The 126,933-nt window shown below is 53.3% G+C and overlaps 2 protein-coding genes across 2 annotated transcripts; one reads left to right on the forward strand and one right to left on the reverse strand.

The window, feature by feature from the left end:
* Window positions 1-6,488: 6,488 nt before the first annotated feature.
* TRPV4 (transient receptor potential cation channel subfamily V member 4) lies at window positions 6,489-29,738 on the forward strand (the record flags this gene model as incomplete). Its single annotated transcript, XM_081252353.1, has 15 exons — window positions 6,489-6,874; window positions 9,990-10,162; window positions 14,793-14,945; window positions 15,661-15,801; window positions 16,419-16,717; window positions 18,553-18,732; window positions 20,256-20,414; window positions 20,785-20,877; window positions 21,021-21,094; window positions 21,781-21,946; window positions 22,186-22,252; window positions 25,045-25,361; window positions 26,751-26,878; window positions 28,487-28,608; window positions 29,081-29,738. The coding sequence occupies 15 exons, from the start codon at window positions 6,489-6,491 to the stop codon at window positions 29,236-29,238; spliced, it is 2,616 nt and encodes an 871-aa protein (XP_081108479.1). The 3' UTR covers window positions 29,239-29,738.
* Window positions 29,739-40,075: 10,337 nt separating this feature from the next.
* On the reverse strand, window positions 40,076-95,789 carry FAM222A (family with sequence similarity 222 member A). The gene is made up of 3 exons (XM_081252709.1): window positions 95,710-95,789; window positions 66,958-67,089; window positions 40,076-41,728 (listed from the first exon to the last, which is right to left on the reverse strand). Exons 2-3 carry the CDS (start codon window positions 67,037-67,039, stop codon window positions 40,443-40,445), a joined length of 1,368 nt encoding a protein of 455 aa, XP_081108835.1. The 5' UTR covers window positions 67,040-67,089; window positions 95,710-95,789; the 3' UTR covers window positions 40,076-40,442.
* Between the last annotated feature and the right edge of the window lie 31,144 nt (window positions 95,790-126,933).

The following is a 126,933-nucleotide window of genomic DNA, read 5'->3' on the forward strand; positions in this document are numbered from 1 at the left end:
GGGGAAGGTGCCCGGCATGGTGTGATGCCCCCTGTTGCTGCCGCCCGCCAGGGCCCAGGGAGCCTCGGGCAGCTTGGCAGGCAGTGGGTTTTGCCTGGCCCAGGGGCTGAGCTCCCAGTGGCAGCTGCTCTGAGGTGGCTGCCAGAGTCCCAGGCTCTGGGCCCAGCCACGCCACCGTCCCTAGCTATCATACCTTCCTTGGTCCTCGGTCTGTCTGTTCATCCATCTTCTAATAATGATGATGTAATGATACTGATGATGCTGACGACAGCCATCGTTTACTGGGTGTGTGCTCTCTGCTGGGTGCTATCTTATTTAACCCTCTCAACAATCTGGAGATAGGTGCTATGATCATCACCATTTACAGGTGAGAAAACAGGCACAGAAAGGCCAGTGACTTGCCCAGGGTCACACAACTGGTGAGTGGGCAGTTTGCCTCTGGGGCCCCTGGTCCCCACCACTCACCCTGAATGAGTCTTCTTCCACCCCCATCTTCTTCCACCCCCACCTTGCACCCTTTTCTTCTCGAGTCTCCTGGTCCTTGTAAAGTATCCACTGAAGGCATAGGTCCTGGGGCCACGTGGATCCTAGACCTGCTTCTGCCTCTAAGGAGCTGGGCAACCCTGTAAGAGTGACTCCACCTCTCTGAGCCTCAGTTTCCTCACCTGGAAGGTGGGGGGTTGGACGGAGCGGGTGTTTTCTCTCTCAGCACCAGCAAACCTTGGGATCCATCCTCCTCCTCCTCCCCAGCTCCCCATCCGCCCACCCACTCACCCATCTTTTCTTCCTTCCTACCTACCTTCTCTGATGCCTCAGGCTGCACCGTTCCTCAGTGCCCCCTGCTCTTTCCCAGCTCCATACCCTTGACCTTGCTGTCTCCTCTGCTCTTGTATCCCATTCCATTTGTCAAGCCCTCCTCCTTGCAGCCTCTCCCTGTGCCCGTCAGGTTTAGTGCTGCTTCCTCCCGCCTTCCTCCTTCCAGAACTTCAGAGGACCTTGCCTTGCAGCGTAAGAATTTACTGATGCCTCGGCACAATGCTGAGTGCTGGGGAGAGAGCAGACACAAAATAGTCCCTCCTTCATGGAACTCAAAACTCTAGAGGAGAAGAGAGAAGATGAATAAAAGAATGATATAAGTAAATGTCAGTCTAATCATGAGAACCGCTATAAAGAGAGGCACAATTTGCTCTAAGGGTGAACACAAGGGAGCCGGTTTAGACTGGGGGGGCCAGGAGGGCTTTTCAGAGGAAGTGCTGGTTGAGATGACCCTCAAAGAAAGGGTTAGTGGAGGAAGCGCATCCCAGGCAGAGGGGACAGCCCAGGCAAAGGCCTGGAGGGGGAAAGCCATCTGCCTTCCCTCCTAGACTGTGAATTCCCTGAGCTTCCACTCCTGTTTGCCCTGCAAGCAGGTGGCACTCAGCAGATGGAGTGCACTGATCCCAGCTCCCTGGAATTCCTCCCCCTGGGGTGGAGCAGCCCCTGCATGCCTAAACTTGCCCCCAGATTTAAGCAGCTTTCCTTGGTCACGTAATCAGGAGGATGGGATTTGACATTACGTGCCAGGGTTTCCATGAGATAGGCAAAGCCACGGGGTAACAGTGAGGATGGGTCCCTTCTTCTACCCTTTGCGTGGGGACAGGGGGATGGAGCAAGAGCCTTCCACCCGACCCCTGCTGAGTCCGGGATTCTCAGAAGGCACCTGCCATTCACGTAGTCTTGCGGTTTGCTGTTTACTGAGGGCTTAGCCTGTGCCAGGTGCTTGACTCAATTCATATAATTCTCACGATGACCCAGTTAAGTTCCTCAAGGAAAGGTGAGGCAAGCGAGCCTCGGAGAGGCTAAGTAACTCTCTCAAGCTCATCCAGCTGATGAGCGGTGGGTCTGGGAGCCAACCCCCTGATCTGTCTGACATCTTTCCATGCCCCTTTAGCTCCTACCAGGTGCCCCCTCCTTAGGGGGGAGGGATTGTGGGTTTGGCTGCTCTGACTGAGTCCACAGGGCCATCAGAGCAGAAGGCATGACCTTCAGCCATGTTTCTGGAGAGCCTGGAGTCTGACCCAGGCAGAGAGGAAGGCTTGGGGACCCTGGCTCAGCACTGTATCTCCTCACCCCGCCCAGGACCCCTGCACCCCTGAACTCGGCCACTCCCGAGCCCTTCTGGTCTAACCAGCGCTTGCCACCAGACAGGCCTCAGCTTCTTGCTTTGTCTAGCTGTTTCTTCTGTTTTCCCACCAGGTCAGCCCCAGCAGGGCAGGAGTTCTTTGTCTTGCTCACGTCTGTGTCCCCAAGACCTGGCACACAATAGGTGCTCAGTAAACATTTGTTGAGTAAATACATAGGTGAATGGTTTCCAGTCCTGCTCTTTTTTTTTTTTTTTTTTTTTTTTGCGGTACGCGGGCCTCTCACTGCTGTGGCCTCTCCCATTGCGGAGCACAGGCTCCGGACGCACAGGCTCAGCGGCCATGGCTCACGGGTCCAGCCGCTCCGCGGCATGTGGGATCTTCCCGGATCGGGGCATGAACCCGTGTCCCCTGCATCGGCAGGCGGACTCTCAACCACTGAGCCACCAGGGAAGCCCTCCAGTCCTGCTCTTTGATGCTTAAAACAAAAACATTTGAAATCTGCTGCGTTAAATGAACGCAGCGGTCACACAGTGTGTGGGGATGTCCACGCTCTGCATAAATGTCCTTCGCTGAGCCCCAGACATGCTCCTGCTGCCATCTGGGTGCTACCTGCTGCAAAGGCACTCCCAGGGGCTCACAGCAGGCACGTGGCATGTGCCCGATCACATGGGGAGAGACAGGAGGAAACACACACGATATTTACACACGGAGGAGATGAAGGAGGACTCTCAGCCTCTCTCCTGCCCTGTACCCCTCCTTCCCTCTAAATCTGGCCTGGGTTTGGAATGTGTAATAACAGCCTACAGGGCAAATTAGAACAGGGAGTGAACTCTATCCCCAACCACAGAGAACAGGGCAGTGTTTGGGGAGGGGATGGCCACAGAGCAGGCTGTGTGTGTATGTGTGTGTGTGCACGCACGCACATGTGTACACGCATATATGTGTGTGGATGTGCGTAGTGGTGTCTGTACACACTTGAGTTGTGTGATGTGGAAGGAGTCCAAGTTTCGGAGTCCAGAGGCCTTCTTCAAGGCCATTCGCTCTCTGTGTGGCATCTCAGAGTCAGTTTCCTCAGCGGTAAAATGGGAGCAGTAGCCCAGCTTTGCTCACCGGGCTCTGGCCGATTAACCAAGGGAGCGGCTGGGAGGGCTTGGTGAATGTTAACCTGGGCCGTGACTGCCAGGCTGTAGTACTACCACATGTGTGTGCCCGGCAGGTGGGGTGGCGAGGAGGAAACTGGGACCGTATCATAATGGCGCTGATGATTAAAGTATTTGTTAAGTGCTTATTAGGTGCCCAAGAGACACCTGACTTGCCCATTACAGCAGCCCTATGGGATAGAAGCTGTTTTGCAACCCTCATTTTATGGCAGGGAAACCAAGGCTCAGAGAGATTAGCATGAGCTGATAGTAAGAACCCTTAACTCCCGGGGCTGTTGTGCACCTTGAACAAGATATTCTAAGGGTCTGGTGTGGCGCCTGGCTCCCAGGCCATGCCTTCAACTGAGGGGTTAGGGTAGCCCAGGCTCCACAGCCAACTGCCAGGATTTGAATCCTGGTTCTGTCGCTAACCTGCTGGGTGGCCTCAGGCAAGTCGCTTAACCTCTCTGAGCCTCAGTTTCCTTATCTGTGAAAGGGGAATTATAGCAGTACCTACCTCCAGGGCAGGATTTCTCAACCTCAGCACTATTGACTTTTGGGGCTGGGTCGTTCCTGTGGTGGGGACTGTCCTGTGCATTGTAGGACGTCTGACACTATTCCTGGCCTTGACCCACTAGATGCCAGTAGCCCTCTCTCCTCTGCACAGTGTGACAACCAAACATGTCTTCAGATATTGCCGAGGGTTCCTGGGGAGCAGAAGGACCCCCGGCTGAGAACTGCTGATCTGAGGTTGCAGTGAGGACCGGATGAGAGTGTGTGTATGAAGCACTTGGGCCCATCAGAGCCACATAATCACGATGATGATGGGGGTTTAGTTCAAAATTACTACTTCACCGTAATTCATATTGATCTCTGTGTGTCTTGTCAAGGCTACGAGCAGTGTGTGAGTGACTGAGGGGGGATTTGAACCTGGGGCTGGCTGACTCCAGACCCCCTGTTGTGGAGTCCCCAGAAACCCTGGATGCATCTGAGTTGAGATTTCTTAGGGCAGAGGGTGCAGGCATGGCGGGGGTTTGAGCGGCTGCCTCCTCTGGCCCCCCCCCAAGGCAGGGGCAGTCCTGCCCCAGTGGGGCCCTGGGACGGGTACAGTAATAAAGAGGGTGTTGACAGCAGAAGCACGTGCCCAATGCCTCCTCTTCCCCTGACCCTGGGTCCCCATTGAGGTGAACAGGACTGGGCCGGGGGAAGTCTAATCTTCCCCCTCAATGCCTGCACCCCAGTGGACACCCTCTCTGCCTCCACATACCTCTATTCCTGCATCACTAAGCCCAGACTCATGTGGCAGCCACTAGGGGTCTCCCTTTCCCACCTGGCAGGTGGATAGGAACTAATGTCTCCTGAAGCCCTACTAAGTGCTGGCATCAAGTGGGTGCTTCAAATTCCTGAGGGCACTGACATTTCCCAAGAGCTTTAGGAGGAGGTGTGGTTACCCTGGTTTTACAGGTGGGGAAGCTGAGGCCCAGAGAGAGGAAGTGATTTGCCCAGGATCACACAGCTGCTGATTAACCAGGGCCAAGATGGGAACCGGGTATATCTGATTTCAGCAACTGTGCTCCTAACCCTTACTTACTCCTTTGATTATAATCATTGACAGCCCCCAGTTTAATCCCAGGGTTGACACTGGACATGCCTGATCTCATTTACTTCTTCCTGCAAACGTATGAAAAAGCTACTACTATTGTACCCATTTTACAAATGAGGAAACTGAGGCTCAGGTAGCTAAAGTCACTTTCTCAAGGTCATTCTGCACATAAATAGCAGAGCTGGGGTTAGAACCCAGGCCTGGAAGACTCTAAAATCTAGGCTCTCCCTACCCTCTGGTGCCTAGAAGGGGGTCTGTCCCCGGCAGGAGCTCTGACCCTCTGCGTGCCCTGCTGCGCCTGCCAAGAGAGGCCTCTTGCAGTGCCCTAGCCTTCCCTCCTGGCAGCCACAAAACAAACAAGGTGAGAATCAATCTTTATTTGTTTTTCTGATAATGTGTGGGGAGGGAGAGATATAGAAAAGAGGGCTTTCCAGACATTTTCCTGCAGCCCAGGTGGGATGGTAGGAGTTCCAGGAAACTCACCCTTGGTGTCCAGCCCTCCCAGTGGCATGCTGCAGAGGACAGGGGGCTGACAGCCAGCAGGGCCTTGCCCCTCCCTTGCCCTTCTCCTGGCTAAAAGTGGGGCCTGGGAGCCAGAGAGAACTGGGTTCAAGTCCAACTCTTCTCCTTACAAGCTGTGTGACTTCCCCTCTTAAAGCTCCATTTTCCTCATCTGACAAATGGGAACAAATAATACCTTTGTCATCAGGTTGTGTGTCCATGTGGCACCCTTCTAGGTGTCAGGGTCACAGGAGTGAACGAGACAGATGCATTCCCTATCTTCTCATGCTCACAGCTCAGGAATTAACTAATCTCACAAACAAATGGTCAGGGAGGGCTTCCCAGAAGAATGGACATGAGCTGGGATTGCAGGTGGGCAGGAGTTAACCAGGCAAAGAGGGGAGGGAAGGGGTCAGTGCTTGGCACTGGGGAGCAGAGTTTGTGCACTGTGGGAAGTTAACTAAATTCTCGGAACCTTGGTTTCCTGTTCTGTGAAATGGGGTCATAATGATGGTGCTGGGAAATTGAGGGCTACTGACTCCCACAGTGGGTTCATGAGTATTTCTGAGCACCTAGTGTCCCTTAAGCATAGATTTGATGGTTATGTTGTAGTAGGTGCTTACGGTGTGGCAGGCACAGCACTGGCCACTGGAACACGTGCTCTCTGCTTCAGCATCCCCATTTCACAGGTGAGGAAACTGAGGCTGTGAACCATCCACTTTCGCATCACATGGTTGCTAAATGTGGAGCTTGGAACTTGAACCCTGCTCTGGCGGCCCCGAAGCTGGCTTGGTTGGCCAGGAGTAAGCCCCAGGCTCCAGATCTGGGGACCCAGTGTGACTCTGACGCCCTTTCTCCTCCAGCTAACGTCCAGGGTAGCTGGACCCGAGGCAGACTCATGTTTCCAGGTCCCTGAAAGAGGCTCTGTTGCAGCTCCTGCTGGGGGCTGGCGGCCAACCACATCTGGGAGTGGCCACCCTGAACCCCTGTCATTACAACGGTGGCTTTGAAGAAGCTGGCAGCGGTGCTGTTTGCCCACGTGGGAGGGGGCTTCCTGAAGCCGGCCTGACTCCCCTCCTGTTCCCTTGCAGGCCGAGCAGCGCAGACAAGTCCAGGGGCAGCATGGCAGATCCCAGCGAAGGCCCCCGCGCGGGGCCTGGGGAGGTAGCCGAGCCCCCCGGGGATGAGAGTGGCATCCCCGGCGGGGAGGCCTTCCCCCTCTCTTCGCTGGCCAACCTGTTCGAGGGGGAGGACGGCTCACCGTCGCCCTGTCCGGCTGATAGTGGTCGCCCCGCTGGCCCAGGCGATGGGCGACCAAACCTGCGCATGAAGTTCCAGGGCGCCTTTCGCAAGGGGGTGCCCAACCCCATCGACCTGCTGGAGTCCACCTTGTATGAGTCCTCAGTGGTGCCTGGGCCCAAGAAGGCGCCCATGGACTCGCTCTTTGACTATGGCACCTATCGTCAGCACCCCAGTGACAACAAGAGGTGGAGGAGGAAGGTCATAGAGTGAGTATTGCTGGCTGCCTGGCCGAGGGTCTCCTCCTCTGTATTGAATCCATCCATCCATCCATCCGTTCACCCATCCATCCATCCTTCTATCCATTCATTCGTCTACCTATTCACTCATCCATCCATCCACCTATCTGTCCACCTTTCTGTATACTTGTCTATCCATTCATCTGTCTGTCCACTTATCCATCCATCTGTATATCCATCCATCTATGTATCCATCCATTATCTACTCATTCATTCATCCAGCTATCTATCTTTCCACCTAGCCATCCACTTGTCCAGTCCGTCCATCCATCCATCCATCATCTACTCATTCAAATATCTATCTGCCCATCTATCCATCTGCCACCTATCTGGCCAGTCATCCACTCATACAACAAACCTTCCATTTATCCACCATATACTTACCCAAAATCCATCCATTCTCCCATCTACTCACTGTTTCTGTTCATCCAGCCAGTCAGCTATCACACTATTCATAATTCATTCATTCATTTCATTTCCATGTCTTTCTTTTCTTCTCTCTTTCTCTTTCCCTCTCTTTCTCTGTCGTCAGCTACCCACCTTTCCGTCTGCCCATCCACTTGTCCGGTCCATCTGTCCATCATCACTCATTCAAATATCTGTTGACCCATCTATTCATCTGCTATCTCTCTGCCCAGCCATCCGCCCATGAAAACCTCTCTCAGGCCTCTGTGTGTGTCTGGAGGAGAGTCTTGAAGTCTGCAGGTGTCCTGTTGTCCCCTGGTCCTCCTCTGTTCCCCCTTGCTGATCACAGACTCATTTATGCGCTTGGATGAAGCCCACTCACCTCCTCAGCCCTTGCTTTGCTTCCTTTATTTATTCACTGAGCCACCGATTTGTTCGGTGACTGTTTCTGGAGCACCCACCACATGCCAGGTAGGGCAGTTGGCCCTGGGGCTCCAGGGATGAGTCAGACCAGATGTTACCCCTACTCAGCTCAGACACTGAGTAGCTGTCACTGGTACCTTCATTTTGGAGGGCAAGACAGGTAATAAGCAAGTGATTAGACAGTTCACTTTGGGGGAGGTGCTGAGGTGGGAGAGGGGAGCTGATACAGAAAAGGTAGTCCAGGAGGGCTTCCTGGAGCAGCCGACATTTAAGCCCAATGCTAAGGAGTGAAAAAGGGCAGCCACACAGTACGGGTGGTGGGAGGAAGGTATTCCAGGTGGAGGGAAGTGCATGTACAGGGGCCCAAGGCTAGAGAGGCTCAATGTATCCAAGAAATGGGGCCTCGCAGTCCACATGCTGTACTGGACAAATTGCATAACCTCCACGCGGAGGTGGAAACAGGCCCAGGGCAGCAAAGTGCCCTGGTGTCCCATCCCTCGAAGGTCCCATCGGAAGCTGGTGGGCTCCCTGTCTCCTTTTCCCCTTCCTCAGATCCCCTCCTTCAAGCCCTCATCCCCACCATTACCCTAGACAACCGGGGCTAACGGCTTTGGGGGGGCCGCAGAGGAGTTGGGAGGTGGCTAAGCGGCTGAGGTCTTCAGAGACCCCGAAGGCTGCCTCGGTGAGGACTGGGGGCGAGGGTGTTACTTCATCTCATTTTTTGGCTCAAAGGTCACAGTTCAGGAGCAGATAAAATGGGGGCTGCCCTAGCCTGTGTGCCCCCATCGTCAGGAAGCACCTCTTCCCCCTTCCCTGGCCCCCCATCACTGTAGGCCCTGCCCTGGGATGTAAAATCTGGGTCCCGGGCAGAGGAAGGAGGGAGAGCGGCTGTCCACTCCCCCTGGTGAGCCGCTGGCTTTCTCTGCCCTGAAGCCCCTGCCTCAGTGTCCCTTCCCCCTCTGGCCCCGCCACCTCTGTCGTGGTTCACTCTCTGCTCCCCTACACCCCCTCTTCTCCCTCCCCATCTCCACCTCTTTCTCTTCTCCATCCTGTCTTCCTTTCACAGATTGTTCTTCGCCCTTGTATGTTCCGGGCACTGGGTGCGTGAGGACATGACACAGGGCATCCCTGCCCTCATGGTGCCCCTGGGCTAGTGCTGCTCCAGCTCTTTGGCTCTCAAAACCTAGCACACAGTAGGTGCCCAATGAATGTTTATTGAATGACTGAATGAATGTGTGTTTTTTCCCTTTTTTCTTTCTCCACTGCTTCCTCTCCCACAGCCCTCTCCATCTTGTTCTGTCTCCACCTGCCTCTGTAGCTCGGCATTTCTCCCACACATACAGACTCTGGACACACAGTAGGCGCTAAATAATAACAGGAATATCAGCTAACATTTATTGGGTATTTACTTTGGTGGGGCCTGGACTAAGCACCTATGTGCATGGCCCCATTTGTCTCAAATGTTTGTTGAATGAATAAATCAAGGAGTGAATGATTAAATAAAAGATAGAGTTGCTTTATCTTTTAGTCTGGTGTTCCTCCTTTATTTTCTTACTATCTTTGTCTCTTCCAGTCTATATATTCTTAAGTACTTAATAAATGACAAATGGATGGATGGAGGGTGGGTGGATGGGTGGGTATGTGGATGGGTGGATGGATGGATGGAAGAATGGATGGGTGGGTGGGTGCATGGATGGATGGATAGGTAGATGGATGGATGGATGGATGGATGGATGGATGGATGGATGGATGGATAGGTAGATGGATGGATGGGTGGATTGATGGGTGGGTGGATGGGTGGATGGATGGATGGATGGATGGATGGAAGAATGGATGGGTGGATGGGTGGGTGTGTGCGTGGATGGATGGATAGGTGGATGGATGGATGGATGGATGGATGGATGGATGGATGGATGGATGGATGGATAGGTAGATGGATGGATGGGTGGATTGATGGGTGGGTGGATGGGTGGATGGATGGATGGATGAATGGATGTGTGGGTGGATTGGTGGGTGGGTGGATGGATGGGCTGTGTGTTTCTTTCTGTCTGTCTCCAACCAACACACAGTAGGTACCAGGTACAGTCTATTGGGATAAAACATTCCTTTGTGTCTCCAGATGTCTTTCTCCTCTCAGTCTGGTCCCTCCCTAGGGCTCCAGCTGCCCCCACCCCCCAATCGCTGGGCCCCTAAGGCTAGAGACTGTGGGGTGGGCAGAGGATGAGCCCTCCTATCACCCGGCTTCCTCCCCCTTCAGGAAGCAGCCACCGAGCCCCAAAGCTCCCACGCCCCAGCCACCTCCCATACTCAAAGTCTTCAACCGGCCTATCCTCTTTGACGTCGTGTCTCGGGGCTCCACCGCTGACCTGGACGGGCTGCTCCCCTTCCTGCTGACCCACAAGAAGCGGCTGACTGACGAGGAGTTCCGGGGTAAGCCACCCAGGAATAGCAGGTGGGCCAGCTGGGGGTTGGGGGAGGCCTGGCATTGGGGGCCCCCTTTCCCCTCAGCATTTTCCCTTGGGTTAGGGGGCTGCACTAGCCAGGAAGAGCACTGGACAGGGAGTCTGGTCCTGTGTGTCCTTTACCATATTACTTAACCTCTCTATTACTTAACCTCTCTGGGCCTTTGCTGCCTTTCTTTGTTCATTCATTCAGCCTTCATTTATGAAAAGATTAGTGTCATAGGTGAGCAGAGTCTACCCACCTGGATTCAAATCGCACCATTACCACTTAAGGGATGTGTGGCCTCTCTGGGTCTCAATTTCCTCATCCATACCCTGGGGAATAATAATAGCATAGTCCTGGCCTCTGAGGACAGAGAATTCCATAGTGCCAAGCACAAGGCAGCTGGGGTCCCAGGAGCTCCTGCCCCTTCTGAGGGGAGCTCTGGAGTGGGGAGCAGGGCATTCCTGCTTCTGCTTCTGAGGCTCTGCCCCCCTCCCCGCCCAGCTTTCTGGCTCCCCGCTATAGGCTGGAGCCCAGTCACCATTGCCCTGGGGCTTACTCAGCCCAGACAGCTCACTCTCCAGCCTTGTCCAGGCTAAGAACACCCACCTCGGGGCACTAGCTCCCTCCGCTACCCCAGGGCTTCCCTGCAAATCGGGGAAGGTGGACTGTGAGCCTCTCCACCGAAGTCAGCCACCTGCTATGTGCCGGTGCCAGGTGAGCTGTAATTAACTGGCCGAGTGACTCCACAAATCCATATAAAATGTTAAGAATTGTGGCACCTGCTAGGAAGGAGGGCCTGTCTTGGGTGGGCCGGCCATGGTAACAGCTCGGGGCTGACGACGCTTCAGGGAGATCAGGGGCCATTTTTGGAGACTTTAGGTACTTCAGGTGAATTAAGTGCGAAAGTAGGCTGACCGGGTCTGCAGTATATTTTTCACATATACCTTTATCAGCCAGATTCTTTGAACACCAAAACGATACGATGCTGTATCATTGTGTCCCATCAGAAGAGAATTACCGGACTTACAAAAAATATTCATTCATGGTGCCCAGCCAGATGCTGTGGCCTCGTTTGGGGCACAAACTTAGAGTTGCGGAGAGGGTCTCCGTGATGGTGAATCTCATTTGGCGATAACCCACATTTAAGCCCCGGCCAAATGGCCCCACCTGGCCCCCTAAGTTCACCAGGAAAAAGTGGGGAGCTTTGGGGTGGAGTGAACTCCTGTGAGATGGGGATCATGGTGCCTGTGCTTCGGCGGACAGAGCAGTGCCAGGCTGGACTTGCCAAGGCTTCTGGCTTCTCCTGAGTTCAGGACTGAGCTGAAAGGGGGCTCTAAGCCTAGGCTGGGAACCCCCAGGCCAGTGTGTCTGCATGAGGGTGGGTGGGGGACCCTAAGATAGGCTGGGAGAGGGCCCTGAAATTGTACAGAATAATGCATCTGTAGAGGGGGATTTACCGTGAGGCCCATTAATTAGGCTTCAGGCCCCTTGCTTGCTCTGGCCCCTTGTAGCCCTGGACCTAATCTGGAACTCTGTGTGTTCGCTTTCATTAACAGGATCCCCAAATTGTGTAAGTCTCAGACTCCACAGAACCTGGATTTGCCCCTGCGTGTTTTTCTAGCCAGAGGCTCGTGAGCTCATTGATTCTTAGGGGAGTCAGTGACCGGCCTTCCCCTCCACCCACACACAACCTCCAACTTGGCAGTTAATTTAGGGCCCTTGGCTCCAGCCTCCACTCATCCCCTCGTGGGCAGAGCCACTTCGCCACCTGCTGGTGGAGCCCGTAACTGCAACCCCTCCCCATTTCTGGGTAGCCGCCGTTCTTCGTTTCTTATACCAGGACCCAGGCTGGCAGCCCCGGACCCTGCTACAGCCTGGGCCTGGGGGTGTGGAAGTCCAAATCCAGGGTCTAGTTCCACATCCCACACAAACCACTTGAGCTCCTGTGGTTTGGAATTCCCTGCAGTGCCCAGCTTGCCCCTTTGCTGAATGTGTATTAATTCAACAGGTGGTTATTGGGCACCTACCAAGTGTCAGGCTCTGTGCTGGTGTGGGGCGAAAGTGGTGAGTGAAGCAGATATGACGCTGTCCTCAAGTTGCTCTCAGTCTCGAGGGTGAGACCAACTTGATCAAGCAATCACAGAAATAAATACACAATTACAAACTGTAATGTGTGTCCACAAGAGGCTGTATTGGACAATTTGACCTAATCAGGAAAATCTGGGAGAACTTCCAGGAGGAGGTGACACTTGAGCTGAGTCTGAATGAATTGCAGTTAGCCAGGTAAAAAGAGGTGGAGGAAGGATTAGAGAGGAGGTGAAAGATCAGCATGTGCAAAGGCCCTGTGGCTAACCATGACCAGAGTTGGACTCAGTCGCTATGTGGAAAGTGGATTAAGGGACGTCCAGAGAGGCTGGTGGAAACCAGGCGTGTGAGAGAAATGGTGGCTGGGCCAGGTTGGCGGCAGTGGAGATGGAGCGTGGTGGAGGGGTTGGAGAAATAGGTAAAATTTGTGGGACTTGCTGGATGTGGGGAGAAGGGGGGAAAAAGATCAGAGTGACACAAAAGTTTTGGCTGGCTGGGGACACCATCATCTACGGAGGGGACTCATGCAGACCGGGTTGGGCTTTGGGTAGGGAAAGATAATGAGGTCAGCGTGGAGAATCATGAGTTGCCTGACAATTAGAAAACGGACTGATTGAGGTTCCCCTGAGTGCGGGTGTGTCTGGACAGAATCCCCAGGGGCCTCGGCCAGCATTTGGGGTCCCCTCCCCCTTATGCAGATGGGGAACTGGAGTCCATTATCATTCGGTACATAGTTACCTGGTGTCAACTCTGGGCTGGGTGCCAGGGGTGTAGCGAAAAGTAACCAGAACGAGGCTTGTCCAAGCAACCTCACTCCTAGGAGCGGTGGGACAGAAATTCAGGTCTCTGCATTTTCCCCACTTCGCAGCACCTAAGGAGAGGCTCTAAAGCATTTCTCGTGGAGTAATAAATGCAGCAGTATTACTTATTGAAGACTCCCATCTGCCTGGCTCTGGGCTCATCAACAAATACCTATTAGCTCACGATTTCCCTTTTATATATATATAAACTTATTTATTTATGGCTGTGTTGGGTCTTTGTTGCTGCACGTGGGCTTTCCCTAATTGCGGCGAGCAGGGGCTATTCTTTGTTGCGGTGCGCGGGCTTCTCATTGTGGTGGCTTCTCTTGTTGAGGAGCATGGGCTCTAGGCACGTGGACTTCAGTAGTTGTGGCTCACGGGCTCAACAGTTGTGGCTCGCCTGCTCTAGAGTGCAGGCTCAGTAGTTGTGGCACATGGGCTTAGTTGCTTCGTGACATGTGGGATCTTCCTGGACCAGGGATCGAACCCATGTCCCCAGCATTGGCAAGCAGATTCTTAACCTCTGCGCCACCAGGGAAGTCCCACAGTTTCCCTTTGTAGCCTCAATTTAGCTAGACAAGAAACTGAAGCAGAAAAGGTCACACAGAAATCAGGAGCAAAGCCCAATTCGAGCCCCCAAAGGCCTGGCCCCAGAGCGGGCCCCTCAGCCCACACCTGCCTTTCCCATTCCTCATCCCTTTCCTGATCCCCTTCCTGCATCTGGCCGCTTTGCCCCCTGCCTGATTCACAGTTAAGTTCTCTTTTCATTGGCTCGCTCTTTTAAAGATATAAATCAACTCATGTCACCATCAAAATTAATACAAGGGGAAGAAAATTGCAAAGGGACAGTAAGCGTTAGTGAGGTTAAGGACCCATTAGGACAAAACGAAGACTGACTTCACAGGAGGGATTTGACAAGCGGATGGAACCTTGCACGCTCGGGTTTTTACTGTTATTATCGCTGCATCTGCAGAAGCCCCCAAATCCTCGAAGGTAATTTCATGTTCACTATGGCTCACAGCCTCCACTTTGGGGAATGCTGCACTCCCTCTGCTCCCCTCTAGGGGCACTAGTGTAATCGCTTCATGGGAAAAGGATCTATGTGCAAATAGGCAGGCAAAGACCGCCTCCTGGGTCTGCTTTTAGAGGTTCACGGTCCTCATTACCAGATTAAAGGTTCTGAGAAGTCCTGTAGTGAAGAAATACGGTTGGCTTTGTTTAACCCAGCATTCCCCCTTTTTATTTGATTTTTTAAAATTCTCTCCAAATATGCTTTGGTAAACACCAACCTCTCTACAGGCTGCAGCTTCCCACGTTTTAAAAAACTTCTGCTCCTGGGCTTCCCTGGTCGTGCAGTGGTTGAGAGTCCACCTGCCGATGCAGGGGACACGGGTTCATGCCCCGATCCGGGAGGATCCCACATGCCGCGGAGCGGCTGGGCCCATGAGCCATGGCCGCTGAGCCTGCGCGTCTGGAGCCTGTGCTCCACAACGGGAGAGGCCACAACAGTGAGAGGCCCGCGTACCGCAAAAAAGAAAACAAAAAACAAAACAAAAAAAAACCTTCTGCTCCTCTGAGTTTATTTGACCTTCTCAGTACCATGGGGAGCAGATAGGGAACAGGCTCGGAGAGGAGGACCGACTCCCTGCCCAGTGCCCTGTCCACAGCTGCCCAGCAGTTTGGGCCACGGGCCGAGCGCCCCTTCTCCTGCACGTCTCTCCTCACAGAGCCATCCACGGGGAAGACCTGCCTGCCCAAAGCCCTGCTGAATCTGAGCAATGGCCGCAACGACACGATCCCTGTGCTTCTGGACATCGCTGAGCGCACGGGCAACATGCGCGAATTCATCAACTCACCCTTCCGGGACATCTACTACCGAGGTGAGGCCCTGGGCCGGGCGGGAGGGGGGCACCGTCTTCACTTGTCCAACCATCCCCCCAACCGAGAGCTTCAGTCTGGGCCCCAAGTGCCAGCACGTCCCCAGGAACCAGTTGTTGAATGAATGAATGAACGGACGAAAGGACAATAACTACCCCTTCCAACTTTGATATTCTGAGCTTCAGAATCAAAGGTTCCAAGGTTCTCAGAAGCAGTGAGCCAAAGGGGCCATGAACCTTGAAATCTGGACCCGAGATGCTCAGGTTCTGGATACTCTGAGGCTTTGTTGTAATAGTTCTATGAGCCAACAGCTCAAAAAGGCACAGGTGTCACCAGTGCCAGCTCCCTGGGTCTAAATTCTGAGATCTATGAATCCAGCTTGACCTTCCAGATTCCTGGATATGCAGATTCAAAGGCTGTGAATTTTATCTCCCAAATTCTGTGAGACCACGATGCCGCTGTTTCCTCTAGGATGAAAGCCTCTTTTGAGTCTGAAAAGTTCCCACATTTGGGACCCTCCAAGTTGGATATCGCTTGAGCCTAAGATCCTGCTTGCATGATGCAGCAGATCTGGGACCTCGGGCATCAGACTCCACATCCAGGAATGTCTGAAGGTCTATTTGCTGCCCGTGGGTGGATTTCTCCCTTTTGCACCCCAGCGCCTCCCACGACTGGTTGGGTCTCTGCCCCCGGTGACTGTCCCCCACCCCATCCCAGGCCAGACCGCCCTGCACATCGCCATCGAGCGCCGCTGCAAACACTACGTGGAGCTCCTGGTGGCCCAAGGTGCTGATGTTCACGCCCAGGCCCGGGGACGCTTCTTCCAGCCCAAGGATGAGGGAGGCTACTTCTACTTTGGTGAGGAGGGGCCCGGTGGGGCCTGGGGCCCACGGGGGAGAGGCTGGGGGCTGGGGGCCTATGGTGGTGCTGGCAGCCCTGACCCCTCCCCAAACAGCCAGGGCTGCGCTGGCCACGGGCCCAGACAGCACCCGGTACGCAGGCCGCCTTCCTGGTCTTGGTCACTGAGGTCTTGTCTTTGAGGAGCAGAGCGTCACCACACTGCCCTGAGCCTCGGTTTCCCCGTCTCTACAGTGGGATCGTGATGGGATCAGAGGGTTGTGATGGGGTGTCCCCGCCCCTTAGCACTCTCGTCCTCCAGTCTGACTTAAGCTGGGACTGGTGGTCGGATTGCAGGGCCCAAATACCATCACCGCCATGTCCCAGTTGGACCCATGAAAGATTTTAAATTTCACCCCTGCTTAAAGGCACATGTTATTTGGGGTTCAGGCACAAAGTCCCTTAAAGAATCCCTGACAGCCTCCAAGTCAAATGACCCCCATCCCGTCTACCCGGGGGCATCGCCTCCAGACACGTGGCAGTCAGCCGGGGCTCGTCCACGTTGACCGTGGGCACTGCATCCATTGTCATGGTGTCTGCCCCCGGGGCCCTGTCACTGACCACCCCCTCACCCACAGGTGAGCTGCCCCTGTCGCTGGCGGCCTGCACCAACCAGCCCCACATCGTCAACTACCTGACAGAGAACCCGCACAAGAAGGCGGACATGCGGCGCCAGGACTCCCGTGGCAACACAGTGCTGCACGCGCTGGTGGCCATCGCTGACAACACTCGCGAGAACACCAAGTTCGTCACCAAGATGTACGACCTGCTGCTGCTCAAGTGTGCCCGCCTCTTCCCCGACAGCAACCTGGAGGCCGTGCTCAACAACGACAGCCTCTCGCCCCTCATGATGGCCGCCAAGACGGGCAAGATTGGGGTGAGTGCAGGGCCGGGGGCACACACCCATTCTTGCCCCTACAGACAGACAGACAGAGAGAGAGAGAGAGAGAGAGAGAGAGAGAGAGAGAGAGAGAGAGAGAGAGAGAGAGAGAGAGACACACACACACACACACACACACACACACACACACACACACACACACGGGAGGGACTGCTGCTGGCATGCGTTATTATTATTATTATTATTATTATTATTATTATTATTTATTTTATTTTTTTTTTGCGGTACGCGGGCCTCTCACTGTTGTGGCCTCTCCCGTTGCGGAGCACAGGCTCCGGATGCACAGGCTCAGCGGCCATGGCTCACGGGCCCAGCCGCTCCGCGGCATATGGGATCCTCCCAGACTGGGGCACGAACCCGTATCCCCTGCATCGGCAGGCGGACTCTCAACCACTGCGCCACCAGGGAGGCCCAAGCATGCGTTATTATTAATGTGCACACCCACCTCCCATCCTGCCAACCCCAGTGTGCAGATGTCCCAGCTCAAGAACCTGCTATGGCTCCCTATTGTCCAGCCAAGCTATTCAACCTCTTCCCAGAGCCTCTCTGCTCATCCCACCCCATTGGATGCTCACTGCCCCATTCCCACCAGCCAGGGCAAGCCACTGACAGAGAACTGAGTTCCAGAGCTGCAGCCCTGAAGTACTCCCCTCTACTCCATGGCAGGGGTCCTGACTCAGCCTCTAACCTGCTGAGTGGCTGTGTGCCAGTTGCTTCCCTCTCTGGCCTCACAGCACAGGGCCTAGAGCAGGATTTCTCAGCTTGGGCACTAGTAACATTTGGGTCTGGATGTTCTGGGGTGTGGGGCTGCTCTGTGTCATTGTGGGATGTTTAGCTGCATCCCTGGCCTTGACCCACTAGATGCCAGTAGTACCCCCCACTGATTGTGACAACCCCAAATGTCTCCAGACATTGCCAAATTGTCCCCTGGTGGGGGGCACCCATCGCCCTGATTGAGAACCAGATCTGGGGTTCTCTAGAGTCAGGAGCACCTGGGTCCAAGGCCAGGCTCTGCCACTTCCCAGCATGTCACCTCAGGCATCTCACCACTCTGTGCCTCAGTTTCCTCATCTGTAAAATGGGGATAACAATAGTGCCCTGTGGTATATAGTGTTCTGACAACTCAATGAGGTGATCCACTTAAAGCTGTTAATAAAGATCCTGGGATGGGTAATAAGTGTTCAATAATCGGTAAGGGTTATTATTCCTCTATTAAAAATATAGCAAAAAATTACTGAAATCACAATTATACCAGAGTCCTGAGGCGGTAGAAAAGGCCTGGGTTTAAAATCTGGCTTTGCCTATTGAACTCTGTGGCCTGGGGGGACTCCCACCTGGATCTGTTCCCCAGTTCCCCTGTGTGTAAGCCAGAGATAGTGGGAGTAGCAATAAGAAGGACCGAATAGGATAATTATTACTAGATTTAACGGATCAGTAAGATGGATTAATTGCTGTTTTAATTATGTAAAGAAGATACTCATGACAACTCAGATTCTTAAGGCTGACCTGGGTTCAGTCTGGCTTCAGTGGGCTGTGTGGCCTCAGGGAACATCCTTCTTTTCTCTGAGCCTCTGTTTGCTCATCTGTCAACCAGGATGGTAAGGGTAGGAATTAGACAAGATGATGTGAGGAAAGGGTCCGGCATACAGCAGGTGCTCAGTAAATATTTTACCCTTCCCTCCATCCTGCTCTCTGGGGAGGTGCTATTTGATGGGCTGACCAAGCTCCCAGGGTCCCTCCAATGTGTGTGGCCCAGCAGCAGTGCTCCCTGCCCCCCAGAGGACCCCCTGACCCTCCCTCCTCCCATGCAGATCTTTCAGCACATCATCCGTCGGGAGGTGACAGACGAGGACACCAGGCATCTGTCCCGCAAGTTCAAGGACTGGGCCTATGGGCCAGTGTATTCCTCACTCTATGACCTCTCCTCCCTGGACACGTGTGGGGAAGAGGCCTCTGTGCTGGAGATCCTGGTGTACAACAGCAAGATCGAGGTAGGCATCAGGGCAGGAGATGGGGCCCAGTGAAGGAGGGGCCCAAAGTGGTGGGTCTGTGAACTGGATGCAGAAGAAGAGGCCAACTAAGTGCCCAGAACAGCATCTGGCACTGGGGGGAAATGGGAGGTTGTAAGGATCGGGCTTCAGGGGCAAGCAGGACTGGTTCAGAATTCTGGCTCTGTAACTTACGTGCTGTATGACTCCGGACAAACTACCCAACCTCTCTGAGTTGCAGCTTCCTCTTTTGTACCATGTGGATAAAGATAGAGCATTTCCCATTGGGTTGCTGGGAGGACCAAATGAACAGCCTGGCGCAGGGTAAACATTATGTGTCAGCTATTATCATTAGCATTTGTTATATGAAGTTTTTAAAAGCTCTTTTTTTTAACTTAGGAGTATTTTATGAACATCGTTCTGCACCATTAAATATTCTTCTGCAATATCATTGCTGCGTGGAAATGTACCACATTCTAATTAACCATTCCTCTATTCTTGGTCATTTGGGTTTGTTTCTGCACTTAACTATCAGGAATAACACTGCAGTGGCATCTTTGTGACTACATAATTGCACAAATCCTTGATGATAAAGAAACTCAAGTCGTTAAAGGGACAGGATGCTGTACAAATGGGGCAGAAAGTGCTGGGTCCTGGGTGCAGAAGGTCTCCCTTCTAGTGCCGGCTCTGTGAGCTTGGACAGATGCCTTTCCCCTACCAGAGCTCACTTCCCTCATCTTTGAAATTAGTGACCAACTTGATTTAGATTGGGGATGGTGGGAAGTTTAGCATCTCTGCTGCAAACTCTGATTGATTGGTAGTGTCTGCCCAGGGAACTGTATAGCGAACTACTGTGTGGGACTTAATTATTGATGTCTGTCCTGGGTTCAGAGTTGGAAAATTGTGGTGAGTCAAGTATTTATTATCCTTGGTCTAAATTTCCAAGTCCCACTTCCTGAATCAGAATTTCTGAGGTTGGAACCCAGGAATTTTTTTTTTTTTTTTTTTTTTGCGGTACGCGGGCCTCTCACTGTCTTGGCCTCTCCCGTTGCGGAGCACGGGCTCGGGACACGCAGGCTCAGGCGGCCATGGCTCACGGCCCCAGCCGCTCTGCGGCACGTGGGATCTTCCCGGACGGGGGCACGAACCCGTGTCCCCTTCATCGGCAGCATCGGCCGGCAGACTCCCAACCACCGCACCACCAGGGAAGCCCAGGGATTTATATTTTTAACAAGCTCCACAGGTGATTTTGCTGCCAGCGGCTTGGCACCATCCACAGATTGGAGTTTGGGGACCACAAGAATAGATATTCTTTAGGGATCTTTCTAGCTCTGGGTTCTATGAGTCTAGAACAGGCTGGAAAGGTAAGCTGGGGGAGAATTGGGCAGAGCCTCGAATGCTGAGTGCAGAAGTTTGGGTGTCATTGAAGAATGAATTAGGAGGAAAAAGTGCTCCCACGGCAGAGGGTGGGGGAAGGCGTACTGGAGTCAGCCTGTCTAGCCCCCTGACCACCCCGCCTTCCACAGAATCGCCACGAGATGCTGGCCGTGGAACCCATCAATGAACTACTTCGGGACAAGTGGCGAAAGTTTGGCGCCGTTTCCTTCTACATCAACGTGGCCTCCTATCTGTGCGCCATGGTCATCTTTACCCTCACCGCCTACTACCAGCCGCTGGAGGGCACTGTGAGTGACCGTGAGCCAGGCAGAAGCTGGGGCACAGCGGGGTCCCCCGTGGGAGGGACTGGAGAAGGCTTAGGGATGGATAGGGGGAATTCCCTGGCCGTCCAGTGGTTAAGACTCCGTGCTCTCACTGCTGAGGGCCTGGGTTCAGTAAATCCCTGGTCGGGGGAACTAAGATCCCATAAGCTGTGTGGTGCAGCCAAAAAAAAAAAGAAACGGATGGGGAGGTGCCTACCCCACACCCAGGGGGAAGAGGGTGAGGGAGGGAGGAGGCTCCACAGGACGTAGATGTTTGGGGCATTGGGGAACATATGGATCTGGGACCAGCTGTTGGTGGGGCTGGGGGAGGACTTGCATGCTCCCTGCCCCCCAGCCGCCATACCCTTACCTCACCACGGTGGACTACCTGAGGCTGGCCGGCGAGATCATCACGCTCTTCACCGGGGTCCTGTTCTTTTTCACCAACGTGAGTGCTTGGCCTCCCCCCTCCTCCCCCCGCCCACCCTGCCCGTCCCCCTCCTCTCCCTCCACCTCTTTTAGCTCCGTTTCTCCTCCCCTCCGCACTTCTGTTGGCTCCACCTGTCTCACACGTCCCCTCCCTTCCTCCAGATCAAAGACTTGTTCATGAAGAAATGCCCTGGAGTGAATTCTCTCTTCATCGATGGCTCCTTCCAACTACTCTAGTGAGTAGAGGTCCCTGGGGTGGCAGCTTCTGGGTGAGGAAGGTGGGGTTGGAAGGGACATCATCCAGGTTTGGTAGTGGGATAGGGGCTGACTCTGTTAGGAGTGAATTCACCCAGCCTGATCAGGACAAGGCCAGGGTCTTCTGGTTAAAGCAAGATTCTGGTTGCTAAAGAGTTATCACCGTATACACCATGGATAGAAATAATTTAACCTCTTATGCTTGTGATTAATTGCTAATGTCTGCCAGGAGTGCCCATGTTAAGAATCTTGAGGCTATGTCTGTGTTTAGTGGGAAAGAGTGCTGGGATCGATTAATGATGTCTGCCTAGGGCACAGGATGTGTTGTTATGTGTGTGTTACTTCTTTTCCCTTTTCCTTAGAGTTAGAGAACAATGAAAATTCACTTAGCCACAAAATCGCCACTGAATCTTTCTCTACCAATTCCAAAGGACATCACTTTGGGTTCTGGTAGGGCCTCAGGGCCATTACACACATATCAGTTGCTAATTAATTGAGCGTTCAGGTTAACAGGATGCTGGGGAACCCAATGAATCCACATGGTTTCTCTTCTGGGTGTCATTGGACTGTGCTACTACCTAGAGGGCTTGAGGGCATGCCTCCCCCTCCAGGGCGTCATTCTCCTCTCTCCCCCCTGGCCCCTCTTGTGATCTCTGCTGCCCTGTAGCTTCATCTACTCTGTGTTGGTGATTGTCTCGGCGGCCCTCTACCTGGCGGGGATTGAGGCCTACCTGGCTGTCATGGTCTTCGCCTTGGTCCTGGGCTGGATGAACGCCCTTTACTTCACCCGTGGGCTGAAGCTGACAGGGACCTATAGCATCATGATCCAGAAGGTATGGGGTGGGGGGGTTTCCTCTGGACTTGTGTGTCCTTGGAGGAAGCCACACACATCACATATGTACAGACAGTGCTGGCGGCCTTGAGGCTGTGGGGTGCTGTGGGGGCAGTGGGCAGGGCCTGGACATCAGAGAGGGACAGGGTGGAGCTGGAGAGAAGATTTGGGATGAGGTGTTGGGAAAGTGAGAAACCATGTGTCTCATCTTTGCCTCCATATTCCCGCCGGGGTCTTTAGATCCTCTTCAAAGATCTTTTCCGCTTCCTGCTGGTCTACTTGCTCTTCATGATTGGCTACGCTTCAGGTGAGCTCCGGGTGCCCAGGTGGGCCTGGCGGGGGTGGTACTGGGACAGGAGCGGCCACCACAATGTGTGGAGGAAAATAACCAGCGTTTGTAGAGTTCTCATTGTGTGCCTGGCACTGGGCTAAGTCCTTGCCCATTCCTGCCTCATTTAATCCTCCCAACAAGTCTGTAAGGGAAGTAAGTGCCTTTCTTATCACCTTTTACAGATAAGGAAACTGAGGCTTAGAAAGGTTAAATAACGTGCCCAAGTTCAAAAGCTAGGGAATGGTAAAATTGGTGTCTTAGCTATTGTTGCAAAAGATGCCACCCAAAACTTAGTGGCTTAAAACCACCACCACTGACGATTACATTCAAGTCTGTGGCCCAGCTGGGTGGTTGTGCCGACCTGGGCCAGGTTTGGCTAATCTTGATGGGCTCCTGTGTCTGTGCTCAGCTGGCGGGTTGGCTGCTGGCTGACTGATGTAGCTAGGGGGTGGCCTCAGTTGGGGGTGACTTCGCTGTCTTCCCTGGGGTCACTCATCTCCAGCCAGCTAGTTTGGACTTGGTCACACGGTGGTCTGAGGGTTCCCAGAATGTGAGCGGAAGTGTTCAAGGTCACTGCCTGGCACAGCATCACTTCTGCTTCACCCTATTGACCAAAGCAAGTCTTAAAGCCAGCCTTGATTCAAGGAGTGGGAAATAGACTCTACCCTCCTGGTGGCAGGAGCTACAAAGCCACATTGAAGGGGTGTGGTTACAGGGGAGGGTGCATTTTAATCATTCATCTACCAGCCCAGGTCTTTCTTTTTTTTTTTTTAATAAATTTATTTATTTTATTTATTTTATTTTTGGCTGCGTCGGGTCTTTGTTGCTGCGCGCGGGCTTTCTCTAGTTGCGGTGGGCGGGGGCCACTCTTCGCTGTGGTGCACGGGCTTCTCATTGCGGTGGCCTCTCTTGTTGCGGAGCATGGGCTCTAGGCGTGCAGGCTTCAGTAGTTGTGGCTCGCGGGCTCTAGAGCGCAGGCTCAGTAGTTGTGGCGCATGGGCTTAGTTGCTCCGCGGCATGTGGGATCCTCCTGGACTAGGGCTCAAACCCGTGTCCCCTGCATTGGCAGGCGGATTCTTAACCACTGCACCACCAGGGAAGCCCCAGCCCAGGTCTTTCTTAAGGCTCAGCACTGGCTCCCTCTAATAGGCTTTCTCCTTGATGACCTGATGCTGTGGGACCTCAGTGGCACAGACCATGGGGGAAGGGCCAGGGATGGGGAAACTAATCAAGCTTTTGGGCTGGTTCCCAAGGGGTGGGTGATCTGCCATCCAATGCCCAGTATCCAAAAGGGAGTGGCCAACTCAGGCTTCACCAGGCCACATTCACATCTGAGGAGGTTGGTCTAGGAACCAGCCCTGGCAGCAGGAATCTGATGATGGTGATATTTTAACCCAGATGGTGCTAAGGCTCTGTGTGGATTATTTTGGAGAAGGAGAACTGTGGCCTTAGCTTAGATGGGGAGAGAGGGACAGGGTCCAACTGCCCCTACCAGGAGTAGGACTGGAAAGAACTAGACAGATTGTCAAGGGTTCTCCAGTGGTTTGAAAGTCTATCAGGAGTCCAGACGTACCACAGTCCTAAATATAGAAACTGAGCCAGAAACCTAGGGGTTAAAGTAGCAACTTAGTGATCAGCTTGGTCCCAGGGCTTCTCCTACTAGGGAACACTAGATCCGCATTCTGAGGCTGACATATCCCAAACATGGTACATGTGCTGCTGTTTCCCACTATTGTGCCCATGACAGACATTGCTAATGGATCACAGAATCCTTCTCAACACATATTTCAGCAGTCGCTACAGATTTGAATAGCATTAGTATATGAGTTGGAACCTGCTTACTGTAATCCCAGGTTGAAGGCATGGTGACAGTCTATGCCCCACTGACTGAAGGGGCTCAGCCCCCTCATGCTCCCTGCTGTGAATGGTGTAGGAGCAGATGCACATGTTGGTGCTAAACTGTGTTGAGAAGGACTCTGAAGCTTCTTCTGGGTTTAGTGGGAAGGGATGAGCACCACGATCAGTTTGAGATGTCTAGAGGGGGTGAGGGCCTTAGTGAGAACGGCTTCTTCCACCCTTCCTCTCTGGGCTGCTGTGAGCTGGGAAACAGGAGCACACGAGAGAGTCTGCCCCCAGAATGCTGGCATTCCAGGCTCCCAAGACCTCTAAGAACAATAGGCACGATGAGATTTTTCTTAGCCTTGGCACTGCTGACATTTGGGATCAGATAATTCTCTGTGGTGGAAACTGTCCAGTGCATGGTGGGATGTTGAGCAGCATTGCTGGTCTTTCTTTTTTTTTTTTTTTTTTTAATTTTTTTGGCCATGCCGCATGGCATGCGGGATCTTAGTTCCCTGACCAGGGATCGAACCCACGCCCCCTGCAGTGGACGTGCGGAGTCTTAACCACTGGACCACCAGGGAAGTCCCAGCATCCCTCATCTTTACCCACTAGGTGCCAGTAGTGCTCCCCCCTCCAGCTGTGACAACCAAAAATGTCTCTAGACCTACCAAAGGTGCCCTGGGGGAAAAATTACTCCCGGTTGAGAACCACTGGACTAGGTCCTGGGAACCTCTTCCTTGTTAACAAGAGTCTGTGGACAGAGCAAAGGCTTTGCATGCAGGAGGGCCCAGATGTGACTGCTGGCATGGCTTCCTCGCTTAGTAACCTTGGGCCAGCCTCTCCCCTCACCAGGCCTCAGCGTTCCCCTCCGACAAATGGGAAGGGTCCTCACCCTTGGTGAACCATCACCGCCGTCCCTCCCACAGCCCTGGTCTCCCTCCTGAACCCGTGTGCCAACATGAAGATCTGCAGCGAGGACCACACCAACTGCACCGTGCCCACGTACCCCTCGTGCCGCGACAGCGAGACCTTCAGCACCTTCCTCCTGGACCTCTTCAAGCTGACCATCGGCATGGGCGACCTGGAGATGCTGAGCAGCACCAAGTACCCTGCAGTCTTCATCATCCTGCTCGTCACGTACATCATCCTCACATTCGTGCTGCTCCTCAACATGCTCATCGCCCTCATGGGGGAGACGGTGGGCCAGGTGTCCAAGGAGAGCAAGCACATCTGGAAGCTGCAGGTGAGGCCCCAGGACTCCCATCCCCCCCGCCAGCCACTCTTCTCCTTCTAAGATGGGCCCACCTGACCCGCCTCACCTCCTCGGCCTTGCGTTCTGGGCGAGCCGCACCATCTCATTCTGCCTCCACTGCCCTGTCTGTAAAATGGGCACCGAAGACCGCCATCTGTTTCCCAGAGCCGCCTAACACACTTCCAGGTGGCTTCTTGCCTGACCACTAGCAGTGGACTCAGATTCCCTTGTGGTCCAATTTGTGGTATACAGTCAGCTTCACCCGGCTCCACTGAGCGAGCTCTGTCGGCACAGGAAATGCTCAAAGAGCATCACATTTCACATGTCAGTGAGGGTTCTGCAGTGAGCATGGGGGGCAGCTTCCGTGCCCCACCCTGGCCCAAGAGACAAGGCTGGCATGCGTACAGGCCACCCCAGAGCCGGGAAGCGTCAGCATTCTCATCAGAGGGGCTTTTACCAGCCCAGGGGTAGCTTCCAGGTTCCCCACCTGCCCCCCGCCAAGCAGATGTGGTTGGATGTAGATGTGGGCCTCGTGGGCACTGGGGAGCTGCTGCCTTTGCTTCCCACAGGTTGCTGTGCAGTCCTAGACAGCAGAGGCCCTGGGGGTGGGCGTCACAGCCCACCTGGGTGCATGCAGTTCAAGAACTGGGGTTCCCAATAAATTCACTGTCGCTGCAAGGCCCGGGAACGCAGCATCCCCGTTTACCATCACTTGGTACATTTCCAGGAAAAGGCGCAGTGAGAAAAAACTCCAGGGTCCTCCTCCCAGGTCTGGGTCTCAGGGGACCTTCTGGACCTGCTCTTAACCTTTATCCATACTGCTTACTTCCCCGGGCCTCAGTTTCCCCACTGGGTATAACTCATAAGATGCCACTGGCAGCCTATGGACTGGATTTGACCAGCCCAGATTTATTTTTTTCCTGCATCACCATATTTTTTTTAATTAATGCAAAACTTTTAAGTTAAGAGATTTCATAGAAAAATCCATATTTCTGGCCTTTCTTGAAAGGTTGGAAGGCTGGCAAGGTGAGCTCACGTTCCTGCCTGGCAGCGCTCAGATAGATGAGAGGTGGCTGCCCCCTTTACACAGGGTGGGGGACGTGCACCCCCTGGCCTGCACCAGTCCCCACCCCTCCCTGGGGATGCCCAGCACCGAGGGGACACATGGTGTCCTGGGGCACAGGCTACTGGTCCTTCTTCATTCATTTTCTTCCGCCAGGCCCCTGTGGGTATTTGAGTTTTTAATCCAGAGGCAGTGGGAGCTGGGAAGCCTAGTTCTTTGCCCAGACTGGCCCACTGAATCATTCCTGCCTTGAGAGCAGTTAGGCGAGGCTGGAGGCGGCTCACCCATGCCTGCCCGCCCTACCTCCCTCCCCGCAGTGGGCCACCACCATCCTGGACATCGAGCGCTCCTTCCCTGTGTTCCTGAGGAAGGCCTTCCGCTCCGGCGAGATGGTGACCGTGGGCAAGAGCTCAGACGGCACTCCAGACCGCAGGTGGTGCTTCAGGTGAGGCCGGGTGAGTGGGCAGGACAGGACCATCGGGCCTCCTTACATTTTCTACCCATTGCCACTTCCCGAGCCACTGAGGCCCCCATGGGCCCAACCAGAACTCAGTTCCACCAGCTGATCTTGGGCCAGTTGGTTTAGTTCTCAGCCTTGGTTTCTTCATCTGTGAAATGGGGACAATGATAGCATCACTCCCTCGGCCATCTGTGTGGATTAGACGGGTTGGCACGTGAGATGTGCACAGCCAGCACCTGACGCATGTTGGGACAGACACCCCCCGATTCAACAGGTGTTACTGCTCTGTCCTTTGGTGGAGGAAGCAGACTCAGAGGCGGGTTCTCATCACAGGGCACCGCCCTCTGTCGGCGAACCAATGGGGTGGGTTTCAGGTCTCCGGCCAAAAGGGGGAATCTGAGCTATCAGCAGCTTCCAGGGCTTGGGACCTTACCCAGATGCACAGGGAATGCCAGCTTCTTAGGGGAACCCCTGGGTGAATCTTTTGTTTTAAGGGGACTCAGTCTTTGTAATGTGGTTGCCAGCACAGAGCCTAAGCATCATGTTTGGAGTCAGGCAAAGTCAGTTTCTGCTATGATAGCCCCCACCTCACAGGCCAGCTAGTCAGTCCTGTTCAATTTGAATTTGAAGTTCAAGCCCCGACTGTGATTTATCAGCTTTGTAACCTTGGATGAATAGTTCAAGCCTCGGTTTGCTCATCTGTAAAATGGGAACAGAGAATGTATCTTCCTTGCTGGGTCCTGACCCATAGGAAAAAATGCTTAAAAAATGGAAACTGAATGAAAATAACTTAAAAATAATTTTAGAAAGGAAAAATTATCTTGAGCCCATTTGGGCCCCAAAAGGTAAAACCTGACTTTAGGAGGGTGTCTCAATAATAAGAGTGAGAATATCAAGAAGGAGGGTGTCCATCTACAGATGAGTGGATATATAGCCGTACAAATAAGGTCTTTCCACACAATGGAATATTATTCAGCCATAAAAAGGAATGCAGTACTGATCCAGGCTACATTGTGGATAAAACTTGAAAACATGATGCTAAGGGAAAGCAGCCAGACACAAAGGCCACATGCTGAATGATTCTACTTACATGAAATGTCCAGAATAGTTAAATTCATAGAGAAAGAAAGTAGAACAGAGGTTACCAGGGGCTGGTGGGAAGGGGAATGGGGAGTTATTGCTTAATGGGTACAGAATTTCTGTTTGGGGTGATGAAAATGTTTTGGAAATAGGTAGGGGTGATGGTTGCACAATCTTAGGAATGTATTTAATGCCATTGAATTGTACACTCAAAAGTGGTTGAGGGGGACTTCCCCGGCGGTCCAGTGGTTAAGACTCCGTGCTTTTACTGCCAGGACAGACACCTGGCAGGGAAACTAAAATTCTGCAAGCTGCGTGGCGCAGCCAAAAAAAAAAAAAAAAAAAAAAAAGTGGTTGAAATGGCAAATTTTATGTTATATATATTTTATCAGAATAAAAAAAAAGTAGGAGGGTATGCTGGGAGGCTGGAACAGGGATGCTGCCTGGGGGTGGGGAAGGGGTGCTATCTCTGGGGGGCTCCCCTTGACCCTCCCTCCGCTGTGGCCCCACCAGGGTGGACGAGGTAAACTGGTCTCACTGGAACCAGAATTTGGGCATCATTAACGAGGACCCCGGCAAGAATGAGAACTACCAGTATTACGGCTTCTCGCACACCATGGGCCGCCTCCGCAGGGGTGAGTAGAGGGCGGAGTAGAGGGGTGGGGGACATTCAGGGGTGCAGAGGGGGAGCCCTGGTCCTCCTCATCTCTGATTTGTTTTGAGCAGTCCTGTCCCTTTTCTGGGACTCAGTGTTCTCATCTGTAGAATGGAAGGGTCTGATGGGCTGGCCACTGAGCTTCCTCCGCTGCTTGTGAAGGTCTGGGGCCCCTCCGTTCCACTCAGCTGAGTGCATGAGATGCAGTGGAGAGGTCACGGGCACTCAGGCGTCCTGACCCAGGCTTGAATTCTTATTCTTTCATTTACTCCTGTGTGTTCCTGGGCGGACCCTGTGACCTCTCTGAGCCCCACTTTCTACCTCTATAAAACAGGGATAATATACCTCCTCCTTTAGAGCCCTGTGGAGTGCCCGGTACACAGAAGGTGCTCAATATTTGCACGTGCACTCTCCACCAACCCTCACCCTTCCCTCCGCCGCGCTCACTACAGATCGCTGGTCCTCGGTGGTGCCCCGCGTGGTGGAGCTGAACAAGAACTCGAACCCGGACGAGGTGGTGGTGCCTCTGGACAACGTGGGGAACCCCAGCTGTGACGGCCACCAGCAGAGTTATCCCCCCAGGTGGAGGACTGACGACGCCCCCCTCTAGGGGCTTCAGGCAGGAGTAGGGTCCCCTCCACCGCTCCTTTCTAGTCCACCCGCATTTCAGCGGCGCCTCCTGGGGTGTCCCCCGCACCCTCCTTCGACCCCCAGAGGTGAGGGCCAGGTGGAGATGCCAGGGGGGCCCCAGGACCCTCTGGTCCCCAGGCTCCTGCCTCCAGCCCCACCTCCCCCACTGGGCGCGGGGCTCCTGGCCGCCTGTCTCACTCCCATGGAGTCACATAAGCAACACCAGTCTCTCCGCCCACCGGGGCTCAGACCCTGGCCTCTCCATTTATTTATTTGCTCTGTTCTCAGGAAAGTGGCACAACCTCCACCCCCAACTGGAGCCTGGCAGAGGCCTCAGGCCCCTGTCCCAGGTGCACTGCCGCCGGCTAAGCCCCCGGCCCCGCCCCACGCACACCGTGGCCGCACAGGCCACCCTGGGCTGAAGTGGGGTGGCTTTGCTGAAGGGCCGGGCCCTCGGGGCGGGGCTGCGCCTTCTGTGTGTTCTGTAGGGGATTGTTGGTGCTCAATAAATGTTCACTGATGGTGGAGACGGTGGGGAAGACAGTAACAGGCATGGGGAAGACGGCACAGAGATGGACGAGCTAAGAGATGCCTGTGTCGGGGGGACGGGGCGGTGGGGATGAGAACAGAACGGGGGTTAGTAGTAACGACCAAGGTGACGTCTAGGGTGATGGTTGGTGGGGGGTGGTGGCCTGAGAGATGGAGGTGAGAGTGGAGTGTGATGGGAAGGTAGAGACAAAGGGAGTGAGGAGAGGAGGAGTGCCGGCGGAGGGATAGTGATGCTGGGGGGAGATTGTAAAGCTCATCATGGGATAGTGATGCTGGTGGGTAGGAAAGCTGCTGGGAGAGGGCAGGGCAGAGGCAGAGTGGACAGGCACAGAGATGGGTGAGCCATCCAGTGTCAGCAGTGGGGTGATGCTGAGGATGAGAGCGGCCTTGGTAAGGACAGCGGTGGTGACTGGAGCCGTGAGAGTGCTTGTGGATGGGACCGCGTGCCACAGGGGCTGTGAATGTGAGCTGGAGTTGAAGGCCGACCTGCTTCCCTTCTGAGGGCAGCCATTCTTCCCAGGGTCACACCCCACCGCTGATCAAGCCCCCAGGGCAGCTCCAAGCCTCTGGGCATGAGGAGGGGCCCCCAAAATACCCCATCCTGCTGCTCCACCCTGAAGTGGAGGAATCTGCAGCCAGCTGAAGTTACCCTCTGACCTCCCAGGTTCCTGGTCCCGGCTTGGACTAGGCCTTACTTCCTCTCTGAAGCTTCAGTTGAGAAGAGCTTGGGTCTCTGAGGAGCTGGCCAAGGGCAGCTGAAGTGGGAGACGCACAGGGCGTGGGGTCTGTAGACCCGAGTTCACACCCTCTGCCCAAACTGTGGCAATGGGTCCCTTTACTTTGGGCCTCCATGTCCCCGTCTGTCAGAAGGATGTCATATAGTCTGTTCAGCTGTATGAGAATGAAGGGGAGCCTCACTGTATTACCGCTGAGGGTGGCTGAGGGGCGCCAACCTTCCCACAGACGCATTCTTTCCATCTCCCTCTACGTTGCTGATGGGCAGGGGCTGATGGGCTTCCAGGGGCTGATGGGCTTCCAGGGGCCGATGGGCTCTCCTCGTGATCCAGGGATGAGCCAGCTTCTCCCATGGCTACTTGCTTCCTCATTCCACCATTCTCAATGGAGGTCCCAAGAGCCGTTCTGATTGGATGGACTTGGGTCACATGTCATGGCTGAGCCAATCCTGTGCTGGGGGATGGGATGCCCTCCCTGGCTGAGCCAAGCCTTCTGGGTAACCGTGGGTAGGACCTAAACTCTGATCCTCAGTGTCCTCATCTGTAAAATGGGGCACAGCTTTGTGAAGGTCAGGTGATTCCCTGGGCTTTTCAAAGAAGAGAGGATTGTGGTTGCGGTGTTCAGTTATGTGTTTGGGGCAGCAAGTCAGAAAACTTACACTGGCTTGAAGAAAGGAATATTTATTGTCTCGGCAGGAAGTCCCAAGTTAGGGAGAGCAGTAAGGCTGGTTAATTCAGTCTCTGTGATTCATTAAGGGTTCTGCCAGCTCATTTATCCCTTCAAACATTTATCAGGCACGGTGCTAGGCATTACCCACCAGACGTGCTGGCTTCTTCCTCACACAGGCCTCCAGCAAAGAAACAAGATGGCGCCGCTGTTTCAGGAATCACATCCAGATTCAGCAGCATCCAGAGGAAGAAGGAGAAATAGTTCTTCCTGTGCCTGTTTTTATGAGGGAGGAAACCTTTCCCTGAAGTCCCCCAGCCAACCTCCCCTCTTGTATTATTGGCCAGAATTGTGTCATGTGTCCCATGCTTCAGCCAATCAGCAGGCTGGAAGCAGCAGTTGTCCTAAAGCAGCAGAAGGCAATATGGAGAAAGGTAGTTTCCCCAGCCAGGTCTCGGTTCTGTGGGAAAGGAGGATGGGGAAACCAATATTGCCTGGGCAGCCAGTAACATCTGCGACAAGCCTTCTCCCAGACGCCCATCCTCTACCCCATCTGGGCAACATTGTCATGGAAAACGGCTATGACTTCTTCTGGGGCTATAAAGAGGTCATTTCTCTAGGGGGTTTTGTGATGGGCTGGCCCACAAAATCAAAACACCCTCTCAACTCAAAGAGACTCCATAAATTATCGAGGTGAATGTTCATTCATTTTTTTAAAAATAATGAAATAATTGTAGGCTATGAATTTTCCTCTGAGAACATTTTCGGCTAAATACATAGTAACTTTTTCAACTGTGATTTTCTAAATATTTGATGGCTTGGGTGTGGATATTCTATAACTCAAAAGCTGTTTAGGGGGAACTTAAAATATTTTCAGGCCATTGAGATTTTGTTTGTTCCTGTAAGATCTGAAAGATGACCTTTCCCAATGTCCTTCAAAATATAGGGCACGTACTGGTGGTATGTCAAAATATTTTCAGGGGACACATTGGACATAGAATCACTTAGAGGAAAACGTCCCTCCTGATTAGGACATGGTCTCAGTTTGATGTTTCTGGGCTTTTGATACCTTCCTAACACTCACTAATCTCTCTTTAATGGAGAAACACCTGAGGCTCAGAATCTCTGAAAGGTAGAGCTAGAACCAGGGATGATGTTAACTTCTCCCGGACTACAGGGACTGAGGATGGGGAGGGGAAGTTCCTGAGGAAAGTTGGATACCTGTGCTAGACTGCTTCAGTGGCCCGGACTTTTCCCTTTAGCCATTCATTCCTTTGCAGTACAACTTTGTCTTTCGACTGTGGGCAAAGCATAAGTTTGCATCCCTGGGCTTAACCATGTGACTTGTTTTAACCAGTGGCATGTTAGCAGACGTGCCGGCGCCAGCACCCGGGAGGAGGATGAGAGAACGTGGAATAGAGCTATGTCATCCCAGGCAAGCCTCACAGAGATCAGAGGGACCCCACAGATGCGGGACCAAAAACATTTTTTTGTATGTCATTGAGTTTTGTGATTTTTTTCAAGTGCAGCCATCAATTTTGTGGCAAGAGCTAATGAATACAGACAATAGAAGAAAGAGGAACTAGAATCTGGTGAGGCCAAAAAGAAACAAAAACCAAAAACCAAAAAACTGAATGTCCACAGCACTCCATGTTATAAATGGGGAAACGGAGGCTCAGAGAGGGGAAGGCACTTGCCCAGGGCAGCTGGCTGGTAAGTGGAGGAGGTGGGATTTCAAAACCCAGGCATTCTGCCCTCAGACCCCATCCAGGGGAGAAAACACTCTGACCCCTGAGGGGTAAGAGGTGGTGAGGCCAGATCGCTTCTTCAGTGGGGTAAGACCCTGGCTGTTGCCTGCCACTTCTGCTGAGCCCTGGAGACTGTCAGTTTGAACATACCCCTAACTTTATTCCAACAAGGATTTCTTATTATGTGCGTGTATGTGTATTTAATAATGTTAAAGCACTTGTATGTCATATGTGACAGCAAGGTTTTTTTCATCCCAGCTTTAAAGCACTACTGGGAAATAATTAGTGCTACCAGAGTCAAAAACAATGGGACCCCATCAGAAAAGACAGTCTCAGACACTCTTGGATCTTAATTGAACAATTACCTCTTATGCCTGTGATAGTTCATTATTATATGCACTGTTATTATTGGCTGTTATTATTGTTTTAGATGAATGCTGGGGATTTTTTTTTTTTACTCAAAAGTCATTTTCAACCATACTGTTCATCTCCTCCTGGCGTTCGCATGCTTCTGACATTTCCGAATGTAATAATGTCGTAGCTGGCAGTCAGTCTCCACACCTTGCCCGGATAACGGTGTATTCTGACCACTCTGGTTGTTTGGACGCGGTGGTTAAATACTCCAGGCCTCTGTTTATACTGTTATTCATTTTTGACTCCCTGGCAAAAGCATTTGCATGAGAATCGAGCACTTCCTGTCTTTTATTTTTTAGGAATCTGAAGTCATGGGGGACAATGGGGAGATCCTTGTTCATCCCAAGCTTTTGAGACAGAAACAAAAGGAGGTGGTGGTGATGGAACCAGAGGACAGGGTAGAAGGGGCATTGGGCAGTGGAGACCCCAGCCCCAGGGATGGAGGGCGGGAGGCTGGGTCAGGAGAGGCCAGGCTGGGAGTCTTGTGTTTTTGGAGGGAAGCACACAAAGGAGAGAACAAATGAACACACATAAGGCACCTGCCATGTGTTAGGCGCTATGCTCAGTGTTTGGCATTCATATTTCAGGAACCATGTGTGGGACCTCGTGGGCTGGTGTGGATACCTCTCCAAGAGTCATGACTCTCTTCCTTATTCACAGCACCTCATTTTGTTCAGAGTTCTCCACTCTGCTCTACAGTCATGGGCTTTCGCCGGGCCAACCACTGTGACTCTATCTCCCTTACTAGGTATTGGTATAGGAATAGCCATGTGAGCCAGTTCTGGACCATGAGACAGAAGGGAAAGTCTGCCAAAGGGGGAAGAATTCTGGGGAAAAAAAGAGAAATATAAAAAAACACTGTCTTCTCTTTTGCTGGGCACTGTCAGGTCTGCATGTGATGCCCAGAACTGCAGCAGCCATTTTGTGACCATGACAGGGCTTGGTGGGACAGAAAGATGAAAAGGACATGGGTCCTTGATGACACCATTGTGCTATTAACAAACCCTGGAGCTACCCTACCATAGGGTTTCTTATGATTGTTTGAGATAATCAATTTTTTTCCTCATTTATACCAGTGAGTCAGAGTTTCCTATTACCCTGCCAAAATCATGAAGATACAAGAACAAAATTTTCTGCCTATTTTACAGATGAAGAAAGTGAGACCCAATGAAGTAAAGGCATTTGCTTAAGTACACACAGCCTGGATGTGGTGGACTCAGGATTTGAATCCTCTGGCTTAGAAGGAGACCCCTGCTGGGAGGTGGCAGGATCTTCTTTCTTTCTTTCTTTTTTTTTCTTTCTTTTTTTTTTTTTTTAGCGATCTGGCCTTTCCACAGCACGGGGACATTCTGTTTTTCTATAGCAACAGGCTGTGATGGCTTCTAACAGGTGAAGATGGGACAGGTTGGGTGGAGATGGGACTCAAACCCAGGTCCCCATATCCCAGCTCAGAGTCTTCTCAGCATCTCAAGGTGCCCAGTGGCATCAGAGACTCCCCCCTCTATCTCAGCCCCCCTCAGTTTGGGATATACCCACTGGATCCCACAGATCTGCCTTTGGTCACTACAGGGTGGGGTGGCTGGTCGTGGAGATTGGCCACCAGAGGCTGCTGTAGTCACACCCGGGAGTCTCCTCGGAGGAGGCCTTAGGGAAACTTGGAACCTGGGGACGTGGTCGGGAGGAGCCCCTAGAGTGAGCTCCCCACTAAGTGAGGCTGACGCTACAAGACTGAGGAAACCTTGCCACTGCCACTCCCACAAGGAGAAAAAGGAGTCTATATCTGCCTCCGGAAAGTCTAGGACCTAGTTGCTGTGTGCTCTCAGGCAAGTTGCCTCCCTTCTCTGAACCTAATTTTTTTCATTTTCAAAATGGAGGATCATCCCCAGTTCTCAAATAAGGGCTTCCTTTCTCTCCCTGGTGGTCTTTCCCTTCTTTTGGGCCTAGCTCTACACAGTGGACAAAGACCAATTAGGACGTGAGGCCCAACGACTCAGGTCAGGGTTGGATTCCAGTTCTGGCTCTGCAGCAAACTCATTAGGAGTCTTTGTGTTGCAATTGGGGAAACTGAAGCCCAGTGAGGAGAAAGGACTTAGTTTCCCCAATTACAACACAAGACTTAGGACTCAGTATTTCCTTAAGTCCCATTTGTTCCTTGGGATGCTAACAGATAGAAACAAAAACTTAGGTGATCAGAAAAAGTTAGGGAAATGCTGGGTTAAAGCTGGAAGGGTATCTTGCCTGCAGGACTTTCCAGAGCCTTTAATATGCTAATGTGATTTGTGCATCTCCAAGGTGGTGGGGGGAGGGGGACATAGGCATCTATTTCTCAAACTCTTTTAACCTAGAAACCCCCTTTCCAAGGTGAAAATCAGCCAGACTAGGTGAAGACAGAAATAATAATACATCTACGGAACAGGATCTGTGCTGCCTAGTGGATTTGACTACCCGTCTCCTCTGTTCAACACCACATGGTACGTGCACTGTAATATTAGTTTCAGTTTACATTTGAGACATAGGTGGCTCAAAGAGGGGCAGTCACTTGCCAAAGGCCACATGCTGGTGGGCGGCAGCCTCAGGACTGGAACCTTTGGGCCCCACTGCTCTGGGGGTGGGTCCCACTGACAGGACTCATTTGCCCTGTTATCCTGATCACACATCACCTGATGCCATCCCAGTCCTTCAAATGCCTCCACTCCCTTTCACAGAGGCTCAGAGAACTGGAACCAAGGCTCAGAGAGGCCATACAAGTCACCCAGGGTCACACATGGAGTGTATGAGGACACTGAGGCCAGTTTTTCCTGACTCCTCCCCTCCTCCTGCCACTCTTTAGTGAGCTGGTGATGGTGATGATTTAAACAAAAAACCTTTTGTCCACCGGGTTTGCCCGCCCCCCTGGCTGGGCCCCCTTCCAATGGCCAGCGAAGGGGGCCGTGTGGCGGCCGTGCGGGCCCTTTAAGAGCACCCGGGACGCGCAGGCGCAATACAGCGCAGGGGGAAACCCAGGCGCACGTGGAGTCTCAGATGCAGCTCAGAGCTGAGCGGTGCGGGTTCGAGTTCGCTGCTTGGAGGCAAGGCAGGGCTCGAAACGGGAGCGGGCTCTAAAGGCTGGGATGAGTCAGGAAAACACGGAGCCACCCTGAAAATGTGAGTGTTCCCCACGTGGATTCCCTCCACTCAAATGTTTGTCGAAGCCCTCCCTCCAGTCTGATGCCTCTGGAAGATGGGGTGATGTTCTAATTGTTGTTATGACCTGAGTGGTAGTAATAGACGCGGTTCTGGGCCAGCCACACGTGGTTACCGTATTGGACAGCTCAGCTCTAACTGGGGGTGAACCCAGGACAGCTACACGGAGAAGAAGAGGCTCCTAGCGTCCTTATGAAGAGAAAGGCTTGCACCTCGGGTGGGGGGAGGGGGCTGGATCGGCTGGCAGCGGCTCCCCTCGCCCCCCTCTCCCTCGTTCACCCAACATGAAGTCCCAGCAGCGCGGGGTGTGGCAACTGAGGCCGGACCTGCGTTCTGGAGCCAAGCAGGCCATATTTGGGGGGTCGGTGGTGGTTTTCGTCACCGCATAGCACAGCAGTTAAGAGCTTAGACTCTGAATCAGAGGGTTGGTGTTCTACCCGAGCTGCTTCTCTGATCTCCATCCTCAGCTGTGTGACTTGAGGCAAAGTGATTGCTCTTCTCTGGGCCTCATCTGTGACGTGGCAATGTGCACCCATATCACGCGCACCTGAACGGTTGTGAGGACTAAATACCATTTAGTGCTGAGCCTGGTAGCCAATCTGCCTGCAGTAACTGGGCTGCGTGTAATTGTAGTAATGATAACATCGTTACCACCTGTGCTGCTCCTCCAATGTGGTATAAAGGGCAGGAGTGCCTCATGCCAGAATGACGAGGCTGGAGGGGCCTTTGAGATCAGCTAGCTCAGATCCCAGGGAGAAGAAACCTGGCCAAGGCACCCAGGGAGCCAGTGCTAGGACAGGGCTAGAACCCCAGCTGGGTCCTGGGGCCATGCCCCGACTGGCTGTGCTCCGTGCCTGCACCTGCCCTGCTTGCAGACCCACCCTGCAGAGGGTAAGACTTTTCCCAGGATAGGGGGCGGGTCCTCACCTCACCCCCCGTGTGAGGGACCTGACCTGGAGGGTGGCTCCCATCTCTGTCCTCTCTCCTGATGCCCCAGTGTGGGCGGGCCTGGTGGTGGGCCCAGGACGTGGGGACCTGGGCTACCTAGAATTGGTGCTGGTAGCCCCTTAGGACAGCCGAGCCACAGGCTGCCGCCCAGCCGTACACCTGGCCGTACATCCTGCTGCTCCGCCTCTCCCCCAAGTACCCGCACTGTGCTGTGGTCTCCTCGAATCCCATCTCTGGTTCTGCGCTGCCCCCTTTGGGGATGGACCTGTTCCGGGTCACTCAAAGTACCATTGGTAGGATTTGCACCCAGGGCTAGCTCACTCCAGGGGCTGGGTAGCCCTGGGCGCTGCGATGCCCCCAGGCATACTTCAGTGATGGATGAGGGTGGAGCCTCGAGGCAGCCTGGCCCAGGGTGTGGGGCTTGATGCCGGAACCTGGCGCCCTCTTACCATCCTTGTGGCCGTTTCTCAGATTCTCTGCGTCCTCATCTGTAAAGTGGGGATGCTTTTATTACATACCCGAGAAGGCTGTCATGAGACTCAATTATGTGTGGTCAGAAAAGCACTGTGTCAGCTGCCGTTTACATCCTATTTGTGATAACTCCCAGTGGCCTTTCATGCAGCGCTGACTTCCCTAGCTTGTCACCCAGCAGGACCCCTGCTCCTGCTCTCCAGGGCCTGGGTGGTGTGTTTGGTTCATTGACCCAGCTCAGAAGGGCCCGGGTCCCGCCCTGGACACAGCCTCTTCCTCTCGGAGCCTCCGTGTGCTGCCAGGCTCGTGGGTCTGGCCTTAGGGAGGTGGATGTCTGCACTGCAAGGTCACATCCAGGGTGTCCCCTCTGTCCCTCTTCTGCCCTGAACCTACCGTGCCAGGCACCCAGACAGGGCTCCATGCATGAGAGGGGAGGCCTGAATCAGACTGGGGACTCCCCCTGTTCAGACATTGGGCCAACAAGCCAGGGGAGAAGGTGGGGACAGGACGTGAGGAAGAGTCTGTGCTTTGCTGCTTGAACTACAACTTTCCACAGACTTGCTGTGTGACCTCAGGCAGGTCGCTTCACATCTCTGAGCCGCTTCTTCCTCTAGAACACCCCCTACCTTGCAAGCAGTGGTGAAGCTCCAAAGAGCTGCCGTGTATATGGCCAGCACACAGTAAGTGCCTGATAAATGCTGAGCATCCTGGAGCAGAGATGGTCTCCTGGACATCCCCAGGCACCAGGGCACGGGGTGGGTGTGTGCTGGGGCTGGCCAGGGAGATGGCCACTGCTCAGCCACTTTGGCCTGTCCCCAGCCACTCTGCCTCCAGGGAAGCATGGATGGTGCCAGGCACAGAGGAAGAGCTGGAAAGGAATTTAGTGATGCAGGGGAACACCAGCCCCAGACCACCTCTGTACCCCTCAAGGAATGAGCCAGAGCGGCCCGGGCTCAGTTCTGTCTCGGCTGCTCTAGGACCAATCACTGACCCAACTGAGTGGCTGACACGTAAACAGGGTAAATGACAGTGTCCACTTCGAAAGAGCTGGAGAAGTAAATGAAATATTGCATACAAAGTGGCCCAGCAGAGGAGGGGCCAGGAGGCTCCTGGCCTGCTTCCGAGGGCTCCAGGCCCAGTCGGCGGGGGAGGAGACAGCCCGTTTTAATCCTAAGGGGAGGAAGGAAGAACGAACAGAAACGAGCTGCAAAACACCCCACAGCTGAGACACCATCTGTGTTTTCCTTTTTTTTTTTCTTTCTCTTCGTTTTTAAAACAATATAGTGCAGACCGCACTTCTCACAGTAGAATATAATGGTCAATTTTAGTATATAAAAAAAAACATTCTCAGAGATTTGTAAATGCACTTAGTGCTTGAACAGGCCTTGGAGAGAGATACAGTACCGCTTCCGGAGTGCCAGAGGGGCCAGGACTTGGGGAAATCGGGCCTTGGAGACTTAATGGGGGGGACGCCCTGCCTGCCTTATCCCCCAGAATGGTGTGGGGCAGGCCTTGGAGGGTGGCTTGCAGGAAAAGAGTTGGACTGGATCTCCCAATTAAAACCAGCAGGTTGCCCCCGGAACTGGCTCCTAGGAGAACCCCTGAAGGAGGCGGGGTCTGGTCCCTCTGACATTGTTAGCCCCTATGGCGCCTTTGTGCACATAGGTAAACGGTGCCCCTTCCTCAAGATTCAGAAAACTGCTGTAATAAATATACAAGTCTAGGATGCAAATGGTGTCTCCTCAGATGAGTTGCCTTGTGCAGTACACAGCCTGCACAACTGTGCCCAGAAGCCCTGTAAGATGTACTGAAGGGAAGGGAGAGGGTGGTAGTCCAGGGTTTGGAGAATGGAGATGGGATTCTGTGTTGGGAAGGAATGGTGGGGAGGGGAAGAGTCTAGAAGAGGAGGAGCAGGGGGACCTGTAGTCCCCGGAGCCTGTATTCGAGTGGTCTTCGCCTGGAGAGAGCAGTGAGGGCGCTGTGGGCTCGATGACTTCCTCTGGGCCCCCTCTGCTCTTTTTCCAGGAGACTGGGGAGCTCGTGGAGGGAGGAGCTGTCTAAGCCCGGGGGGCCGCTCTGATCCCACCCCGACTCTAGACCCTAACATTTCCTTCTGCATCCCGCTGTGGTCTGACCCCCTCTCCCGGAGAGCCGGAAAGAACCGCTCCTGTTTTAAGTGGTTTCTCTCTCCCTGCCTCTGCCAGCTTGGATGGAGGAAGGCGTGGATGTCGGCAGCTGCCCCCGGCCCTCCGCGTGTCCTGGGGCAGCTGACGGTGGGGAGGGGCCTTGGCGAGTGAGGTCACCTTGCCACTCCCTGTCAGCAGCAGCCAGCCTGGCTTCCCTGTGGGCATCAATGGGCACTCGGACACAGGGCGGGGCTGGCGCCCCCACCCCGCGTGCTGCCCACCCTGTTCTGTGGCCTGCCTCCCCACTAGGCGCCCTGTCCGTCTGTGCATCTGCCAGGCAGGCTTTATCTGTAGACGGGCAAGCGGATGTGGGCGTGCTGGTGGTCGAGCAGCCGGGGCACAGCCACCGTCTCGTAGCCCTTGCCCAGCATCTGCTCCTTGATGCACGGGGGCCGGATGTCGTTGATGAGATACTCCAGTGACTGGAGGCTGCTGCTCAGCACGGCCGTGTTGCACACGCTCTTGCTGGGCAGGCCTGAGAGGGTCTCCGCCGGGGGCCCCGCCAGCTCCCGGGCCGTCCCCGGCCCCAGCTCGGTCACGGCCACTGCCGCGGCTGCCGGATTGTAGCAGTCGCTGGTGGGGGTCACCAGCACGCTGTTCCAGGGGGCGGCGAAGTACTGGCCCACGGGGAAGCTGGTGGGCAGCCCCACGCCGCAGTTGACGGGCGACCCGCCGGCCCGCTCGTATACCCGCCCCCCACAGGCCTCGGGGGACTTGCTGGCCACCGTGCCGCCGCTGTAGGCCCGCAGTGGCTGGGGCGGCGGCGGCGGGGGCGGCTTCTGCGGCCACAGCAGGTAATCCAGGCCCCCGTCTGCGTACCCTGTGGGCTTGGTGGCCCCAGCCAACGTCAAGGCCGGCGTGCTTCCCTGGCCCAGCTCGGCGCCCTTCCGGCAGTCGGGTGGGCCAGCAGTGGCCGGGTAGGCCAGGCTGGGAAAGCTGGGCACCGGGCCGTGCTTGGCTGGGCTGGGGTGGGGAACGGCCACGGCCTGGCAGGCGGCGGGCACAGCGCCTGGGGCCTGGCACTGCTGGTTGAGCTGGTAGAGGATGCTGTGGATGGAGGGCAGGTTGGAAGGCGGCAGGGCCAGGCCGCGGCCGGGCAGGGGGATGACGGAGGCAGCGGTGGCCGCGGCCGCGGGCAGGCCGGGTGGTGGGGCGGGCGCCTCGGGCGGCTTGGGGTAGGCCAGGGGCCCCAGAGTGCTGGGCGCCGGGTAGGGCGCGATGCCCACCTGGACGGCGGCCGGCGACAGCTTGGTCCGCTTGCCCTCGGCGCTCTTGAGCACGCTTTTGGTGAGCCCGGGGGGCGCAGCCACGCCGGAGGAGGAGACGGCGGCCTTGACGACGGCGAGCAGGCCCTGGTAGCCGGCCGTATGCGGCGGGTAGGGGCTGTAGCGCTGGCCACTGGTGTCGTAGCCGTTGATGGTGCGGCTGAGGTGCTTGTGCTGGGGCACGCGGATATTGGTGGGGAAGATCTTGATGGAGAGCGGGCTGTTGGCCACCTTCTCGGCGTAGGCGTCCAGCTCGGCCGGGCTCGGGTAGCGGGAGGAATGCATGGAGCTGGCCACCGTCTCGCCTGTGGGGACACGGGAGGGGAGGAAGCACAGGTGAGAGCCGACCCTGCGACCCGGGGAGGGCCGGAGGCCGCAGTCCGCCACTGTCCCCGGAAGGACTCGCCAGCCACCCCTCCCTCGCTTTTTCCATCCAGTCACTTGCTCCTTCATTCATTCTTTCTAAATCGTTAAGCTTCGGATCAAAGTGTAAAGTACGTTAAAGGAAACCATACATCACAAGCTTGCTGCACTTTCACAAACAGAACACACTCGTGTGACACCTAGGTCAGGGGAGAGGCCTGTGCCAGTCCCCAGAGGGGCCCCTGCGCCCCCTCCTAGTCAGTACCCACACCAAGGGAACGGCTCTCCTGGCTCCTAACGGCGCGGACTCGTGGTGCCTGGGCCTGGCACAGGTGAGCTGGGATCCTGCAGTGCGTGCTCGTTTGCACTGTCGGGTCTCCGCCACTTAAGGTTATGTTCCGAGGTTCATCCGGGTGGCCATGGACGTGGCGGTCCGTTCATTCTCACGGCCGTGTGATGTTTGAGTGTGACTACATCACAGTTTACTCATCCTTCCCACTGCTGATGGCATGTGGGTCATTTCTGCTTTGGGGCTGATACAAATAGCGTGACAGCCCCTGGGGCACGTATTCAGTGAGTCCTGCTGGGAATAGGCCCAGGAGCAGAACTGCTGGGACAAAGGAGAGACAGGAACGTTCAGCTTCGGGAGAGAATGCCCAACAACTTGCCGAAGAGACTGTGCCAGCTGCGCTCCCCGCACATCCCCCCCCGCCCCCAGCACGGGAGTTACGGGGGCTCTAAACCCTCCACTCCACCTGCCTGGTACCGTCGTCCATTGTATTGGGTTGGCCAAAAAGTTCGTTCAGGTTTTCCCGTGCCATCTTACGGAAAAACCAGAACAACCTCTTTGGCCAACCCCAACACCACCGCTCTGGTGGGTGTTCATTCCTTCCGCCCCTTTACGTGTCCTCTCGGCGCCTCATCTGTAGAATGGGGTGATAATGGCCCGTGGATGGTTCAGTGAGTTGCTACATGGCCTGGCGCTGGGCAAGTTGCCGCAGGTGGCTTTCATCCTGGTGCTCACCGTCCCTCGTTCAACCAACAGGCAGCCGGGACGGAGGGGTTTTGCCCCCGCTGGCTGCCCCTCCCCTCCCCTCCCCAGGTCTGCCTGTCACCTGCAAGACCTGTGTGGTGGCCACTGCCTGTTTGTGAGCTGTGAGCACATCAGCTGAAGGGTGTACTTTATTTTATTTATTTTTTGGCCACGCCGCACAGCTTGTGACATCTCAGTTCCCTGACCAGGGATTGAACCCGGGCCCTCGGCGGTGAAAGCGCGGAGTCCTAACCACTGGACCGCCAGGGAACTCCCTGAAGGGTGTACTCTGTGTGACAGGCTGAGTGTCCCCACTGTCAGTGGGCACAACTAGGCCCTGCTGTGGGGGAGGCGGGTTGCCGGTGGGTAGACCCCCTTTCCCCATCCAAAGCCCCTCCCTGGTCCTAAGACATTCCTCAGTGCCGCCCAGGACCCCCTCTGGGGTGGGGAGTGGAGCAGGAGGCCTGCGTGAGGCAGGTGGAGAGACCCTGGGCTTTGGAGCTGGCTGCCTAGGTGGAGTCCTGCCTGGTTGCAGGGCTGTGTGGCCCTGGGCAAGTTGTTGGCCTGGCCGAGCCTCAGTTTCCCCACTTGTAGAATGGGGATAAGGACTGTGGCAGATCTGCAGGGTGGCCTCAAGGAATGTCTGTGCCAAGGGGCTGAGCAGGGGGTGAGACAAACAGTAGGTGATGGGAGATCGTGACCTGGCTGGGCCCTTGGGTGAGGAGGACCCTACAAGGTCTCATGGTGCACTGCCTTCCTCTCGGCCCTGTGGGCACCCCTGGGACCCAACAGTGACTCCTGCGGTGGTGTGTGTGGGGGGGTGTTCACCGCTCTGAGCCTCAGTTTCCTCATCTAAAATGGGGTTACACTGCTGCTAACACTGCCTCCCAGGATGGCTGTGAGGCTTTCATGAGTCATGCGGTGGAGCGTTAGCAGAAGTGGGTCTCTGTAAGTGTGTTAAGACCCTTCCCATCTGCCTGGCACAAGGGTCTTCCTGGGAGAGGGAGGGGTAGGGCTTGTGCATGGGTGGGCCTGGCATTGTGGCCGGGACACAGTGCAGACCCCACCGCCTTCCTTAGGCCTTCCCACCACATCCCCTCCTTCCCGAGCCTCACCCCTGACTCCCTTGTGGACTTAGAGCCAATCTGAGCGAAATGCATGCCGTGATGGGGGAGCCTCACCCCCAGGGCTTCAGAGGCAGCTTTCTGGAAGAAAGAGCATCCCTGCTAAAGGCAATGGTGAAAGGAGCGAGGAGGGAGGAGAGAAACGTATTTCAGCAGAAGAAACTGCACAGGCAAAGGTCCAGAGGTGAGGAAGCCTGTCCCAGTGGGAACTATAAACCAGAATAAAAGCAGAAGCCCAGAGCAGGCATGCAGGGGAGGAAAGACCACGACAGGCAGCTCAGGAGGGTGTCGGGCCAGAGCAGGGCCTCTTCGCTGTGGGGCAGTGGTTCTCAGTGGTTCTGTCCCCAGGGCACACTGTTGACATCCACAGACGAGTTCGGTTGTCATAGCTTGCAGAGAGGGTTCTACGGCAGTTAGTGGGTACGGGTCAGGGATGCTGCTAAACATCCTGCGATGCACAGGACAAAGACCCCACCACAAAGACCTGTCAGGCCCCTAGTGTCTGCACTGCTGTGTTGGGAGCCCTCGCCCAAGGCATTGGCAGCTGTGGAAGGTTCTAAGCAGGTGAGGGGCAGGGCAGGCCTGCGTTAGGAAGACCATTCTTCTCTGCCCTGGGGCGCAGGGATGTGGTCTGACCTGGGCAGGACAGTGGGGAGGGAAGAGGCTGGCGGCACAGAGTACCCCAAGGAGGCTGGGGCAGTGCCCCTCCATCCATGTGGCCTAACCTGGGCCAGGTGGGTGGAGCTGACCCTAGGCCCCCCATCCTGACCCTGCCTGGGGCAGCCCCCCTCCTAAGTGGCCTAAAATAAACTCGGTGTGGAGAATGGAAATGTCACTTTGGCCAACGGGGGAATCTTTCTCCGAGATTGGATTTAAACTACATTATACAAGCAATTTCATGGGCACTTAGCGCCGCTTGGAGAGTCCCGCAAAAAAGGGACCAGCTCTTCATTTACCAGCCATAAATCAGCAGTTGCTATAATGAGCACAAAAATGTCACTTTTATGCAATTTTACAGATGAACAAAACTGGTGAAATTAACTGTGGTAACCTACTATAGTCAGCAAAAGCGGCTGCCGGGGGAAAAAAATTATATCTGTATGTATTTTTGTTCCTCTTAAACTCTCTTCCCAAGCAAGTTTCTGCCATTGCGGTGTGAAAACTCATTTGTCCTCACCATTATACTTTCATTCGGAGTTTATCTCGAGTATCCAATGAGCCACCAACTGTGAAAATGATTAAATCTACAAAATCTATCTAATGGATGGAATAAATTAGACGTTTAAAACCTTAAGAAGAAAAAAAACAAGAGCAATGCCTGTTACTAGTTTCCATTCATTGAAAGAAGGGGCCCATCTGGCCCCTCTGCTGGTCAACAGGGCTCAGCCAGGGTGGGTTGGTCCGCCAGTTTGTTGGAGCCGACAGGGGTGCTGTGACACAGAGGCTGTCCTGTGGTGAGCGCTTAGTATATGTGAGGCCCCGCGCCTACAGCTTTTCTCCACGCCTCTTGTCTGGAGCACCTGACAGCTCCGAGAGGTGGGAGGTGGTCCCATTTTACAGATAAGGAAGCAGACAAGTTGTGGCATTTGGCAGGCAGCCTCCAAGATCTGTCCCCGACCCCAGTGCTTCTCACCTCCTGGTGTTCACGCCCTTCCACTCCACACGGGGCTGACCTGTGTGACCTGTAAGATACCGTGGAAGTGAAGGAGTGTGACTTCCAGGGCAGGGTCGCGAAAGGCTCTGTGGCCTCCTCCCCTCTTGGATCACTTGCTCTGGGGAAGCAGCCGCCTGTGAGGATGCCGGAGCAGCCGAGGGGGAGGCCCCCATAGAGGGCCACATGCACCTTCTCGGAGGCAGGTCTTCCAGCCCTGGTCCAGCCTCCAGAGGACTGCAGCCCCTGCCAACATCCGCCTACAGCCTCACGAGAGACACGGAGCGGAGCTACTGGCTAGGTGGCTCCTGAGCTCCTGATCCACGGAAACCGTGAGAGATGGTACGTGATTACTGATGCTTTAAGCCACTAAGTTTTGGAGCAACTTGCTACACAGCAGTAGATAACTAATCCAGGCCCCCATTTTACAGACGGGGAAATGGAAGCTTCCCGAGAACACACAGCCGGGGAGGGGCTGAGCTGGGATTTGCCTTCCATGTCATCATCACCTCACCTGCACCCCAAGGCAGGCCCCGGCTGAAGCCAGGAGGCTCAGGAGGCTCCCCCTCTTCCTCCTTAGGATTAGGAGGCAGACAGTCCTGAGGAGGGACTATAGAGTCAGCCCGGAGGCTCAGAGAGGCAGGAAGTGACCCATCAGAGGACACGTGGCCGGGCAGCTCTCATGGCTGCCCTCGGCTCCCGGAGACTGCCGGCTGGTGGCCCTCGGCAGGCCTCCCCTGGACACCTGCTTGTCTCTGGGTGGGCGTGTACCAGGGTCACCCTGTTCCAAACCTGGCTTGATTGCTGCACCCCTGTGAGCCTTTGCATCTGCGGCCTCTACCGTCTCCCTTGTTCCTGAAGGGCTTTCTGCTGAGCCACCCCGGGGGCCTCAACCCCAGCCTTGTCCACCAGCGTACAGTGGCCCTGGCTTGGGGGGGGTGTCTCTGGCCACTCGGGCCAGGCTGGGCCCCCGAGTCCCGCTGGGCAAAGGCTCCTGACCCTCCCCCGGAGGTGGGCACCACCACCAGTGTTCAGTGCAGTTGCACAGCCCCATTTTGGCAAATATGACCAAAAAGGCCTCACATGAAGGAACCAGCCAAGCCAGCTGTTTGCGGCGGGCTTCTACGCAGTGGCAAGGATGGGGGGCAGCGCTCACGGGGTTAATGGGCAGAGGAGGGGACCCGTGGCCCTGTGGGCCCCCTGGGGAGCCCCAGGGCCCACCTTGCCTGGTTCCCCGAGTTGGCCAGGGCACCCCAGCGAAGGTTCCATCGGCGCCTGGTGCATCGCTGCAGGCACCACGGCAGATTCCGACTGCCCTGGGCTTGTCCTGCTGTCCCAGTAGCCCGTGCTCCCTGAGCTGGCTTGTTCAGTGCTGTCCCCACTGCCCACAGGACACGGAGTAGGAACTCAGGAATGTAGCACTGAAGGAATGACGAGGCTGTGGCTAGGAGGACCCGTCCAGCCTGGGAGCCCCTGTTCACCGCCAGTCATGACACTTGGGAGAGTTGGTCCTGGGAGGAACGAAGCCAGAGACAGCCCCGTGGAGAGACACCTCCCCGCAAGCCCGCATCCCCCGGGTGTCTCCTGAGCCCGCCTATGTGCAGGCACCGTCCTGGGCTTGGAGACGAGCAGCGGTCAAAGCACACCAAAGTCCCCACCCTCTCGGAGCTGCCATCTAGTCGGGGGAGACAGACAATAACGTGTAATGCGTCCGGCAGCGACAGGCCCCGCAAACAAGGAGAGAGCAGGTGTCGTAGTTTATGTCCACAATTCTTTGGCGTTCCTTCCACAAATAGCGGAGGCTAATTTTCCTTTACTTAAACATGAACTAACTAAGCGGCTCGATTCTACTGATTAGAACGCAGCAGAAGTGGTGCTGGTGACTATCATGGCTCAGTCCTGAGGGCGTATGGCTGCCGCCTGGAGCTCCAGGTGGATCTGTCTCTCAGGAGGTCCATCCCTGGAGTCATGTCCATCCCCGCCATCATGTTCTGGGAAGCCCAGGCCACGTGGAGAGGCCATGTGTGGGTGTTTTAGCCAACGGCCCGCACCCACCACCCGATGCGTGAGGGAGCAGGCCTTCGGAAGATTCCAGCCCCGGCCCGGGTCTTCCCGCAAGGCCCCCTCCCCCAACCCCATTCCCAATGACATCACGGAGCAGAGACACCGCCCCACGGTGCCCTGTCTATAGTCCTGAGCATACGACAGAGCTGTGTGAGGCCGCTGAGCTTTGGGGTGATTTGTTATGCAGCCGTAGTCATCGGGACAGCAGGGCGTGGGGGACGGAGAGGGATGGGATGGAAGGGCACCCCGTTCGGACACGGCAGTCAGCGCAGAGGCTTCTCTGATAAAGCAGCTCTTCAGGACCGCGGAAGGAGGTGCGGGAGTGAGCCGCGTGGACGTCTGATGGGAGAGCGGTCCCGGCAGCAGAGGCTGCGGGAAGTGGATGGGCGCGCCTGGCGCAGCGGGGCCGGCGGGGGAAGGTCGTAGGAGATGGACCGGAGAGGCAGGGGGCGCACAGAGCAAACGGGCTGGGCCTTGGGGCCATTGAGAGGACCTGGGCTTTGCTCCACGGGGGAGGGTTGGGAGCAGAGGAGGGACGTGACCTGATGTGGGTTTTAATGGGACCCCTAAGGCTACTGGGTGGGAAACAGGAAGAAGTCATCCCGGGAGCAGCCTGACTGTCCCTATGAGACACAGCACCCAGGAGGCCCCCGGCAGAAACACACCTCGCCGGGCACTAACGCTTAGGGTGTTGGAAGGCTCTGATGATGCTGGGAAGCGGGTACAGTACAGGGATGCGGAAAGAGGTCACAAAGGGGGCTGTCTGTCTTCCTCCTTCCCTCTCGAACCAACACTTGAAGGAAAAAAAGCCCTGGATGCCAACAGGGGATGGCCTGGGAAGGAGGCATTTTATTTCTTCTCTGTGCTTTTCTGTAATTGCCGGTGGCCAGCTACACCTGAGTATTGCTTTAGGGTGGGGGACAGGCACAGGCTCCGGTTCCTCCCAGGGTGCTGCCTTTGATGTCTGCTTCAAAGCATCCTCCACTGCCCCTGGCCTTGAGCAGCCTGAGGCTCCCCGGCTCCCCACGTCATCGGGCAGCGTCTGCTCCTGGGCAGAGCACAGAGGGTGGTCGGCAGCCTTTTGAGAAGGAATCACGGTCAGATCCCAGCTGTGCCACACACGGGCTGTGTGGCCCTAGGCAGGCCGCTGCCCCTTCTGAGCCTCGGTTTTCTCTCGTGTAAAATGGGGATGATACTGCTGTTGCTGAGACTTCGAGAGTTTTTGTGAACACTGGAAGGGGTGCCTGCCTTCAGTGGGCGCCAAGGTTGTTGGTGATGAATTCACTAAAGCCCCTTCACCGCCTCCAGGCCCCCAGCTGCCTTGCCTTTCTCTGTAAAACCCTCCCGTGAGCCCCCCATTTGCGTGACGTCTTAGCTGCTCAGGGTGGCATTCAGGCCACCTGGCCTTGACCTCCCTCTGCAGCGCCCCCTCCCCACAGGCCCCTGGACGCCTGCACGGTGTCCCCGGGCCTCCTGTACACGCTGACCGCCCCCCTCTGTTGAGTGCCACCTCTGGGTCCGGCATCACCCCAAAACCCGGGTCTCACCCCTCTGCCAGCCCCGTGGAGGCCCCGGGAGGTGGGCCCTGGGTTCCAGAAGAGGAGGATAGGCATTCAAGGACAGGACATGGGTGAGGGTTGCAGACGCAGATCCCTGCGTCGTTTGCTGACTGCTGGCGGACAGGTGGGCTGCCAAGGAGCCAGAGCCCAGGTGGGGCAAGGGCGGAGGTGGGCGGGGAAGGCGTGCCCTGCCCTGAGGTGTTCTCTTTTGGTTCTTTGTTTTATATTTTTTTGGCCCCGCAGCATGTGGGATCTTACTTCCCTGACCAGGGACTGAACCCGCACCCCCTCTGCATTAGAAGCGCAGAGTCTTAACCACTGGACCCCCAGGGAAGTCCCCAGAGGTGTTCTCTTTTGAAACAGTGTTCAGACACCAGCAGGAGACACCACACACCTGGTGGGCAGGTTGTGGCTCGTGGGCTGCCAGTTTGAGACCTCTGGTGGCAGAGAAACAATTTGTGAGCCAGGATTGGAGCCCCAGGCGTCGGTGCCCTGGGCCCCTGCTCTCAATCACTGGGCACCGTGGACACCATGGCTGGACCGATTCTCTCAGGTTGATGCCGATGGCCTGGACACCCTGCTCGTCTAGTCTGTGTCCGTCTGTCTCCCCCGCCCCACACCCCGAGGAGAAGTGCCCCATCTCTGGGTCCCCTCCAGTACCTGATCTGGAAGGGTGAACCTGGGGTGGGGTGGAATTGTCCATGCAGTGCCCAGCACGCAGTAGGTGCCGAGAGGATGAAGAAGAGGTGTTGCTTACACCCCCTGGTCTGCTGCTCTGACCCTCCTGGTCTGAGACACACCCCCCGGCCCCCATCCAGGCAGCCTTCCCTGCCTGCCCCCCAGCACTCCCCCGCTGTAGCTGTTGGCTTGTCTCCTGGGCTGGATTTGGAGTTGTTTGAGGGCGGGCCTTGCTCCTTCTCAGTACCCTGATGCCTAAAAGAATGTGTGGAACCATGGCAGGTGCCCGGGGAGCATTGCATGACGGTGCGGGGTCTAGCGAATCTCCCCGCATGAACTGGGCTGCCCCTGCCCCCCCTCCACGGCCCCTGTGCAAGCCTTGTCGGGAAATGTGAAAGGCTGCCTGGCTGGCTGGCTGGCGGTGCAGGCGAGCTGTCGCTGTTGTTAAGTTAATGTTATGGGCCTTTTACAGGTGTGTTAAATAGACGCAGTTATTAACGAGTACATTAAGCCAATTAAAAGCAGCCCTTTGAGTGGGATTTAATGTTGCTGCAGGGAGACAGGAGAGCGGGCCTCAGTGGCACCCTACCTTCCAGAAGCTGGAGGGGGAGCGTGGGTGGAGGGGTGAGACCGGGGAGAGGTGAGCAGCTTGGATTCCGACTGGAGGCAGGCCATGGCCTTTTGACGCCCAGCTCAGCCACTTGCTGGGGGTGACCTGGGGCAGCTGCTGGACGTGAGCCTCAGTTTCTCGTCTGTAAGGGGCTGAAGGGGCGGGCGCATCAGGGGTTGCCGAAGTCAGCGTGATACTCTGTACGGGCAGGCACGTGGTACCTGCCCGTCAGGGGGCAGGTGGAGGTGGGAGGGGTGGCCAGGGCAGGACACCAGCCCAGGATTCCTGCTCCCACGCTCCGGGCTTCTCTGTGCTGCCCCGGTGGCAGCCCCAGGTGCCCCCAGGCACCTACCAGCCAGACGCCAGTCCCTGTGCGGCTGAGTGCAGCTTCCTGCTGAGTCACTGGACATCCCCACCAACCCCGCCCTGGCGAAGTCATTTCCTTGGTGGACCTCAGACTTTCTGACTGTAAAATGGAGCTGTTGATAACTGTAGCTTTCCTAGAGGAGGGGTGGGAGAATGAAAGGTGTGCCGGGCGTGGGAGCACAGCAGGTGTTTGATGAGTATGCCATTTCCTTCTCATGTTGTCACAGATTTTGCCTATCACCTCCTCCCTAAGGCTCAGGAAGTGGACATGATCTGTGTTGAAATGGGGCTGGGGTGGGGTGTCCAGGACAGGAGGGGTCCCTGGGCCTGGGGCCTGGCCCCAGCCCCCCGGGAGAAGCAGCCCGTATCTGCATTCCCCTTTGCTGCTGACACTCTGCCCTTGGAGGTGGCAGCCTTCTGAATGCTCAATTAACGTGACACTAATTAGCTGGTGGCACCAGCAGAATCCCTAATGAGGCTGCCCTGGAGGGGGGCAGGGGAAGGCGCTGGGCCGGGGCAGACGCAGCTGTTCTCTGGCCTCTGCTGGGAGGGAGGCAGGGAGGGGCAGGGTGGCGGCCAGCCACCCCGACCTGCCCCCAGCCCACTGCCCCCGTGGCAGCCCCAGGGCCTTGGAGGTCAGGCCCGGGTGTCACTCCAGGTGCCCCAGCTACCAGCTGAGGGTAGGGGAGTGACCCCAGCTCCCTGGCCGCCATTTCTCCTAAGGGGACGGAGTGAGGATTAAATGAGAGGGTGCGTGTCAGAAGGCCTGGTACATAGTGGTGCTCAGAGAAGGCTGGCTGCCTGCCTTCTAGCTCTTTCTGTGCCAGAGCAGGCAGTACAAGGTAGTGGTGGTCATTGGGCGCCGCACAAAGGGTCCTCTCATTCTCTAAGCATGTGTGTGTACACATGTCCAAGCTCACACACATGCTCAGATGCCTAGGGTCACACATGTGAGCCACGTGTGCCCAGATACTCAGGGACGTCCTGCACATGCAGAGACTGGCAGGTGTTCGCAGGCACACGTACCAGTGTCTACATCCTCCTTCCCCACTTCTGGAGCTCCAGCTGGAGCCCTGCGGTGGCCAAGGTGTCCCTCCCTGTAGGCAGGTCTGGGAGTACTTCAGTCCTTCCCCAGTCTGACTTTCCTGCACCTCGGTTTCCCTGACCTGCTCCCTGACTGGGCTCGGTCTCTGGGAGCCCACCCCTCACTCTCTCCCAGGACCCAGCAATGTCCATCCCCCGCCCTGGGCTTTGCCTGGGTTCCCGTCTCACCCTGCTGCATTGGCCATGATGCACGTGGGATCTTAGTTCCCCAACCAGGGATTGAACCTGCACCCCCTGCGGTGGAAGCTCGGAGTCTTAACCACCGGACCACCAGGGAAGGCCCTGTCCCTCTGTCTTCGTGGCGGCTGTCTTACCCTTTGGATCTGCTGCTTCATCTCTCCCTCCTTTTGGCCATTTTCCTACTCCTGTCTGTCTCCGTCCACATCCATGCTGGTCTGACCCCCCATCCCTTCCCTCCCCCCTCCAGTCTCTGTCTCCAATCCTTAGTCTCACCCCCTCCCACCCACCACTGGCTCCCTGCCCCTCCCCGTTGCTGTCTTTCTGCCACCACATCGTGGCTCTCTATTCTGGATACTGGTCCGTTTTAAGTGCTGAAGACATCCTCTCTCAACTTGGGGGCTCATCTTGACTTTTTTTTTTGGTGTATTTTGCTGAGTTTTAAATTTTATCGTGGTCCAACCCGTCTTTTCACTTGTGCTTTTTTTCCCCTCTCAGTTTTCAAATCCTTCCTATCCTGAGGATGATGTTCTCTGTCATTTTCTTCAAAGAATGCTATCTGTTTTCCATGGTTTTTTGGTCTGCCTAGAATTCCTGTTGCTGTATGGTGTTGGGTAAGGCTCCAATGTCATTTACTCCATATGGAGTCCCAGCGCTGCATACTCATCCCCAGTGACCTGCAGGACCCGGTTCACCCTAGACGGAGCTGGTGGTGCGCGGGTCTGTTTCTAGATGCTCTGCTCCGTCCCCTGGTCCCCGCTTTCCCTTTGTGAGTCCCACGGTTTCAGCCTTAAGCCATGGCAGTACTGGCCCTTATACTTTTTTTTTTTTTAAATGATTATTTATTTGGCTGAGTTGGGTCTTAGTTGCGGCACACGGGATCTTTCGTTGCAGCGTGTGGGCTCAGTGGTTGTGGTGCGTGGGCTTAGCTGTCCGGCAGCTTATGGGATCTTAGTTGCCCGACCAGGGATTGTCCCCTGCATTGGAAGGCGGATTCTTAGCCACTGGACCACCAGAGAAGTCCCTGGTCCTTATACCTCTTTGTCAAAAGCATTGGCCATTCTTGGCCCTTTGTTCTTTCCTTATCAACTTCCACACCAGGTTTTCAAGTTGTACACAGGATGGCCAGGATGTAGGGATTGGACTGAATTTTTTCCATATTGAATCTCTGTCCATGCACAGGACACATGTCTAAGTTTGTTCTGGTCTTTAAAAACTGTCATTATATAAACTTAAATTTTTCTCCATAGAGGTCATTTACCTCTTTTATCAATTTATTTTAGGTCCCTTAATAAATTGTAATAGTATCATAACTCAGATAAAATGGACAGTTCCTACATAGACACAAACTACCAAAACTGACTTAAGAAGAAATAGAAAATCTGAATAGACCTATAACAAATAAAGAGATTAAATTAGTGATCAAAACATTTACCCACAAAGAAAAGCCCAGGCCTAGAAGGCTTCACTGTTGAATTCTATAGAACATTTAAAGAAGAATTAATGCCAATTATTCCACAAACTCTTCTAAAAAAGAGACTAGGAGGGAACACTTGCAAACTAATTCTGTGAGGCCAGTATTACCCTAATGTCAAAACCAGACAAAGACACCACAAAATAACTATAGACTAGTATCACTTATGAATATGTACTTGATCCTCCGTATCCACAGGTTCTGCATCCATGGATTCAACCGAGGACCAAAAATTCCAAAAAGCAAAACTTGAATTTGCTGTGCACCAGCAACTATTTTCATAGCATTTACATCATATTTACAACCATCTACATATCATTTACATTATATTTACAACTGTTTACATAGTATTTACATTGTACTAGGTATAAGTAATCTAGAGATGATCTAAAGTATATGCAGGGGAATTCCCTGGTGGTACAGTGGTTAGGACCCCACGCTTTCACTGCCGAGGGCCGGGGTTCAGTCCCTGGTCGGGGAACTAAGATCCCACAGGCCACGTGGTGCGGCCAAAAAAAGAAAAAAGATAGATTATACGCAAATACTATGCCATTTTATGTATCAATATAAGAGATTTGAACATCTGTGGAGTTTTGTATCCATCACCGGGGGGCGGGGGGGAGTCTTGGAGCCAATCTCCCATGGATACCATGACTGTACATGCAAAAATCAACAGAATACTAGCAAACTTAATCCAGTAATATATAAAAAGCATTATACACCATGACCAAGTGGGACTTATCCCAGGAATACAAAGTTGGCTTAACATCCAAAACTCAATTAATGTAATACACCATATAGATAGAATAAAGGACAACTACCACATGATCATCTCAGTGGATGCAAAAAAGCATCTGATGTAATCTAAGGTACCTTCATGATAAAATATTCAACAATCTAGGATAGAAGGGAACTTCCTCAACTTGAGAAAGAGTATTTAGGAAAAATCCACAGATTATGTCACATTTAATGGTAAAAGATCGAATGCTTTCCCTCAAAAATTAGGAGTAAGATTGCCACTTCTATTCAACATTGGACTAAAGATTCTAGCCAGGGCGACTAGACAAGAAAAAGATAAAAGTCATTCACATAAAAAAATCAAGAAGTAAAACTACCTCTTCATAGATGACATAATCTTGCACATAGAAAATCATATGAGGGCTTCCCTGATGGCTCAGTGGTTAAGAATCCGCCTGCCAATGCAGGGGAAACGGGTTCAAGCCCTGGTCCAGGAAGATCCCACATGCCACGGAGCAACTAAGCCTGTGCGCCACAATTACTAAGCCTGTGCTCTAGAGCCTGCAAGCCACAACTACTGAGCCCATGTGCCACAACTACTGAAGCCCGCACGCCTACAGTCCATGCTCCACAGCAAGAGAAGTCACTGCAACGAGAAGCCCACGCACCGCAACGAAGACCCAATGCAGCCAAAAATAAATAAATAGATAAATAAGTTTATTAAAAAAAATCCTATGGGCCTCCCTGGTGGCGCAGTGGTTGAGAGTCCGCCTGCCGATGCAGGGGATACGGGTTCGTGCCCCGGTCTGGGAGGATCCCATATGCCGCGGAGCGGCTGGGCCCGTGAGCCATGGCCGCTGAGCCTGCGCATCCGGAGCCTGTGCCCCGCAACGGGAGAGGCCACAACAGTGAGAGGCCCGCGTACCGCAAAAAAAAAAAAAAAAAAAAAATCCTATGAAATTCACTAAGAACACTATTAGAATAAACAAGTTCAGCAAGTTTGCAGGATCAATATACAGAAATCAACTGTATTTCTATACATGCACAATGAACGGTCCAAAACAAAATTAAGAAAATGATTGCATATACAAGAGCATCAAAAAATAAAACTTAGAAGTAAATTTAACAAAAGAGCAAAAGTTATAATCTGAAAAAAAAATTTTCAAAGAAATTAAAGATTTAAATAAATGGAAAGACATCAGACATTCATGGATTAGGAGACTTAATATCAAGATGATAATATTCCCTAAACTGGTGTACAGATCCAACACAGTACCGATCAAAATCCCAGAGGGCTTCTTTGCAGAAATTCACAAGCTGATCCTAAAATTCATGGGACCCAGAAGACCCAGTACAATCTTGAAACACAACGAAGTTGGAGGATTCACAGTTTCTGATTTCATGACTTACTACAAAGCTACAGTAATCGTGACAGTGTGGTACTGGGATAAGGAAAAACATGTAGATCCAAAGAACTGAGAATCCAGAAATAAGCCCTCACATTTATGGTAAACTGATTTTTGCCGAGGGAGCCGAACAATTCAATAGGGAAAGATTGGTTTCTTCAACAAATGGTGCTGGAACAAGATATCCACATGCAAAAGAATGAAGTTGGACCTTTCTTCACACCATACACAAAAGTTAACTCAAAATGGATCACAGACCTAAAAGTAAGAGCTAAAATTAGAAAACTCTTAGGCAAAAACATAGGAGTAAATTTTCCTCCTTAACGTAGGGTGAAGCAAAGCCTTTTTAGATACAACACCAAAAGCACAAGTGAAAAAATAAATTTTTACTTCATCAAAGTTAAAACCTTTTGTACTTCAAAGGACACCATGAAGAAAGTGAAAAAGGCAACCCTAGAATGGGAGAAAATATTTGTGAATCATGAATCTGATAAGGAACTTGTATCTAGAATATATAAAGAACCTTTACAACTTAATTAAAAGACAGCCCAATTTAAAAATGGGCAAAAGAGCAGAATAGACATTTCTTCAAAGAAGATATACAAAGGCCTATATGCACATAAAAAGATGCTCAACATCCTTAGCCATTAGGGAAATGCAAATCAAAACTACAGTCATACCACTTCATATGCACTAGGATGGCTGGAATCAAAAAGATGACAAGTTTTGGTAAGATGTGGAGACACTGGAACCCTCATGCACTGCTGGTGGGAATGTCAAATGGCGCAGCTGCTCTGGAAACCAATTTGGCAGATCCTCAAAAAAGTAAGCAAACAATTACCATGTGACCCAGCAATTCCACTCCTAGGTGCATATGCAGGAGAAATGAAAACATACGCCCACACTGAAAATTATATACAAGTGTTCATAGCATTATTCATAATTGCCAAAAATGGGGAGATGACCCAAATGTCCATCAGCTGATACGTAGATAAACAAAACATGGCATATTCATACAATGGAATATTATTCAGCCCTAATAAGGATGAAGTACTGATGAATGCTACAACATGAACCTTGAAAACATTAAGTTAAAAAAGCCATACATAAAAGGCCACATATTACATGATTTCATTTATATGAAATATCCAAAGTCGGTAGATCTAGAGAGACAGAAAGTAGTTTAGTGGTTGCCTAGGGCTGTGAGGGGGCTGAGAGGTAGCTGGGCAGTGACTGCTGGTGGGTATGGGGTTTCTTTTGGGGGTGAGGAGAAAATGGTCTGGAAGTTAATAATTGGTGACGGTTGGACAACTGTGAATTTATGCTAAAAAGAATTCACTAGTATACTTTTAATGGGTGAGTTGTATAGTCCCTGTTACCATACATGTAAAACTGTCCCCACCCCCGACTGAAATAGTATCTTTTTGTAATACATATTTTCCAACTCTTTGTTATAGATGCAGAGCTGGCAAACTACCACCTGCAGGCCAAATGTGGTGTGCAACCTGCTTTTGTAAATAAAATTTTATTGGAACCCAGCCGTGCACACTCATTTCTGTGTGTCTGTGGCAGTTTTCGCACCACAATGCCGCGGAGCTGAGTAGTTACAATAGACACTGTATGGCCTGCAAGGCCGAATATCGGCTCTTTACAAAAGTTTGCCCACTTCTGCCATAGAGGAATGAAATTGCATTTGTATGTTGATATTTTTTTAAATTTTTTTTCTATTATTCCACTTTTATTTTTTAAAAACTTTGTTGAAATGTAGTTGATTTACAATGTTGTGTTTCAGGTGTACAGCAAAGTGATTCAGTTATGCGTGTGTGTATATATATACATATACATTCTCTTTTAGATTCTTTTCTGTTATAGGTTATTATAAGATATTGAGTATAGTTCCCTGTGCTCTACAGTAGCTCCTTGTTGGTTATCTATTTTATGTATTGTATGTTGATGTTCTGTCTGCAAATCTTGCTGAATTCTTGTTCTCTTGAGGTTTCTATGCAGACAGTCTGACTTCTTTCTAATCCTTAAAACTTGTTATTTATTATCCCCTGTCTTACTGAGATGGCCAGGACCTCTGTACCGTGTGGGAAGGCAGTGATTTGGGTCTCTGTCCCCCTCTGATTTTATCAACCCTTGGGTTGGTTTGTGGTGGATTGTGGCTGTATCCTCTGTAATAGAAGAAGGAAGTTGCCTGCCGTCCTAGTTTGCTAAGAGCTTATTGTTATTCATTCAGTCGTAAAGGGAGTCTGACTCCACCCGGGCCTGTCCTGGCCGTCACCTCTGAGCGCCTCTCCTCTCCTGGGCTCGGTTCCGAGGCAGGGGTGGCCCTGGACCATCCCTCCATCCCCGGGGCTGTGCTCAGCAACAGCTCTGTAATTGAATCTGCTGTGCGGCCAGCGGTGGGTTTTAAATTTTATTGGAATTTTTAATTGCTTTGTTTCTTCCTATTTTATTAGTGTTAGTGGAAGCAGCTGCACCTGCAGGAATGCTTGTGGGGCTATGGCCCACAGTGGCAATGGCGCCAGCCTTTGGGGTTGGGGGCATTGGGCAGGAGTCAGGTGAGGAGGGGTGGGCGTTGGGGAGAAGCTTCATCTGTGAAGATGCGAGGGATGGGCTGGGGAACCTCTTATCCCTTTGTGGGTGTGGGTGTGGGGAAAGGGGTCCTGCCCTCTGGGGGAGATGGGGGCAGGCAAAGGGTTTGAGTCTGCTGCCAGGCCCTGGGGATTCTCTCCTTTTCTTCTTATTCCCACGTCACAGCGGAGGAAACTAAGGCCTAGAGAGGGCCAGTCCCTCGTTTGCCCAAGACCACATATACATCCCACTCAGGGCACAGCCAGGATTGGACCCCCAGGCCATCTGGTCTCAAAGCCTGTGCCCTGGGGGCTCCTGGGGAGGAGGGCAGGGCAGTCACTCAATCCTCATCTTCAGAGGACCAGCCTGAGGCACAGAGAGGCTGCGTCCCTCACCCAGGGTCCGGCAGGGCGAGGCTGGACGCTCACACCAGTCTCCTGGGGTAGCTGCCACGGCCCCTCCCTCCCTGGATGACAGGTCCCTGAGTCTACCCCTGCACCAGCCAAGCCCCCATGGTACCTCTCTGCCTGGCCCGTACTTTTAGCGGCGTGTGACTCAAAGTTTGTGTATCAAAACCACGATGAGAAAGTCAAATATTTATTAGGGGCACAGTCCTGAGCAGCTGAGAAGAACAGGCTTCTGTCCCAGGGGTGGGTGGGTCCTGTGTGGGACCCAGGGACTCTACCCAGCTGGGAGTAGCCCAAGATCTTAGGCCTGAGGTAGGGAAGGGGGGTGAACTTTCCCTCCCGCCACATCTTTTTCCCTTTCTTTTTCTCCAGGTCACTTTCTCCGGTTAGCTGGAACAGGCTACAACAGCCAAGCCGCCTGGGATCCTGGACACGTGGCTGCCTGCGCCCCGGCTCGGACACCTGCCTGACCTCAGGTCCTAGAGAGGTAAGCTGCAGCCACTTCTGGTTCACTGGCTACGTTCTGGGCGCTTGTGGAGGTCAGTCCTCATGTAGCCCAGTGTAGTCAGGCCGCTCTGATCCCATTTCACAGGAAGAAGAGGGAGGGGGGCTCAGACCAGGCCACGTCTTCTCCCCACCGGGTTTTTGACATTATCATCACAGATGGTCAGAGCTGGATGGCTTCTTAAGTCCATCTGATCTGACCCCTTGCTTTACAGAAGGGAGAATGCAGGCCCCAGGAGGCCAACTGACTCATCCAAGGTCACGCTACATGTGGCCCAGTCAAGACCTTTCACCCTTAGTGAGAAACAGCACAGCCCGAGGTCTGGTCACAAAGCTCAGGGCCAGCCCTTCCTGTCTCGGTTCTGCCTGGGGTCCACAGGGGCAAGAGGGTCAGCCTAGGCCTGAATGCCCGGGAGTCTTTCCAGGCCTTGACCAGGCAGCAGGGCACCCAATTCCCTTTGCTCATCTCCCTTCCTGCCGCCCTCTCTCCTGTGCTCTTCAGTTACAGGCAGAGTCAGTGTCTTTTCCAATAAGTGCAAAGATGTCAAAGGGTCTGAGTGGGCGGGGGAAGCAGGACATCCTTGGTGGCCCTCCACATTCTCTAGTTCCGGCCTTGGAGCAGGAAGGAAGGACTGGCCCAGGTCATTGTGCCCAGCCCTTATCTCCAGCCAGTTGGCAGCGGAGGGCAAGGCAGGAAACACTGGCACCTGGACAGTGGCAATCAGAGGTTAAAATGCACAGATCCTTTAAGCCAGCAAGCCTATCCTGGAAGAATTTTTTGCACAGATTACGTACGTGTACGAAGCTGATGTTCATTACAGCACCGTTCAGAATAGCAAGAGACTAGAAACAACCTAAACGTCCATCAACAGGGAGATGGTTAAAACGTTATATTCATCTGTACAATGGAATACGAGGGTACTCTTTCTGTCAGGTGAGGCATAATCTCCAAGACACATCGGTAAGAAAAAAGGCAAGGAGCTGAGAAGTAGGTCGGGATGCAAATGTTTACATAAAAGGTATTTACTGCCCCTCCTACGTGCATGCATTTTTCAGGAGGGTATTTAAGAAACTGCTAATGCTGGTTTCCTCTGGGAAGGAGAGTTATTTTTCACTGCAAATTCTTATGCCTTCTGAATTATGTGCCACGGACAATCTATTCAAGTGAAGTATCTAATTTTATAGAAGAGAACATGTTCTCCCTGGAGGCCATGTAAAGGAGGGAAGGGGGCTGTGCATGAAAAACATTTTTTCTTGAAACCGAAGGCCCCTCCAGATTATCTGCCATTTTTCTATTTTTGATGAGGCAGACATGTATTCTGTAAACCCCTATCTCTGAAAGAACACCATCAGAGGACCTTCAGTTCTGAGGATGTTGATATAACATCTTAGGTCCCCCTTGTCTTTCTGGAAATACCCTTCAGAGGCAGCACAGGACCTAATCAAAATATATAAGAAAAGGGAAGGAAAGGCAAATTATAAGTAATGGTTGGCAAAAAAACACTTCCCATCAGAAAAATGTGGCCACAGAAGAGATGAAGATTATGGCCAAATATTTCATTGTGAAGGAAACAATGTAGTAAGCAACTGTTTCCATAAAGCAGAAATGCAAAGAGTAGGAGGAAAAAGCTTATCATAAAAGGAGAAATGGAATGAGCACAGGGAGAAAAAAAAGTCATAGAAAACAGGATGAAAAGTGATCAAAATGAAAGGGAAATAGGGAGTCAGAAAGGCATAATTAGAAGAGAGTACATAGATAGGGAAGATGGGCAAAAGACAGCCAATCTGTGCTTAACTAGAGTCCCCAAAAGAAGGAAAGTGAAATAATACAAGCCTTGGATCTGCCTGTCGAAAGGCACAGACTGTTCCAGGAGAAACAGACTCTGAAGGGTCAACCCCAAGACACAGGCTAGTAAAGTAATGGCATGAAAGATGTGGAAAGATCAAAATGAAATATAAAGGAGGAGGGCTCAGGCTTCAACTTCTCCATGGCAACATTCAACATTAGAAAAGAACAGAACAAGGTCTACAAAAATCCTCAAGGAAACAAAGTGACCCAGGAATTATTTTTTTGCTCATTCAAGTAGAAAGTCGACAGACCATTCTGAATGTGTGGGAATTCCAGGAGTGTTGTTCACAGAAGGCCTTAAGCCGTAGACTAGAGGGCAACTTCAGATGGTGGAAAAATAAGGCAAAAGAACTGGTGATGAGCACGAACCCTGTTTATCTAGGAGACTGAGATGGATAGAACTGTGGGAGTGTGGTGATGTAACCAGATGTTAACATCACAAGCCCTAGGAGTAAAGTAATGGAATCACTAAGAAGAGAGGGGATGGGGAAAGAGGGGAACAGTAGTATAAGTACACTGGTGTCCTCATTTTTTGATAGCTGGGATCAAAAGTTATTTAAAGCTGATGTCAGTTAATAGAGGTTTAAAAGGATGAAGTGAACACTGAGAAACTGCTGTAGGGAGAAAAAGGAAATACACTAATTTCATCATTTTGTTCATTTTAGGGTAGATGGAATAGATGCTGTTACAAAGAGATAAAAAATTAGGGGATTATTTAATGCTACACCACTAGAACAAGAACACCAGCCTTCCCTATGATTAGTAGGTACACAAAGCAGAGAACTTAGATCACACAGGGAAAGACTTTTCAAAGCAATTAAAACAAAGCACAGCATGACTGAACTAATACCAGACATCTGTTATATCAATAAATGTAAATGGCCTAAACTCTATTAAAAAATTTTTAAAAGGCATTCAGATTGGATCACAAAGCTTAATTCAACTCTATATTATATGAGTCACCTCTAAACAAAGTAATTCAGAAAGGTTGAAATAAAAGGACTAGCACAGGTTTTAAGAAAAATGTGAATTAAAAAAGCATCTTAATAGGCACTTACCATCTTAATAGATAAGATTGATTCGAGGCCAAAAAGTATTAAATACAGCCAAGAAGGATGAAATTCACTATGGAGATTTAAGGTACTAATACCTGTGCATTAAATTCCATTGCATCTTGGATACACAAGACCTAACTAATGTAATTAACAGGGTAGATATAACTGGTTAACACCAAACTCTGAATCCTGAAAACAAAGCCACATCTTTTCAAATTCCCATAAAAAGTCACAAAACTCACAATCACCAGATTATATCACAAAGAAAACTTCACTAAAGTCCAAAAAAGTAGAAATCATTGATAGCATTCTCTGATTATAATGCAACAGAACTGGAAATAACAAAACACAAAGGCACCTACTACCTGGGTGGATAGATGGAACTCAAATGAGCCTGAAGCCAAAGAAGAAGAAATCAAAGCCAAAGTTATAAAGTTATCTAAAAATACTGATAATAAAAATACATGCTAGAACCTACAGGATACAGCTAAAGCAGTGCTGAGAGAATTCACAGCCTTATTTTTCCTTTTTTTCTTGTTTAGCAGTATAAAGATTTAAGCCCCTCAAGACATTTTTTAAAAAGGAAAGCAGGAGGAAGATTTTAATAAAGATAAATGCATAAATTAATGAATTAGGAACCAGAAAAGGGTAATTACTAATAAATGGATCCTAACGATGGTTCTTTGGGAAAGGGGGGTAGATAACCTCATTAGCTAACTAACCTAATCAAGAAAATGCGGAGGGGAGCACACACAAAATATACAATATAAGAAACAAGGGTGAAGTAATCATTTAAAATAATTTATTTTGTGCAACCTCATGCAAATAAATTCAGAAACCTGGATAAAATGGGTACTTTTCTAGAGAAACATAATTTACCAAACTCATTCAAGAACAATTAGATCAATCATTACAGAAGAAATAGAGAACATTATCTCAGAGTTACCCAGCCCTCCATCTCCCAAATAAATACACTAGCCCAGACTGCTTCATGAAGGATCTAACAATCTTTAAAGAACAGATAATCCATTTCTACTTAAGCTGTTATAAAGTACAGAGGAAGAAGGAAAGCCTCCATTGTCGTTAGGAAGCAAATGTAACACTGATAGCAAAACCCAACAAAAACTGTTCCAAAAAAGGAAGGCTAAACACTATTCTCACTGATGAAATTGAGGCAAAACTCCTAAACAAAATATAAAATCCAATTCCATGGTGTGTTATAATGTAATATTTATCGTGACCAAGTGGGAACCAACCAGGAATGCAAGGATGGTTCAATATAAAGAAATCTATATCATTATTCATATTAACAGAACAAAGAAAAAACCCATATGATCAGTTTCACAGACGTTGAAAAGTCATTTGGTAAAGTTCAGATTCCATTCTTGATTTTTAAAGTTCTCAATAAAATAGGAATAGATGGACACTTATTTAACCTGATAAAATATCTGCCCCTAAACCAGGATTCTGTGTAATGAGGAAATCCTAGAAACTTCTCAAGGGCAAAGACAAAGCAAGAAAGTCTACTGTTACTGCTATTATTTTTCACTGTGCCAGGGATAGCAGACAACACTATTAAATAAGACAAAGAAATCAAGGTATAAAACTTGCAAGGGGCTTCCCTGGTGGTGCAGTGGTTAAGAATCCGCCTGCCAATGTAGGGGACACGGGTTTGAGCCCTGATCCAGGAAGATCCCACGTGCCGTGGAGCAACTAAGCCCGTGCGCCACAACTACTGAGCCTGCACTCTAGAGCCCGTGAGCCACAACTGCTGAGCCCGTGTGCCACAACTACTGAAGCCCGTGCGCCTAGAGCCCATGCTCCGCAACGGGAGAAGCCATCGCAATGGGAAGCCCGTGTACCGCAACGAAGAGTAGCCCCCGCTCGCCACAACTAGAGAGAGCCCACGTGCAGCAACGAAGACCCAAGGCAGCCAAAAATAAAAATAAATAAATTTACCAACAACAAAAAAATTAACTTTCCAGAGGAAGGAAAGTTTAAAAATGTGCAAGATTGGGCTTCCCTGGTGGCGCAGTGGTTGAGAGTCCGCCTGCCGATGCAGGGGACGCGGGTTCGTGCCCCGGTCCGGGAGGATCCCATGTGCCGCGGAGCGGCTGGGCCCGTGAGCCATGGCCGCTGGGCCTGCGCGTCCGGAGCCTGTGCTCCGCAACGGGAGAGGCCACAGCAGTGGGAGGCCCGCGTGCCGCAAAAAAAAAAAAAAAAAAAAAAAAAAAAAAATGTGCAAGATCTAAATGAAGAAAATACTAAAACATTCCTGAGGGACACGAAAGAAAGTGTGAACAAACAGAAAGGTATAGATCATGTTATTGGAGGGAAAGACATCATCATAAAAATGTCATTTCTTCCTAATTTATAAATTGCATGCAATCCCTGTAAAAACCCAAACAGGATTTTGTTCTTACCTAGATAAGTTGATTCTACAGTCCAGACAGAAAACTAATGGAACAGCCAAGGAATTTCTGCATAAGAGGATGGTGAATAACAAGCAAGAAGCACCAGCAAATATTAAAATGTTTTATATACATGCTTACAGCATGGATGAACCTTGAAAACACTATGCAGAGGGAAAGAAGCCAGTCACAAAAGGCCACATACTGTATGAGTCCCTTCCTAGGAAAGTCCAAAACAGGGGAATCTATAGAGAAGGGAGGAGCCAGGCGGATGAGGGAGTGGGTAAGGGATTTCTTCTGAGGTGATAAAAATGCTCTAAAATGAACTGTGGTGTTGGATACAAAGTTCTGTAAATACACTAAAACCACTGAATGGTATACTTCAAATGGGTGGATTGTATGGTACGTGAATAATATCTCAATAAAGCCATTAAAAATGTTTAAATGTGTTATAATGCTACAATAATGAAAACAGTATTGCACTGATATTTGAATACACTTGCACCCATACCCCACACTCTGCACCAGATAAATTATCAAATAATCAAAGATCGTATATTTTAAAAATTAAACCAGAGAAGCACTAGAAGAATCCCTGGGGACGCCTTTTTTTTTTTTTTTTTAAATAACCTCAGCGTGAGAAAGGACATTCTAAGTATGACAAAAAATCCAAAGGCCATACTTCAAAAAACTCCTCCATGGCAGAATCAAAGACAAATGACAATTTGGGGGAAACATCTGCAATTCATATGACAGACAGAAATCTAATTCCATCATATACAAAGAGCTCCTATAAATTAATAAGGACAAAACCCAATGAGAAAAATAGATCAAGAAGGTGAATAGATAAGTCAGTCAAACCACATCCATCAAAATTACAAATGCACATACCTTCGACCCAGTATTTCTTCTTGTAGAAATTTATGCTGTAGTTTTATTCACACCTTTGTGACACATACACAGTGACAGAGTTTGTTGCTGCACTGCTTGTAATGGCAACAGGTTGGGTATGGTTCTTCTTAGGGGACTGGTCAAATAAATTATGGATCATCCGTGCTATGAAAAACTATATGGCAAAAGAATGAGGAAGCTCTTTAGAGGCTGACATATAGGATATACTGCTAAGTGAAAAAGTGAGGGGTAGGACAGTGGATAAAATATGTATATACACACATATTTGCTGGGATGTGCATAAAACGTCTTGTGAGAGGACACGCAACAGCGGGGAGAGGACGAGTTTTATCTCTATACCCCTTTATTCCTTTTGAATACTGGACCACGTGAGTGTATTACCAGGTCTGAAGATAAAATACATATTAAAAAAGCAAAAAGCAACAACGTAAACACTATGGTAAATGGCAACCACTCCTGCACTATAGGACAGAGGCAATAGGAAAGGGTGGGGACTGTGGTGAACTGGAGATGGGTGTCCCCTTTAAAGAGGCAATAGTTACATTCTAACCAATAGCTACAGGACAGGAACACAGGCTTATGTTACCAGATCCTCTGATTTGTGTTCAAGACACACTACATCCAGATTTTTATACAAACCTCCCCGTTTTTAAATGTGTCTAAATACTTGGGGAAAAAAAAACCCCCAAACAACCTATGGTGGTTAAAAACAATCAGATCAGAGGGTTTGGGAGCCCTGTCCTGGATGGCAAAGGAGGACAGACCCTTGGAGGTTACCAAGTGCAGCTCCCTAATGGCCCAGAGAGGGAAAAGACAGGCCCAAGATCGCCCAGCAATTCAGGCCGCAAGCTGGGATCCCATTCAGGACTACAGTGAACTTTTGAACAACGTGGTGGTTAATTCAGGTGTAACTTACAGTCGGCCCCGCGTATCCTCGGTTCCTCCATATCTGCGGATTCAACCAACCACGGACCCTGTAGTACTGTACTATTCACTACAGAAAGAGATCCACCTATAAGTGGACCTGCACAGTTCAAACCTACATTGTTCAAGGGCCGGCTGTGTTTGCTTCCCCGTTATCCTCTCTGCTGATGCAGAGGGAGACAGACAGGACACACGGTCAGGTCACAGAAGAAGTGCTGGGGTCGGGGCCATGGTGCTGGTAGTGGTCAGAGAAGGCTGCTGGGGAGGAGGTCACGCCCAGTGGGAGTCAGCCAGACCAAGGGAGTGGGGAGGGACCCCAGGGAGGCAGCACAGCCTGGGCAAAGGCCTGGGAGAACACGGACGGTCCAAAGCAGGGTGGTGGTGGGCAGATGTGCCGGAGTGTAGACGGCTTTCCCCACCTGGGAGCTGCCCTGTGAGGGCCCAAGGTGGGGAAAGCTTGGTGTGTCCAGGAGAGAGGCAGCCCCGTGGACTCGGGGTGGGCAGAGGAAGGGGCGGGGCTAGGGCCACAAGGAGGGCGTGTCACTCACACTTGCGCAGCTCCAGGCTCTTGGTCGGGCAGACCAGGTGTTGGCCGGGGGCGTTCTGGGTCCTCTGCAGGCAGGCCAGCATGGCTGAGCTGGGGGCCCGCGGCGGGGGGGATGCGCTCTGCGGCAGGGGCCCTGTGAGGAGGGAGAGGAGGCACTGGTCACCGGGGCTGCTCTGGACCCCCCTCCCCCCTCCCCGCCCAGCCCTGCTCACTGTGTGGGCCGCCTCCTCCAGGGGGCTTCCCGACGCCCCCAGGCCTGCTCAGACCCTCTCCCCCTCCGTGTTCCCCCAGCAGGCCGTCCTTCCAGGGGTGGTGGCCTCCAGCTCTCTTGTAACCGCCTGCCAGCAAATCCGTACCAACCTCCCCGCCCCACACCTTCAGCCTTGAGCTCATCAAGGGCAAAGACCCCATCTGGTCATCTTGGGAACCAACATGGAAGGGTGCCCGGGAACGGCCACTGGGCGAATGGGTGTCCCCACTTACTCAGGTGATGGTCTGCCCTCACCCCCCGCCTGGAGACTTCTCACAGCGCCCCTGGAGGGGAGATGCCCGGGATGGTGTCCCCGGGAGAACCAGAGGTGACCTGTGCTGAGCCCTGAGCCCAGGCCCTGAGGGCCACCAGGGCCCCCTGACCAAGTCCCCTATCCCGAACGGAAAGGGCAGGGCCACCCAGGGCAGCTCTGCCAGGCTGGGGCGAGGTCCCCCATGGGCAGCAGCTCAGATGTGGCTCCAGACAGGTCCACGTGTGCTCACTCGCCCAGATTCACACAGAAACGAGCATCTTTATCTTCACAGAACCCACTTTTCTGAGAACCCAGAGCCCCCGAGGGGCAGGGTGACACAGCCTGCCCTGGACGGATGGGGAGAGGGTGGGAGGTCTCCTGCCAGGGTCAGGGTAAGGAGAAGACGGGCTCAACCCTGGACACTACTGATGTCCACCCAGCCTGGGCGCCCCATGCCCACCCTGTCCTGCTCCCACGCCACCGCCACTGCCAAGGCCTGAGCCACCAAGCTGGGCTGGGTTGAAAAAAGAAGAAAGTGGAGGGGAGGGTGTGTTGAAGGGGAAGAAAGAGAAGTTATTTAACACTAAACAGGTGTCTGGAGCCCTAAATTCTGCCGCTTTCTTCTAATAATGAAGTATTCATGAGGAAAAGCCTTTTTTCACTACTTTCTTAAGATACTAATTTCACAACAAGCTCCTTGTTACGGCGCAATTATTCCAATCTTGTATTTCCCCGAGACGGGTGCAGCCTCCTGTCTGTCCTGGACTCCCAGTAAATGAAAGACAATCACGTACCCACCTTTCATTATGCTCTATTTTACTTTCAGCAAAGGTAGCCTGAAAGAAATGATTTACTCTGAAAGGGACTTTTATTCAGTTTCAAAACCAATTTTCTCCTATTACTGTCTCAGAAAAAAAAAAAAGAGAGAGAGAGAGAAAGTGGGGGGTGGGTGGGGGAGGGTCGGTGGTTCTCATGCGCCACGCGCCCAGTCGCCAGCCTTAATGCAGCGATGCAGTGAAAGATCTGGTATCCACTTCCTGACTTTGATTTCTGGTAATTTTAAAATATGCCATTACAATCAGGCAGAAATTATACAGTTTAAAAAGGGAATGAAGTAGGGCTATTGTAGGGATGAAAGCCCTTGACTGCGGGAACGAGGCGCCGCTCCCTGGGGATGCGGACAGTGGGAGCAGGCCATGCTGGGGCCCTTTGGGACACACCCGCACACATGGGGGCAGCCGGTCCCCCTGGACACCCGGGGACACGTGGACGTGCCGCCTGCCATGCTGGGCGTCCACATGCATCCCGGACGTGCTCGCTGCATACGTTTTCCTGCAGGTGGGCACACCCCGTCATACCCTTGCCCACCCCGACTGACACGCTCCTCTGGCACCTCTCAGTATACGCGGGAAGTGCATGGACACGCACAATCACGTGCCCACCTGGAAGGTAAGAGGCCTGTGGTGACCCGGGCAGCCCGGCCCCTCGCCCCTACTCCAGCCCAGAGCAGCAGCCACTTCTTGCTGCTCTGATGCAGGAGTTAGGGGACAAAGGGGATAGCTGGAAAAGGCCAGCCAGCTGCAGGACCCAAGCAAGCCCTCTCCCTCCACAGATGGGGAAACCCAGGCCAGAGGGAAGCAGCACCCTCCCCGGGGCCACCCAGCAGACAGTGACTGGGTGAACCTGCCCCCTCTCCACTGGGCTACACCGCTCCCCACAGGCTGGGGCAGCGCTGGGCCAGGAAGGAGGGAGGCCAGCCACCTGGCACACCGAGGAAACCTGGGCTGGAAGCCTGGAACCTCCCCTGCCCCAGTGCCTGCTGTGTGACCCCAGGGGAGCTACTGCCCCTCTCTGGCCTTGGAAAAGCACTTCCATGATCCTTCCCAGGTCATTTTTCTCCAGGGTCCTGGCCAAGCCCAGCCCCACTCTGGGAGGTCCTCCCCACCTCTGGCCTTTCACCAGGCGCTGGGGGCCCAGAAGCCCAGCCCCTCTCCAGCACCCCCCCTCCCCAGGGGCCACGCACCCCAGCATGCTTTTCAGCTGAAAAGGACAGGCTGGGACTGCAGTGCTAATCGTGTGAGGGGTAGGCTGCCTGTTCTGGGGCCTCTCTAGACCCCGTGAGCTGCCCTCCCAGCAGGGCTCTGGTTTCCGAGTGCTCGGATGGTGGACGACCGGGCAGCTCTGGGAGCCGAGCGGCCACGTGGCCCAGCCCAGGGGGGCCACAGAGGATTCCCCAGAGGAGACGGTATCCACGTGAAGGCCTCAGCTCAGCTTTTCTGGTGCAGCCACCTGGATCATTTCATCCCTCGCCTCTGAAGGACCAGCAGCCTAAGAGGCTGTCTTCACTTGGAGAGGAGCGATTTCTCTCTCTACACCCCCAATCCCCCCAACCCATTCTCCCTGCCCATTCTCCCAGGAGCCCTGTGCCTGCTGCTGGGGCAGGTGGGCGGCTCCAGCGTGGGACATGGGCAGGGGCCAGTTCGGTATCATCCACATCATCTACAAACAAGACAAACAAAACAGAGCCCCGTCTTTGGCCATAAAAATTCTCTCTGGTCCCAAAGTAGAGCCTAACCTCCTTTACCTGGCCCTCAAGGTCACTTTGACCTGTCCTCCCCACCTCCCACCCCCATCTCTTGTAGCTCCCTCCTAGCGCTCCCTCCAGCCTGGCTGCCTCCCACCTCCAAACCTTTGCCTGTGCTGGTCCCTCTGCCTACAGCACCGCCACCTGATCCATTTTAACTCAGACTCTGGCTCCCCTCCTCTGGGCATCCCCCCTCACAGCCCTAATCACACAGAGTTGTAATTGCCAATTTTCATGTCTGTCTTTCTCCACTGGACTGTGAGTTTCTCAGGGGCAAGGACCATGTCTTATTTGTCTCGTTCTCCCCAGTGCCTGGCAAAGAGTAATCACTTAATAAATAGGTGTTGAATGAATGGCTAAGTTAATGAATCAGTTATTGTCAAATGAAGTGATGGAGGCCCAGAGAAGCCAAGCCTCCTGCACAAGGTCACACAGCAAGCTTGGAGACAGGACTGGAGCAGGTGCCTAAAACACTCATGATCTTCCCATGACCCACCCCCCGCCCCCCACTTGGCATCATCCCATCTGCAGAAAGCCAGCCCCTCAGAGCCCCCGCCCCAACTCATTACTGCCCCAGCCAGGGACCATCCTGGGAGCGCTGCTCATTCTGAAACCCTATCAGCAAATCAGGCTGTTTATAAGCCCAAGGTCTTTTGTGACTTTAATAATAAAAAAGGGGGGGAGGGGGGAAACGTTGCAAGCCTCAATGATTAGAATGCTTCAGCACCGTCCCTGACATGGGGGCTGATAAGACGCCTTATCTCGGAAGCACCCCTAGGAAAAGGTCCCCTCCACCAGATAACGCCCCCAGCTGTCGATATGCCCTTTCATAGCTGAGCTTTAGATAAAGAAAATGTGACGGGAGGGGAAAGAAAGGAACTTTCCAAGTCCGAGGAGGAACTGAATCTGTGCTGCTCGCCTTGGCAGAACAATGCACAGCAGAAGGACATCTAAAGGCTGTCTTTATTTTTATTAAAAGAACAGGGAATTGGGGCCTTTGGCCCTGCCCGCCTTTTGTCATCTCTCCCAGCCTGTCCTGCTGCAGAGGGCGTTGGGGAGCCACCCCCCACGCTGCCAGTGGGAACAGGGAGCTTGAAAATTACAATACGCATGTTAGTGCTAATAGTAGCAGTGCACATTGATTGAATGCTCCCTCTGTGCCACGCCCCATGTGCACCCTGTCTGTTATATCTCACAGCATCCTCCTAGCAGCTGCTGTGGTGGGTTCTGTTTTTAGCCCCATTTCACAGATTAGGAAATGGTCACAGAGAGCAGAAGTAATCTGCCCAAGGTCACACAGCTTTTGGGTGGCAGAGCCCGAGGGTGTCAACACGGCTCCACACTGTACGGCCTCCAGCCCTGGCTCCAGAAGCAAAGTCCTGCTTCTCCCCGGTGCCCACGTCTTTGGTTCTACTCTGGGAGGGGCTGGGGTCACAGAGAGGGAGACGAGAGGAGAGGGACTCTCAGGAATCCACCTACTCATCCCATAAACATTCGTGGAGGACAACGCGAGAGGCCTGCGTGAGCAGAACAGTACAGAGGTGGCTAAAGCAAGGCCCTGCCTCCAGGAGGGAACCGTTTCGAGGCAGCTGTCATTTACCCAGCCATTCATTCACTCATTCATTCATTCAGACAGCAAACACTCCCTGAGCATCTTTTGGGGGCCAGCCCCGTGCCATATGCTGGGAGTATGGAAATCGGTGAGAACATCCTGCCAAAACAGAATATCCAGCCGGAAGTGACTGCCTACTCCCAAGGCCAGCCTGTTCAAAGTGGACTTCCCTGGCCTCTCCCTCCGGCCTCCAATATTTCTCTGAAGTGGCAGGTGGGCAGGACTTTCCCCCATGTATCCTGTAGGTCAGCGGTCTGCCCCTCACCAGACTGGGCTGGCCCTGGAGCACGTGGAATGCAGGGACGTCCTTGGGCTCCACAGCAGGAGGCGGCTGTGACCCTGTGAAGGCCATGAGCGGTGCCGCTGCCAGCCTCTGTCCTTCCCTCTTCCCTGCAGCTCCCTACTCTGGCCTCTGTGGCTCCACTCAAGGCCAAAGACCCGCTGTGGCTTGGAGGAGAAGGTCATGTGAGGCCTTCCCGGCATCCAACGGGACTAGAAGTTCACAGTAGAGGGCCAGCCCCGGAGGCCTTAGGGTTGCACCTGCCAGGCAGGGGGCAAGCACCAGGGTTCTGATTGGCTGAGGGACCTTAAGGAAGCGAGAGCCCTTCTCTGAGTCTCAGTTTCCCTTGCTGAACCCTGACGGGCAGTGGCCCAGCCCATCGTAGGAGGGCCTTTGAGCCTCTGAGGGGATGTTAGCATGTGGTTTTCAAACACAATCCAGTGCACTACCTGTGTGCAAGACACAGGGCTGAGTCCACATAGGGCGGGTTCTAGATGTAGTCTGTTCTTGAGGGATTTGGAATGTTGAGTCAGGAAGCTGGTAGAACCCAGCATGTTAAGTGCTGAGTGGTCAGTCAGGACTCTGAGTTCCCTAAAAACAGGTGAAGGAGAAGCCTGCTATTCCCAGGCCCTCACAACCTTCACGGGGAGGGGGCAGGAGTGCCCCCCCCGCCCCCCAGTTCTCACCTCCATCCCCAGGGCTGCACTTGAAGCCTTGCTCTCCTTCACCCTGTCCTGGCCCCAGAGCCTGCCCCCAGATGCAGGGAAGAATTTGAAGTAGAGGCAGACGGCGGAGGGCCTGGGGAGGGGAATGAGCACTGTTTTGAGAGCCTGGAAGAGCTCGGTCGGATCCTGGCTGTGCGGCCCTGAGTACCGGCTCCCTTCTCTGGATGGGTCCCCACCACCATGAGCCAGGCCAGCAGCACAAAGCCTCAGAAAGCTCAGTGCCCCCTAAACCACAAGGGGCAGGGTTTGCCTGCCCTTGGCCAGGAGAGAAGGGTGGAGGGGCCCTTGCCCGAGAGTGCCACAGGGAGCCTGGGTGCGCAACCCTTCCCCCACGATGGCTGGATCCACTGTCTGTCTGTCTGTCTTTCACTCCTGCCTCTACGGCTGTCGCTCACTCCACCTGCCGTCCTATCCTGGCGCTTCCCTCCCTCCTCCCTGCTCTCTCCTTTCTCACTCCCTTCCTGACCCCACTCTCCCCGACCCCTTCCCCCTCCACCCGCCCCAACTCTCTCCGCGAGGCAGCCAGAGTAGAAGCCCTCCCCCACCCCCTCCTGCCGCTCCCTCCCCCATTCCTGTTCCAAGCCCAAGCCCGAGGCCTTCCAGGGGACCCTGTTAATAATTAAATGTTAATCTAAAAAGCAATTTGAGCTGCGGCTAGGCAGATCTGGTTAGAGATTGCATTAGCGTGGAGGAGGCAGGCAGGGTAGTTTTCTTTAACCCCTCTCCTCATCTCTCAAGCCCGGGAATCTTCAAGTCACACTGGCACTGCTGATTAAACTGGCGCAGGGCTTGGCTGTGGATAAAGGGGCCTGTGAAAAGTGATTATTTCCCACCGCCATTTGGGCTGCAGCACCAGAAAGGGGAGTTTCACTTTCTTTTTTTTTTAAGGTTGGGGGAGGGGGAGGGCACTGGCCCCTTCCAGAGGAGGCCTCACTACTGCCACGTATTACCGCTGCATCGATCCCCACCCCCAGAGGCCGGAGGTCTCTAAAATGCAAATCTGGCCACTGAGCATAACCTGGCTCCCTCTGTTCCTAGGACAGAGACGCCGGCCTCCTGCCTGGGGGCCAGCACCCCTCCATTAATCCTCACTCATAGTTTCTAGCACCTTGTCTGGGCCCTACCCTGGGCAGACCACTGGAGCCACAGATGCTGGTGGCTCTGGGCTGCAGGGGAGGCCAAAGAGTGAACCACCAGCCACGAGTTCTGGATGGCGGGCAGCAGAGTCCAGAGGCGGGCATCCCTCAAAGACATGTCTCTCACCTGCACACTTGCAGGCCTTTGCCCAGGCAGTCCCTTCTGCTTGAAGCCCTTGAAATTCTACTCAGCATTCACCTGAAGCCCAGGTTCCTCAAAGCCTTCTTGGAGACACACGAGAGGCCCCATAAATGTTTGATGAATAACTGGAGTGCCCCGAGCAGCTCTCCCCGATCCCTTCTCCATGGGTTCACGGTGCCATGACCAGTGCTTGTGAACAGTAGGCCCTCAGGAAGCCCTCTCATGAAGGAAGGATGGGGGAAAGGCTGGCCCAGGGAGCTAGGGCAAGGCGGGGCTCAGGAAGTATCCGACTGGGACACAGGGCTGCGGGCTGGGGTGGGCGGCGGTCCCCAGGCCGTTCAGCACCACGGCCAGCTCCCAGCTCAGGCACCCTGGAAAATGGGGCGGGGCGGAGCCTGGGAGCCTAGCTGTCAGTCGCCATGGGAACTACCTTGACGTGATCTGCCCTGGGCAGCACTCCAACCTACAGAGATGACCACGTGACAAATTAAGCACCTACTATGTGCCAGGTCCTGTGCTAGACGCTGAGGCAGATGCCAGGAGAGGAGTGTGTGCATCAGAGGGGCAATTACAAGGCAGGGTGACAAGTGTACCCTTGATGGAGCCACCCTACCTAGCTTGGGGGCTGTCAAGACAAAGGGACAGCCCCACTGCCTCATAAGGGGGGTGACAGTATTGTGTCCCAGGCTTCAGAGCCAGATGCCTGAGCTTTGTCTCTTAACTAAATCCCAGCTTTATCCATTAAGTCTGGCCTTGGGCAAATGCCTCCATCTCTCTGAGCCTCAGTTTCCTCGTCTGAAAAAGGAGTTAATTCCTTACCACAGCTTAGTACACATAAAGTGCTAGGGTCACAGTAGTAACTCCCCAAGTGGTAGCCGTTACTAGTATCATTTATGATTATTATCAACAGGTAAGTAGGAAACAGCCAAGTGAACAAGGCAAGGGGGATGGGGTCCCAAGCAGAGAACTACACAGACAAGCTTATGGAGACCTGAAAGACATCAGTGGGTGTGGAGAACCTGAAGCAGCTCTGGGTTGCTGGAGAAGACCGAGAGCATCCCGTCCTGGCCTGGCAGGGTCACCAGGACAGAGGGGACAGCGGCAGGGTCCCCCAAACCTCAAGGTGGGGAGAGCCGCTTTCTGTGGACACGTGCTGGGTCAGGGCAAGGAGAGGCTAACAGCAGGTGCTGGGTGCATGGGTAGGTGGGGGGCTCACAAAGGCTCAAAAGCCACCCTATCAGTGATGGGGTGAGATAGGCAGTCACTGCCACCAGCAGCAGACCTGGCTGGCTCTATCCCAGAGGCCCCCACCACAGTACCTAGGGGATGAATGCGGGGCTCATTCGCGTGAAAACGAACCTTCGGGAAGCCCTGGCTGGAGAGCAAAGCCCCCAAGTCTCAGAACCCCCCGGCCAGTTTCCCTGAGAGCCTTCTTCTCTGAGAGCCAGCTCCCAAGGGGGGAAGTCTGGGGCGGGGTCCCATCCTACAAGTCATTGGTTCCTCTCCTAGTTCTTAATGACAGAGTGGCAGTCACCTTCCAGCAAAGGGGCGGGGCGGGAGGTGAAGCCGTAATCCATACCAAATGTCATCAGTGCTGTGGTGCTACTACAATGGGGGCCAGGGGAACCCAGCAGAAAGGCCCAACCCAGTATTTTTGGAGGAGGCCATGGACCCTTCCAAGAGGAGCAACATGTTACCAGGTGACTCTAGGGATAAGGGGTCTGGAAGAAGAAACATTGTGTGCAAGGGGCATAGGTAAGGTCCACTGTAGAGCCAGGAAGGGCTGGATGCGCCCAGCCATCCTCCCGCCTACTGCAGGTCCCTACATCCACAGTTCAGGGTTAACCCAGCAACAGAGAAGGAGAAAATCTAACACTCGGAGCAATAATAGGAACTCGTTTTTATTTTTAGTGTTCCCCATGGGCTCAGCACTTTACAGACATCACCTCATTTAACCCACCCCAGGCCTGGGAGAAGGAGAGAGATGATTACCATGGTGTGTGTACCCGTGAGGAAACAGAGGCCTGAGGAGGCGGAGGGGCTGGAAGAGGTGGGCCTGGGCCAGACGGGCAGGAGGTTTAGACCCTGGGGGGAGGGGAAGACCGGTGGAAGATTGGGCCCTGGCAGGAAGAGCCAGGAGTGCTTAGGAGAGAAGAGCCTAGGTGGGGGTGGCCGGTGAGGGCTAGTCTTTAAATCAAGGATCAACAAATACTTCTGGGGGTCAGGCTGGGGCAGAAATCAGTAGAGCCTTCCAGGCAGCGGTGGGGGAACAAGACAGGGCACTTGGGACCACTAAGAGCACAAACATAAAAGTATTAACCCCTGAGAGGCAAACCCCACTTCTGTGTGGGCCAGGTCTCCCAATTCTGCCCTTGCTGTGAGCGAGGCTGCGGATGCAGTGTCCCTAAGCCCTTCTCTGGTAGGGGAGCTCCCTCTGTGTCATCTGGCCGCAGGGTGCCATGATTTTAGTGCTGGGGTGCAGGGGCCAGACCACCTGGGTTCAAACCCCAGCTGGGCCAGAGCCTCCCCTACCGCTGGGGAGTTTGATTTTTCCTCTTTGTGCTTCTCTGCATTTATAATTTTTCTATGGTAAATATGCCATCATTTCTGTTTTCTTAAAAATAACTTTTCGGAAGGGATTTCAACCACTGACCACCTGGACACAAAGCTGGGGTGCTGTAAATTCACTGACTTGACAGGGAGACAGCGGTGGGCGGGGAGAGAGACAGGAGGAGGGGAAGGCATCGAAATCCAGGAGTGGAGAGACAGACAGATGGGAGCATATCGGGTCTAGCCCAGCTTCCAGCAGGTCCTGTGGACCACGCTTCTACAACAGGCCCCTGGTCCCACCAGGCGCCCCACCACCTACAGGCCTCCACTCGGGCCCCTTCACTGCACACTCCACCCTGCAGGGGCCAGGCTGAGCTTTCCTATATGGAACTCACTGCCTTCCCCACTCAAAACTCCCCCGCTGGCCTCCAAGGCATTTCTAACAATATCCTCTGCAGCCGGCCCTGCGCACACCCCTTCCTCACTCCTTGCCCACTCTGTCACTCTTCCCTGGTGCACCTGGTCCTCTCACAGGCCGACCCTGGTCTCACCCCAGGGCTTCTGCAATTACAGTTGTGTCTCTACCTAAATACTCTAGATCCAGTGCTCTCCTATAGAAATATAATGTCATTATAAACTTTCTAGTACCCACAGGGGGAATTATGTTTAATAATATATTTTAGGGCCTCCCTGGTGGCGCAGTGGTTGAGAGTCCGCCTGCCGAGGCAGGGGACACGGGTTCGTGCCCCGGTCTGGGAGGATCCCGCGTGCCGCGGAGCGGCTGGGCCCGTGAGCCATGGCCGCTGGGCCTGCGCGTCCGGAGCCTGTGCTCCGCAACGGGAGAGGCCACAGCAGTGAGAGGCCCGCGTACCGCAAAAAAATAAGTAACTAAATAAATAAATAATATATTTTATTTAATCCAATATATCCAAAATAGTATTACTTCAACATGGAATCAGTATTCAAAAATTACTAATGCGGTATTTTATGACCTTTTTTCCATAGTAAGTTTTTGAAATCTGGGGTGGATTTCCCACGTAGAAGACATCTCAGTTCAGGTGGGGTGGCACTCTCTGCGCCAGCTCCGTCCCCTCATTCACACCTCAACTCAAACCTCACCTCCGCCAAGAGGCCCTCCTTGATCACTCTGTCTAAGCTGGCAACCCTCTTCCCCCGGCCACTGTAGTTCCTTCACGGTCATTACCACTTTGAAATTATCTTATTGAGGAATGGCTTAGCATCTACCTCCTGTACTGGAGCACAGACTCTGCTGTGTTTGCCCACTGGGGCACACAGTAGGTACTCAGGGTGAGCAGGTGGCAGGGGCTGGAGGTGGCAGCCTGGGGCCCTCGTCTGCCTGCCTCATTCCAACTCCTACTCTCAGTGACGAGAGGCAGAGGCCCGTGTGTGTGTGCGCACCCACACGCACACATGAAGACCGCCCCCACCCCCCGCTTCTGAAACGCGGGCCCAGAAGATGGGCGTCCTTTCAACATCGGCCCCGGCGCAGAGCAACGACTGTGACAGCGCGAAGCCGAGACTGAATCGGCGACGGGGCCGACCGCCTGGTGACGGTTACGAAGGATCTGATGGGGCAGAGACGGGGTCAGATGTGTGCAGAACAACGGCTGCTCCGGCCCCTACACGCCAGGCAATGGGCTGCTGGGCGGGCAGGCGAGCGGGCAGGTGGCTCCAGAAGCCCAGGCCGGAACGTGCCGGTCGGTGCAGGGCCCAGGAGAGACTTGGCCGTGTCCCTGCACCGACTCACGTGAGGTCTGACTGACCAGGACAGTCGTTCATGCCACGCAAGACCAGACCCTCCCCAAGCGCCCTACACCTGGGAAAGATGGCCCCAGTGTCAGACCAAGTCCCCAGCTCTGGGCAGCTGGATGATGGCCAAATTTTTCTTGATCAGACTTGTCATTTCCAAACACTAAAAGAGAAGTATTACTTTTGTCATGGGGGAGGAAAAAGAACTTTCTCCCTGCTTCTTGTACCCCACCGGCCCCCAGCTTCTGCTCTCAGAGCCAGGGGCCATGCCCCCTCCACACACAGCCACCGGAGCGGCTCCCACCTACCCCCAAGGGGCGGGGCAGGGCAGGGGTTTGAACCTCTGAGGGTGGAACTCCCTGGCTCTCAACCACCTCGTACTGAATGTCGTCCCACCTTGACCCTCTCCACAGCCCCTTGGGAGGAGGCTGGGCCCAGAGAGACTGCCTGGCTTGCCCAGGGGTGCACAGCCGGGAGGCGGCTGAGCCTGGGGCCTCACAGACCCAGCTCTAGTCTTCCCACTCTGAGGCCAGGCACAAAGCAGATGCTCAATAAATCCGCACTGAACAGAGGATACACTGGGGCCTTTCTTTCCCGAACACTCCTTGCATGCCCGGGGCTCACAGCTCTCCTCTCTGGTCATCTGCCCTGGCCCCTGGGGTCCCTCCCCTCCTTGTTTCACTGCACAGTTTACCACTTCAATCCAACCAACCCCTCTGCACGTCTGGAACACCTGGGCCCCCAGAGAACTGAGTGGGTGTTCGTCGACACAGGTGGGTGAGCGGCACATCGGATGGAAGCCCCATCCCAAGCTGTGTCCTGGAGGCGCGAGGGCTGGGAATCCTCTGGAACAGGGGGAGGGCCGCTTCCTCACAAGTCTGAGCAAGGGGCTGCTTCAGCTGGCAGCGAGCACATGAGCCCATCCTGAGAGGTGCGGGCACAGCCATGCCTCCCACGTTCCCAGGAGACAGAGGACAAGGGTTTGTCTGAGGCCAGCTGGTGGGATGGGGGCATGAAGCTGGGTCTGCTGGACTCTCAGGCCTTTGGCAGGGCCATGCCAAGGGAGGGCTGGGATTCCAAGTGGGCACCCAATGTCCCACCAGCCACCCCTGGGGTGGGCACTGGGTCACCGCCCTCAGGGGGCCACCATGGCCGAGTGGTGGGCGTGACGGTAGGCCGAGGCTGATGCCAAATAACCTGAGGCCAATGAAGTTAACCCTCTACCACCAACACCAGGACGGCATCCTGCTAGTCCTCACTGTCCAGACCTGCTAGACACTGCCCCCTTCACCCCTGACCGGTGGCATCCAGGAAGGGCCAAACAGCACCGCGGCTAAAGTGCAAACCCAGAACTGCTGTGTTTGTACCCCAGCCCTGCCACTTACCAGTGGGACTCTCTTGAGTCTGAGTTCCTTGGGGCCTCAGTTTCTCCATCTGAAAAATGGGGCTAGAAACCTCCCCTCCCTCACCCAGTTGTGGTGAGGACTAAGCCGGGTGATCAAGTACTGTCACTCGATCGGGGGCAGGGGCTACTCTGTTACCCTCTTAGCAACTTCGAATCCACCGCCCACTAGGTGCCCACCATGCCGGCGATGTCCACCCTCAGCTTTCACCGTCATGGACCAGAGACGAACGCAAGGGGCTTGCAGAGGTGAAGGGATTTGTCTGTGGTCCTGCAGGGCAGGGGGAGGGGGCTGGGGAGGCGTCCGCAGCCCTGGCCTGGGGACCCTTGAGCCCCAAGATCTTAAGCCCCAAGTCCTTCCAGCACAGTTTCTCCTTCAACTCCCAGGGACAAGCCCCAGAGATGCCCAGGTGGGGGTGGGAGCGAGGGGATGGCTCCATTCACAGAGCCTTGCCTGAGCACCGGCTGTGCGCCAGGCTGTAAGGACCTGAAGAAGAATCAGACACAGCAGGCAGGATCAGGCGCACGCCCAGCAACCCCAACCCTGGGTCAGACGGAGCTTCCAGGGAGCCCGGAGAAGAGGGCTCATTCCCAGGACGAGCAGCTTCCTGGCAGGGAGGGCCCCTGAGCCCCTTGACTGCGTGCTTCTGGGGGCAAGGGCAGCGCCTGGCTCGGAGTCCAAAGGCCCCCAACAGGGGCTCTTCTGACGAGCCAGGCCTTGGAGGGCCAACTGAACGGTGTGGGGCTGGGAGGGACCCCACCCCGTGGGCAGGCGCCAGAGGTAGTACGTTGCAGTCATTCACCTACCAAACCTCCTAACCTCCCTGCGGAACAGACCATTATTATCCCAGTCTTCCAAGAGGGGAAACTGAGGCACAGAGAGGGCCAAGTCACTTGCCCAAAGCCATCCAGTGAGGGACTGACGGATCAGGGATCTGAACTCATCTCCACGTGGCTCTGCGATCCTGACCACCACACCCACACAGCCCTCGGAACGAGACAGCGCGCTGGGCAGGGGTGGGCAAGGACTCCGGGGCTGATCACTCTAGGTTCAAACCCCGGCTCTTCCTCTCCAGCTGTGCAGCCTTGGGCAGGTCAACTAACCTCCGCGTGCTTCAGCTTCCCCATCTGAAGAAAGGGGTTCAGATCAGTGAGGCTGAATTTTGGCATACGATGAATTTCATGCGTTTATTAAATTGGAAAAGAAAAAAGTGAAGAACGTGAAAGCCGGTGGACTTAAGACAGTGCCCAGCCAGGTGTGGGGACAGTCAGGTCGCTGGGCCTAGGGCACATTTTGGCCCTGGGCCGTGGGCTCAGCCTGGCCTGGCCCAGCCCTGCCAGGTGGGTGCCAGGCCTGGGGAGGGGTGGCAGCGGTGTCTCCCAGCCTCGCCGGGGCATGCGCCAGCACGTGCGTGTGCGCGGCTGTGTGTGTTGCTGAAGCAGTTTCTATGCAAACATGTTAATTTGTTTTCATTTTGTGTTTTTTTTTCTCTCACAGGATAATTGGGTGAGTTTGAAGTCTTGGCGAGGCTGCTGATTATAGCTATTTGGGTGGTGCCCTCGTGGGGCTTGGGCCCTGCCTCCTGCCTCTGGCAGTGAAGGCGGTGGCTGGGGGTGCCTTCAGGGGTGCGTGGAGCTGCCGCTGGGTTCTGGGGACTCTTCTTGGCCGGGGACGGGGATGGGGAAGGCAAGACATCCTGGGAGCCCCATCAGTCCCGCCACCCAGACAACACCACATCAGTGAAGGGTACAAATCCTGCCTACAAACATCTTTTCTGTGCTCTGTTTGTTGACGTAAAAAGAAATTGTGACATGGTTGCCAGTATTGAAAAGAAAAGAACTAAAATTCCATCTAAAATTCTCATTGTCTGGTTTCTCTTGAAAACAAACTAAAGCTGGCAGCTCTGGAGCCCACATTCCCACGAGGCCCAGTGGCAGCTGCTTTGTTCATTGTGTCACCTGGTTGGCCCCTGTGGGTACCTGAGTTTTCCACCCGGGAGCAGGGCACAGGCTTTGGGATCGGATGGTCCAAGGCTCCAACAGAGGCTCCGCCCGCAGAAGCTGTGTGACCTCAGCCGGCATCTGCCTTCCTGAGCCTCCTGTCTCATCCGTAAACCCCTGCCTCGCCCTGGGAGGATTAAACCGAGATGGCCCAGCTTTCAGGAGCATAGTAAGGGCTTGGAAGTGTTGGCTCCCTTGGGTGGAGGAGGGAGAGCTGGGGTGGGACCTGCCTGCTCCTCGGATGTCCTGCACTTGACCCCATCCCCAGACATGCAGCCTTGTCACTAATCTGTTTGTTTCTTCCACTAGGCTAGGCAGGGACCTGGTCCTGATGGCCAGGGCTGCATCTTTGTTTAGACTTCACTGAAGGCCTACTACACGCCACACTGTGGACGGAGAGTTTGGAGAAAGAGGCTTGGGGCTGTGGCATTGGTGAGCAGGGTACAGGCCCAGAGGAGGGACTTGGAGCCCTTTAGGGAAGAGGAGAGTTGGAGTCACCCCTGAAGAGAAGGCATGAGTGTGCCCGCATGAGCGTGGGGTGGGGAAGGCGCTCCTGGTGGGAGCCCCGGCCTGAGCAAAGGCAAAGAGCAGGGAACGACCTGGTGGGTGCAAGCTGGTCCCAGGTTGCTGGACTATGCCATGGGAAGCCAACTGGCCTTTGGGGGCTTCCTGTGGGTGGTTCTGGGCCTCCCACAGGGCTGGGCTCACAGACGGGACTTGGTCAGTGGCTGCAGGCCAGGTGGGGGTCAGAAGAACACTAAGAGCTGGGCTTTCTGGGAAGCTACCTTCCCTGTGTTCCTGGGCTCCTTAGGGCCCTGGGACCCTTGACAAGCCACTTCAGCTATCTGAGCCTCAGTCTGCTTACCTGCAAAATGGGGCTACGGCAGGGACGCAGTGAGCCAATCCCTGCCATGTGCTTGTGCTCCTAAGAGTCACCCTCACATCCCTGCCACCCACCCACTGCCTTGTCCTCTCACCTCTCTCAGGAGGTGGTAGGGGTGCCGGGAAACCCCAGGCCACGTTTGTGCAGCCTGAGTACGTGCAGGCACTGAGCTCAGCACATTACCTGCCCCCTGGCCCAGCATCCCTGATGCTCCCAGGGGTGGATTCTATTTCATCCTCATTTTTAAGCCAAGGGGATCGAAGCTCGGAGAAAGTTTAATGGGTAGGGCAGCCCTCAACAGGTCCCGGGCTTGGTCTCCACTAAAGCTGCAGCTGCTAGCCCAGAGCCTGGCCAGGATGGAGGGATGGAATGGACGCCTGGTACCCTGTTGCCCAGGCAACAGAGACAGCCAGCAGCCTTCCTCAGGCCACCCCAGCAACTGAGGCGGCACCTCAAATTGCAGCTCTGGGTCCAGGCCCAAAAGGCAACTCCATGGGAAGAAAAGGCTTTGAAGTCGGCCAAATCCTGGCCCCAGGACCAGCTATTTGACTATGACAAGTGGCCTGTCCTGAGCCTCAGTGCTTTCACCTGTAAGTGGGACTATTGCCCTTGACCTGCAGGGATGGTGGAATGTCTGGCCCAGTGCTGGCGCACAGTAGGTCCACGGCAAACCAGGTTAATGGCTGCCCTTGGCTCCTCTAGCAGCCGGGGCCCCCAGAAAACAAGAGGCAGGCAAATAATGGGGGAAGGCGGTGGCAGGGAGAAGATGACAGGCTCCCTGGCCAGTCCCTTGGGGATGGCGGCAGGCCTCTGTGGAGGATTCAGGCCTCCCTGGTCACACAGGGTGGCAGCTGGCAGCACCCCTCCCCCACTGAGCACCACACAAAGGGGCCTCTATTCCTGCTCTGAGCATTTGTCCCTGGCCCGCTGGGCTGCAGCGCCTCTCCCCACTCCACTGGCTGCCCCGCCTGGCCCAAGCCTGCCCAAGCCTACACAAAGGCCTGTGTGTCCCTGCCGAGCCAGCCTGGCCTCAGAAGACCCCATCCACAGAGAGCTAGAGAGCTCAAAAGGGTCCTGGGGAGGGTTCGTAGAGTTGGCCAGGCCTCACATCCAGGCCACTGATGGGGATGGGGCTGAAAAGGCATGAGAAGGGCTTTGGAGTGGCTAAACCTGAATCTGGCTCCAGCTTCCCCACCTCCTAGCTCTGCAGCCCTAGATCAGTTTGGACCTGTTTTCTCATCTGTACAGTGGAGGCAATGATGACAACCTGCCCAACTTTCTGGGCAGTGGAGGTTTTGGTTAGGTATGCGGGCCTGGCATGCAGTTAGCACCCAGCACCTCCGAGGCAGATTAGAGGCAACTGGGGGAGGGGGCGGCGGGCGGCATCCCCCTATAGACCACTCCCCTCACTGCCTCCATCCAGCAAGGTCTGCGTCTTTTGGTGCTGTCCCTCAGGCCTGGGCCTGAGCCCCTTACTACCCCTGGCCCACCTGCAGGCAGTGGGAAGACAGCAGCTACTGTTTATGAAAACACCTACTGTGTGCCGGGACTTTTAGCTCCATCATCTCCTTCTGACCCTACAGTTACCCTGGGAGGGCACAGCAGGGTGGGCTCTGGAGTCCAGCGATCCTGGCTCCACCACTTCTGGCTGTGAGACTCCGGGCCTCACACTCCCTGTTGCTAAGAACAGCAGCCCGCCCTCAAAGGGTCCATGTAACAACTAAATGAGAAAAAGCCTACTTCATGCCTGCAGCCCAGAGCTTGGCCCCAGTCAGCTTGAAATCCTGACCTACTGGGCTATGACCCCCAACTCACAGGTGGGGAAACTGAGGCCCGGCTGGCAAATGGCACAGGGCCTGGCATGCAGGGGGAGGGCAATAAACCTGATGGATCATTCTAAGAGATGGGATTCAAAGCCAAAGTCTGGTGAACACTGAGTCCCTCTTTTCTCCTTGAGGATTTTGCAGACGTATTTTAGGCGTTTTTTTTTTTTTTTTCCTTTTTTTCTTGTTTCACAGTCATCCTCAGCCTGTGAAGGGTACGGCTGGAGACCTGGGCCAGGCGCCTGACCCATCTCCCTGGCTGACCCCCAGGAGCCCTCATCCTGCCAACACAAAGTCCCCCTTTCTCCCTTCCATGGGCGCGGGGCGGCCAAGTGAACAGCAGAATCCCAAGTAATTAAGCCGGCGTGCACCATCCGGGCGCCCGGGAACACTGTGGAGTTTCCCTTTTATGTTTATAGCAATTGTATGAAAATGTGTAACACGGAGCGGCACCAGCTGACAAATGAGATGAAACAGACAGGATTCCGGGCCGGCTTTTTTCCGGCCCTGATTGGCATTAATTGTGAGCGTTTACAAAGCACAACTCGGCGCCTGACATTTGCTTCAAGCGAACGTTTCCTTCTAATAGTTCTAATGATTACAACGGGAGCTGGTGATCACTGCCAGGTGGGGAATGGGCTGCCTGGTGTCTGCCCTGGGCTCTTGCCAGGGGCCTGGCTGGCCTGTGCTTGCCCGGGTCCCAGGGGTCCCCTTTCCCCCGCTACCTGTTGCAGGAGGGCTGCCCCAAGTACCGGGCCTCAGGCACCAGGACCCCAGCATGCGGCCTGTAGCTGCCAGTTTGTGAAGTTGATGGGGAAAGCCACTGGCACAGGGATCCTGGTGCAGACCTGGGGGAGCTAGAGGGCAGGGGAGGAGGGAGGAGCAGCACACTTGGTTGGCCTGGCTCTGCGGCTGCAGGGGCTGAGTTTCCTCAGTTTACAAGGGACTAGGAAGGACCCCACAAACGCTGCCTGCTGTTTCCTTGCCGTGTGACCTTGGCTGAATCCCTTCCCCACTCTGGGCCTAACGTTCCTCACCTACAATGTGAGGGCCAGGAACATGGTCAGATCAGAGTTCCGGTCCCAACTCGGGCCTCTTTCCAGCTGCATGATCTTGGGAGAGGCCCTGGCTCTCTCTGGGCCTCAGTTTTCCCCATCAGTAGAATGGAACTCATAATCCCCACAGTTTGCAGAGTGGTTTCTAGACTCCAATAGAAAGGGTGTAAAAACCCTGAGTTTCTGGCTGGCCTGGAGCCTGTGTCTCATTCCCTCCCCAGAGAGTCCTCCAAATACTTCACTCACTCATGCATGCATTCATTCACTCACTGACTTATTCATTCAATAAACATCGAGTGTCCTGATTAGGAACCTGGGAAGACATCAGTGAACAAAGACCTTCACTTGGGGAAGAGATATGACAGACAGATAACAGAGCTTTTCACATGCAGTATCGCATCCACTTCTTATCTCCATTTTACAGAGGAAAAAACTGAGGCATGGAGGGGAAAAAAACAACAGTCTGACATCCCCCAGCTGGGATGAGGTGGTACGGCAACAGAACCCTAGCAGGCTGCTCCAGAGGTGAGTGCTCTCAGATGACCAGCCCACTCAGCCCTTCCTGAGGTCCCAAGGAGCGCTGATCCCATGGACAGGGATCATCTGCCCAGCCGGGCTGGGCACCATGCCAGGTGGCCAGGACCAATGGGAAGAGCAGAGTCTGTGAGGCCTGGGCAGCCTGGGGGAAATGAATTCCTGGGGCTGCATTTCCTGGGCTAGAAACAGAAGAAGAGGCGCCTCGTTCCGGGAGCCCCACTCATGCCCACATTTGCATCGACACTGTGCAGTGCCCATTCCATGCCAAGAAAGAACAGCAGATACTGGGACAGCTCCATGGCATGTGCAAAGGCCCGGAGCCCAGAGAAAACCCAGTGGGTTCAGGAACTTCTGGCAGTTTGCTGAGGCCAAAAAAGCCTCGTCTCAGCAGTCAGGCCCCACGCGGCCTGCTCAACCCTGCCCCACCTAGCCCCCTGACTTTGCCAGGCCCACACTAAAGGAAGCCCCCAGGGTGGATCCCAGCTCCATGCTTGGCTCCAGCCAGAAAAACCCTGGCAAATGTTTCTTTTGGAGTCAGTTTGGGGGATGGGGCAGGGAGAAACGTTTTTTCTTTTTTATGGGAATTTTTTTTTCCCTTTTGCATATGGTGGCACAGATGGGCCCATGATCCATAAAAACTGTTTGCAATTAAACTCCCACTTTGCATGGCTGGATTTGTCAGTTGTGTGAGCCACAAGCACGGGGCTCCACACTGACGGGGAGATGGGACTTGGGGCAGGGCGGGGCCACATTCTGCAGGACGGTTGGAGGCCCACGAACCTGCTCTGGGCTTGTGGCCCAAGATGACGGTGTGTTGAGACAGCCATGCCAGCTCCCTCTCTGGGCATCCCCCAGCCCTCGCCAGGAGTCGGAGTGTGGCCAGGCAGCTGGGGTGGGGCTTGGCAGGGCTCCCCTGCCCAGCGGAGACTTGGCCAGTGCTGGGTGCCCCGGCTGTGTGGGTAATGAGGGTGGAGGGGGGGAGGTAACCACCACTCAGCCCCTGCCAGAGACTGGGGCTGGGACCCAGGACAGGCAGGAGTGTGGTCGGGAAGCACGAGCCATAATGGGGGTCCAGCGGGCAGAGTGCAATGCCAGGTTCAAGGTTGAGGAGCCAGAACCTCTGGCCCAGTTGGCAGAAAGGATATCAGGTGGTGCCAGGAAGAGCTGCCGAGGGCTAGAACTGGCTCCTTCCTCATCCCCAGGGGAACTGGCAAAGCCTCTTTGTACCTCTTGGAAGCAGGGAGGGAAATCGAGGCAGTCACTAAGAATATCTCAAGGGCCTGGGCTTCCCCTTGCCACACCAAGGGACCCTCTGCACTTGGAGCCATTTCCAAGGGCTTCCAAAGTGGAGGTGAGGGGCCTGAACCCCTTCCACTAGTCCTGGCCTCAAAATGCCACCCCAGCTGCCACACTGGCATGCCTGCTTAATTTGGGTTAATAAATGCATCATTTGGCTTTGGGAAATCCCACGTTCACTAATAATTGTTCCCCCATGAAAAGAAATAAGGCCCCGATACCCCCTTTCCCCTCAACCCCTCCAAGCTGGGAAAGAAAAGTCATAAAAATAGCTTGTTATCTCACCTATTGAGGCCCCGACTGGATGTTACTGCTAATTGGGTATAACATCCTTGTCTTGTTCTCTTAGAAGCTAAATCAAGAAAGCGCCACTGCTGTGAACTAATTATATCTCCGGCCTGCAGCCTGCAGCTTGTCTCTCCCTTTATTGAGTTAAAAAATGGTCACGAACCTTCATCTTTTATCCCCACCAAGCGCTGGGTCCAGGCTGCCTGCCACGCCTGGGGACAGCCCTGGGGGAAGGTCTAGGAGGGCTTTGGGGACACGCAGCAGGGTTGGGGAGGGCGGGAAGTCCCTGCCCCAGGTACCTGCCTGGTTCCCTCCCCCAGCCCTCACCCCCAGGCCTGGTGTTCAACTTTTCCTGGAGAGAGAGACTCTGGCCTCTCTCCTCCTTGCAGCTGGGCCCACGGGAACACCAGGAGCGTTTCAGCCCGGTAAGCATTTTCATTCATTGATTCATTCAACAAACATTTCTTGGATGCCTACCTACTATGTGCCAGGCAAGGTTCTAGGCTAAAGCCTCCAGTAGATCAGAGGTAGCCCCAAGCACCAGCTGACCTCACCCTGGGTTCATGGAGGCGCTGAATAAATACACTTAGACAGGATTGGATCATTCCTCTGCTCTAAGATCTGCCATAGTCCCCTACCATGGGAGGGCAAAGTCTAAATACCAAGACCACCACAGTCTCCTCCACAGCCCCGTCCCCTCCCACATTCCAGCCACATCCAGCCATACACTAGACCCTCAACCTAAACACTCTTGCCTGTGGCCTCTGAGCTGCTTCTCATGCTGTTCCCTTCACCTAAAAGGACTCCCTTCCCTTTCCCAGAAGGCCCAGCTCTGCCTGTCAGAAGTCCACCAGCCTTTAAGGCCTTGGCCTTTAATGACACCTCCTCCAGGAAGGCTGCCCGGTCTGTCCCAGGCTGTGGACTTCAAGACCTGGATTTGAATGCCAGCTCAGCCACTGAGTAAGTATGTAACCCTGCTCTGCTTAATGACTCAGCCTCAGTTTCCACATCTCTAAAATGGGTTAAGACTTCTTCCTAGGAGTGCTGAGAGGCACACTGCAGGTGCTCTGGCGAATGATGAAAGAGAGGGTGCCCAGGAAGGACCTGGCTCTCAGGAAGAGCTCAATAAATGCTATTATTATTATCCAGACTGAAAGCATCTACAATCTGCTTACAGCACTCCATGCTGAGCATGTGATGGGCTGTGCAACTCTGGGAGTTGGAGGAAGGTAACAGACTCTCTCACACCTCAACAGTCTTCATGGCTGAAGAACAACCCATATCCTCAGAGGAGATTCCCCAGAAATCCCTCGCTCTGGTACCCTGGTCCTCTGAACCGTACAAAGATGGGCTAAAGGGATCCCTGAGCTTATTGAGGCCAGGCAGGCAAGCAGGCTTCAGCATATAGGCCCCACTGATTGGCTGGTGCCACCTGCCCAGAGCCCTCCCTGGCAAGAACCCAAGGTCAGGGGAAGCACTCAGTGGGGGAAGAGGGCAGCAACTGACTGGCGATGTCTGCCAAGGGCACAGCAGTGTAAAGCAAGCCAGACCTGCCACGGATTTGCTATCCTTGACATCTTACAAAGGACACAGCTGAGGCCAGGCTAGAGTGGAGGTGAATTGCTCAAGGTTGTGAGCTCATGAAAGCAACAGCTGGCCCAGAACTGGTCCCCTTAGCTCCTGCCCAAGGATCCTCCTGTGACAGCCCCACCCAGACCAGCACCCTCACAGGCAGAGGACAGGCAAAAGCTTGTGTGGATAACGAAGGGGATTCTGTTCACCTGCCATGTGGCCCTGGGCTGAGCCTCAGTTTCACCATTTACACAACAGGGACAAAAGCTTGCTGAGTCTCAGTTTCTCCGTTTACAAACAGGGACAAAAACACCCTTCCCAGAACCACATGAGGATGTGGTTGCCAAAGCGGAAAGCTCTGTCTGGTACACAGCAGACACCAGCCGTGTCCTGTGATTCCCATAATAGGTGAAGGTGTTTAGACAGAAGCCCCCAAAGCTAGCAATAGAAAGTGCCTCCTCCTCCAGGGAGCCCTCCCTGAATACTACAGCTGGAAGTAGTCATTTCCACCTCTGATTTCCTAGCGTGCTTTTGGAAGACTGGGGGCCCCAGAGGGCAGGGGCCATGTCTGGCTTGTTCACTGCTGTCACCCCGCCTCTGGCACAGTGCCTGCACACCGTGAATTCCTATATTGTGGCGACCTACCCATTGTACTGTGATGGTGTGTCTAAAGCCTCACCACCTCTCAAGGCAACTGGGCTTGTTCATCTTTGCATCCCCAGCTCCTGGCAGGGAGCCTAGCACAGAGCGGTGAATCTCCCGGAATGAACGGATGAATAAAGAGCAGAAAGAGCAGTTCCTGTTTACTGCCCGCTTGCTGTCAGTTCCTGCCAAGCCTCACAGCTGCCCTCCAAAGTGGACCTCTGGCCCATCTGACAGATGAGGAGACTGAGGTCACGCAGATGCTGAGGGGCAAAGCCAAGCCCCCAGTTCAGGCCTGGGGACTGCAGGCCAGGAGGCTCTGCCACCTCTGCCTCTACCAGTGCCAAGCTCAGGCCTGGACCCTGCGGGGCAGCTGCCCCTGCCTTGGCAGCGAACCCTGGAGCAGACAGCTGGTGGCTGGACCTCCCTCCTCCTCCCCTCCTCGGCCCCCTGCCCCACAGACTCTAGGTCAGTAAGTTCTGAGTCGTTAAGTCCCCATCCTCAGGAGCCTGTTCACAGCCAGCCTCGGCCTTACCCCCTGACCTCCCAGGCCTTTGTCCCCTGTGCCCTCTGCACAATGGCAGGGGCTCCCAGGGCCCCAAACAGCTGCTGTGGCCGGGATGCTGGTTTGTTGTGAGGCCAGGATGACTGGCTGGTCCTGGGCCTGAGCCCACCTAGCTCTGAAAGACTCTGTCAAGCTCCCCCAAGCACTCCGCACACCCAAGCTCATCCCACCCACAAGCCTGTGAGAAAACTGCTATTACGCCCTTGAACAGATGAGGCAAGTGAGGCCCAGAGAGGCAAAGTGACTTGTCTGAGGACACACAGCCAGCGAGAATGGAGCCAAGGTTCGTCCCAGTCTGCAACGCCCAAGCCCCTACAGAGGCTGCCAGACTGACCTACGGGCACCCAGATCATATTGCACCCCTCCCTGCCAGACACCTTCACTGGCTTCTGGCTGCTCTTCCCCTGGACAAGTCAGGTACTTGGCGCAACACTCCTAGCTTAACTGCACATCCTCCTAGCTTAACTCCCTTTTACCTCTGCCCTCTTATAAGCTCCCCCTGCCCCTTTGGTCAAGCCCCTGGGTTCTCAAACTCCCTCCTAGGGACATCCCCATTCACTCCATACTGGGCAGATCCACCCAGTCCTCAGGGCCCAGAGCAAAAGCCTCCTCTGCAGGAAGCCCTCCGCGACCAGCTGTAGTCTTCCCCTCCTCGGTGTCTCTCCTCCAGCCCTGCTCCGGCTCTGTCTCTAATTCGAGTCCGTTGCAGACTCATCTTACTCCCCATGGAGGCTGCCGGCCATCTGATTCCTTAGAGCTTTGCCACCCAGACAGTGGCCAGCAGGGTGCCCTCACCCAGGCTGATGCCCGTTGTCTACCAAATGGAAACACAAAGGGGTGAGGGAGAGGGGAGCTGGAACCCATGCCTGCCCTTTCACCCTTCTCACTGCCCACGCTGCACCCCTATTTCTGGCCATCAACAGACCTCACACTCCTGCCCCTCCCTGGCTGTGTGACTTTGGGTAGTAATGTAATCTCTCTGTGCCCCTGTTTCCTCCCTGGTAAAATGGGGGTAGTAATAGCATCTGCATTTCTTAGGGCTATGACATAAACCCTGGGAGGTATCAGACAGGAATGATTACTATTATTATGTCTGTCTACACCCCACTCCAGTGGCCAGCGCATGAATTTAGGGTCAGAGAGACTTAGGTCCCGACCGACCACTTATTGGGCAGGTGGCTCATCCCCAGGACCTCTATTTTCCCCATCTCTAAAATGGTACTAACTCCGCCCCTAGGAATGCAACCCGCCACGCGCCGCCCCCCACCCCCACCCCGGCCTTTTGTTCCAGGCACGCAGTAGGCATTCAGATATTTCTCAACTAACCAACCAACCAACGGCCCAGGTGGAAGGAATCCCTCCCCCCTTCCAGCCTCCTCCCTCACCCCACTCCTCCAGCCTCCAGAATCCCCCTCCCCACCCCCAGCCCGTGCAGACTAAAATAGTCATTAGGCAGATTTCAAAAGATGTCAGTAGCTTATAATTATAGTCGACATCCTTCTGAGATAAAAGTGATTACCTTGGATGCAAATCACTTAGCAACCAATCAGGGCGGTGGGCGGCGCCCGCAGAGGTGACCGGCCGGCGCGCAGCCCTCCTCCCGCAGCCCGCCCCGCACAAGGCAGAGAAAGCGCACAATAGCTCTTGACTCGCAAATGGGTTAACACAATAAAGGCGGCTCCGGCCGCTGCTGGGGGAGAGCAGCAATCCCCGGCCCGCGGGAGGTAATAAGGCGGCCCTTTTGTGTGCACCTCCCCGTTCTCACCCCCGCCCCCGAGCCCAGAGGAATCTCCGCCCGATTGAATTACGGTCCATGAATATGAGCTGCTCCGCTAGCTTCCTCCGGTTTGTGAGGGACTGGAAGGCGGAGGGGGCAGAAGGGAGATTGGGCAGGGGGGCCCCTGGCCAAGCCCCAGGCCTCCAACGGCTCACATGGGAGCCACATGTGCTCACCACGTGGGGTGCTCTGGGAAGGTGGGTGGGAGACACGGCATAGGCAGCTGGAAGGGTGCGGGTCCCTGACCTGCCCTAGGGTCTTTGATCTTTGGCTCCAAGAGGGACTGGGAGAGCCATTCAAGGCCCTGTTCTGAGGATGAGGCTACCAGTGGCCATGAGAATGTGCATTTATGGAGGGCTTTGGTATGCCATCGCCTGTGCTCAGCCCTCACTGAATCCCTAACACGAGGCTGGGCAGTGGATGCTATTATCTGCTTCTTCTCACAGATGAGGAAACTGAGGCTCAGAGAGGCAAAGCTACTCACCCAAGGTCACACAGCCAACAAGGTGGACCCACTCCACAGCCTGGCTCTTAATCACGAGCCACTGGGCGTTAAGAAACCCAGCCCCGTGCAGCCCCGGTCCAGAGCAACTGTGAAGCTCAGAAGGGATAGGGCGTGGGTGAGCTTATATGGAATTAGACCTGTGATGAGGATTACTGCGGGTGGAAGGCAGGGAGCTCACCTTGAGAGAGGAGACTGCTCAGAGAGCTGAGAAGGTTTCCACCCCCCCACCCCCGCCCCGGACTGGAAGGGATGTCCAGGGTCTCCGTCACTGTCAAGGGAGCCCACACTGGATCCTCTCTCTCCGGGCTTAAATCTCTCCCATCACCTCAGCCTCCAGGACACACCCACCCCAGGGCCACCTCTTCCCCTCAACAGCACACTCCAGCACTCAGGCTTGCTATATGGCCACTCCTAATGCCCAGAACACTTTTCCACTCCCCTGCCTGGCAGGTCTCTATTTGTCCTTTCTGAGACTCACATGGTACCCACGCTATAGGGCCCTTCCTGACCCTCAGGCTGGGTTGGGAGCCAAAGCTATCATTGCACCATCAACATCCTTGACTTCCCCACCAGCTGAGGGCCAATCAAGAGGGTGCCCAGAATGGCTGAGGGCAGACTCACACCCCTCCCCGAGGTAAGCCCAGAAGGGCAGGTGACAAGGAGCCTAGGGCTCGCTCTCTTGACCCTTCCTGGCAGGGAGGTTTCATGCCATACCTTTCTTACCCCAGTATTGGAGAAAGGGGTGCTGGAGGTGAGGGGAACAGGCTGCTCACAAGGCCAGGACAGAAGTTGCTACTCTGCTCAACACTGTCCTGTAGGTAATGGGGAAGCAGGATTCAAACCCGGGTTTCAGTGTGGGAAGGCATCGCAGTGCCTCCATAGCAGATGGCCCCTGAGTCTTACAGGGACCCTTGTCCAACAAGTGGGGGTGCCTCCCTCCACCCATGGAAGGGGGTGGGAAGACCTGGGGACTCAGGAGCCAAGGCAGTTCAGAGCTGAACCTCTGCAGCTGCCTGGCTGAGCACCTGTAACCTGTTGCTTCCTCTGTTTGAGCCTCAGTTTCCTCATCTGTAAAGTGGGCCACAGCACATAAGCTACTCCAAAGAGTAACTGAGATCCTGTAAAATGCCAGGCACGTAGGAGACGCCGGGTAAGCTGGCACTCCCTCCTGCTTGTCGCCTGGTGCTATTGCCAAGCCCAGGGAAGGGAACAGAAGGAATTGCCCAATTCTGACAGCCTCTCCCTCTGCCTTGGCTGTGGAAGTGTAAATACTCCACGGAGGACCTCCGACTGCCTGTGTTTGTGGATCTCTGGCGCGCACTCCGAGTTTGTTTCTAAACTGGGAAGCTTCTAGAGGCAGCGCAAACAGCCCTTCTGCCCACCTCTCCCGCTTCTACCCCCATCTGCCGTTGCTCCGTCCTTGGAAGCCTGTGTGTTTAACGACACCATTTCAGCTGGAAATATCATCTCCCTGCCAAGCCCCCCAAAGCAGCTCCACTGATACTTATCGACCTGTTAAATCTAGCTAGATAGCCTGGCAGGAGAACGGGGGGAAAAAAAAGCTCACTACGTAGAGACTGGGGCCTGGCTTCTCATAATGACTGCCACACAGTCCCCTCTGCTGTCACCCCACCCCGCACTGCTTAAGCAATGACACAGTTCTCTAACCTTTTCCTAGAAATGTGATCACAGCAGTTTCACCCACATCCGACACCAGCAGCAACTGCTGGAAGGAACTTAGAAGAGGAATCAAAGAGCCAGCAGCAGAATGCTGCTCTGAGCCTTCACAAGGCACAGGGCCAGGGCTGGGGTGTGGTGGGGAAGAGAGGGCTGCTGCCTGACCCCCATCAAAGCTGGCCCCTGGCAGGGGCACACTTTATTCAGACCTTGGCGCTGATGGGCCTGACTTACCCTCCATTCACTTAATGAGCACCACACTGTGCTTGTCAAATCATCTTAAACACCAAGAGGAGAGTGGGGCAGTCAAGAGTTCAGGCTTGGCCAAGGCCCTGCCATCTTGGGATCGAGCAGCAGGGGGAACCCCTGGACTGGAGGGGCAGCAAGCAGCAGCTCCCCTGCACCTTCCCTGGCTGGGGGTGGGTCACCCCTGTTTCCCTGAGCAGAAGTAGCCTGCTTTAAGGCTGGGGGCCCACATCACTCTGGGGACCCTGGGGGGAACTTCAGCCTGCTGGTTGGGGTTCAGGGAGCTCTCCTCTGTAGCATCCTCTTTTGAAAGCAGAAAGTTGCTCTGCTTGGGAGTCCTGTGCCCCCAGGCACTGCCAGGCTATATGGGCAAAGCTAAACACCTGTCTTTGGGGGGAGGAGCATCAGCAGGGACAGCTGGCACTGCCTCCCTCCCCCACCCCATCGGGGCGCTGGGGATTTAGGTCAGAGGACTGCAGTTGGAGGTGGGGGAAGTCTGCTTTCACCCCTCCACTACTCAAAGGCATCCAACCTCGCCCCAGGTTACCACGACCCCGCCCCCTCCGGCCTCGGGTCAGGACAAGTCGCGTCGCCACGGCAACCGCAGCGACGTCAGAGGTCTGGCAGTGACGTCACGCCGTGACCCCACTGGGGAAACCATCGTCCCTGCGAGCTCTTTGTAGGAACGCGGCGGTAAGGTGAATCCTGCTACAGTCCAGCCTCAGAGGGCACAATCCTCAACGCAGCCACCTGCATGGTCGGGACACAACGTCCCCCTCTGAGCTAATGTCCCTTGAAGATTTCAGAGGCTACTCGGGAGAAGCCCAAGGTGTCCCATCCTGGGTGCTCCCCCAACCCCTCTAAGACGCAAGAACTCCCGGGGAATTTTCGGGTGATTGAGCTGCTACCTTTGTCTGTTGGCTTTAGGGGTGGGGTGACCTTTCCTCTCCGGCAGACGCGCCACCCAGGGCTCTGCCGGAGTCCTCACAACGAGCCCCCCGTGTCCACTCTGGCCGACAGGCCGGTCTAGACAAGTTGTGCGCGGGGAGAAAGGGGCAGACAAGGGCCACTGCTGCTTCAGGATCCCCCAACAGCCCAGGGCCTCTTTATTTCCAATCTGGCTGTCCCGACGCCAGAGGGTGCCCCCAGCTTCACCCCGGAACCCCGCCCCGCGGAACTCACCTAGTCAGCCAGGCCGTCGAAGGGCACCAGGTTTCAGCGGCTACGATCGCCGGGTCGCAGCCATGCAGAGGCGGCAGAGGCTGCCTGAGGAAGCCCCCTTTGGGGGCCGATGCCTCTCTCCGGATGGGAAGAGACGCTGTCGGTGTGGTCTATCCAGGCGCCGGCCCACGCCGTCCGAAGTCGGGGGTTGGGATTTTCTCGGCTCAGCGGGGGTCGTGTCCGCCCGGGATCCGGGTCGCGCGGGCGCTCAGGCGGCGCATCCTCGCCGGGGTCCTGTGCTCACAGCGTCCGGCGGGCGGCGCTGCGCCTCCCCTCGGGGTCCCGCTCGGGGCTGCAGCTCCCCGGGGCGCCCTCTCTGCCCGCGCCAGGAGCCCGGCCACCACGGCTCCTCTCGCCGGCCCCAGCTGCAGCCTGTCTTTGTTGCTTCCTCTCGCTCGACCGCCCGCCCGTGGCTTGCAGCCCCCCGGTTCGCCCGAGGGTGGGGGGTGTCGCCTCCTCCGAGGCTGCACGCACCTGCAGCGGCCCGGCTCCTCGCTGGGCATGCACCGGCCCCCGCAGGTTGCAAAGAGAGGCGGCGAGAATGCACCGGCCCCTCCTCCTCCTGCTCGGAGCCCCGGGTGTGGGGGGAGGGGAAGCCGGAGAGCAGCGGCAGCCGCGGCGGCGGCAGCGGGCGGTGGAGGCTCGGGTGCAGCCCTGGGGGCCTCGGCGCCGAGAAATAACCGGTCCGGGTGGCGCTGGGCGGATGTGAGGACGGCCCGGAGGATGGTGTACTGGGCGTTCGAGCTCTCGAGCTGCAGCAGGGGCGGCGCGCGCCGGGCTCTCACGCGCCCATGGCCCCGGGCGGCGCGTGGGGGCTCCCGGGGCCTCAGCCTCAAGCCGCCTGGCGCGCGCCGGCGCCTCGTCTCGCCTCGGGCCCGGGTGCCGCGCGCCGCGCCCCACAGGCGGCGTGCCCGGCTCTTCGCCTCCCCCGGGTGCCGCGCGCAGCCTCTCGGCGGAACCGTCAGCCCTGCAGTCCTGCCCGCTGCTTCGCTCCGGTCCGACTGACAGGCGCTAGCGCCCGCAGCCGCAGCCGCGTCTCGCCCCCCGCCCGCCCCCTGCGGCCTGGCCCAATCAGCGGCGGCCGAGAGGCGGTTACCAGGGTGACGCGGCGCCGCGTCCTGCGGGGGGCGGAGCCGGGGGCCGCCACGCGCGCTTTTCGCGGCAAAATTCAAAGGCCGGCAGGGCGGCTCTCCAACCTCCTCCCCCAAGCTGGGGCGAGGCGGAGCCTGCCTCGCGAGGACTGCAACTCCCGGCATGCAGCGCGCCAGCGCCGGTCGTAGGGGCCCCAACTGGGAGCGCAGGGCATGCTGGTACTTGTAGTCCCTTTGTCGGGAAAGAGGAGTGGAAAAATCGGTATCATTTTATTGAGCAAGTATTTGGTAGCACAAGCTAGGTGCATTGTTTCACTTAAATTTGGAAACACCCCAATGAGGAGTCTGTTAAAAATAATAAAAGTAATAAAAGAAGCTAACAGGGCTTCCCTGGTGGCGCAGTGGTTGAGAGTCTGCCTGCTGGTGCAGGGGACACGGGTTCGAGTCCTGGTCTTGGAGGATCCCACATGCCGCAGAGCAACTAGGCCCGTGAGCCACAACTACTGAGCCTGCGTGTGTGGAGCCTGTGCTCCGCAACAAGAGAGGCCGCGATGGTGAGAGGCCCCCGCTTGCCACAACTAGAGAAAGCCCTCACACAGAAGCGAAGACCCAACACAGCAAAAATAAATTAATTAATTAATAAACTCCTACCCCCAACATAAAAAAAAAAGAAGCTAACACATGTAAAGTATTGATACTTTATCTAAACCTCACACACAACCCTGTGAGATAGGTATTATCACCCTCATTTTACACAAGAGAAAACTGATATAGCAGGTACTATCATTATACTCCCAACTTATAGAGAAAATTGAGGCTAAGAGATGTGAAGTGACACTCCAGAGTGTTTTGCCTCAATTCATATTGTTGGCAGTGATTGATTTTGGCATCACAACTGAGATCTGTGGAGCACTAACTACATAACCAGGCCCCATGCTCATTTTAAGTTTCACCTCACGGGATCCTCACCACACACATGGGAGGTAGGCACCGGTACCCACTGCCCCAACTTAACGGATGGAGAAAATGAAGCACAGTATCACCTGGGGTTTTTGTTTTTGTTGTTTTGTTTTGTTTTGTTTGATACTTCATTGGAAGTTTATTTGCCCTGCTTTTTTCTTTGGGGTCCAAATTTTGACTCCATCAAACTATACGCACCTTGCCTTTTACTTTCTAAGCAGCTTAATAGGTTCTCAATTGTTCTGATAGCCCGCGGGTTGGCCCATTTAGCAGTCCCATTTTACAGGTGGAGAAATTGAGCCCTGGGAGGGACATTTCCCTCAGTTGCCATGGGTGTATCACACAGCAAGTTAGGGAGGCAGCTTTCCAGGAAAGATCTCAGGATCCCTAAAGAAATGCAAAGCAACAGCCAGAACTCCTCCCACCACACTCAGGCTGTGTCTGTGTGACCCTCACCCCCATCCCACCCCGTACCCCCCAGTCCCACAAAACCTGGGCAGGATTCTAGCCCTGGCCTTGTGGCCTTGACATTTATCTTCATGGCTCTGTGCCTCAGTTTCTTGTCTGTGTATCATAATTCCTACCTTACAGGTTGGTGTGAGGGCAGAGTGAGTTATTGCCTGGAAAGGACTCGAACACAGTAAGTGCTCAATAAATGCCGGCTGTGCTCATTCAGATGTGGAGAGCTCTGGAGACCCTGGTGAATGTACCCAGTGGGAGGAGCTGATTATAGCTGGGCCCTAGCCTACTTCCAGGAGCCAACCCACACCTACCGAGAGCCTGGGAGAGGCACCGGCGGGGAAGCTCCAGCGCTGGCCCAAGTAGGCCACCCACTGCCTTATCTAGGACAGAAGCTTGCCGTGTTTCAGGCCGCCCGCCACGCTCCCCGTTCCCAGCAACTCCCTGTCTCCGTGCCCCACTCTATTTCTCCCCGCTGCTCCACCCAAACGCCCTCGGGGTGGGGGGGCGGTTGTGGTGGGGGAGGGGATTCACCTGGAAACGTGATCCGGCCACCAGCTGCTTCAGCTCCTGGGCCAGCCGCCAGAGCTGCCAGTGACGTCTGCGTGAGTTGCCCAGGTGACCTGCTGTGTGGACCTGGGTGTGAACAGGTGGGGAGAATGCTTGGTGGACCCAGGCCAGGTGCAAGGCGAGGGACAGCGACAATCAAAACCCTGGGAAGAAAGAGAGAGCAGGAAGGGAAGATGGCGGCAGGGGGCCACACCAGAGCCTTTGCAAAGTTTGGGATTTTTTCTGTCGTAGGTTACCATGACTTGACACCTACTATGTGCCAAAGCGCATGCTCAGTGCTATTTATATCACATATTTCTACCTCCTTTTACCCTCACAGCAACTCTGTGAGGTCTATTCCATTATTATCCACATCTTACAGCCAAGGAACGCCATGCGACTTGGCACAAGGTCACACGATGACAGATTGGGGTCCCAACCAGAGCCCTTGACCTTGATTTATTGTGCTCTGTACCAGCCTCTCATTGACTGGGTGTGACCTTGAGGGCAAGTTTCTTCTCCTCTCTGGACCTCAGTTTCCTCTGCTATAAAATGGAGGTTGGGGCTTATAACCCAGCCCTGCCAATCAGACTCTGGAGCTGGCAACCCGTCTCTGCCTCAGTAGTTTCCAAAGATCCCCACATTATTCCAAAGTGCAGCCAAGGGGTTAGATGATCTCAAAAGGCCCCTCCATCTCTGAAGGTATGTGAGTCCATGATGTGCTAAATGGTGGCATTTCAGGCAGCAGCAGGCTCGAAGGTAGCTACATAGGGAACTCATCTTCCAGGTGCCCCTATACCCTTCCAGGCAGGTGGATGTCCCCACAGATGCTCAGCCTCGGACCTTCACTTATGCCCCATACACAAGCTCAGTGCTACTACCCCATACCGTTCCCCACAGCCCACATCCCTGAGGTCAGACCCTTGTACCATTGCCCCCTGGCCCCCCAACTCTCAGCCTTGACCCAGCCTTTCCTTGCTTTTGGTCGTGTCCAATAACTCTGCATTATGTGAATGGAGACAATGTCAAGATGGATTTGCCACGGTCCGTAGAACCAACAGGCAGGTCGGCCCCTGAACATTGTGTTGGCTCCAGCCAGGGGTCCAAGAGGCCCCAAGGGGGAAAGGGGACTGAGAGCACCTCATTCCTCATGTGCCCTGTATGCCTCTTACACTTCAGCCTTGTTAAAATACCTGTACATCCTCCCAGGTGTCTTTCTGGCCTCCAGGCCTTTGCCCAGGTTGTCCACTCCATCTAAAATGTCCTCTTTTCCAGGTAGGTAGTTGATGCTTGCTCCTCCTTCAGAGTTCCGTTAGGCTGCCACCTCCTCCAGGAAGCCTTCCCTGACTACTGCTCTCCAGGCTGGAGTGCTTCCCCTTTCATAGATGCACCCAGTCTGTGTTATAATGGCCCACATTTTTGTCAGTCTTCCCCACCAACCTGAGGGCTCTGTGAGGTCAGGGGCTGCATTCAAACTGCTTTATCCCCAGCATGGGCCTGACATATGGTCAATGCTCAATAAAGGTTTGTTGAATTCACCTCTGAATCAATGGATGAATGTGGCCCAGGTTTCTGTTTTGTTTTCTTGTAGAGGGGGAGCAGGGAGAGGAAGAGGAAGGGCAATCACACAGGCTGGATTTGAATCCTAACTCTTCAGGTGACTAGCCATGTGACTTATCTGCTCTGTGCCTCACTTTCCCATCGGTGAAATGGGGTTAACTGACACAGCGGCACTGCTCAAGAGGCCTGGAGCCTAGAATGTTTGCTTCCCCCCTCCCACGCATGGAAGGTTAGTCATGCCTCTCTCACTGAGGCCTGATCATTCCCCCTTTAACCCTACTCATTCATTCATCATTTCCTAAGGACCTGCCCTGTGCAAGCCACTGAGGACTCAGCAGTAACCTAGACACAGTCCCTGGCCTTGTGGAAATCAAGTTTCATGGGGGACAGACAAGGCGACTAGCAGTTATCACCCAGGGTAACAGGGAAGGGAAAAGCATAGAGCAGGCACCTGACCCAGCTGGTGGGCTAGTGATGGTGGAAAGAACGATCAGCTGTCCTGGGAAAAATGAGCAGGAGGTAGCCAAGGGGAGAGGTGAGGGACGAGTGCTCTTGGCAAAGGGAACTGTCAATGCAAAGGCCCAGTGTCCCAGGTGAATGTCCCCAGAGTGGTGGTGGCTCAGAGGCTGAGCTGGGGCTGGGGAGGGAGGCAAGGAGGCTGAGACTGAGCCTTTATCCTGGTAGGGGGAGCAGGCCTGGCCCAGCCTCCCTCCCCATCCCCCAGGTGCCTCACCTGCCCTCATTGCTGTAATCTAGGCCAGAGCCTGGAGGGAGCCGAGCCCCCATTGGTGCATGCCATGTAGGTTTTTCAGAGATAATTTAATCAGAGCTATTAATAAGCAGAAAAGAAAGAGCTCTTTATGCTTCTTCTGGAGAAAAGGAGAAAGGAGAAGCACGTGTAACCTTGTTACTCACCCGGCCCTGCCCCCCATCCCCAGTACCTGGAGCCTCTCTCTGGGCCAAGCTTTGGGGGGATGGGGCAAGGAGGCCCAGGTAGCCGCAGGGACTGGCACTCCCAAGGTCCCCGACCACACCCCACCCTCACATCCCACTAGCCACTTTGGCCTCCTCTTGGTTGCTTGAAGGCGCCAAACTGCTTCCCACCTCGAAGGCTTTGCATGAGCTGTTCCCTCTGCCCAGACCACCCTTCCTCTGCTCTTTACCCGGCTGGCTCATTAGCTTAAATGTCACCTCCTCGGAGAAGCCTTCCCTGTCTACCCCCATCTGAAGTGCTTCTCCCCAGAGCACTTCCCTTCCCCAAACTTATCACTGTTGGCAACTCTCTGAGCACTGTGGGTCGACTTGTTTGTTTCCTGTCTCCCTGTCTAGACTGTCAGCTCTGTAGGGGTGGGACTCAATGTCGCCATCTCCACTGCTGTGTCCCCAGCACCTTGTGTAATCACAGACACATACCAGCTTCTCTGTCAATATTTGTAGATGGAGTCTGGGGAGGGTTCGAGGGGCCTGGGTTGTTGGGACAGGAAACAGGAGGTGGTGGGGGTCCCTTCCACTTGGGAGACCCCCCAGAAAATCCAGGAACCATTAAATGCCTCCCATCCTTTGTTTCACTACTGGGGATCAGGAAACCCCGGGGAAGGCATTCACCCAAAGTTGTACAGTAAGTTTGGGCCAGAGGTGGGACTTGAACCTGGAGTCGTTTTGGGAGCACAGAGTTCCATATGAGTCTCATCTCAAATACCAGCTCTGTGTTGAGGGGGATTCTGAGGCCTCACTCAGGATTAGAATGGAAAGAACACTGTGCTACCATTGATTAGTGATGTCTGCAGAGTTAGGGTTGGCTATTCCTGTGCATGGAGTTTGAAAGAGCACTGGACTGGGAGTCAGGAGTCTTTGTTCCTTCAATCGGCACCACCGTCTTATCACATGACCCCCTAGACAAGCCAGCCAACTTCCCTGGGCCTCAGTTTCCTCATCTGAAAATTGGGACTAGCCCTGCCTAACTCAAGGACTATGATGAGAAGATATGTATAACATTTCCAAAAGCCTAATGGGCTCTTTATAAGCATAATCAATGATTATTATTGTAAAATATAGCAACAATAATTATAATAACATCCATCTTCTGAGGCCTTGCTATGCACCAGGCACTACCCCAGGTGCTTCTCATACATGATCAATAAACCTTGCAACAAGCTATGAAGAGGACCCACTGGCCTGTGTTACAGGTGTGGACCCTGAGGTGGGGTCAGTGGCCTTGATCAGGGTGGCACAGAGCTCTTGAGTGGGTGGGACTAGGTTCTGAGCCCTGGTGGGTGTCTTTGCACGTAAGGCTTGCTGACTTAGCTGGAGGCCTTAACAAACCAGAAATGGTTGGAGATGGGGGTAGTCCTGGCAACCCCCCCTCAAAGGCGACCCCCCCCCCTCAACAAGGTCATCTCTGCTCTCTGGCCAGCTGGGCCTGGTTCTCCTGGGCTCTGAATGACAGTGAGATTTCCAGGGGATTAAACCCAGCCCGCCCCACCTCCCCTCTGGCCTGGAAAGGCCAGCCGGCCCTCCCCAGCTTGCCTGGCAGATCTCCTTTTGTACAAAAAGTTATTGACTTATCAAGGTTAAAATACACTCAGTGTAGGCCAATAAAACAGGGATACCGCCGCATCCCGGCTGTCATGTGCAGCCTGGTTTTCATGGCAACAGGCCCTCTTCTGAACATGAAACGGTTCAGTTGTGCAAAGTTCAGGCGTTACATAAACAGGGAGTTAACAACAGCAGCAGAAATCAATGTCTGGCCAGGCATGGCCTGGGGAGATAGCATTGATTGGGCCCTTGTTGTCGATGGGCTGGGTCCCTGCTTCCTGCCCGGTCGCCTTGGGCTCCCTCCCGCAGCCCCAGCCCCTGGCTCAGACCCAGAGAGCTCCAGGAAGGTGCCTCCTCCCTTGCCCCAGAGCCCCCTTCTGGCTGGGATCCAGCAGGGAGGGGATCTGCTAAGCTGTCTGCAGCTGTTTTGTAAACCATTGTTGCTCAGAGACACCATTCCATTCCTTAAAATATGTTCACGCCATCGTTAATGGAGAAAGCATCCCTTTGCCTTTTAAGCCATCCTGGTAACAAGGAACAGTCCCACTGCCTCTATGTTTAGCCATAAAAACCACCCATACATCAAGATGTGACCTAATGGGGTCAAACAGACCAGGATATGAAATTAAACTGGCTGTGCAGCCTTGGGTAAGTCAGTTCACCTCTCGGAGCCTCGGCTCTCTACCTTCTAAAATGACAAGAATAACAGCCCCGACTTCATGGGTGTAGGGATTTAGAAATCAGGGGACATGTGTGAAGCCCCTAGCTTAGGGCCTGTGTCAGGAAGCTAATGCTCTGTGTCTCTCTTCTATCACAGATTCCAGAAGACACCCTGGCGGAGCAGAAAAGGGCAGGGAACTAGAAAGTGATATTTGGGTTCAAATCCCCTCTGCACTACTAGCTGTGTGACCTTAGGCAAGTCCTTCACCACTCTGAGCCTGGGCATCCATTAGCTTATATGAAATGGAGAAAGTGCCTTTGCCAGAGTGAAAGAATGAAATGAGCTCGCCCACGTGAATGTTCTGGGCACACAAAGTGTGCCTAGTAAAGATCACATCCAATCCTTCCTCTAGTGTTCCAGCGTCACATGTACCCTCCCTCCTAAATGGAAAATCTCACGGGCTTTCTCTCAGGAAAGGGAGGGTTCGAGGGGAAAGAGCTGTCTGTTTCATTTACTGGAAGGCGCTGAAGGACAGGGGACTGATCTTGTTCGTCTTTGTATGGTCAAGGGTTGGCGCAGAGCCCAGGTATACAATAAGAGCTCAATACATGTTTATTGAGCAAAGTTAAACTCCTCTGGAGAGCTGGCTGGGCATGGGATAGCATGGAGACAGGGGATGGTTAGGATGACTTAGGGTGACCAGTGGGGCTTCCAGCCATGCTGGATATGGCAAAGATAGCCAACCCCCTGCTGAAATTCATAGCCCATTCCATGGGTGAAATGACGCCGAGAAACAGAGCCCAGGGAGAATATATAGCTGGGGATGACGCTTCCAGGCATGGCTGAATGAGTAGCTTTGGCCAACGAAATGTGAGCAAGCATGATGTGAGACCTGAATGTGCCTTTTCTCTATAAGCTTTCTCTTCTGCCCTAAGGCAGGTGATCGACCCTTCTAGGTCAAGGCAGGACCAAAGATGGATGAACCTGGGTCTCTAAATCACTTGAGGAAAGTTGCCCATCTGTTGACCAACAACACAGGCTCTGAACTGTTAGGTGAGAAATGAACCTCTGTTGAGATATGCCACTAAGATGCTGGGGTCTATTTGTTAAGGCAGCTGGTGTTGCCATCATGAATTCGCAGGGCTTCCCAGGAAGGACTCAGGACCACCCCTGCCCCCAGCACAGTCCTCTCTGAGTCATGGCATTTTGCAGAGCTTTGAGGGTGCCCTTATTTGATAAGGAAAGTACAGTAAAATATTGATGGTAGAATCTAGATGGTGGATATTTGAGTGTTCATTGTAAATGTCTTTCGACTTTGCTGTAGGTTTGAAATGTTTCATAATAAAATGATTGAAAAAATATCTATTCCTATGTTTTCAAAGTCTTTCTAGGAACCTTAGAGTTTTAGAAAGATGCCTCAGGGACCACTAGTAAGTGGTGGCAGTGGGCAAATGGAGCTGGAAAAGTTAGAGCTCTGGGGTCCACACTCTACTCCTCACACCGCCAACTTCAACCAGAGAACATTCAATTTCATCTCTTTTTCCTCTCGGAACTCAGCACGTGATTTAATTTGAAGAAAGCTCTCCACTGTTCCAACAATAAAAGGTTTGAAAACCACTGAGTTCAATCCTCTCATGTTGCAGATGGGGAAAGTGAGGTCTAGAGAAGGGGAGGGACTTGCTCCAGATTACACAGCGAGCCAGTGGCTGAGCAGGAATTCAAACCCAGGTCTCCTGGTCCCCAGGACAGAGTTTTTCTCCATGGCTTTCTGGAGGGTCTCTGGGGTCTCCACCCTAGGGGCTGCTGGGAGGCAAAGAGGGAGGGTTGGGTACTAGGCAGGTGCCTTCACACCCTGTACCCTCCAGCCAGAGCCCTCTGCCTTTAGCTGTCATATATTGGGTTCCAAGGTATTTGACCAAATGGTTCTGCAGGTGGGGAGAGGATGTCTGGGAGGTGACGGGAGGACACTGGACAGCGTTTCCTGGAGCAGCACCATCCCCTTCCCTCTAGCTGTGGTGGGAAGATGGATGGGGGGAGCCAGGGCTGGGACAGACCAGTCAGGAGTGATGGATTTGGTCCCCAACCAGAAGCCTCCAGGGTCATCTGGGGTCATGAGCAGAGGTGAGAGGTCACCCAGATGGGGCAGGTGGGTCAGCAAGGGACAGGGACAAGGAGTCGGCTTAGAGGCCCAAGGGCTGGTAATGGAAGGGGTGGTGTGTACCCTAAGCCTGGAACTCCTCTAGTACTAGTATCATTCATTCATTCCATGACCCCAGGGTGCCAGGTCCTGGGCAGGGCACTGGAGGTACCAGGATAAATGGGCATCATTCCTGCAGGTGGGGGCCAGTGGAAAATAGAGAACAGTGCCATCTCACCCCACCCCTAGCAAACGACCAGCCATATGACTTTGGGCAGGTCCCATCACCCCTCTGAGCTTCAGTTTCCCCATCCAGAATATAAGGATAATTGTAGTTCCAAACTGAGAATGTGTGTGACACAGTTGGCACAGAGCTTGGTGGGGAGAAATGGTGGTTCTCTTCCCTAGGCTTTCAATTAAAAGAGAAGAGAAGGTCTCCCTTACCCCATCTGGCCTGTTTCCGGCAAGACAGGTGCATGGGTTTGAATCTTGATCCCATTTATTAGCTGTGTGATCGTGGGCTAACCACTTCCCCTTTCTGAGCCTTGGTTTTAAAATGAGCATAATAATAATAGGAATGGTTTATCTAATGGTTATTAGATCTAATGGTTATTAGATTAGATTAATATATGAAAGCATTTAGACCAGTGCCTGGTCCAGAGCTAACACTCAGGGAATGCTAACCTTTGCTATTAGTGCTGTGATGGATTCTGAGTCTATCAAACCAGTGATAATGGTACTGGTGAATATTGACCTAGTGCTAGTGGAGGACTTGCAGACCCTCTAAACCCAGTCTGTACCTGTATGCCAACTCTGGCTCATCCAGGGGAAATGCCTCGAGCACTGGCTTGGATTAGTTTTGCTACGGCATCCTGGCTCAATGAAAACAGTACTGCAGTTGATTAGCAATGCCTGCTATGGGCATGGGAGGGGAGAGTGACAGGAGGCATGCCATCTATTAGCCATTCCTGGCCCAAGCCCTCCCCTTGCACAGATGGGAAATGAAGGCTCAGAGAGGGAAACAAGACTTACTCAAGGCCACACAGGCAGTCACAGACAAGGCTCTTGCTCCTGCCTCCCCAATTCCTTGCTGAGCCCTGGTCTATGTCATTCCATCCTGTGGAGAAAAGTCATTATTTCTCCATTACATTTCCCAGCCTGTTTTCTGGAAGGGAGTTAATTGATTTAAACTTTTCCAGGATGATTCTCCCTCCTCCTCCACTCCCCTGGGCCCCCGATTCTATTACTACTCTGCCTCTCGGAAGTGAGTAGGTGGCATCTGCTAGGCCAGGCACAGAAGTCTCTAGGTGGGGGCATCCGAGCAGGCGTGGAGAATGTGGACCTTGCCTGGGGCTGGGTCTTCTGGGGACCTCCACTTCAGTGACAATAACGTGTGTGGTGTCGCTTATCCTCAAAGCAGCTACCGTTTGTGCTAAGTGCCAGGCGCAGCTCCGAGTACCCACTGGCTCTTCGCATCCACCCAACATACAAAACTGGGGCACTGGGATGGTCCCAGAGCTGAGATTCAAACTCATGACCACCTGGCCCCCAATTATTTATTCTTTACTATTAATATCACTCCTCCTTGGCTCTGTGAAACCTGGTCACCCCAAATGCCCTTTCAGATTCTAACTCCAGACCTTTGAACTTGGCTGAAGGGTGATCACTGATACCCATTTGATGGATGAGGAAACTGAGACCAAGAGTGGGGAGAGAGGCCGATCCTGAGTCACATAGCAAGAGAGGCCAAGGCTCTGTCCTTTGTCTGCCCCTACGGGGAAGAAGCAGGACAAGAGAGGCTCAGAGCGGGGCTGGCCACAGCAGTCCTCCAGGCCGATTCATCTCTCAAGCTGAAATATTTATTTACGCACCCCATTTAATCAGGATATGCCATAATTAGCGGCAGATTTGTGCCTCCTGCCTGTGGTATTATTTATTTCAGGTTCTGGGCGGCCACTTCCCTGGGCCGTGTGTGCACTGGGCCTGGATTTCAATCAGATGGGGCCCAGCAGAGCTGTCCCCAGGGACCTCACGGCAGCGATGCCCCCCTTGGAATGATAAATGAGCCCACAGACAGCAGAAATGCTGCCCAGCTGCTCTGGGGGGCTGGCATGCATGGGGTGGCGAAAGGGGTGTTGTCACCAATCCCAGGATCCTGTTGCAGAGGAGCTCCCCCTCCCCCCGTGCCAGACAATAGCCTGGCATTCTCCAGCCCCAGGGAGAAACATACAAGCAAGATGGCACCATGTGGGCCGGCTGCCGTCCTGCTTCTAGAATCCTAAGGCCAGAAGGAACTTGGAAGGGCTGTCTGCCCCCTGCCCCTATTGCTGTCTCGTGGAAGTTTTTCTCTCAGCATCTCTCAGCCTTGACTGTGGGGAACACACTCTTTGGCTCACAGCTCCCGTGGCTGGGAAGTTCCTTGTCTCACTTTAGTCAAGGCAAAAGCATTTGCAACTCTGTGCCCTAGGTGATCCCACAAAGGACACACTTTGTCACTGTGTAGAAGGAGGTGGAAGATAGGGGAAGGGTGGAGAGTGTGGGCAGGGGTTCTTTGGATACTGAAGGGAGTGGAACAGAAAAAAGAAGGCTAAGCTTTATTGAGGCCTCCTGTGTTAAGACCTTTATCTGAGTTTGGGTGAGGTTTTGTGGTTTTTTTTTTGGCTGCATCAGGTCTTCATTTCTGCACGCGGGCTTTCTTTTTTTTTTTTTTTTTTTTTTTTTTTTTTTGCTGTATGTGGGCCTCTCACTGCTGTGGCCTCTCCCGCTGCGGAGCACAGGCTCCAGATGCACAGGCTCAACGGCCATGGCTCACGGGCCTAGCCGCTCCACGGCATGTGGGATCTTCCCGGACCGGGGCACGAACCCATGTCACCTGCATCGGCAGATGGACTCTCAACCACTGCGCCACCAGGGAAGCCCCAGGGCTTTCTTTAGTTGCGGTGCGCAGGCTTCTCATTGCAGTGGCTTCTTTTGTTGCTGAGCACGGGCTCTAGGCGTGCAGGCTCAGTAGTTGTGGCACATGGGCTTAGTTGCTCTGCTGCATGTGGGATCTTCCCAGACCAGGGATCAAACCCATGTCCCCTGCATTGGCAGGTGGATTCTTAACCACTGAGCCACTAGGGAAGTCCTGGGTGAGTTTTTTAACCTCTCAATGCCTCTGTTTGCTCAACTGTAGGATGGGAATGGTACCAGGAGCTACCTCCAGAGATTGCTATGAGAATTAAAAGAGTTAATACCTGCAGAGATCCTAAAAAGCACCCGACACACAGTAGGGTGCTCAATAGTTGTGCACTATTTTTTTTTTTTTTTTTTTTTTTTTTTGCTGTATGCGGGCCTCTCACTGTTGTGGCCTCTCCCGTTGCGGAGCACAGGCTCCGGACGCGCAGGCCCAACGGCCATGGCTCACAGGCCCAACCGCTCCGCGGCATGTGAGATCTTCCCAGACCGGGGCACGAACCCGTGTCCCCTGCATCGGCAGGCGGACTCTCAACCACTGCGCCACCAGGGAAGCCCTGCACTATTTTTATTATTTGGTGATTAATCCTTCGGGAACCTGGCAAGTCAGATCCCCACCATTTTACAGATGAGGAAACTTAGGCCATCCCTTGCCCAAAGAGGGGCCTCATCATCATTTTCTAGATGAGAGAACCGAGGCTTGGGAAGCCAGGGAGCCCTCAAGTGCTGCCCCCAGCATGGCTAGGGCTCTGTGGGTGGTGCCCCAACCCTGAATCTTCCTCTGGAAAGTGGAGACACAGGTACTGACCTCCCTGGGTGCTTTGGGAATCAAGTGATGGCATCTATGGGAGGTATCCAGTGTGGGCCTGGAAGGGAGAAGGGCTCCGTCTGGCGTTTGAAGCCCATTCTCCGGCCACAGAGGAGCTGGGTCCTGGGGTTGGCTCAGAGGCGCTTGAAACCAATGTTTCATGGGTCATGAAATGATAACAGCGAAGCGGGCACAGCTCCCGGGGGTCTCCTGCCAATTAGGCCAGATGCCTACAGGGGGATCCCCTTGTCCCTGGCCTAGTTGGGACAGGGTTTGTAGCTGAGCCTCCCCCAGGGACCACTGCTACCAGGCCAACTGCCCTAATGAAGTCAGTGAGAGATGTGGCTTTAACAGGTGTGTGAGGGGGCACTTCACCTAGGTCTCATTTTGCAGGTAAGGAAACTGAGACTCATCAGGGAGAGGTGACTTGCTGAGGGTGCAGGCTGTAAACCCTGGAGACTCTGGGAGGGCCCCCGATAAACAGCTCCTTGGACCACCAACCTGGTCCAGCTCCAAAGTGTCTTTGTTGTGTGACCTCAATCGAGTTACTCAACCTCTCTGAGCCTCCCTTGCCTCAGGTGCCGTGATGGGAATAATATCTAGCTGGGGATAGGGGTGAGGGGCACAGTGGCTGTGAGGGTCACATGGTGCTGGACACACCTGCCGCTCGGAGGATTCTGATCTTGAAACAAAGGAGGCTTGTGGGAGGGCCCCTTCTGTGTCTACATCCTGTGCCTTCTCACATTTCCCAGGCTGTTCCCTCTGCCCGAGATGTCCTTCTGCCCCCTTTCCCAGGCTAACTTCTACTCATTGTTTGCGTCCCAGTTCAATTGTCACCTCTACCAGAAATCTCTCACTGACCCCCCTCCACATATAGGTTGAGTTCCACTTCTGTTCTCCCTGATCACTCTGGAACGTACCTGCTTCCTCCCTGTCAGCTTAGCAGGGCAGGGCCCCTGATTATCTGTTGTGCATGGCAGCCTTGGTGTCCAGCATGGGGCCTGGCATGTGGTAGGGGCTAATAAACGTTTGTTCAGTGACTGACCGAGTGATGGAACCAGTGAGTGAAATTCACCAGCACACTGATATGGCTTGAATGTTTGTGTCCTCCCCGAATTCATATGTTGAAACCCTAATGCCCAAAGTGATGGTATTTGGAGGTGGGGACTTTGGGAGGTGATTAGGTCATGAGGGTGGAGCCCTCAGGTATGGGATCAGTGCCCTTATAAAAGAGACCTCAGGGGCTTCCCTGGTGGCGCAGCGGTTGAGAGTCCGCCTGCCGATGCAGGGGACACGGATTCGTCCAGGAGGATCCCACATGCCGTGGAGCGGCTGGGCCCATGAGCCATGGCCGCTGAGCCTGCGCGTCCGGAGCCTGTGCTCCGCAACAGGAGAGGCCACAACAGTGAGAGGCCCGCGTACCACAAAAAAAAAAAAAAAAGAGAGAGACCTCAGGAGATCCCTCACCCCTTCAGCCATGTGAGGACACAGTGAGAAATCTGCAACCTGGAAGAGAACCCTCACCTGACCATGCTAGCACCCTGATCTCAGACTTCCAGCTTCCAGAACTGTGAGAAATAGATTTCTGTTGTCATAAGCCATCCAGTCTCTAGTATCTAGCAGCCCAAACGGACTAAGACACGTGCCCACCACTCCTGGCTCCCCAACCCTAATCCCTCTTCTCAGAGAACACAGAAGCTGGCAGCTTGGGTGGTAGCAGCTAAATTTGAATCTCCCATAACAGGAGCTGCACAGGTGTGAAACCAGGTTCCCAGTTCTGGGAGTGCATTTGCTTTGTTAGGAATAGCTGGGTCAGGTGGGTGCTGCTTGGGAGAAACCAGCTCTGGGCTGCCCACCTTTGGTGCCTACAGGAGCAGCAGAAAATGCTGATCTGGAATCAGCCAGGCCTGAGTTCCAATTCCAGTCCTGGCACAATCTAGCTGGGTGACCACAGGCAAATGCCTCCACCCTGGGCCATAGTTTTCTCATGTATGAAATGGACTCACCACCATCCTGAAGCTGCCACGTGCACTTAGGGGAGGCCCTTTGATGGGGCAGGGGGTTTCACACAAGCATAGTCTGTCCTACATCCTGGCCTCCTCATCCAAGGGAGGGCCCGGGCTCCAGCTCCCAGTGTGCTGGGTTTTAGGAACCCTCATCATCTGCCAATTCTGTCTCTCCTTTCCCTTCTCTACTGATGTTGAGCTCTCCCTCCAGAAATTTCCACTGTGAGAAGGGCCCAAAGGATCCACTATCATTTACTGAGCACCTACTATGTTCCAGGGCCTGGATATTCTTGCCCTCACTGAATCCTCCCCTCTGTCCCCATTTTACAGATAAGGAAACTGAGGCTCAGAGAGGGAGGACAGGGGCCCAGGGGCATGCAGCTGGGAAGTGCTGGAGACAGGATTTGAACTCACATCCCCCCCGCCCCCGGCTCTAGGAATAGCCTCTCCTTGGGTGATGGCTCATGGCCCCTGTAACTGCACAGAAAATACCCACCTCCCAACTGAGGCCCCGCAGATATGAGGGTAGAAGGGGAAGTTATTTTGAGGAGTGGGAACCAGACAAAGAAAAGAAGTCCCTTTCTTTTTTTATTAATAATAATTATTATCAATCTGCCTGATTAATAATAATAATAACCCACATGTTGAGCCTTTACCAAATGCCATGCCACCTAGGACTCCCAATGACTCTTTTAGGACATGATCGAAATGTATCCCCATTCTACAGATGAGGAAACTGAGGCTCAGAGAGGTGAGGTGATTTTCTAGGAGTTGCCCAGCTTGGAAGCAGCAGTGCTGATTTGAACCCCAGTAATGCCAAAGCTCCTTGGCCAGGGCCCTTGCCCAGGGATAACCTCAGGAAATGTTTGTTGCTTGACCAATTGAAAAAATGAATGAGAGAAGAAATGATTTAATGAATGAATGGTCAGCTCTAGGATGCCTACAGGGGGCGGGCAGGGGGCTGGAGAAGAGATGCCAAGTCCAACCCCACCCTCCAGGCCTGCCTCCTGACCTCCCGCAGGGACTTCAATCTTTGGTCTCATCGGGGTTGGGGGTGGGTGGCCAGCCGGTGGGGCAGATCAGGACTCCCCCAGCCTCTGTCCTGCCCCCAGATACTCACACTCCTTGTGACTTATTGTTAACTTTACAAGCCCCTTGTTTTTTATGAGGGTTATTTATAAAGCTTTGGGCTTTGATCCACAGCATAAAAAAGCAAACTCCTGTGTCTGAAAATGTCACTGGGGATTAGGGGAGCCTTTGAAGTCCCCTCCCTCCAGGCAGCATCCGCCCAGCTTCCCTTCCAAAGGGCCTCCACGCCTGGGAGCCCTGGCCAGGCCCTAGGGGCCCTCCTTTGGGGTGGAAGTGGCCCCTGTCCAGATGAGTGACAGGTAGGGGTCCCCTCCCCTTGGAGCACTCTGCCCAGCCGGGCACTCTTCCCAGTTCCAGGCAGGACTGGGCCTCCCTGGTCTCCAGATGTTGGCAACATCTGTCTCTTATGTTTATGGACAGCCAGAGTCAGCTATCTCGCGTCCCTGAGCCCAGCAGTAGGGACTGCGGGGTTTTAAAAAATGTATTATTATTACTGGCTTATTGGGACAGAGGGGGACAGGGAATGTAAATAGGCAGGTAGGGGAGAAAGAGCTCTTAGTGAGGCAGATGGCTATCCCTTTCCTCCTAGCCCTGGGGTCTAACCTTCCACCCTGCCTGGTAGGGAGGGACCCCCTCATGTGTTTCTTCCTTTTTATGTCAGGTGACAGCTGGAGTGGTTTAGGCTAATTCATGGGGGTGGTGGAGAGAAGGACCCAAGTAGACAGTGCAGAGAAACAGTGTGTTCCCTGCTCCCGTCTGGCTCTCCAGTGAAGTGAGGCCAGAGGGAAGAACAGGATGACCTTGCTTGGCTCCTGTCAAACATTCACAGGGGCCTGACTGCTTCTAGGAGATTTTCTCTCTCACTCTCTGGATCTTGCGGGACCTCCAAGCAACTCAGTAGCCAATAGCAGGTGAGGAGGTGAAGTCCCGGCTTGCCTGGTCTCTGAGCTGTGTGATCGTGAGCAAGCTCTTGCCTTCTCTGAGCTACCCTTCCCCTATTTCGAAAAGAGGGCGCCTCATACCATGCAAGGCTGTGTGGGGATCAAAGGCGGTCATTCCTGGGAGCACATGGGATGCTCGGCGACCCTCCAAGGAGCAATGGTCTCTTCTGCCTCCTTCTCCAGACTCGGTTTCCTTTCTTAAGGCTCAGAGGAGGCAAAGCTAGGGCCCCGGGGGAAGAGGCCTCGGCCAAGGCCCCCTGTCTGGCCCTTTGCCCAGCTTTCTCCTAGACGAAAGGCCTGGCCTCAGCTGGTGGAGGAGGCGGCTACCGTGATCATCCACGGCGCTGGCTTCACGGCCACCTCCTTTACCTGCACCTTTAAAGGTCACTGAGGAGGGATGTGGCTCTTCCCTTCACAGGGTTTTATGGGGGAAGGCAATAAAGTGGCAGGAGGCATGTGCAGGGCAGGGGGCTGTGTGTGTGAGGGTGAGGGGGTGGGACCAGGACAGTGGGAAAATGGGTGGGTGGAGGCGGGGCCATGTGACCTGGGACTCGAACAGGTATGCCAGGGAGTGAACTGGTGAGCAAATAAACAAACCAGGTCTGCTCATACCATGGAGTACTACTCAGCGATAGAAAGGAACGAACTCTTGATACAAGCAACAACATATGTGAATCTCAAAAAACCCCACCAAAACCATATAGTTGCACCTGCTTTGCCATCTGCCTGCAAAGCTTCCTCCCTCCTTGCTGCCTCCCCTACCTCTTTATCTGGCTAAACTCCCCCTCATCCTTCAGAGCCAAATTCAGAAGACTACACACCGTACAATTTCATGTGTATGAAATTTTAGAAAAGGTAGAACTATAGTGGCGGAGAGCAGACTGGTGATGGTTGGGGGCCAAAGTGTGGGGAGTGGGGATTGACCACAAAGGGGTCAGGAGGGAAATGCGGAGGGTGATGGAGACATCCTATAGCTGAATCTGGTGTGGTTTATATGATTGTATATATTTGTATACTAATTGCATGCATTTGTATATACTTGTATCTCATCAAACTGCACACTTAACATCAGGGAATTCTGTTGTATGTAAATTACACTTGGACAAAGGCTAAAAAAATTACAGTAAAAAACCCACATGCAAGCAGAAGACAATTTGTCTTTATGGAAGAATGTAAGATTAAAAAGTAAAGAAGTAGGGGCTTCCCTGGCAGTGCAGTGGTTATGAATCCACCTGCCAATGCAGGGGACACGGGTTCGATCCCCGACCCAGGAAGATCCCACATGTCGCAGAGCAACTAAGCCCGTGAGCCACAACTACTGAGCCCGTGCACCCAGACCCGTGCTCCACAACAAGAGAAGCCACCACAAATGAGAAGCCCGTGCATCGCAACGAAGAGTAACCCCCGCTCACCACAACTAGAGAAAGCCCGCGTGCAGCAACAAAGACCCAACCCAGCCAAAAATACAATTAATTTTTTTAAAAAAAGGAAAGAAGTAAAACTCTCTACCTTCATTTCAACTCCCCAGAAGCAACAACCCAAGTGTGCATTCAGACTTTCATTCACTCACTTACTCAACTAATACTGACTACCTACTATGTGCTACACACTGCTGTAGCTACTCTTAACAGTCATGTGTTTGTGTGCAAACACAAACAAAGTATAAAAACAAAGTTTGTTTTTAGGTAATTTTGTTTTTAGGTAATTGTGAACATGCAATAGTCTATTTTGCACATTTTTCACCCGCCCAACAGCCCAGCCTAAGGAGACATGGGGTGAGTTCACACCTCCTCCATGCTTTTTAAAGGCTGTCCAGGAGTTCACTGAATGGATGGACCAAATTTATTAACCTGCCCTCTCTTGACAGACATCCCACTAGGCTCTACATTTTTAAAATATCACACACAGAGCTGCAGTGAACATTCTTGTGCCTGAAACTGGGTTTATTCACAGGGTATATTCCTGCGGGTTGAAGAATATTTTTCAAAATTTCAAAAAAATTTAAATCTCTCAAGTCCACCCTCTTCTTGGCATTTGGGTGTGTTTCCACCCTTTTCAGAAAGTGAACCCAAATCTTCACACACGCCGACAAGCTGCACTATCCTGCCCCTACCAATTCCCCTTGGCTTCATCTCACCCTGTGCTCCAGCCACACCGATCTCTGCCCTACCATAGGGCCTTTGCACCTGCTATGTTATCCACCTGCAAAACTTCCTCCCTCCTCCTTGTCCCCGTCGCCTGGCTAAACTCCCTCTTATCTTTCAGAGTTCATCCTACAGGAAGCACTACCTCCTCCAGGGAGTCTTCCCTGATTGCTCTGTTAACAGCTTTCAGAGACCCCATTGCTTTCCTTCAGAGCACTGATGTCCATTTATAAAGAAATTTGTTTTTCTAGGATCCTGTGAACAATGCCTGTCTCCCCACTAGATTGTGAGCTCCACAGGGCAGAGATGGAAACTTGGGTTGGACCCTGGGACCAGGATTGGTTCGCAAAGGATTAAGGAATCGATCTCAGGAGAGATGAGTAAGAGCATGGGGGAAGCAGGATGGGGAAGGGGAGGAAGCCAAGAAGGGTGCAATTCCAGGCAAAGCCCCACGGAGGGTGGCATCATCCTGACCAGGGGCTCGGGAGTGTAAGTTATCCTGACCTGAGGCAAGGAAGCTGGGCTTCCACCCTCCCTGTCAGCCATTGGCTAAGAACTGCCCCAGCATGGGGATGAAGGTGTATATAAACTCCCTGGCTCTGGGCACGGGCCTGCAAAGTAGCTCCAGTGGCCTGAAGATAGTTCTTTGAAGGAGTCACAAATGTGGACACCCGGAAAAAAGCACACAAAAGTTGGTGGAGGGACATATAGAAGTGGTCAAAGGGACCCCAGGAGATAAGTGGCATGTGATTGTACCCACTGCAAATGAGGTCTTTTTTCTTCACTATCCCAAGCACCCAGCATAGCGCTTGGCACAAAGCATGCACTCAAGAAAGACCTGGTGAATCAATGAATGAATGAAAGAATGAATGTGAGCGTAAAGACAATATTCCAGCAGAAGCAATGGCATATGCAAAGCCTCAAAAGCAGAACTAGACATCGCCAACTAAAAATTGTCACTCGCCATCTGCCTGTACCAGGATGAAGTCATGAGCCACTGCTGTCGCTGACTGTCAACACTCCTGAGAGGAGTTCAGGGCGGAGATCAGGAATGAGGCGCTCTGTGCTCTGGGAAAAACTGGCAGAACAACACTTCAGATAGTTAGATATTTTCAGGAGAAGGTTTTATGAGCCCAAATTCTTGCATCTTCCCATATCTAAAAAAGCACTAAAATTATTAATGGTGATGTCTGCTCCTCGTGACTAGCAGCCAGCCTCTGCCAACATGTGTGCTTGATGCACGTGCCCCCTTCACTAAAATCACATATAATACCGACTTTCCCCACCCCCTCTTCGGAGCAGTTCCTCAGAGCTATCTGAGATGCTATCTCCCAGGCTACACTCCTCATGTTGCACCAAGCAAAACTTAACTCACAACTCTCACGTTGTGCATTTTTTTCAGCATTTATACCCGTCTGATGAGAGCCAGTTGTCAAAGGTTCAGGAATTCTGTGAGCCAGTTATGTAACATAGTATTCTGATCCCAACTGGTGGGCTTTAATTCAATCCAGTTCTGATGCTTAGCCATCAGACTTAACCGTCAGTCAACATTGGACTCGGCAGGTTAAGGGGCACAGACCCCAACAAGACTGCCCTCGCTGCAGACGACAGCTGCAAGTTCAGGGGTCCTGACACTTAGGATCAATTGGCTACAAATTCAGGTCTGAAAAGGTCCAGAACTCAGAGCTTCCATGCCTGCTCCCCGTGGAATCGGGCACGTCACCTCCTAGTACATCAATGTGTTTACCAACCAGGTAGCTGCACTAAGCTTTGGTGTCCAGAGTTTCTACTAAGGTTCCATTACCTAGGCGAGCTTGACTGAATCACTGGCCATGTGATTGAATTCCATTTCCAGGCCTCTCCCCTGCTTGGAGGGGGTTGGGGTCAGTTGGGGGTGGCACAAAGGCCCACCTTCTAATCACGTGGTTGGTCTTTCTGGTAACAAGCCCCCATCCTGAGTCACCTCATTTGTTAGCATAAACTTAGGTGTGATCCAGGGGTTCAGGAATAACAAAGACAATCTTTTTTTTTTTTTTTGCCCTGGGTCACGCTTCCACTAAGATGTGGAATCTTAGTTCCCTGACCAGGGATGGAACCCATGCCCCCTGCAGTGGAAGTGCCAAGTCCTAACCACTGGACCACCAGGGAAGTCCCACAAAGACACTCTTATTACTCCAGAAATTCCAAGGATTTAGAGCCTCCCTCACAGGAACCAGGGACAAAGGCCAGTCAGTCTTTCTTATACAAGAAATTTAAATTGTATAAACTTACAGCTAAACAAGTCATATTGTAACAGCAATAAGTACTCAAAACTCATCATTTCTTAATGTTTTACTACATTTTTCTATTATCTATGCCATTGAGGTTATTTCCATCTATTGTGTCTATATGGTGGAAATACTACATAACTGGTATCTCCGTATCTCTCTCCAACTCCACATTCACTAAAATGTTGGTGAGTTTGAAATCAGAGTATTGACACCACAGAAATTGGCAAGTGCTACAGATCAGGGCTTAACTTATTGTGCTGTTGATTATCTAAACTTAAAAAGTGATGGAGAAAATGTTAATAACACAGATCAAACTTGAAAGTGTGTTGTGTTTATAGCCCTTAAATGTGACTAACACACAAAATTGAAGAAATATTCTTCCAGTATTCAAAAACCATCATGCAGTTCCCATCACTGACAAATGGGTGAAATTCTAACATACATCCCCACTGTTTCACTCTCAGCTTACCCATTAACACTTAAATGAAAATATCAACCAGTATTCATGCCTGAACTACACTTGTTCATCGAGTCCAACCATAGGCTGGCTATTAATACCAGAGCTTGGCAAATTTCAGTGAAAGCATTTTAGGAGAAATCAATTGGCTCTATGGAATTTATAAGAAAGACTATTGTATGTTTCACTATTTTTTTTTTTTTTTTTTTTGTGGTACGTGGGCCTCTCACTGTTGTGGCCTCTCCCATTGCAGAGCACAGGCTCCGGACGCGCAGGCTCAGTGGCCATGGCTCAAGGGCCCAGCCGCTCCACGGCATGTGGGATCTTCCCGGACCAGGGCACGAACCCGTGTCCCCTGCATCGGCAGGTGGACTCTCAACCACTGCGCCACCAGGGAAGCCCTCGCTATTATTTTTAAGTTGTGTGCCACACATCAGTATCAATACAATATATATCAATAAAGGTTCCAACTATGCACAAGGGCACGTGTAACATATACACTTTTTTTTTCCCCACAAAGAGCTGGGACTAAGCCACTATGATAGGGCAGGTTGGATGGAGTGGAAGGGACAAGGTGCCTGAGGCGCTAAAGTTGGAGACGAGGCCCAGTTCAGATAGTCCAGGAGCCTGCATGTCAGGCTCAGAGAGGGAGATGACCTGCTCTAAGTCACACAGCCAGGAAGTGTCAGAGCTGAGTTAATCAGAGGGTCATGGTGGGGCCTGCCCTTCTGTCTTGGGTCCTCTGCTCCCCCCTCCTCTCCAAGGCTCCAGCTCACTAATCTTAGGGACAAACCTGGGGTCGTTTGGGTCTGGGAAGTTAACCCAGCCCAGCCTCTGTTTCCCATAAGCAGAGGCATTTGTCAAGTCTCTGAGTGTCAATTAGTGGGGCAAGGGCCTGATTAGTCATTGTGGCACGGCAGATTTGGGGGAATTAATCAGGCCGGAGGTGGTGGCAGGGAGGGGGCGGAGGAGAAGGGGGGGAGAGTGAAGCATGGGTGTTGAGTCCTAAGGATCTGGGTGATCAGTCCTTACAAGTGGCCATCAGGCTGGCCTGGGGGAGAAGCAGCCATTGCTCCTGGGAGATGCCACTGGTCAGGGAGGGGAGGGGAGCGGATATTCTGGGGGACCAGGAGGGCTTGCTCACCCTTCCCTAGAAAGACAGGACGGAATTTTAGATCAAGGTGGCTCAGGAAATGACCACAGATGGGGCCTTGCCTCCCATGCCTGGATTTCAGAGGTAGGAGGGGCATGGGAGACGGGGCTAGGTGGGATGGGAGGGGGTGCTCTAGGGCAGCTGAGTAGAGTGGTTGGGTCCCAACCCCCTTCCTTGCCAGCCTGCGTGCCTGGGAAACTGTCAGGAACTGTCTCCCACCTGCTGAGTCTGGGCTGGCTCTTCCGGACAGGGGGGCCCCATGGGACCCCACCTCAAAAGTGTCATCTTAGAAGCTGGGCAGGGTTTCTCAGCTCCTGCGGATGTGCTTGCCTTTTAAAATGTGTTTCTGCTGGGATTGCAGGCAGCCCATCTGGGGGCTTTGTTGGAATTAGAAAAAAGTATCCTCCTCTGGGCAGACCCATGAGGAAAAAGCACCCCTCTGGGTGTGATCATTACCAAAAGGCTACATTTTCTCCAGGTTATTGAAGGCCCTTGGTACAAGCCTCAACTAGTGGACCTCAGACTGAATTTCAGATGCATTTCACCCCTACCCCCACTCTCTCAACCAGGTGCCCCTGGGTGGGGCACAACCTGAAAAACTGTATCCTGTAGCCTGTTTCCATCTTCAGACCCCTAGGGACTGCTTTGGTCCTTGTGACACCATGGAAAGAGCATGGGCTCCAGAACCAGCTAGCACTGGATCCAAATCCCAGCACTGCCTCTAGCCCTATGTGTGCCCTCCCGTCTCATCTCTGGGCCTCAGTTTCCTCATCTCTAGAATGGGGATGATAACAGCTCTTCCATCCCAGGGCTCAGGGATGACAGAGGAGATGACATGTACAGCCATGTGTGGTCCTTCCTATGTGCTCAATACACGCTTGGGCCTTTATTTCCTGGCCCCAGCCCAGATCCCTGGCTGTACCCTCCTAAGAACCAGGCCTGCCCATCTCCCTCCCCACAGCAGAGGAAGAATCCAGCTGCGGCCCAATGATTAGCGAGGCTGGCAGATAACCTGAGGACTGGACCTGGGATCTAGGGCTGGGGAGGCACATGCCAGGAGACAAGATCCAGCTCTCAGAGCAGTGGTCCTTGGCTTTTGAGGGTCATGAGCCCCTCTGGGTATTTGATAGACACTATGGCCTCTCTACCCAGAAAAATGTATCTGCACACACAGTTTTGCATATCGTTTCAAGGGTTCATGAACATAGTAAAACCTAACCATGGACCCCAAAGAACTCCCACCCTAGAAGCAGCAGGCTCAGTTCCCCGTCCCCTCCAGGGGGGCCATTGGGACACTAGATTCTTCCACAGGGCAAGAAGAGAAGAAGGAAGGAAGGAAGCTGGCATCTACTGAGCTGACTTTATATGTATTAGCTTGTCTAAGGCTCTCAGCAATGCTGTGGGGTAGTAACTATTCCCATTTTACAGATGAGGAAACTGAGACTCAAAGAGGCTAAGAGACTTGTCCAAGATCACACAGCTAGTGACAGAGGTGGGCCTTGAGTCTTGATTGTCTGATTTCAAAGCTGTTCTACTAGACGAGGCTGAGGCCTCTTCCTAGAGGGAAGCTGCCCTGGTTGTGCCTTTGCAGGGAGAAAGAAGGATGTCAAAGGCCTGATTTTTCTAGCCTGACCCTGAGTGCTAGGGAATGTCAACTGCTCTGTGCCCCTCTCCTCACACCCTGCTGTTGCTCCCGTGGATGCCAGAGTCCTATTTGCTGCTGCCACAAGACATTCAGCTTCCATCCTCCAGATTATCCAGGCTTTGTCCCTGGATCAAGTCAGATCAAATTAATCTTTTCCTGGGAGAACCACCCACCCAGGGCCACAAAGCAATGGAGCCCTTGGCAGTCACTAAGGGTTTATGTGAGAAAGAATCATATGTGGAATGTCTCTGTGCAAAACCACGGTCAAGAAGCTGATCCATGATGTTGTCCATGATTGTTCTATGTCATATGGATTCTAGAATGGCCCAGGGGACACATCCCTCTCAGGATCCAGACCTAAGAAAAGTCTCTCTTTTCTGGAAAACTCATAGTTTTACTTCTCTTAAACTTGGCTTTTGGTAGACAATGAGGACTAGGAAAAGAAACTTGTTTGCCTTTTTGCCATGGCTGCTAGGAAGCTCAGGACAAGGCTTACGTTTTGATTGCCATCGTTTACCCTACCCTAGGTTTTCTGATATAATTTGTTTCCTCACATACTGTCAGAGAAAAAGCACATTCTCCCCAAAACAGTGCCTTTTAAACAATTTCTAAGGGAATATGTTGACCTAATAATTGTCTTGCAAGACTATGGAAAACAGAGAGAGGGTAGTCAGAGAATGGAGCCTTTTTCTGTGCATCTCCCTTGCACCCCTATCCAATGGCATAGGCCTCCCCCCAGCTCATTCCCTCTGATGTTAGGGCCTGGCTACCTCTCTGTTCCCAACCCTCTTTATACTTGGCTCTTGTATTTTATTTCCAGTCTTAATGGTATAATTTTAATTAGGCAGGGTTTTAAAAAAATGTCAACTACCTTGCATAATTTTTTGGAAGCAACACAGTTAGCTGTACAAAACACTACCTGTCTTCAAATGCACAGGTACACACATGACCACAAACGCACATAGACACACACATACACATCCAGTCTGAATGCCTCCCTGTCTCCCTACTCTTTGTTTCCTGGGACTCTGGTTTGCCTATGCTCTGCCCTCCCTCACCTGGAACATTCTGGAGCCTGGTGCTGGATAAAAAGATTAAGTCCTGCAGTGGCTCTTCTCTCTTCCCCAGGTTGCTGAAGATCTCTATCATTTTCTCATTGGCCTGGTGGGGCCCAGGAAAGGGAATCAGAGATGATTATGGGCCTGGGAGTTCAGGGACATCATGGGAAACACAGGAAGCAAAGATACTTAGATCTCAGCTCCAATTCCAGCTCCATCACTTTTTCCTGTTAGGGGACTTGGTCCAAGTTCTAGACTTCTCTGATCCTCAGTTTCTTTCTCTGAATAATGAGGAGAAATAATCATACAGACTGTTATGAGGATGAAAGAGGCATGTAAAATGCCTGGCACACAGTCAGGGCATAATAAATGGGCACGACTTTCACTGCCTTCTGTCAGCTCTGAGCAATTATCTCAAGCCCTAAGTCTGGAAGTTTGTGGGTGACTGAGAGATGAGAGTATTTTTGGTCCTAACAAAGGGAACTACTGAAACCAGAAGTCATCTACCAATCCATTCATTTCCCAGTCTGTCCATCCATCCATTTGTTCATTCATCCATCTATCCATCCACCCGTCCATCCACCAACCACAAATCCTTCTGTCTGTTCATCTATCCATGTATCCATCTCACCTACCCATCCATCCATCTGTCCATCCTTTCATCATTCATCCTTTCACCTATCCCATTATTCCTTACCACCTTCTAAGGGCTAATTTCTAGAGATAAGAGGAGAATAAAGCATAAACTTTGCTCTTAAGAACTTCTGGTCTTGGGACTTCCCTGGTGGCGCAGTGGTTAAGACTCCATGCTCCCAATACAGGGGGCCTGGGTTCCATCCCTGGTCAGGGAACTAGATTCCATATGCATGCCTCAACTAAGAGCCCGCCTGCCGCAACTAAGGAGCCCGCCTGCCGTTAACTAAGACTCAGCATAACCAAATAAATAAATAAATATTTTTTTTAAAGTAGCTTTCTGTTTAAAAAAAAGAAAAGAACTTCTGGTCTCCAGAGGAAGATAAGATACGTAGCTAGATTATTTTCTCATATCTATCTTACCCACCCCACCCCAGGGTATCAGGAAAAGAAATGTTTGGGAAATGTTGCCTATTAGATCCCCCTCTGGGTGATTCACTGCTCACACTATTAGCACATTAAAATATCTGACAAGTCCTCTAGTCAAGATCTCTTTTCAATCACTATTACCCCAAATGACTTGCCTCTAGAACTTATTTTAAGAGGATTGCCTGTTAAAATCCCATGGAATGAGATTGCCTCAGGATAGATTTGGGGAAATGCAGATAAACCAAGGAAGAAAGAACGAAGTGTCATTTAAAAAGCACTGAGTAGTATTGGATTATAACCCAACGTATAAAATAAATATCCATGAGCCCATAGTGAAATAATGACTGAATAAATAAACAAAAGAGAGAATATACATATTTCCTGTGCAGAAGAACTCCAAATAATTTTTGTAGGTACTCTTTCATCAAGGAGGGGGAGCCTAACTCCCTACTCCTTAAGTGGGGGCTACACACAATGACCTCCTTCTAAAGAGGACAGTATGGGAAGCAGAGGGAAAGTCACTTTACAGTGGAGAAGCCTGGCAAATGCTACCCCAGCCACGTGATCAAGGTTAAGGTCAACAACGATGTGCCAAACTCGTAGTATGTACCCTTGACGGGACGTGATGAGAATGGCACCTGTGGTCTTCCTCCTCCCCAGACACATAACCTCAGTCTAACTATGAGGAAAAATATCAGACAAATCCCAAGTGAGGTACAATCTGCAAAATACCTGACCAGGGCTCCTCAAAATTGTCAAGGTCATCAAAAACAAGGAAAGTCTGAGAAACTATCACAACCAAGAGGAGCCCAAGGAGAAGTGATGATAAAATAGAATGTGGTCTCCTGGGTGGGATCCTGATACAGAAAGAGGACATTAGGTAAAAGTGAAAGAAATCTGAATAAAGAATAGACTTTGGCTAATAATAATGTATCAATATTGGCTCATTAATTGTGACAAATGGACCATACAAACGTAGGATGTTAATAATAGGGGAAACTGGGTGAGAGGCATATGGGAACTCTCTGCACTATCTATGTCATTTTTCTGTAAATCTAAAATGGTTCTGAGATTTAAAATTATTATTATTATTTTTTGGCCACATTGCATGGCATGTGGGATCTTAGTTCCCTAACCAGGAATCGAACCCATGCCCCCTCCAGTGGAAGCGTGGAGTCTTAACCACGGGACCACCATGGAAGTCCCCTAAAAATTATTTTAAAAATAAATAGATAAACAAATAAATAAACTTCAAACAAGCAACGTACAGGGTTTGGGGAACAGCCCGGGGGAAATAATATGTCCTGGTTAGGAGGGGACATCTGAAATCAGAGCAGCCTGGGTTCTGTACCTTACTTACTGTGTGATCTCCAGCAAGTTGCTCAATCTTTCTGAGCTTCCGTTTCATCACCCATAAAATGGGGATTTTAAAATGCCAATTATTAGTTGATTTGGATTAAATGAGGCAGTGTATGTAAAGTACTAGGCACCAATAAATTCTCTGGGACTATCAGATTTACTATATTATTATTTTTGGCAGGGTAAGTGGAGGATCTTGGAAGGCTGCAGGGAATAGGGCTATTGGCACCAAGCCTTGGAGAACTCGTAGGATAGGGATGGGATTGGGAGTGGGAGGTGGGGTGTCAGCTTTCCCCAAAGCGGAGAGGTCTCTCCTTCTATCCTTAACTCCTACCCTTTGGTTCCAGAGCAGGGCTAAGCAGCCTGGGAGGAGACAGAGACTTCACAGTTAGGTCCCTGGCTTGCCACCCCAGCTATGGCCCCAGCTCGCTCTCTGCCTGCCAGGGTCTCCAGGCTAAGTAATCACTAATTCCTCCCTAGAAGCACCTGTATCTGTAAGCAAATGAGCTGGCAGGTGGCGGCCTGGATAAAATATGACCTGCTCAGCAGGGGATTTGCATACCAGTCGAGAGGCAGCCCATCCTGCTGCCTGCAGCCTGGAGGCCTCCTGGATAAAGCATAAACCGCTGTTGCACACGGCGAGGGCAGGAGGCACCCGGAAGAGTGAATGACCCCCTGCTTAGTCCCCAGCCACAGGCCTATGGACATGTCCTCAGTGGTTTGTGGAGAAGAACCAGGACTGGGAATCAGGAGACAAGGGGAGTTCATTCTAGCCTTACCACAGAACTTGCTGTGGGGCCTTAAGCAAGTCACTTTCCCTCTCTGGGCCTTTGTTCTCAACTCTGTCAAAGAAGAATTGTTCCTCTTCCTCCTACTGATTTGCTACAAAGATCATGGGAGAAACTGTATGGAAACTCACAATATTTGTTATCATCTTGATTATTACTATGTTGTTACTATGTTGCTCCTGCCCAAGCCCTAGTGAGCAGAGCTCAGGGGCTGGTAAATTTCTGGTGGGCTGGTAGCTTCAGGGAATTACCTTCAAGGCTACAGTATCAATATCTATTGGCAGAAAACTGATCAAAGACTTTTCCAAGGAGGCAACATGATATATTAAAAAGCACAGGTTCTGGAAACATCAGAACTTGGTGCAAATCCTACAGCTGCCGCTCATTAGATGAAGGTACTTGGGCAAGTGACATTCCCCCTCTGAGCCTCAGTGAACTCATCTATAAAGCAGAGTGAAGAATATAATCTTTTGGGTTGTGGTTATGAGGTTGAAACAAGATTACATTCCAGAGTATCTGGCTCATAAGTCGCTGCCCGATAAAGGTTAGTTCTTCCAGGCTGAACCAGGTTTACAAATCAGATTTCCTAACTTTCTACTCAGCTCTTTGCTGAGATCTCAGAAAGCCTTAGGGGGGCTTCCCTGGTGCGCAGTGGTTGAGAATCTGCCTGCCAATGCAGAGGACACGGGTTCGAGCCCTGGTCTAGGAAGATCCCACATGCCGCGGAGCAACTAGGCCCATGAGCCACAACTACTGAGCCTGCGCGTCTGGAGCCTGTGCTCTGCAACGAGAGAGGCCGCGATAGTGAGAGGCCCGCGCACCACGATGAAGAGCGGCCCCCGCTCTCCACAACTAGAGAAAGCCCTCGCACAGAAACGAAGACCCAACACAAAAATAAATATAAAAATAAATTAATTAATTAAAAAAAAAATGAAAGCCTTAGGGGAAACCTCCAGGCTTCTGCGATCTGAATCACTGCCCCCACCCCCTGTGCCCCAGCAGGAGATTTCTGCAACCTGGACCTGGAAGAAGACCCCTTGGGAAGTGCTCCAGCCCAGGGGCTGTGGGGACTGCATGATGAAGACAGAGCCGTTTGCTAATACCATGTGGCTGCCGTGACAGTCTGTTAATGCCATTTACAACGTGCTGTAATTATGTCTCACACATGCCGGCGGCCCAGCCAGCAGGAACGTTCCCTAGGAGGGGCTTTGGAAAGATTCCTTTAGTGGGGTGGGAGATTGGGCTTTCTCAGGAGGCTGGGGACTAAGGTTTTCAAAGCCATTGTGAAGGAGGAAGAATTCCTTGCACAGCCCTGGGCACCTAAGAAAGAGGTCACCCCTGCTTGGACCAGTGGTTCCCACCCTGAACTGCTGTGGAACTTTGGGCAAGTCATGGCTCCTCTCTGGGCCTCAGTATCCCCTTCTATAAAATAAAGATATGGGGAAAGATAAGAGAAATGTACTGGATCAGTAGTTCTTAACATTTTCTGGAGCATCTC

This window comes from Mesoplodon bidens, assembly GCF_964165515.1.
Source record: "Mesoplodon bidens genome assembly, chromosome: 13".
NCBI lineage: Eukaryota > Metazoa > Chordata > Mammalia > Artiodactyla > Ziphiidae > Mesoplodon > Mesoplodon bidens.

What these genes read in the sequence shown, in the direction of transcription:
- FAM222A (XM_081252709.1), bottom strand. Translation starts at nt 67,039, where the DNA reads ATGCTGGCCTGCCTGCAGAGGACCCAGAACGCCCCCGGCCAACACCTG. An exon ending in GAGCCTGGAGCTGCGCAAGT is followed by an intron (nt 41,729 to 66,957) that starts GTGAGTGACACG and finishes GTGTCCCCACAG; the next exon opens with GCGAGACGGTGGCCAGCTCC.